Genomic DNA, 144,179 nt, shown 5'->3' with positions numbered 1-144,179 from the left:
CCAAGATTTAAAACTCAGCAAACTTGCCAGTGGAATAAGGCCTACTATGTAGGTTATGAATAGAGATCCTGTCAATGCATTTTATTTCATAAAACCGTTTTATGAGCTCTTGAAAGAGGAAAACCTTTTTGCCAGCGCAAGAATTCTCATATCAACAATGCTGAATGATCCAACAGAAAAGCTTTGATGAAGCGAAAGCCAAGAGGCCCCTTTTTCACACTGCCTTTAGAAGCAGTATGAGTCAGTAAGAAGAGACACCACCGAAGTTTTTTGGCTCTAAAAATCTTAGGAAATATTTCCTAACTTGTAAGGATAATTCGTGTTTTGGAACAAAAGCTTTGCCAAGGAAACAAGCTAAGAAAGTAAAAGGTTTGGAGGGCTGTGATTGTTCTGCCAGATGACAGGACTTTTACTCTGCTGTGAGATAAGCTTGAACAGCAAAGACAGGAATTGCAGAGAATGGCTTACAAATTAGGTGTGATGGAAATTTATCAGCTCAGTACGCCTTAACATTTTAAATGAAAATATGGTTATCATCTCAAGAAGTAACTAATGATCTGATTTAGATGTTAGTGTGTGCTTGAATGTATAATTCTGACCAGATGTCATAAAAGATGGACGTGCTTTTAGCATTTGTGGCATACCAAGTATTTCATCAAGGTTTTTATCCAAAAAATATAAAAGAAATGTTCCAAATTCTCTGGCACCTTCATTAGCCCTCCCCCCTCTGTACACATTCCCACTTTAAAGTTTGTAGGAAGATGTCACAACCACTCTGTTACTCCACTCCGGTGTGAGAGTTTCCATGAGTTAAGAAGATAATTAAAGCCATACATTGCCAGTGTTGTCTAATGGAGTTTGCAATTGTTATCAGCTGAGCTTGTTGACATAGTAAGCAATATTTTTGTCTAAATGCAAAAGGTAAAAAAGTAATAGAGGGACTTAAAAAAAAAGATTAAGACAAGACTTACAAAAAGAAATAAGTAAAATGCATTATTTACATTGCATGCTACAACTTACATTAACTTTACTCCATAAAGGACCAAAATCATGAACAAAGTTGTTTTTCCTACCAGATAATTAAACTGAATACATTTTTGGGGATGATTCAACTATATGTTTTTTTAATGTGGTATTAGGCTAGATTCTGATCACCTGCCATCACTATTTATGCAGAGAAAAAGCTTGGCAAGGGGAATTCAGGTTACTGAAATGAGGTGTGTAGGTAACCACTGCAGAGGCAGGGTACTCCTGAAGCCTTATGTAGTGCACGTGAATGGAATGTTTTTTCCCCCTGTTTAAGTTGGGGGCTTAGTAGCTTATATAGGTTGATGTATGGCTCCTGTATACGGAACAGAGCACTCTGAGGCCAGACAACATCACACCTAAAGTCCCAGGATGGTGAGGGGGTGCCCAACACATGGCTGCACTTACATCTGATGTCTTCATGATGTGGAATTAAGTACACTGTTACTTTTTCCAGGTAGGTGCCCAGTTGCCGAGGATATGAAAGTCCTTTTCTTACCTTGAAGCTGCTCAGGGCACTGCTCAGAAGCAAGACGCTTTCTCCAGAAACATGTGCCCCATCCTGGGCTAGGGCATTCATCACTGGCCTCCAGGACATTCTGAGGAAGGCAGCCCTCCCACCCTCCTACTGATGCAGAGCCACCACACGCCAGGAAATGCAAGATGTGTGGGAGAACAAGAAGAGGCTTTGAGATCTGCTCCCAGTCCTGATGTTTGTTGTGCCCAGCGGCTCTCAACAGGGAACATGTGCAGTCTCTGGCTCTGAGCACAACAGGATTCAAGCACGTTGCTTTCTCTCAGTTGTGCTTTGGGCAGAGGAAAGTGCTGTGGAGACTGCCTGTGCCCAGCAGAACAGGGCTCAGTCCCAGCTTTGCGGGCCTTGGGGCTGGGCAGTGCCACAGCCATGTGAGGTGACCTCACACCTCAGACCTGCTACACGTGGTCATTGGGAGATGTTTGTTTGTGCCATGTGCTCCAAAGGGGGAATGGTGCTTGTTGGTACAGCACAGCTATGAGGAAAATATTCTGGGGCCAAATGCAGGAGCCAATGATGTTGATGGAGTTACTTTCCTTGGAGCAAAGAGGCTGCAAAGTGGCCCTTTCATTTTTCATGCGGAAGGAAGGCAAAGAACTGAAGGTTCTGAGGAAAGAGTGGGGTTTTTGTTTGATTTTATGACATTTTCTAAGCAGAAAACACAGCTAAGGGCACTTCCTTTGTATTTGTGTTTTAAGTGGCTTTAACAGTATCTTTCTAGTCATCCAAGCTCATATTGCCGTAGTGTCTGAATGTCTGATATGAGTTTCTTGCAATATTGTGTATCTGTGGTTGGGTTTATTATTTAAAGGCTCAATCTAAAAGACCTTACACTCACATTAGGGTGAGGTTTGTGTAAATAGAGCCTTCAGGATTTGTCTAGTAATGGTGTGTGGAACCAAAGGGCTGAGAAAATGAGAGGAAAAAAAGAAAGTGAAATGATTTGTTTTCTGTTTGCAGACCTCAATAGAGAAAAGTTGGAATCATTTTGGAGGAAGGACAAAGGGAAAGGCAATAAGCTAAATACAGCTTTCAACAGATTGAATTTACATCAGCTGCTTTAGAGGCTTGTATAATTTGTGTTGTGAGCGAGAAAGAGTTTGTTCCTGTGGCAGGCTCCTCCTACATCTCCGCCATCTCTCTTCCTCTCTGCCTATGGGTACTTAATGGTATGTGGATATTTCAACAAGAGAACACAACATATGGCTGAACTATGTCAAAGAAGGCTTATGCAGCTCACCCACGTAAATTACAGGAAGTGTTTGAAAAGAAGATCCTTCATGCTTTTCCTTTTTCTAAGTGACTGAGATGCAGGTCGTTCTTGTCTCTGTTTTATTCAGAATATTTGTGGATATGTTTACTTATTAATGAAATTCCTTAAAAGCAGACATAAGATCTGCTTCCATTCTCCAAACCACTTACAAGTAATTGTATCAACTTTCTTCATCTGTTGCTTACTTGCAGACCATGAGTTCCAGGAAAGGATGTGTGGGTGCTAGTAGGGAGTGGGCAGGGGTAGGTATTGCTTTGATTTGCATAAGGCTATGCATTTCCTGAGTGTTGTGCTTGAAGGAAGAATACTGCAGCTCTCTCAGGCCTCTCCAGGACCTCTTGCTGTGGTATGTGTGGTAGTGGTATGCCAGATGGTGTGAGCAGGATGCAGGACTAAGGTAGCCCTAAGGCAGTGCAGGGCTCTCTTCTGGCCAGGGGAGGTTCAGGTTAGGAAAGATTTCTTCTCAGAAGGAGAGGTAAAGCATTGGCACAGGCTGCCCAGGGAAGTGGTGGAGTCACCATCCCTAGAGATTTTCAAGAAAAGGGTAGATGTGGTGCTGAGGGTTATAGATCAGTGGTATGGTGATGATGGGTTGATGGTTGGACTAGATGATCTTAGTGGTCTTTCCAACCTTAATGATTCTATGATGATTGCCTCGTCACATCCCACACAAACCCAAAGCCATCCATGACTGGCAACTGGAGGGGCTGGAGAGGGAAAGTGAGGTTGTCCTGAGTTGACTGTGGAAAAAAATTGTATGAATGTAACATTTCACCATTGCTCTGGAAGAAGAGGTGGATGTGCCATGAAAACAAGGGCATTGTGACTGCTTGCGCGCAGGCTACCGTACCTCTGATGTAGTACAATCACACAGGCTTTGGTGAATTTGTGAATTAATGCTGAATTTTTCAGAATATTTTAGTGAGTTTGAGCTAGCCCCAAAGAACTCACGAGAGAGTTTTCTATGCCTTTCCTCCCAGTTGTCCCTTAAACAATAAAGAAAATGAGGAAAGGAGATGAATGAATAGTGAATGTTCTTCTTTTCTATGTTTGCACTGTGCACAGAAGTAAACCTCTTTAGAGCGGGTGTGTGTGGTGCTGAGCTTCTCTTCCCGAGAATTGCAGGCTACAGATGAATCCCTTTGTGGCACTAGACAACTGAAACATATGAACAGCTCACAGGCAGACATGGCTCAAATAATTTTCACTGGAATGAGCAGCGGGGTTTAGTGGGCAAGAAAGCATCGTGGAAGCATACAAAGAGAGAAGGAAAAAGGCCACAGAAGAAAAGCAGTTTATGGTGTATGAGGAAAGGTGATGGAGAGCTTTCCAAGCAGAGATTTGGCTGAAAAGAGGCTTGGAGCTGTTACAGAAAACCATAATTCCTCTATAACTCTTGTTCTGTAGAGGAAGACAGGCTGTTCTATATTATTTTTAAATGAGGAGGTTTGCATCATAAGAATACTATATTTTCCCATCTCTTGGAAAAAATATCATCTACACCAGGCCCCAGCTTGGCTCAAAGATTTTAGGTCAAACAGATAAAAAATATTTATCAAGTCTTGTCTTGCTACTTGTGTCTTTACAGTGTGCCCTTGCTGGGGTTTATCAATGCCAAGAGCGTGTTATAATTCTAGAAGGAAGGAGGCAAGGGACCCCTAATAAATAAGTTACAGGGAAATTTATGCTTCCAGCCACCTGCTACCCAGTCAGCTGTGTTAATGCCTGGCAAAATCGAAGTCCCAGTGAGGTTTCCTGTCTCCTGAATATTAGTTTCCCCTGTAGTAGGTAGATACCTCTCTAATGGCTTTCTGGCCACCTGCAGACCTGTCCAGCTGGGTAAATTGCACTGCATTGTAATGAACCTGCTTAAGCAACCAGGAGGAAGGTTGCTTCAAGATTATTTCCATAATGGGTGAAAAAAAATCTTAATTAAAATATTATGCTCTCAAATAGCAAATAGAACAGTTAGAAAACTGAAAGCACTTATTAATACCTTGCCTTTCTGTCCTATCTTAACTGCTAATGAGCGTAGCTGATGACACCTATTGCAGTCTGCAGTACGAGGACACTCTGAGTTGTGTGATCTGTGTAGTGAGACATATGGGGACATCGCAGGCATTATCTGGACATGCTGCTTGGATATTTTATTATAATACGTTTTCTAGACGCTCTGTAATGCACCTGGAGCCTAAGGTATTCATAGTTAATAAATTCTAATGGATATATAAATTTACAAAGGAGGCAAGGTCAGTGAGAAGGTAGATGTGCCCCATAAAGAAAGCACTCCAGAGACCTTTTTCCGCAAGATAACAAATGTCACCCCCCTAGAAATACCCCTCACAGGAGAAGTAGCTGAGGGATTCAATGGATAGGTGACTCATGGAAACCTCAGTGATGAATGGGAAGGAAAATAACCTAGTTTTTCACACTGCCATGTGACTTGTCACAGAAGATGTAGTGGCAAACCTTTACAGAAAAGGAAATTTTCCAAATGTGTCAAAAATGTCATCAGGGACAGCCATCTCTGATTGTATAAGCTGAGAAGATGTTGTCCTTTATGGAAAATGTCCACTCACAGGGTGAGGAGGTGAACAGCGCAACACCATAAGCTAGCTCCTATGCGCCTGCGTCTGGGGGAATCTTGACTGATAAGAGTAATCTTGCAGGACATACACCTCTCTCCTATTATTCTATTGCAGTTTTATTACAGCAAATATGTTTTAATCAGTGTATGACAAAATGAAATGTTCCTTATCAGTTATCCCTATTTTTTATAGTAATAAACTGTTTTACTGTCACTGGGAAGACATTAGGCACTATAATTTCAATCATTACAATTGCTGGGTACCTCTCAGAGTACCATGTGCTGCAGATGGATCACGGTGCCCCAGGGTCTGTAAGGTAGTGTCCATTTGTCTGCAAACACATGCTGTAAACTGATAGGTTTGCTTGTCTAAGCTGGAAGGGAGGAGAGCTTTCCAGGGTCTGGATCTGGGTATCACTTCATTTGCATTGTGATGGCTCAGCAGGGCTGGGATGCTCACCTGCCCCCTGCTACCAATTCCCACGTGTGTTCCAGTGGCTCTCCTCCCAGCCAAGGGTATGGGAAGACTCTGGGTAGCAGAGATACCCCGCAAGATAGAAAGGATGTTATGTTTTCAAAGAGGAAACACTTTTCCAGTCTCTTTTGTAATCAGTAAAAAAAGGTGGGAAGGAATGCCAGGACTGTGCTTTCAGCTGATCCTTCTGCATGGCAAAATTTCCTTGTGACAGTGGTAAATTTACCATTGTGTGCAATGGTAAATTCATTCTGACACTGCACTAGAGTTTTTGCTTTTGAGTTTGGCTCTTGTTGAGTAAATATTCTGTTTCTGTCCGGGCTTGCCATCCTCCAAGCTTCCCTGGATTTTTTCAAATGAACCTCTGTGTTCAGGCATTACTTGATGGGCAAATCCCCCTTAATGCTCAAAGGAAATGGTCAGCACCTAGTAACAGCAATTACAAGCAAACTCCATGCCGATTCCTGCTCTGAAAGTTAAAATATAGCAGCTTTTACTACTGTTTCTGAGCCTCTGCTCCTTTTGTGATCATTCCACAGATACATGAAATGTGGTTAATTAACCTGCCATCACCTTCTTCTGTGTGAATCAGTGTCACACTATCTGCTCTGTTTGCTGAAGTTTTTCAGTGATGTATGTTCCTCCCTCCGCTGACATTTTATTCAACCTCTTCATAATCTACTCAGCTAATTCAGTTTTGCACGATGGTTTTTCTTGTATGCTGGTATTTCTAGTGTTCCTGTTCTTTCTATTCATTTTGAAGGAGATAACCCACATTAGTGTGAGCTGACCCAGGTGCTCATTCTTTCAGTTTGATTCTAATGGAAGTTGGCCGTGCTTTTCTGGAAAGTGAGGCTTCTTTGCCTCTGCAAGTAGATCCTGCAATTGGAGTTCACTAACTAGCACTCCATTTTCTTAGATAGTTTGTCTGATACCCTAAGCCTTAATGAAAACTACAAAAGAAGAACATTTGTATTTAATAAAGAAGCTGTGGAAAAAAAAAAAATGAAGCTTGAAAATGTCCTCAGGTTTAAGACGGCCTTAGGTCAGTGAAATTAGTAAGTAAAATTTAGAGAAAATGGAGAAAGATTGCTACCACTGCAATGCAGTGAAATGGAATTAAGGAGTCTGAGTGATTCTTTCTTGTAAAGGTCAACATCATCGACTGAATTTTTGTGAACCTAATAAATTCTAAGATATACTATAAATAGGAGCATCTCAAGGGCAATACTTAAGTCATTCAATTGAAACATGGGACAAAATAAATAGTAAAATGATAATGAGAAATGGCAAATCAAGTTAAAATGGTACGTTTAGGCCTGGCTTTCTTGATAATACAATTTGAAAATGTTACCAAATCAATTGTTATTTACCATGTGTTTTGGAAAGAGATTAACTGACTTTAGAAACCAACAGTTTCTACACGGGTTTTCAATAATGCCAACACTGTATGGATTTGACTATTTTTAAAGGCTGTCATAGCAATGAAAATCTCTATTTACATATTTAAAAATAGATACGGATTTTAACATGTAAATGAGTGTTTTATGAGAAAAGGAATCAGTGTTTTACTGTTTTACATTCTAGAAGGAACTGCAACATTTATTGCATTTTTAGCTGATAAAATGTAATATATTAGTAAGGATGATAATTGGTCAGAGGCTTGTAATAAATTCTGTCAAATTGTATTTCTAAATCAAGGATTCAGGGAATTCCATTAGTCAGTGCCCTGTAGGAAATCAAATTAGATGATCACAGTGGTCCATTCCAGCTTTAAATTGTGTTCATGGCTTTATAGCAAATACCTTCCTCCCGATTGTATATTCTTATATAATTTTTGGTTTTACATGGTATTTTCCTATTTCTAATTTTGTAGAGAATATAATAGTTTTTCTTAGAGAAAATATAATACCTTTCTCATAGAAAGTATTATATCCCATTAGAAAAACTAGTGGATTTCTCTGAATATCTTTAGGGCAGCTTGCAATGAAATATTTTAGTCAGAAGGGGAAAGTAAATACTCAGACTTCTAGCTTTCAGTGTGTATCAAGGAATCTAATGACTAGAGCTGTGCTCTGCAATTATGGTTTTTGAGATAGATGAACCTAAATAGTTTTTGTATAGATTTCTGGAAGATCAATAGTGCCTCTTCTTTTTCAAGCCTGTCCTATGACATAGACAGATACATTGCTAGAGAAGTTGCTTATTTGTCTGCTGCAGATGGGGGAGAATTTCTGACAGGTTCCCTGAAGATACTGAAAGAAACAATTAAAGCTCTAATTATATTCTCTGACATGAAAGAGTTGAAGATGTTACCTATAAATGTAACATACTCGTTTCTTTTATAGTAGAAATAGGTTCAGTTTTTGAACAAAAAAATTACCCGTAAGGCGTTAAGTTTGGATACCATCCCTCTCATAAGTAATTGAAGAGGTATTGGTGACGGTGAGTGACTCCTTCCTTGCAGAACAATAGAAGTGAAGGTCATCATGGCGCCAGTCACAACTCCCTTTTTTCTGAGTACTCCTATGCTGTGTGTAAGTTCTCGGGACCTGAGTGTTAACGACAGACTAAAATGCAGTTTGAATCCCACTGTTCTTTTTCTCTCATTAGGAGAATACATAAGGCCAAAAAACAATGTCAGGAAACTCTCACATTTATTTTTAGACCTATTCGTTAACGTTTTTCCCTCCCCTGCTCCAGCCAAGATCCTGTTGAGGCCGATGACTAAGGACTGCGACTTGTCTGCTCCTCGCAGTGAGCTTTGGTTCTGGCTGAGCTGAAGGCCTGGCAAGGTTCAGTTGCTCAGCAAAGCAAGCAGTAAACCTCTCTCTGCAAAGGGCAGTTCATTGCCCGCAAAAAATTGTGATTTAAGGAGAAAAGTGGTAGCTGGAGAGAGTTCAAATGTGCATCTTTCCCTGTCGCTGTGTGGGCTTTGCAAGCAGCAGCTCTGTGCATGCTGCAAGCCCATCGGCATGCCCTGAAGCCAATAGATGCAGTCTAGTATTGGAAGGGACATCAAACATTTTCTAGATTCAACCCCTCCCTTTACTGTTAGCCTCCCTTCACTTGCAGTATCACTTTGCTGTATCACTTTGGGCACACTTTTTCATATCTGCCTGAAAATTACCAAAAAAAGCACGAAGAACTGAAAGCACAGTTGTGGTCTGGCTGGCTGTGCGGTTATACAAGTGGTAAAGCTGCTGCAAGCTGTGGGGTGGGAACGTGCACCCAGGGACTCTGGGATGGCAACATCACCCCTTCTTCATGATTGCATGGTCTTCAAGTGACCTTTTGTGAAAGCACACTGTGAAATACAGATGGGTACAGAGCCTTAGAAGTTGGTGATGTGAACTACTGGGAGTTTAGTAGTGAAAAAGCAAATCCCCACGGGAATTTGACAGTGGATGCCAATTAGAGGATCAAAGAGCAAAGATTCAAGTGCCAAAATTAGGTGATGATATTTGCAACAGAGAATGATTGCAATAGTGAGGTGTTAATATATGCAGCTGGAAGAGAACTTTAGAGAACTAATGGGTAGGGGTGAAGAAAATATAATTAAAATTATATTTAATGAGGGAAGCTGGAAAGCAGGTTAGCACTGTTTGCTCTCTGAGGAAATGAGAAGGAAGATAAATGAGAGTGAATAGAAAAGATAAAGAAACAAAAAAAAATAGTTAATGGAGGAAAAATGAACACCACTAATTTGTTTCCTTTGTCTACTGCTATTATAAAAAGAAATAAGAAAAATATAATTGTGACATTAGGGGAGTTTCATATTCCTTGATGATACATCAGTCTCAGTTGCAGAAGTATTTGATCATCTGGATAGCTATCAGTGGGTAAATCTTCTGTCAAAATTAATCAGCTTTATGAAAGTAAGATTTAAAATGCAGTTCTTTAGGGGCTCATCTGTAATGGAGATAAACTTTACTTTCTCTGGCTGGATAGTAGGCTATTTCTGCCAATATGTTTTGGAAAATCATCTGGCTTACACTTGCTCACAGAAAAGGACACAACAGTGCATAGTATTGTGTGACTTGAGCATCTGTTGCACTTAGCAAGGAGTTTATTAATATATCAGTATCAATGCCGTATGGCATACAGAGTGTTCCTTGCACTTAAAACTCCTGGTATTTGTATGGGGTTGTTTCTGTGTCATGTAACCAGCCAGCTTCTCCAAACTGTACAACTGTTACACCATTCTGTGTGCACAGGGATAGTGAGAGGCCTGAAGCAATGCAGAGGGCGTGGGAAGAGGCAGTGGTGGAAGTGGGAGCAGGAGGAAAAGCCCTTGGTTCCCTGGCCGCACTGTTTAATATTAACCAACCGCCTTTCTTGGGAAGAATGACACAAAGATTACTGGGAGGTTCAAGCATCAAAACCAGCACACTCAGCTACTTGTACAGCACTTCTGAGAGGTGGATCAAATCCTTATTTGCAGATATACAAAGATGCCTCAGCTAGTTCCAGATGTTCTTCCTTAGCTCATCCTTGCTCCCAATAGCTCCTCACCCTGAAGTCTCATCTCTAGATATTTGAAGAAGGCAGGTTAGCAGCAGAGGGGACCATGAGTTTCCAGTAGTGTCTGCCACTATGTTTGACCGTCGGTAGAACGGCGTAGTCATTGATATTTGAAGTTGGTTGTTTCCCTTGTAACAGGAAAGTCTACATTTTTTTTTTTTATTCCACAGGTTGAGTTCCTGTCTTTATCTCCTGAGCACCAGCAGACTTCGCAGCTCAGACTTCCAGCAATGGGCTGCTGTTGCTGCCTGCCTGCCAGTGAGCAAAACAGTAGCATAGCAGCTCTACAAGGACTTCTCTCCATTTCATTCCACAAGTTTCTTTGGAAGTGGCCTGTTGTCTTCTCCATGCTCTCATGGCAGCTGGCCCTGGTGCAGAGACCTCTCTCAGGAAAAGTCGGATGTCTTTTTAGATCTTCAGCCTGGCTAGCTCAGTAGTGAGGCCTACATTGCCTTGTAGGCAAGCAACTTACAGTTACCTGAAATGTATTTATTTGCACTGATCTGTTTGTCCACTAAGAACCAGTGTGCGAGAGGAGGGAGAAAGAACCTTGTGAAACTCATGAAGCACCTTCTTTTGAAGCTGTGTATGTATTTGCTTGTTGGTTTCCTGTCCCTGGGTCATCTCGAGTCTCTTCGGGAGGACAGAGACCTGCACAGGGCACTCCCAGCCCTCTTAGATTCAGTAGCATTATACAAAATTGGTATTTCTCAAGTTTTGAAGTACAGCTGAGGAGCTGTGGTGGTCTGTCTACAGTCTGACTAGAATTGCAGTGTTGTGTCTGCCACAGAATGTTCTTAGTCATATACAATTTAAGGCAGGTTAGCAAAGAACCAGTGAGGCTGCAGTGGTGGCTAGGTAGCTCAGAAGAAGCAGATGCTTACAAAGAATTTATTATTGTCTGTTCTGCTAAAGGGGCTTGTCAGGTGTGAATACATCTAGTCACAAGGAAATACAAGTGTAAAAACCACAGGTTTTAATAACAGGTATACACACACACACAGACACGTATATTTAGGTATATTTACACATACGTGTGAACCTTATCAGAGATCTTGTAAGAAACATCTGCAGTGTAGTTTCCTGTTTAGAATTAAAAGAACTAAGGAGTTGTCTTAGCTATGCAGACAGATATTTTTATTAGAAAAAAATAAAACATTATCAAACCAGAATAAAATGTTGGATAATATCAAAAGAAATTTGTAGAAAATGTTAGACCATCTTACTGATGTGTGTTGGGGTATGTACAATTGCATTACAATGTTGGCACATCAATGATTTTCTATAATTTTAGCTGACCTTAATTTTGAATTTTCTTGATTTTAAACCTGCAGGAGCTGCTCCTACTTCTTATGGCTTAACCTTTACTGTGTTCAGAGAAAGACAGTGAGATAGAGCTGACAGCTTGTGGATAAGATGGTTGTCACTATGTATGGTTCCATGGCTGCTGAAATTCCATGGTGTTAGTAATAAAGCAAAGACTTTTTGATTTGTAATGTGAATAGTTTTCTATTATGGCGTATGGAGCATTTGTAACAGAGCTGAACTAGTCTGTCTTCACAAATCAATATTTTGCTCTTGAGGCTCTGGATAATATTTTTATAGAGTAGACTGTGCCATTTGGCTGTTAGAAGTTTCTTCTCTTGTCCTCTGAATCTGATGCTGCTAGAATTTCTTTGAGACAGGATACTGGACCAGAAAGAAACACAGGAAACTGTACTGTCAGAGCAGCTTAAAACCTTTGCAACATGCAGCAGGAATAGATTTGTAGCCAAGTCTCAGCACAACTCAAAACTGCAGCCATGCAAAGTGACATGGTGTGACAAAAAATAGGTTTGTTGTGGTTTCTTTGTTTGTGATACATTTTTTTTTATCTGCAGTAGTCATTTTCTTTCAAATGTGGAGAATAATGAACATAGAGTAATGTTCATTTCAGAAGAGGTGTGCCAGTTAGAGAGAGGAGGTTTTTTCCAGGTCTGCATCCTTACAAACCTTGAGTTGTTAAAACTGAATGAGGAAGCCAATGTAAAGTCAAAGTTTCCTTGAGCTCTTCTTTCCTATTTAAGCTATGAACCTTCAATCTGAGAAATACGTCTCAAATCACAGGGAGCCTATGGGCTTTGAGTCTATCTTCTGAAAAGTGCAGTAGGTGTTGCTGGCAGGAAGTCGTGGCATCCTTTATAGCTTCACTATGATTTAGTGCAGACAGATTCTTTCTTGGGCTTTAGAGTCTGAGGCTATGAGTGGTAGTAGCAAATTGGGTCGCGAATTTCCTTTTGAGACAGGTAGGATAATTGGTAGTAGAAATCACCGGTGCTACGCTATTTTCTTCTTGACATCTCTCAATGCATAGCCTACACTTGGGTTCAATTTCCTAGAATGGATGTGGTAATAAACTGTGCACAGGAAAGCCCTGTCTCTGGATCTGTCTGCCACAGCATCCTCTATTTCTAGGATACATGGAAAAGTCAAAAAGATCCAAATGACCACAGACTCTTTCTGCTCTCTCAGTCCTTGTCTTTTCTGCACCAGACTGCCTCAGTTCAAACATCTCCTAGTCTGAAAGGGGAGCTTTGCCATTAGCTTTCCCCATGCAGTTGCTTGGCAACACAAGGTGAAGATCTAAACAAAAGGACAAAGAAACATGATTTAATTCACAAGGCAGTCTAAAGAGTTTTGGAGGTAGTTACTCTGCAGCACTCTTTCTGTGGTTTGGCTTATGCTACAAAATGTTGCTCGCAAAACAGTGTGACACCCTGGTTATCACCGGGATGCTGAAAAAAGCCCTTGTTGGAGACGCACATATGGTTGGAGGAAAGAGTGCTTGCTGCCTTGGCCCTTGCTGTCTGGGGAGGAGGTGAAATAGATCAACAGAAAGACTTGGCTTAGCGGCATGTGCTCCCTGCACCCTGGGGTTCCACAGCAGAGTCCTCTGCTGGTGCGAGGATGCACCCTGAGCGTGTCTGCCATGGTCCCTCGTGCCCCTGCTCCTCTCATTTCTGGCCGACTCAGTCACGTCTCCTCGCTGCCCCACCATTGGGTGACATGTCTCATTCTGTGCCTCCGTGGCTCTTGGCACTTCCACTCCATGCTGGAATGAGATGCAAGTCCTCGCAAGGCGTGTAATGTATGCACTACTGGTGCCAAAGCGCAGCCTATCTCCTGTGAAATGGCTTTGATACATCGATAAATGGAGCTGGCTGACAAAAATTCCTTAACAATGAGGTATCATTTCAAAGCCAATATTTTTTTTAGAATACCGAAGGTACAAGGAGCCCTAATGACTAACAGAGGATCTTTATGTATGCAGGTGAAAAAGGAAGATGACAAGGATTTTAAATCAATCTATCACATTATGCATTTACCTGCCAGCAGTGAGTTTTTCACCCCTTTCATTTTCCACTGCCGAATATCACAGATTCAGGCTGGTAAGCAGAGCATTTGGGGGCAGAATTTACATTAAAAATGAACCTTTTACATAAATTATGACCTCTTTTGTTTCCCTGCTGACTGATGCACTTTAGCTGTCACATGCCCATTGTAGAGGGACTATTCTTTCCCTGATGTGTGCAAGTAGTTCTCATTAACATCGAGGCGGCTTACAAGTACTCATTTGGGAGAGGCAGAACCCGAAGTGCCTCTAAATGCTTATGACAGGACTGCCCGAGGTTCCAGGTCCCACCAGCCGCGATCCAGCACTTCCATCTGTCTGGGAGCCTGTCCGTCCCCTGCAGATCCCACTGCTCTGCCTCAGGCTCCTTCCAGACCTCGCAGCAATCCCCCTTCCCCTCCCCACATCCTCTCACCAACCCAAAACCCTCTGTCGAACTCCCACCTCTCCAAACAACCTGGGACTGCAACAGAAGGTGTGGAACCAATCCTGAGTTTTCTGCAGACACAGTGGGCTGGTAGGCAGGGGAGGATGGAAAGGTGGCACAGCTATTCCAAGAGTAAGGGAAGAATGATCTATGAAATTCTGATCGGACTCAAGTCTAGTGTCTATAACATGTTTCTTGGTTTCCATGGGTAAAAGATCACAGAGACTTCCCAGGTCCGCATTTGATTAAGACTATCAGTTTCTCTTTTGTGACACTTTCCTGCACTAGTGTGAAATTAAAAAAAATTGCCAAACTAATAGTCTAACTAATGTTAGAGGAGCCCAGAGCACGGAAACACTTCCAGATCATTTCTCTCTAAGGGCAGACAGTCTCTATTCCAGCCTTCTGAGAGGCTGCAGGCTAATCACAAAGCAAAGTCACTCTCAAAGTAGCAAGATGCCTGCAACATGATGTAGAGGAGGGAACTGCCTCAATGAGGGAAAGAAAATTGCCTGCCAGTGGCACTGATATTTCTTACGATTGGAAGTCACAAAAGGGAGAAGAACGGCAAAAACACAGACATGGATCACAACTTCACCTTCGGGAAGGCAACTTCAGTGGTGCTGTGCAGAAGGGAGCAGTGAGCCAAGTACTTCTGGACCACCTGGCTGAATGTTGAGATCATGTGCTTCCTAGCAGCATGGAGTTATTGGGCATTTGAAATTTAGATGAGTTTAGAAGATGCTTTCTAATCTCCATAATTTGATCAGTAAGTAACCCTGTATATCAACCAGCTTTTGTGAACCTTAAATTAAAACAGCACAACAAAACATGCCTCTAGCTATTTTATAATTTTCTGTAAAGATGAATCTGTGCACATGCAACCTTGCCTCAGACATTCACCTCCTCCCAGGTAACAGAATGCATTTAGTTTCTTAATGTGCTGGAGTCATGTAAGTTCAATAAGCCTAACAATATGGTATGGTTTACTAGTTAATTACGCAGTTATTTTAAGCAAGAAATGTCTTTTCATTTTTCCCCCCTTAATAATGCCTTCTTGGGCTCTAGCCTTCTTTGTCCGGCAAAAAGTCTCCTTTTTTAACTGCAAAATGGGCAGACAAACTGCGAGTGGCAGAATGCTTTTCTGAGAGTGAAACTGACAAGTGCCTGCCAGGTCGTAGCGGTATTATGTGGCACGAGCTGCAGGCTGGTAAACATGTGCACTTCTTAGTACTTGCTTTCATGTGGGTAGGGGGTGTAGTTTCAATATTTCACATGTGCCACCTAAGGAGAAGCAGAGCCATCATACTGGTACATACCGCTATCCATGCTGAAACTAGCTTGTTTTTCAGTAGTTTTAGAAAATAGTAAATCACATGCTCTCTGCTTTCTGCTTTCCAGAAGTTCAAGTATCTTTAAACTATGCCCGAAGAAGGGAGTAAAAAGACAGTTAGATGTGAGAGAGGATTAAGGCTGTGGGGGCGGTGAGCGATGCATACATATGTTGACATTTCAACTCTAATTAACTAAGAAGTGTTGAGTCAGTGGTGGCACATAGATATGTGGCTGCTGGAGCAGACCAGGGATTCATCTTTTCCTAGGACAAACATCAAAAAGTGGTGGGCTGAACTGCCATCTGGAGGTGCTCATCTCTACTCACAGAAGAAAAGCGAATGTCTTGCTTTGACCCTGCTTTTGGATGACTGGAAAGGATGAAGATGAATCTCACTGCTGTGACTCAGAGCTTGATCTCTTCCTCTGCTGTTTTGCAGAAGGATATAAACTCACTCCTTTCAAGTCTCCTGCTTTCAAAACTCTTTCCTTTCTTCCTCCATCCTTGTCTTTTCCTCTTCCCCATCATAAGCCTGAGCAACTCTTTGTCAAGAGGCAGCAAATGACCAACATTTTTGTTTCAAGAGTCAGTATTAAAATTCCTCATTTTTTCTCCATTGCATGTAAGAACTCCATTTTGTGTTGCTTTTCTTTCTTTTTTTGGTGAAAGAACAAAAACCTGGTGACTATGTATACCCATATATATCACCATAAGATCAGCCAGACTAGACCTTAGGCCATATTCAGCTCCTCTGCACTGCAGGTTTCCCGCTGAGGGGGAAGTATCTGTTCTCTCTGTAATTCAGAATGAAATCATTGCTGCTTATTTAACAAGACCAGCAGAAATCTGAAATGATAACTTGGCTTGTGTTTGCAGGATAGTGGATTTTAGTAGTCCGCACTGAGCTTTGTGCTTGCATGGCTGTGCCACTGCACTCAGTATGGGATCTAAGCATGAACACAACTGCCTGGCTCACAAAATTTGAATGTGTAAATGGTATGACACTTCAGTTTTAAACAGTAGCTTTGATGTAGCTTTCATGCAAGAGGCTTCCTGAAGACTGACTTTATTTGCACTGAAATGCAATGGGAGAATCACAGCAGCAGTTCAGTGGGAACAGGCAACAGGAATGCCTGGTTCAAGAAGGAGAGAGAACTATATCCGATTGAATCCAGACAGGTGGATCTGTGCCAAGCTACAACGTAATTAAAACACTGGAATTAAATCCACTTTTCTAGTAGCATCCTCTTAATTAAGAACTGAAAGCAGTAATATGACTATGTTGTGTATCTTCTTGTTAGCGCTTTGGTGTAAAGTCTTCAGAAAAGAAAGAACTGAACCTGTATATTGAATAGGTGGAAAAACTGAGCTATTAGCCAAAGCTAAGTACTCTATTTCACTGCAAAGACAATGGAATTTGTGACAGCTGGTTGCATTTCACAAGCCAGAGAAAACAATAGAAACTACTGTCCAGATGGAGATTAAGACGTATTGTAGGAAACCGCAGTCACAGTCTTTGCTTAATGAACTAGTTCTCCTTACTTGTATTTAATCATCATCACATAGAATCTAGGGTCACATATTAAATATACAGTATTTAAAGTGCTTCAGTAACTTTCAATATACTTGAATTTGTGTTCAAGCAGGTTCCAAAACAAGCTTTAAAAAATGTTCTCACAATGTCAAATCTACTTCAGGGGATCATTTCATCCTGAGTGGTTGAAAAGATATGTTTTTATTCAGTCCACAGGGGTGGCGTGTCTTAGAGGTCTAAGAATATTAATTGTCTTTGGAATATTTATTCTTAGAGTTGGTCCTGCATTTCTCTTCAGTGCTTGGAAAAAGAGTAAAGGCTTTACAATCAAATACAATGGTGTATTGGAAAGTTGAACCTGAGCTTCTAGCAGCTGCACTAGAGTTCAATTATGCCAGAGATGAGATGGAATTTAAAAAGACAAGTCTTGTCACTATCAATGGCCATCAAACATATTTCAGAGTAATATATTTTTGTTGTGTGTGGAATATTGAGATGATGCCAAGTCTTACAGATGCATTTTGAAGTATTACTTATTTATTCTTCTGCACGTGATGGCTGCCAGGCTCTTGGGTCAAAAATCTTGGATGGATTCTATATGTATGCTAATCAATTGCTGCTGTTCTCATTCCTTACACTGAAATTAAGAGCAGAAGAGTTTCAAAAATCTGAAAACTGCTATATGATCATGAGCTGTTTGCCAATAGCAAACAAGCCAGTAAGTTCTTTACACTTTGGCTTACAATGAACAGTAATTTACAGCAGGAGTAGAGCATCGGAAATACTTTGGCGGAAAGGAGACAAGAAGATTTTTCTTCCAACATTTCATTTGTATTGAGAGAATTCTTGCAGACAGTAATTCAGAACAGCTGAATTGGGCATTTAATGATTTCAATGAGTTAGGTGCCTAAGGTGAACCAGTATCTGTATGCCATTATGCACCACACAATGTAACGAGGAATAAAAGTTACTTCAACTCCTTGGAGAATGAGGAGCTACTAAGTTTAGGAAATGACATAAAAACTGGCTTTATATATTTGTTAGCAACAGTAGTTATTTGAATCTTGCCATCTGGGTTTTTCTTACTTTCTGAATGTACATTCTGAACTTACAGGTCCTGGTTTTCGTACAGCGACATCAACTATCATGCCGGCTTCAATATCAAAAATAGATTCAGTGCTGGGAGCTACATATAAGCTATAATGCTGAAAGCTAGAATTGTGTTCTGTGCAAAAGATGATGATGTTTATTTCGTGTTTTAAAGTCTCTGTGAATTATCAATGGCCAGTTTTCTCAGCTTATGCAATTGGTTAACACTTTGTTACATTTTTCTAGTTTTTCTAGAATCTTTTTATTATAGCACTAATTACTTACCTGCTAACAGTCCTCTGAAACACTGGCATCATTTTTTCAGCTGGCAACAGTGGACAGTGAATCTAAATTTTGCTCCTTCTTATAAAGTTCCATCTGATTTTCTGGGCTGTTTTTCTTGAATAAGGCCCACCAGACAGGTTCTCTCAGCACCACTAGAAGGAAGAGCAGAGGTAATTTGATTGTTCAGTGCTTTCCTCAGCTTCAGCATGGGTTAACAGATTTTGAGATGTCAGATTCCCTCCTTTTTAAAGGATTTGGAAATGGTGAGCCAGTTCCCACTTACCTATCATTTATGTGTTTTGTACAATGTCTTTCAGCCATTTGATAACATACACTTTAGAGATCACGGCTGCCTTGTGCCTGCATTTATATTTGCTTTAGAACTTGCATTGACCTGAGGGAAGAATTATGAAAGTTATTTTTTAGAATTATTGAAGAGAGACACAGCAAATCCTTATCCTCATGCTCCATAGTGAAGATGGAGAAAATGGTCTTGGAAGGGATAAGTGTCAAAACTCTCTGAAACTTGGAGACTCCTAAATCTATTAAAGAGCAGCATGGAAATAATATGGATGCCTCTGTCTTTTTGATGTAACAAACACTAAAAAATCAGAGCAAACTTCCTGAAGATGGTGATTAACACATCACACACTGGAGCGTGTTCTGTTTGCCTACAAAAATACAAAAAGAAGGAAGACATGACTTTATTGTCAAAATGTGTATTCAGATAATGCATATTCAGATAAGAACTATGGATTTTCCAAACAGAGGTAATCAGAAAAGACCTTGAAGTTTGCTGCAAGCATATTGGTGTCAATAACATTATCTAAAATACTCCTTAATAACACTTCTGATAGTTTCTTCCAGGTCATTTCAAGGTTCTGTCAGGTTTCATTAATAAGTTCACTAGGACTCCTGTATGAAAGGTGGACAGATTTTGGGTCATTCCTCATGCAGACTGTCATTGACATAAGCGTGTTTCTTGCTGAGAAAAATACTCAGGAAACCATCTAATATAATGGTTTGAAATGCATGGCAAATTAAGAAATATAGCTATACGTTGCAGAAGTTTGAGATTTCCTAGAGAGAGCAGAGAGCTGCACTTCAGAAATGCTTGCTTTTCATTCAAGCATTCAGAAAGAGCATAAGATAATAAAATTGTAAGTAGATCAAATCTCTAACAAGAAAAAAAAACAGCTTGTGTAAAGTTATACATACAGATCAGAAGAAAACCAAAACATGAGAAAAGGAAGTGAGAAAATGAATAGATGACTGCGCGGGAGGCAACAATCTAACCTGCAGCACTGTAGGAATGCAGTATAATTAGCTTATAGCAGCTGGAACAAAACCAATCTAAGAAGCATATTCAAAGAAGCCTATACAAATTCAAGTTTAATTCTCAGTTCTAGATCTTGAATAAAGGTACAATCAAACCCAAGCCTGCTTAAGTATAAGGGCAGGATAAGAGTTCTTCAAGGTGTATTTTAATTCTATAGGTAGTAGTGGATGACACAGTTATAAAGGAGTAGATGCTCTACCTCCCTTCGCACTACTTATTTGCCTCCACTACTGAAGTTACAGTGGGATTTGAGAATCCAACTATAAACTAAACAGTTAAGCTTCCCTTCATTTAGCACAATAGCAAATGTACCAATGCTTTAAGATGTCAAAACTAACTATGAAAGAAATAAACCAAAGCAATTTGAATCTTTGTCCCCAGGAAAACCAAATAAAACCCGCACCAGTTAGTTCATCACTATAAATATTTGGGAAATTTTATTAATTTCATTTTACCCATTTAAAACATAGTCCTTATATTATTTGAACTATAGTCCAGACTGTTGTGTAGATAGGATAAACTGATGCAATGAGAAGAAAATTCACCCCATTCTGAGGTAGAGGTCTGTAGCAGTGGCTGTGGCTTAGGCTCTGGATATGTTGTCCCACTACCAGTGGTAGAAAAGCTGAATGCTAGCCTTCAAAGCTAGTCAAGTTAGCTTTTAAGTGGTCAACTACACGGGTAGTAGCATTCCATTCTTTTGATGCACTCACTGTAAAAAACAGCAACAGCTCTGGAAAATACAGAAGAGAAAGCTGGCAACAAAGGTGCTTGACAGAGACACTGGCTTCAGAATCATCTTTCCTCCTAACAGCCACATTGCAATTTCTATCTGAGAAGCAGACATTTCTGTACAAGATACATTTCTGTATCTTTTTATGTTGTTTTCCACTATTGGACCCCAATTTTGTTATACCACAGGCACTTTCATCACATAAACATTAAATACAAATTGCTTTAGTTAAAAAAATGTTGGATCCATAAAGCAGTAGAGGAAAATAGTTGCTGAATATTAAAGATTCTCTTTTTAGCCTGCAAAATCTGAGCTAGGAAGTGAGCTAAGAAAGAGAGCAACATAAAAGCAATCTGAAAATCATTCTGCCTGTAGAGATGCTCTTTGCATTTCTAAGTGCATTGCACTTTCACAAGGAAGCCCCACACCGGACTAAAACCTTCATGTGTTTAATAATTATACATACCTTTACTTTTAGGCAAATCCTATATTCTGGTACTTCTAGAGCTTCTTCACCTTCTCCTGCATCTCAAGGGAGATGGTACTGCGCTTACTATAATACACAGACAGTACGTTACTGGTATACATTGGTAATCACCAACAGCTCCAAAGAAAAGCTGAAAGCTTTATCACCCTTGGTATATAATGAAGTAACTTCAGCCAGTATGTACTGAGATGAAAACACAAAGGTCAGACTTGTGCTGAGCTGTGCCTTATATCTGAAACTCAGAAGAAATGGCAGTCTGTATTAAAGTTCACAACCTATGTGAAATGAGACTTGATTAAAATAATACAAGTTGTTAGCTCTGAGATGGTTCTTTATATGGGAAGAACAAAACTCATTGCACATAACTGTGCAGTATAAAAAGTACTGAAATCTTTTCATGTGCATTTAAAGCAGTGCTTAGCATTGTAATAAAACACATGGTTCAGTTATAATGTGGGGTCAGTAATGCAAGGAGCAAGAAGAATAGCGTTAAATTAAAGAAAATGAGAGATCTGACTGACTATCAGTTTAGCACTATTACTCATGATGAGAAGTAAAATGAAGTTCATGACCTCATCTACTCTGCCTCTACTCTCTGCTCCTTCATGTCCTTCATCAGAAGGCACTTCCTCAAGGAGATTCATAAATCCACAGTTTTTTTCATTGAAATGACACACACTTATTCTAAGTGTTCTCCTATCATACCTCTATAAACAGAAAAAGAAAAGCTGTTACTCTGAAACAAGCTACTATTTGTCCTCCTTGGCAAGCAGACATCCTCTTAAACTAGATGGTGACATCTTGACAGCATTTCTTCAGTTGGGCTATCTAGTGCTGTGCACGCTTACATTATTACATACAATATATAGCAAAGAAGAACCAAGTAATCCTCATGGAGTAAATAACCTATACAATACCCATGGTGGATAGCTGGTATCAGTTTGTTTCAGCCTGGAGAGTAAGCTGATCTTTTCCAGAAAGCAGCTACCACTTAAATTTTCATAAGCAAAAGAACTAACAGCATCTTTGGTAAGATATGCTATTGAAAAATCCATCATTTGCAATAATAGCTATTAAGAGCCATAAACTAATTGTAGATAATGGCCTACAATTCAGTGGCAATAATTCAGCCACTTTATCAAGTTATATGGATTTAAGACCATTTTAAGACCTCGGTATGCATGAAGAAAAGGGAATAGATTGTAAAAAGTCTTGTTAAAAGTAGCAACGATGATCCTTAGTTGTCTACCTGTAATGGCACTTGAATAGTCTAGATTTCAAGTGAACTTTCAATGACCTCCTGTTGCAAACAGGATAGTGATGCAAAACAATCAGTAGGCCATGAAGGGCTCAGGCAGCAGAACAGCATCAGCTGAGCAAATGGGAGCTCTGGTCCCACGTGGGGCTTGCTATGCTGAAAAACAGGAACTGGGGTGTGCTGCACCATGCAAGGCAGAGAGCCAGAAGGAACATGGCTTATTTGACAAGTATTGTCTAAAGAAAAATAAAGGCCAAAGAAATGGAAAAGGAAGACAGTATGACCCACAACAAATATTTTTTATACATTTGAGTATGTGGGCAATGGGTGCAAAGTGGTATTGTTTCCTACATGCAAACATGTGAAGAACATGCAAAGGAACTGATGTTAAGGGTCAGAAACTTTTCACACAAAGAGTAGTGGCAAGTGGCTTCTGCTTGTCTCAGTCTCAGAGCTGCTTGATAATTGTAAGACATGAATTAGTCAGCATGAGCTGTAGATAGGACTGAATTGTTGAAGACTGACCGAGAGACACTAGTAGATCTTATAACAAGAGGTAATTTCTGACCTTCTCTTAGCACTAAGTATTTTCCTGTTTTTCTACCATTTTGCCAATGGTACTTGGAGCAAATCAATATCTTCATATCCTGCTTACTTTGGTAGTCTCCTTTGCTCCTGTGACTCAGTAGTGTTATTAAACCTATTCAAGTGTTACAGCATAGTTTTCAGCTCTGGAAGCTGCCTCCTTACTGCTTCCCTGCCCTCTCAAACACCACCTCCAAGCAGCCTGATGCCTTTGCTTTTCATTCCACAAAAACACATTTCAGAAGATATTTAATTTTTCCACTTATTCACTAGGTTCTTCCAGTCTCATAGATAGAAGGGGCCCAGCTACTTCTTCATTTTAGTTTTCCTTTTTTTTTTTTTCCCTCAGTAATAGAGCTATGGGAAACACAGTAAGATTAGAAGGTTAAAAGGAGAGAAAGATAAAACACTGGGGTTTAGTTAGCAATCTCAAAAGGCAGAGGGAAAGTGACCCACTCTATTATGCTAACAGTTGTGAAGCTGGTAAGTAAATATTAAGCGGAAAGACTGGCATCAATATTTAATTAATGGATTAGCAAAAATATATCAGTCCTGATCTAGGAAACAGTGAAGCTTCTTGCAAGGTAAACTACTTATTAAAGACATCCTGTCTGGGCCGCTGACATGGAGAACGAAGTCCTGGTAGAGATGTGGAAAGGAAGGGTGAGACCAGGTGGGCTCTTCTACTCTCTTCTGACACAGACTATGCATGGTACTGAGCAGTGCTATGTCATGCTCTGCGTGCCTCAGAAATACATGTTTGGGCCGGGAGGAAGCAAGAATTGCACTTAAAAATACATGTTAAGAAATAATAATATGAACTACCAGAGCTGATTATTTATGAAGCAAATGGCATCAAGCAATTTATTATGGAGGAAAGAGAGTAAAGGTGCTCAGATGAAAATGATGCACGAAGAACACATATCTTATAGTACTCAGATGCTAACAGGGTCTCCAAAGAGACATCTGTAATTATTTGCCTCTTTGAGTGCATAAGTTCACCATTTAAGTTCAGCTAAGAGATGTGTTGGTTCCATTCCTTTCCTCTGTGCGTGAGGAATTAAAAGTGCACAGTGACTGCTTGAGAGATTTCTGCGATGCAGACATTTTTTTGAGAATTATGTCTCTTGTCATTAAATCCTTCAGTCTGCATTACGACAACATCAGCAAACCTCCTGCTTTCTCCCCATGAGAGCACCACCTGACCTCTCTCTGGTCCAGTAAGGAGTAATTCCTATTTCAATACGATTCACCTCACCCATGATGGAAGTGCAGCTGCCTGTAGCCAAGCACAGTGATGCTGCACAGTGATGCTGTACAGTGACAGGGACATGAATTAAATGCCTGAGATGAATAAAAACAATGTAAATTTAAATAGGAGAATATGATTATTGAAGGTGAAATTAGGTTTGGACACATGATAACAATCCATCCATCCGTGAAAAATGCCAGAAGATTTTTTAATGAGATTTTCAGTCATAAACATTGGGGCACCATCAGTCCTTGGGTGATAAGATTAGAGTTTGATTGTGTGTAACTATGAGAATAGAAGTGTATATAGGGAACTGACCTACTGTAGAAAAGCAATTAGGGTCTACAGAGGGACTAATGGGCAAATAAAACAACAGTACAAAGTATCCCATGGCAAAAAAATTAAGATACACTCTGTTATAATTTAACAAACACTTGTAGATAAAATTGTGGTTATGGGTGACTTGATGCATAAAATGGTAGAAAAAAAGAAATTGAAGCTCTAATAAATTAATGTTGCTTGAACCAATTTGCTGTTAGGCATAATGCATTGCAAAGGACAGGATAATTAAGGAATGGGAAGGGAATTACTTTGGGGATCTAACATCCACCATACAAGCAGATTTACCAGTGATCTGAAAATTCAGAGCAATTTTGACATTTGACTTTACAAAAGCAAATAAGGAGATGTGAATTAGAAATACACTAATTGCAAGTACAACAAGACATATGGGAATCAAGTTTAGAACTATAACAGTAGTTTTGGAGGATGGAGGGTTGGGAGCCACTTCCACTGGGGTGGGAACTCTGCTGGACGCCAGCAGGCCCTGCCCCAACCATGGGCCAGCCGGACCTCCCTGCCTCTCCTGTGCCTCTGCCTTCTGCTGTGTAACTCCACTTTCTGTCCTGTTCAAAGGCAAGGAAAAGGGAGTGGATTCAGCACTGTGGCTACATGGCTGTTGGTTTAGGACTAGTATGTTTGATTCATAAAATTGTAACAGTGTTTACTTGTTTCTACCCACCTAAGATCCTCTTTGCAGACAGTGACCACAGGGTCTCCTGGAGCCTTAGAGTAATGTGCTCCTGGCTTTGTTTCCCTTCAGCTGACCCATCTGTTTTTCCAGTCTGTTCATCATTTTCTTTCAGGTTTACAAGTTACGTTCTGAAATGCTTCAGTTCTGCACAGGTGGGTTTGACTACCAGAACCCACTGCACTGTTTCTGATTTTCCTTCATGAAGCCTGTTCAGTGTGGAAAACAGAAGGTTTAGTGCTAAGTAAGTGTTAGCTTCTAGACTAATCCATCTCCCCTAAGACAATTTTTAACTTGAAATACTTCTCTCTTCGCAGCCTCTCGACGGATTCACTTTATAGATTCATTTTTTCACTCATTAGTTTAAGTGCCATTTATATTCCCTCAGGATGCCCTGTGGCTGAGTATCAGAGAGACAAACAAGAAGTGATGAAGTACATTCCTATGGAATTTGGATATAGGGATTATATGGACAATACCTCTCCCAACTATCCTTTGAGCTACCCCTACCGTGACCACAAAGCATAGTTTTGCTCAGAAGCATTGCCGTAGCTCCTCCTTATTTTAAACAGGTACCCCAAATGCTGCTCTCTCAAGGAAGATTTGATGCTTTTTTGAATGTCACAATCATCAGAAACATGGTAGTAAGTACAGTATTTTTCCCAGTAAAGTAGCTGAAGTGAACCGTGTGTCCATGAGCACTCAACCTAATGACATAATGACAGTATGTGCATTGTTTCCATGTGCAAATTAAGAAATTTTAATTTGCAAAGTGCTCAGCATTAAAACCATGGTGTTAAAACCATCCTAAACAATGAGCTCTCCTACCAAGGTGTCTATCTGTCCACTGTGTATAAGGATAGTTGAGACAACTGGATGAGACTAGAAGCTTAAGTTTAGGAAGCTCCTAAACCTAGCAAGATACATCCTAATTTTTATTCTAACTAATTGCCTTGAAACAAATTTAACCATGATTAAAATGTTGTGCTTGTTGCAAGATGCTAAACAGACATTTCATAAAACAAATGTGTTTTGGTATAATAAAATACATCAGGTATGGGATATTTTATGAAAATGTTTAATTCAACTGTTTCTTTGGAATGTAGTAGTCATAGTTTGGAAATTTAAGTTACAGTTCAGTTCTATGTGATTTTTTTTATGCTACTCAGTGTCTGAGAATACAAATGTCATTTAAAGTTAAGGCTTTGCTGTTAATTTTGAAACAACAATTTACAAGTGTCATATTGTCATAGAAAATAAAAATTTCTGTAAAAAAAATTTGCACAAAGTTTTATGATGGTACAAAACATGAAGCAATAATATACCAGTAAAATGAAATCATTTTACTACAGAAGATTTTTATAGTTTTTCAATAAAGAAAAAAATATGTTATTTTACACTTTAAAAATTATGAAACAATCTAAAACAATATAAACTGAACATTTTGTAACACTGCCTTTACAAATTAATAACTTTATAAACATATATTTTTTTAAATATATTTATCAGTGCAAGATACTTTTCAATGTAAAGTTGCAGTATCATTTTTCCTTTTTTGGAGGGCAACTTTCATTCTATTACCTTCAGAGAAATCAAATCTTCAGTGCTAGATCCTCATTATCATAGTAAGGTCTGAAGACTACAAAGGAGATACCATTCTTTTTTATATTTACCATTCTCAGTCTGTTAAAAGAATAAAGGAAACACACCACACAACCAACCATCAGCTTTACTGTTCAAACGGACTAAGACCAAGAGCTGGTCCAGAATCTATTGAAATCCATGGGAATATTTCAAGAAGTTTTGGGCCTGGGCTCCCCAGATCTTCTCTTCAAGGCAATATATACGTAACTCTCAGTCATGCCAGTGAATTAGAAGTGTTTAGAAATAAGGAGAGCAGATTCTAACACAAGTGAATCACATGGTGGGGTCCTAAAATAATTAAAAAAAATCCTTTCTTTTCTTTGGGTTAATTAATTAGCTGCTGCAATACCGCAGTTGTCAGCTTATATTGTTCGATGCAAATGAAAATTCTGCCTCTGTCAAAGCGAGCTTGGCACTTGGACCATTTCGTGGTCTAACTATTGGGCTTGACTTTTAAGTTACAGGTGCTCTGTCTCACCTTCTAGAGGACCTGAGGCCTAGAGCCTGGGAAGGCAACTCTTCCAATTTAGGCAAAGGCGTGATGACCTGAAGCATGTATTTGAATATTCACTATAGTCTCTGCTTTCATCAGTCTTTTGAAGTAGCAACCGCCCACTGCTTTTTCTACTGAGTCTTCCTCTAAAATATTTTCAACAACACAACTTGTGTTTTTTACCTTCAGTTTCCCTCCCTCTTTTTCAATTTCTAAGTTAGTGGTGGATTTTCCGCAGGATTTTGTTTTGTGATTAGTTTCTGTTTTGTGATTAGTATTGGTTACATGACATGCTTTAAAACATTTAACTGATAAACAAGGGTGGATTTTGTTGATCTAGTAATTCAGGGCTGAATTATCCCTTTCATAGTCCTAATCCTGGGCAGGATATTTCATTGCTTACGTACAAAATCAATTTTGGAAAAGACTAACTGCAAAAATCACGGCCTCTTCCCTGGCTCTACAGAGGGATTCCAGTGAGGAAGAAGAGGAGTGCAGCTCTTTCCAGAATGGTCCTTTCTCCAGGTTTGCATAGGTTGAAGCCCCCCAGCTCTGACTGTTCTGCATCCTGATCACTGCAGGCAGCTCCTCCAAGCACAGCATGATTTTATTTCTTTTTACCTTGTCAGACTGGCTGCATTAGCCGCTGGATATTATTTTTTTCAATAATGTGTATGAAATATTAAAAAATGCCACATAATTGTTGAGTACTTTTTCCTGACAGCTAAAATTAGCTTTGCTCACCAAATCTATCACTATCTACACTTTCGGTCAAACAGAAACCTCCTGGTAGGAAATGCCAGTGGGACATAACAGAACAGTAATGACATCGCCTACATACACTGTGGGATTTTATTCTGCCCTCAGTACCCATGTGCAAGCCCAGTTAGCACTGATTAGCATGAAAATGAAGGTTTACTGAGAGAAGAGAACTCTGGTTCAGGTAGGGGCAGGAGGAAGAAAGCTTCTTGTTTTAAAGGTAATCTTTTCAGTGCGGAATTCATTTCCCTAGTGTAATTAACAAGCAAGTCATTTAGGATAAAAGGCATGTTTCATGACTTCAGGAAAAAAGATACTGTCACTTTATGCCGTTAAGAAGAAACCCAAAGTTCGACTTCGGAGGGTAAAGTTAAGAATTTTCCCTTATTTTTTAACACAAACTCTAGTAAAATCTTTTGCCATTACCAGCAAGTTAAAGCTGCAGATTTCTTTCCTTGGCAATGGCAAATGTTTATGCAATCTACTCAGAGAGATAAAGAGAGAGAACAAGAAGAGAAAGGTAGAGAGATTTTACATTTGAAAATACATTCTATATGAAAGAACAATAAAAGGGGATATTGCAGCTTTATACAAAAGGGTCAAGAGACGTGAAGTTGAAATACAGAAATACAGAAAGCAGAACAATCGAGCCAGGTGGTCTGATTAGCCCTTGCCTTGCCGAGGCTACTCTCTTACACTAAAATATAGTTTTCTTTTATTCAGTGAGCCATCAGAATATGATTAAAGACAAGGGCATAATTGGAAAGAAGCAGGGCTGTAGTCAATGTTAACACAATGAGAAGCAGTACAAACAAAAAGGCACTTGAGAGGACATACACTAGCCAGTGCCAAGGACTTTTTTGTTTAGATTTTAGGCAGTATACTCGGTTACCAGTTGTGTCTGATGATGGCACATACTCTTTATGGAGTCACAAGCACAAAATTTAGTACAACACTGAAAAACATCAATAAAATTTGCCTGTATTGCTTTGTAAACAGAGCTGACACACTATATTGGTACTGATGCAGCAGTACTTTCAAAAACATCCTAACCCTTCTTTGTCTATGCACAACACGAGCAATTATACACAAATACAGGTGCAGGAGTCCACTAAATTGCTGTTACTCCAATAATTTCTGGGCACTGAGCTACAGACAGCATGTCCATCCAAAGGACCCCACTGAATACATTTTGTGACAGCATCTTGGATTTTGCACAGTAAAAAGAAAATTACCCATTAACGGAAAACAAAAGAGAGGGAGAGAAAGAAAGACAAAATGAACTAGAAGTCAATCATACTTGGTCTCAACACCAGCATTTGATTATTTCAAATAAAACCAACAGAAAAAGCAGACTGTACATGATTCAGATTGTTAACACAGATTGTTGTCCATGTTTATCGGTTACACACTCGTTGAAGCTCCTGAGAAAAGCTTGGCTCAGTGTCATCAATGCACTTTCCAGCCTGTACAGTAAAAGATGATCAACAGTTCCCCAGCACGACCGAGCTATGTCCTTCCATCACGATTCTCTGAAACTTCTCAAGTTGCTTTATACCTTCATGCTTCTGAGTAAGAATTCTGTGTGTTTAGTTTATCTTTCTTCAGTTTTACACCATCGACCAGCTCAAAATTGTAATTCTCCAGTGCAGACAAGTTCCTCTCTGACATACCATTGTGCCAACAGGCACAGTACAGGACAACTCCACAAATGGCTCCTAAAAGCACCCCAAGTGCGCTCATGGCTATGATGGTAATAAGAATTGGGTCTAGCGTCTTCAGGACATTTCCTGGTTTCCTGGATATGTCATCGTAGTCCTCATCTGTATGGTATGAAGGAGTAAACCCTGAAATAGAGTAAGAGTTGCAAAATGTTCAGAACTGATTCCAGTCAGAGCTTTGTTTGATGAGTTGGACATTTGGAGAAGGGATATCAAGCATTTGGCATAAATCACTACATAATTTGAAAACCTAGCTTCTAACAAGTAGTCATAAATAGCTGGAAACTATAATGTGGCTTAAATAGTTGTTGATTTCTTCATACTGTCCTCTAGTCATTAAATCTGTTGCATGGTAGCAGGGGTCTGATTCTACCTTGACTTATGTGGGAGGCTGGGGAATGAATAACCAGACCTTTTGGTTATATTTTGCTTGTCTGCAGTATTTTGCTCCAAAACGTTAATTAAATATTACACAGCTCAGTGTGAATGTTTACAGTCTTAGAAATCAATCAGGAGCCTTCAGTCAGTTTGAGTCTGTCTCCACTTCACCGGTTTCAAGAATGGACCTTGAAATGGGGATAGTGACAGAACTGACACAGAAGAGCACTCTGCCTCCTTGTGTAAAATATTCACTGGATATCACAATGTTTTCCCTCAACTCAGTTTATTAAGGAGATATGCTAAGCTTATAAAACTTGCTAATTGTTGCAAGAAAGGCAAAGAAGTATTTCTGGATGAATTCTGCTTTCACTAAACCCAGTGATAATCTTGTTGACTGTAACAGAAAAAAAAATGAAGCTCTTTGCTTGAAAAATGCGACTGTATTTTATTACTGGGACAATATGACAATTATGATCTATTTAATGATCCATTTACAGCTATCATCATTGAAAGCGATAATGCTTTGGTAGACTGGTTATAAAATGACATTTTCAGCAAGGTCTGAGAAATGATTAGCCTGAAGAGTTTTGAGCCTAATTACCTAGACACCACATGAGACATAAAATACAGTGATAGCTTTTCCTTCACCTGTGGGCATGCCTTCTAGATAAAAAAAATATTAGCGATCTGTAGTGTGTGTGTGCATATATATGTATACAATGCAACAAATACAGATAAACAAAATTTGAAGTTTTTGAATAGTTATAAATGATAGAAAATCCATAAGATTATATGGCATAGAAGAATAAAACTATGAAATCCTTAGTATAAATATAAGCCTTCTAAGTATCTGATCTAGATAAGTAAAAAGAACTTAGTACCACATGCAGTTAAGAGAACCAATCCATAAATAAAGAAACAGTATATACAAATTCACATGAAAATACATATTTTAATTCATTTCCTTGTAACAATAGCATAATTTTTACCTGTTTGATTACTTTCTGGGTCTTCTTCATCTATTTCACTCTCCACATCAGTTGATTCTAATGAAGCAAAGAGAATTGACATTGATTATTAGGGTTACAAACACTGATTGACTATCATGCTGGCAATAATGGTATAGCAGATTTTTCTGTGTCAGAGCATCATTATGTCAGCTTGACAGAATTGTTCATTATGATGGGCTCTGAAAATTAATGGAGAAAAAAGAAAGATTTAAAAACTCCTCTCCACCCTATCTTGGCACAGTTTTAGAGTTATCAGCAGGGGTTTTCCATGCCTACAAAAGAGAAATCAGTGTGATAAATTAGCATCTCATTCATTGTATTTACAATTTTGGAGCCCAATTCTGTAACACTTCATCAGTGAAGGCACAGTTAATCAGAAGAACTGCAGCAAGACCATTTGTGTTTGGGCTGCTGAATGAGCTTTAGCTCACAAAGGCCAAAATTCCTGCTCACCATTGAGTTTGTGTATCTGAAAGCAGGAGATAGGAAATAAGTTACTTTCCTCTCTCATTTCAGTCAGATCAATGCGATCACTGTGGTCCCAGCATCTTGCTTGGCACTGAAGACACCGCAGGAGGACCAGGTGGTGTGCCCTGACTCTCTTTCCTGGTAACATTTACTTGTGCCACTGGATGAATCGAGGAGACGGACTGCACAATGAAGAGACTGCGCAGTCTTATTCAGCTCTGAAATTACCATGTAGTTGAAGCCTGTCATGTTATCCTCAAATGGCTGTTAGCCACAAAGGGTGAGGAACAGCCTCTATCATTGTTCTCAGTTGTGCTGCCAACTCAAGTGGTTTAAGTTTACATTTCTGATGCTGAAGGTTCTCTGTTCTATTTTCTCTCTTATAGAAAAGTCATAGCTCAATCTCCATCAAGAAGGGCAGGATTTAGTTGCTTGTGTTTATTTGGAGGTGCTGCTGCCAAATTACGTGCAGTATGCAATGCACATATGATCGGCCGTGACTGGAATAACTCCAGACTGGCCAGAATTAAAACAACTGAAATAGTGGCTCAAGAACAGCCTGGCTCAGAGGCAAAACAGACCATGATCCAATACTATTCAGTGACACATGTCTGGAAGCTGATGACTATGGTAAATGAGTCATAGCAACCTCTGTGCTGCAGGGCAGCAAAGGACAGAGCAGGGGCCAAGTATGGTTTGATGGTCCAACGTGAGTTTGATAAAGTGTTTAAAAAAACCTAGGATATGTGATCTAAAAAGAGGGAAGGATTTTGAGCATTACTTAAGATAGGCAAGAGCATTAGGAAAAGCACAAAAATACAAAGAGTAAAGCAATAAAAAATATAGGGAGAGATGTGAGGATGTGAATGTGCTCTGACCCATCAGTGGGATGCCGGTTCTGACCCAAAAGACTGTACCACTGCAGTATTGAGGCTAGTCTACCAATTAAACTATGGGCCAGATCAGGGTGTTTTCAGTGCTAAACTTCCAATATAGCCAATAATTACGTATCCTTTTCACACAGAAAAAAAAACAACCAAAGCCAAGACCCCACCAAATCAGATATCTAAATAAATCTAAGTAAATAAATGTACTGGATGAGATCTCTATACATTCTTGCTATGCATACTTACTTTGGCAATCCTCTTGTGATATGTGATTGTCAATATTAATATCGTCCACAGCAATTCCTCCATTTCCTTTTCCAATTTCTCCCTCTATAACCACCTGGAAAAATAAGATAATTTTCACATTGTTTTCATGTTAACACACAATTGAAGCATTCAGGAAATCTTAATTAGCTGTCAATACGTCTCTAGTTGTCATGATGCCACATTACATACACTTTGATTGTGGCCTGTCAATCAGTGCTGTATGCCTTTATGAACTTATATGCACAAATGTGAATTCATACAATGTCAAAACTTCACAGAAGTCTTTTACATCAGCAGCAAAACTATGGCAAGGATGCAGTTTTTTGACAGCTGAGAAATGATTTCTAATGCATTTATTGGGCCTTCTATAACAAATTGCTTGTATCACTGTCATCTGAGATAGCATGAAATATGCCGCTATTATTACTGTCACAGCAACAGCACCTCATCTGTAGGTATAATACTGTTTACATAAATCCTCCAGTGACATTTTCTGCTACGGCGTATAAAGCGTGACCAGCAAGGCTCACCTGGTAGTGTTTCACAGACTTGTGCAGAAGAACGCGGCCCTCCTTCCAGCAGTTTGCCTGGTGCCCGCTTAGGGTCAACAGTACCTGGTCATATTCATCTGGCTTCTGGTACCGCAGCTTGATCTTCAGGGTGCCGACGTGTGGGCCAGACATGTGGTACCAGAAAGTCATGCAGTGTGCAGAGTTCTGCGAGTAAATGACAGGGCTCAATAGCCGGGCAACTTTTCCTTTCTGGCTTTCATCAGCTTGAGAGTAGATGAAGTTGCCATCTCCTGCTGTGACAAAGGGATTGCATTAGGAATAGTGATCAGATGTCATTTTCTTTGTTCAACTAAGAAATCCCAGCCCCACCAGTCCCGGCCGCTTTGTCTTCTGAGCGTTGGTCCTCATGCAGTAGGCTTGGCTGAGGTCCCGTGGGCCTACTCCACACTAATCGTGTAAAGAGCCACTTTTAATGTCTGTTTAGTTTGTGCTTGTGAAGGCAGGGCTAGAATGGGAAGAGTAGTGGAGAATAAAATAGGTTTGAGCAGCCATGGTCAGAGATGAGAAACTGAAATCTAAATGGGGCACCTAAATTGAGCCAGAGTATTGTCACAAATGGTGCCACAGTTAGTCCCTTTGATTTTGGCAATAGTATATTGGGCTCTGTATATTTATGAGCCACTTCCCAGAAGATTAAGATCATGGCAGAATGGATTTATACTTGGATTTTATATAAGAAATCTGAACACTGGATACCCTTGGTTTTGAAAATCATGTAGGGAAGCATGCGGGACCAAGATTAGTTTGGTAACAACAAAATGCTAGGTGAGATTTCGACTGAAGCAAAGTGCTGGTGATCTGCTGAAATAAGCATATGTTTATACCGTGCTTTAGCTAAAGATAAGTTAAAACAAAAAAGAGGCAAAAGATGTTTCAGAAGGATGAGGCTTTATTAACATTGGTCTTTGATTATATATGATATTCTTTCATCTGAGTTTCATCTGAAATAACATATAATTGAGATTTGCTGGCTCGTGATGGTATAGTCTTGCACCACTGAAGAAGTATAGGATAGTAAAAGATTAACCAGGAACAAAAGCAAGCGGGCTAAACCTAGTCATTGGAAAGAGTGGGCCTACTAAAAGAGAAAGAGAAATATTTATTCTGACATGAGATGAAAGCATTTTACTTGGATTTTCCTGTGAGCAGTCGGAATTACCCTGGCCAACACACCTGAAAGTATCTGATCTTTGAAAGAATTTTGTAGGGGAAGTTAATGTTAAATTGCCAGCATTTTAGGATTGTTTTTTCCCTATTTCAGTGCAGTATTATCTTGTCCAACTTCTTCAGCAGGAGTGTTTGTGCTGATAGGCTATTTCCAACTTTATTCCTGTGCAGAGGACAGCACAACGTAAATGCAAATCTCTCTCATCAAAGCGTGATGATAGAGAACCTCAAAGGGAGAAAAAAAGGAAAATAATCACAGCATTAGGATGGCATCTCAGTTGGAAGACCTAACTCTGGCCAGATTTAATCATAACATGAATAATTTGAAGTGGCGTATAGCGTATCCTGCTGTCTCAAAGCAATTGCTGTTGGAAGATCACTTCTATGGAGTTTCTTCAGTTTTACAGAAGTACAGCTGGGAATCACTCATTGCAGTCTTCCCAGTATACAAGGTGCTTTGCTGAGTAGCAGGCACACTGAAGTGCACATCTGTGATGGCAGTGCCATTCAGACCACTTGTGGTCTGTGTTCACACCCACTCCACCCCTATGGCAAATGTGGCAGATAAAGGTACCCTTGGAATTGAAAGACAATTTTGGAAAATATTTCAAGTGAGTGTAGCAAGGAGCACAATGAGCTGCCTGGAAGTCTCACTGAAGCTACAGCTAATGGAATGAATAAGTCTTCTGCAATAGCAAGACCTGGAGGAAACAACAAAATCTCATTATTTGAAGAATATCATTTCTTCATCTCTTGATTGAAGACAGGTTCAGTCTCTCTATAATCCTTGGTGGCAAAGTGCAGATAGCTCTCATTTCCAGAATATTACTGCAGTGCTGGGTCAGGAACTCTGTCTTCATTGTCTTAATTAGAGCTTTACTTATGCATGCCTTTTAGATTTTGTCAGTCTCTGGCTAACATAGCTTTTAACCTCCTTTCAATGTCAGATCCTACTGAGCCATTTCACTTTACTTTACATCAATTTTTCCACCATTACAGACTTCACTTCAGCTAACTGCATTTAGTTAATTTGATGCCATTTATTTGTACAATGCCATTTATAGTCAAAGTATTATAAGTTTTTTTTTCTGAAACTACTGTACTTGTCTTATGATTCAATTGAAAGTGTCTCAGAATTTAAAAAGTCCAATTTTGTCTAATTTCCTTGTCATTCTCATTAAGCAAAGGGGTTGCAGAAGTGGGAAGGGGTATTCATCCCTAACACATTTGATTAATCTGCACGTATGCAAGGGAGAACACTGAAGTGAGAGGCCATACAGGTCATGCAGTGCCCTCCCTTCTCTGCTAGCCAGCAGCATATTTATTGCCTAATTATGCAGAGGCATGAGTTAGATACTACAAACCAAACTAATCAATTTCCCAGGGTAATAATTCTGGAAAAACTGTGCGAGCCAAGGGATGGCTGCAGACTCCAACTCCCACTGGAGAACAGGAGGGCATGGAAACAAGCCCTTGTGAGAAGTTTCACTCGCAATGCCTTTCTGCAGTGAGCAGTTCCTATAACCACAAATAGGAACAGTGTAGGGTTTGCTCATGACCATATAATTTGGTAAGTGACATTTGCAGAATATTTGATGATTCAGATTTTTTTTCTACCGTAGATGGCAGTTATCAAATGGATTGCCAGGAGGAGCATATATCTTCAGTTCCTGACAATAAATGATCTTCATTCCCCAACAAAAGAGACAATTATGATCATTTGTGTCTACACATGATGGATCAGGTTGCCTAGACTTATCTTTCCCACAACACATATTTTAGGTATAACTCAGTCTCTTCTGGTTTTGGAAGGAATGTTGGTGTTAAACAGAACAACTGCTTCTCATGTAAAATGGCTAAATCATGAACTCAAGATTACCTGTGTGGTCTTGAATTGGCCCAGTTTTGCTGGTCAGAATTGCCCACTTCAAATCCACCTGGTTGTCATGTTCCCACTGGCACAAAGTCTTGTGGGATCCCCAGCCAAACCCACAGTTGAAGTTGTATAGTGGCAGTTCTGCAGGAAAAGATAGAAAAGGAGGGTGGAAATGTGATTATTAATTGCATTATTCAGATTTTGCATTTCAAAACCAAATGCATTCATTTAACCACTAAGAGAGCCATTCCCACTTGAAAGTCTGAGAAGGCATAGCAAGAGTAGTCCTGCTAGGAAAAAGGATGGCTATTTCTAGTAAACGATGTGTCTGTTTTTTGTCTCTTTATGAGCCTTATTTTGTGCTACTTTTTGTTAGATTGATTTCCCCACATTACCTAATAACTCTGTTGTAACATATATGACTCCAAAAGAAAATCCTGGCTTATTTATCAGATACATTCACTGGTTGTTAATACATGCATTTGTACTGTAAATGTACCATAACACTGTACATCAAATCACGATAAGATTTGGATAAAAATAAGAAAAGTCAGGAACACTAGTGGAATGTCCTTAGCAGGAAAGGATTTCTGGTGAAATGCACGGCTTGTGGCATCAGTCAGGAACAGCACTGCAGCATCTTTCAGACAAGCAGGCCCACAAGATGGCAGCATTGAAATGGACAAATTGAGACAGAAAAGGGACAAACGTGGCTGATTGCCAAATGAACTCAAAATAAGCTGCAAAACAAGCTCCATGTAAAACAAGGGAAATCTGGTAGTATGGTCAGGATGAGATCATATCTTGTTTTCAGCTTCTCTTCAATTCTGCCCAAAGGTTTAATAGATTGTGGCTTATTTTGCTCAATACAACTTGGAATTTGTATGGAAAGATCATACAAAGACAGCATATTCTTTACATTTCTTATTTTTGGAACCAGTTTGAAATCTTTTTGGCTTTTGGTTTCTACCACACTGGCATGAACTTTTACCTCACCTTGAGCAATGCCAGCTCCTAGTGGAGTAATACCCGTCCCACAGCAATGTGACCAAATCCTGAAGTCTTTTCTCAGGCATGATTCACGCCTTATTAAAGGAAAAAACTTAGACTTACTTTAATGAGATGCTTTGTGCAAGTATGGACTAGGAACAAAGGACTCCTTTCTCCCACCATTATCAGGTCTGGGGGAAGAATTCTGTTCTTTTGCTGTCTTTCCCATTATTAAAACAACAACAACAAAGAAAAAAAAACCAAACAAAAAAAAAAACAAACAAAAACCACAGAGGAAGATAATGTAACTCCTAGAATTCTCTTGTTTATTGTGGGAAAATATAGAGAAATATGGGAAGTGTGCTGGGACCTGCAACTGGGCAGACTTTTGAGGTGGATCTCTTCCAGTCTGATGAGGCAAAGAGCTCCACATCAAAAAGCAGCCCAGGGAAGACTGGAAAGACTTTTGAACTCATAGCCTCGATTTTAATAGGAAGTAAACTAGAATTAGTATTATAGAACTATTTTATGATCTGTGAGAAAACCTCAAGTGAGTAGGTTAAGAAAGAACAGATAAAAAAGCAGTTCATCTGTTACTCCCTCCTTGACCGCTATGCCCTTGTTCAGTGAATCCTTGCTCTGAGATGTATTTTTCACTCAACCCAAATCTAGAGGATTCCTGCATTTCAGCCACTCAGTGCTGATTTCAGCCCTCTCTGCTCTGGCCTCTACACAACGTTGTTCTGTCAGCATAGAGTTCTGAGTGCGTTGCAGCTCCTATCCCTCTCCTCCACCTCGGCTGTGCTGCAGCATCTCTGCAGTCCCTGCGCCTTGTTCCTTGCCCCCGCCTTTCACCTGCCCCATCCTAGCCCAACTCCCTGGCCTCCCGCTGGCCTCTGGAGGGGTCTACCCCACATTGTCATGGATGCAGCATCCTAACAGGGAACAAATGCATTAAACAGATACTGACTGTCACAGGAATTTAATGTGGAGAAAATACGTTTCCTGGCGGATCTCAACCTTTTCTAGGAAAGAGGCAGATCATGGTGAATAATGTCTCTTTGGGCTCAAAACACTGAAGAAGCAGAACTCAGCCTGTGCACACATGGGTACAGAAAAGCAATCCATTATGTTTCTTCCTTCAGTATATGTTTTTTTTTTTCTTAGACAATGGGGCCTGATCAAAGAGATCTTGCCTGAAAGGGGACATCTGAAAATCAAGGGGAGTTTTCAAAGAAATAGAGCGACATTGAAATGAATTAAAGGGTTTTAATTTTGTGAAAAATTTCATTGTCAAGAAGGCCTATGGAGAGCTATATTGCATGGTTTTGACATCAGAGTCATGAAACAGAACTATAAAAAAGGCCTTAGAGAACCTAAAACAAAATTAATCTCATTAATCCCGGAGGCTTATATCATGTGAAGCTTGTGATAGCCTGTGTGGTACTCAGGCCACAAGAAAGGAGAACAATGGTAGATAGATCACATCCATCTGAAGATGTAACGCAGCACAAATGACCACATGGTGCAAAGAGGTTGAAAGGACTGGGATTGTTGGTCTCTGAGTAAGTGTAAATAGCAGAGGACGCAGAATAAGTATGGGTGAAGAATCTAGAGAAGGAAGATTACAATATTCTCTTTTCTCAGTTTCATAGCCCAAGAACTAAGAGATATACAGTGTAGTTCGATATTAATCAAAGGAAAAACCTCATGTGGCGTGAACAACACTTTCTTCTCTCGAATACTGCTAAGGGTGCTTCGAATGCTTCAAAGAGAGAAGGACACTGAAATGGATGAGGAAAATATCCAGACTTTAGCTGTTAATTCTAACATGCAGGAAGTGACAAAAGCCTCCTTCTTTATGGTCTGAAGCAAGCTCTGAACACTCTGACCAGAACGAGAGCTTCAAAGCAGGGCTAAATTTCACAGCATCATCTACGACAGTATTTCTTACACTTTCACTTGAAATATATAGTCCAGGAAACTGGCAAAAAGCCTAAGTTTGATATGCTTTGGCCATGCCTGTGTTCCTTGGCTTTGTTGCTGTGTAGCACAAAAATGAACTTTTCCATGTAGAAGTTAATGTGAATCCCTTGAAACCGAGCAAGATTTGGCCTGTAAACTGTTCTTTGTCAACTACTTCTTGCTAGGTCCCTATTGTTTTCTCAAAAGTGATCGTGTTAATACGTTCCTTAGACAATCACAGCAATGGGATCGGAGACCAAAAGCAAGGCATTTATTTCAGAGCACTCTCATTTTATGGTCTCCTTAAACATGCCATCTCTTATTGTCTATTCTTATGTCTCTTCCAGTGCTTCTCCCAGGGACCCATAAAAAGAAAAAACTGACCTGCTAGCCAATTAATGAGAGACACTTGTAGCATCAGAATAGGTTCATTAACTGTACAGACAATGGGTCTGCCCCAGCAAAAGGCAGAATAGTTCAACACTTCTGATAAAGGTGTCGGCAGGTTGATACAGTAGCTCACAGTAAGCTACAGGGGATCTGTCCGTTTCTTTGTCCTTGAACTATAGCTTGGCAACTCTTGGGGAAGGAAAGAAAGTACAGAGGAAGGAAGGATGAGCAGCATTTGGTGGGCTCCCTTGCAGCGCTGCCCTATTCCCCTGCTAAGATAATTCCCTTGCCACCAAGTGATTGATCTTGGGGTTTGTGTATATTGAGAGGATGAAGAAAACCAGCTATTATGTAACTAAATAGCAGCAGCTCAGATGAGAATCTGAGACGGAGGTGTGACGAAATCCCATATGTCTTTTTGAAAATGTAGGGTACGTGATACTGAATTAAAACAGATTTATCCTCTCAAAGAAAAACCAACAGCTGTACTTCTTGACCACATCTTGCTCACAGCTGGAACCATTACTGCACATGAACAAGAAAGTCATTTGAAAATCTAGTTGAGTGAGTTTCTTGCAAGTCCATTAATCTTCTGTGGCCCAAAGACTCTGACATATTTTTATAACTCCTCCAACAAGAGGCAAGAAGGAGCATGATGGCATTAAAAATGCTATGAAAATTACCTATAGGATGCTCTTGCCAAAGGGTAAATCAACATTAAAATGGGAAATTGCAAACATAGTTCAGACCACTTCAAAGTAGTGTATTGGGTCTGATTCTTCTTTGCATTTCACCTTTTTATACTATTTATATTGGTAGCATAGAATTACCTCAAATGATAGTAAATTATAATTTAAGTGCTTCAATATCCCTTTACTTCCTTTATCGATGCAAAGTTGTCCTGCCATAAAAGAAGTTCAGACCTATTCTACCTTTAAATGATTTCTTCATATAGATTTTAACCTCAAGTTTTCTTATATTTTTCCAAAATAGCTACTATATGTGTGAAAAACAAGATACGTTACTTCTTGAACAGTCTGCTTTACAAAGGACTGAGCTTACACTCCAAGAGCACATTATGTAAATGAACAGCTTGCTCTGTATGTAAATAGCTAAGAGTCAAGAGTTTCCGATAGTTCTCTGAAATTGAAAGAGATGTGATGAAAAAGGCTAGATCTTGGTGAGTCTGAGGACTGAGGTCTGAAAGGTATTTACCTTGACAGACAGGTTTGTTAAAAGCACCATTTTAAGTCTGAGAAGAAAAGTAGATCCTATCAAATAAAAATAAAATTCCAAAGCTTTAAACTTTTTTAGCAGTTGGAAATAATGATTCTTTTTTATTTTCTTACAATTCAGTCCCCTTGGAATGAACTGTAAAAGTCTCTTTGATGGAAAGCTTATTTATATGTGGAGGCTTTCCAGCTATTTGCACTTAACTGTTTCCATAGTGTATGAAAGCTGGCAGGAATAGGATAATCTCAAGACTTTGACATACACAAGCGTGTTAGTCTGGGATAACATGATTAGGGGTGTTTGCAGGCTTGAACACAGGCAAGAAGACAGCAGTACACAAGAGTACAGGGCAATAGCTCATCTTGCAAAAGTACCTGTGCCACGGGAGGTACTGGTGTTGGAAGGGCTGGCAAAGGTGTCTCAAATCACCATGGCAGGAGATGCTGTGGCTGGCAGCGGCTTGTATCACCTCTTTGCCAGGAGGGCTTTCCCCATGCTGAGGGGAATTCCTGGCTGCCCCTTTTTGGGAGTTTTCTGGCTGGTTTTCAGTGATGGATTACGAAGCAGCTGGAAAACTTTATGTCTTAAACTGCCGATTCTGGAAACCTTATTTATTAGCATCTGACTGATCTCTATCTATGATCTTTGTACTGTACTGTCATGTGGGAGCCCGGCGTTTGGGATGTGAGCTTGCCCCTCATTCCCCGGAAGGAAACAGCTCCTACCAGCACAATGCAGGGAAGCAGCACTGGCGTGCTCTGAAGGGAACCTTGTAAACTTCTTCAGTAGAGAAAAAACTTGGTTCATGGTGGAGTAAACGAAGGTGGTGCCGGAGGCAAGTAAGGAGAGAAAATGAGGATATCTTCATCTCTGGCAGAAACAGTCCCACCCAAGCCAAAGAGATTAAACATAACCTGCAACTGCAGCTGGCACTGGGGAGGGGCGAGGAGAACTGCATGGCACTGAGGCACTGTATGAGCTTGCAATTAGCATTTGTTTAAATGCAAGAAGACAGCTAAAAGAACTGTAAAAAAATCCTTCACTTCAGCCAAGTAGAAGACTAAAAGCTCATCTCAGACAGAAGAATCCAAATGTTTTTCTCTAAACCCACTGCAGTATCCTTTCTGCCTTCACCATCCCAAAACTGTGGAGTCACTAGTTGTCCCTCAGCCCTGCACCAATGCTGGCTGTGAGAGAGCAGCATGGAGAAGTGTTCCGTGAAGGCTCTGGTACCCCTCAATCTGCCCCATTTATACAGAAAGCAGAGTTAGAAACAGTATATGACGATAAAGCAAACTGTACGGCCCTGGAGACAAATTTTAGGGACAGTAAAAGCATGTGCCTTCGCTATAGTGGAATGCAGAGGCTGAGAGTGGGAACAACGTCAGAGAGAAGCCAACTCTATCTCTTTATCAGATTGACACCACTGGTGCTCTGTAGGAAACTTTTCCATTATTAGAGCCATTTTTAGCTTGAAGCAAAAAGGGCTTGTATCACGCAGTTGAGGAAACAATGAGAAACATTTACCCACCCTGCTACAAATCACTTGCAAGGCTGTGCCTGACCATACTTTAATGGAGGAAATGGGAGTAGTTGAAAACTGACCTCTTTACCACTCCACATTCACGAACGCACAGCATTTTAAACTGGTGTTCCCAGTTTTTACAGTTCAGATTTTCTGCCCAAATCTATCCTGTCCCCCAATCCCAGTAAACTGAACAGGATATTAAAAATGCTATGAAAGGTCTGGAAGCAGCAAAGTAAGGATTTTAAAAGCTGCTTGTTACTGTATTGATTAAACAGAAAGGACCTGCTGCCAGTGACAACTTGTTCCTCTCTTTTCAAGTTCATGGTAGTAGTTTAATGTAACCCCATTTTGAGAAAACTTGCTAGAAAACAATGTTGTAACACTGCCAGCTCTCTGGTGGAGAAAACTGGCAAACTTTACTTGTCTAAGTTTTGTAAAACCACATATAGGAAGGGTGAATGTGCCTGTTTGGCTTGTTTTTGTTTTCCTCAAGTTTGCAAACAAACTCTGTGTCACTAAGATGCCATTTTAGCACTACGTGATTAAGTTAATTTTGTCAGCATTTAGCATTTGCTGATGCAAAAGGAAATCTTGTTCTCTACTTTGTCCACATGTGGATGAAAGGAATAAAATATTTACTGTGTGGAGCCGAGAGACCAGATGCTTCTTTACTTCAGAGACTTTCAGGGGCTGGGGAGTCAGGAAGTGCTGCAATGCATTATTTTGTCTCTGGCATGAAATTTAGGTATGGAATTTATTATTTTTTTTAATAAGAAAAAACTTTTTTTTATACCTGGTTGTAATGTATTGTCTATTACTGTCGGCTTTTCTGTGTTCAGCACTGTAGTTCCACCTGGAAAAGAAATTATGCATATCATGATACATGGGACACAACAAGGGACACAGCAATCATTAGGAAGATCCTATATATAAATCTGAAATATGACCATCTTTATTAGACATGTAGGCAACTGTGTACCTTAAGCATGAAAATGTGACTTTAAAGATCTGGTTTCCTTTACAAAAAAACCCCAAACCCCAAAAAAACAACAACAACAAAAAACAAACCCAAAAAAACCAAAAAAAGGAAAAAAAAACACCCAGAACTCAAAGCATTCTATGTTTTGAGTCCTTGCAAACACCAACTAATCAATCCTCATCGTGCCCTTATGGTTGTCCTCACTTTACAGACAGTGATTTGTCAAAATCGCATGGGATGCCAGCGACTGATATCCCTAGTCCCCCTGACACTCACCAATCTGTGCATTCAGACAGCACATGCTCACCATATCAGAGACCTGAGGTCCTCCAGGCCCTGCACTGCTTCACAGCCGCTTTGTGAGACCAGCTTGCAGGAGAGCTGCATGGGAATTGCCCAGCTTTTGCCTGTTCTCTAGGCAGGTTTCACTTCTGTCTCAAAGAGCAGGGGGAATTAAGAACTTTGTCTTCTTGTTCAAGTAGATGAACAAGAGATGAGAGGGGTCATGGCCCTCTTTCTGCGCTCACTAATTGATATTTTAAAAAATACTTGACTTTTTAAAGGTAAGCCTCATATTGATAAAGGAAACAAAAAGTAAACTAGTGCAATTATAAATGCACAGTGGGGTGCTGATTACCAGTCAATGGCTTTTCTCTTCTCCAGCAAGCAAGTGCTTAAAGCATTATAGAAAGGATGACTATGATGACTTCCAATGAGAATGAATGCCCAAGCTATATCAGCTTTATGTTTGTGAGAATGATCTGATGGGAAATGCTACGAGCCACGCAAATAGAGTAGCTCTGTATGGGGTCCAAATAGAGCAGGAAGGAATCTGGCCTACAGCACAATTACAGTTAATTGCAAGGGAGGCTTCACTGTGATACTCACATATGTGCGAGTACCATCAGGGAAGTGACTCAAGCAGCTGTACCCACGAGAACGCTGGCACTGCACTCACATGGGGAGTGGAGAAAAGAGGGGATGGCACTGATGCCTTGCTCTGCCATCCTTAATGGGCCATAAGATTTACGTGCTTTCCGTCTACGCATTTTGGAGGAAGAAAAGTATGTTTGTGGTGAAATTATTGGTAACATCACTTTTCTGCACTTTTTTGTGCTACATGTAACATCAAACAGAAAATGTAACATTACTGCTGTGCCCAGAACAATTGAGCCAGTGTTTCTAGGTGGTGGTGTAAATTATACTAAAGTGCCGGCACGTTATAGAAGGGCAGTGTAGTAATTTTCAATTTTAGTAGTGAAACAGGTTCAGTTCCCAGAAAATCTGGTGCTCAGGAAGGCTGATGGCTGCTCTCTTGTCTTAGAGATTATAAACCGCTCCCTAAGCACAGCCTGCAAAAATTGCCAGAGGGAGTTTCTTCTGCTCAGCAACCTTTCCCTGAGGGACATGTGGGATGCAGTCCTGAGCTGCTTGAAGTGCAGAGACTATTAGTGAGTGAACAGGAAGGTGCTTGCACAGATCTGTCTCCTTGCCCTCACACAGCCTCTGTCTATGTGAAATATGTCTCCGCCTATTGGGTCTTGCGAGACAGCCTTTGTCGCAGGGCTTTGCAGGAAGCCCCAGGGTTTTCTGACCTGGCTCTTTGCTTTCAGAAAAATTACAAAATTACAATGTTTAGTAATACTGAAAGCTTTCTGAACTACCTTAACACAATACGGACTATTTTATTAGATTTTCTGTATGACTCTTTTCACAAACAATAAGATTCATCTGGAATACCGATCTGAAAAGCAGTGACAGTGACCGCGCGGTGTCTTTTCTGCTCACAAACTGTTTTTCAATTTTTGATTTGCAACATGCATTTACAGGAGACACTGGCAAAGGTCAGAAAGGGCTTGACGCTGAAACTGCACTTTCACTCGTATCTGCTGTCCGATGTTCTACTTGGCTACTTCCAAAAAGCCAATCACTCTCCTAAGGTTTCCCAATGCCCTCATGGACAGCTATTGCCAGGTTTTGGTGCTATTTTATGTCACAGATATAAGAAGCAGTAAACTTTTATTAGATAAGTGCACTAGGGAGAGGTGATGAAATAACCTGTGTTCCTATGTCCAATAATAATCTCAGCTGCTACAGAAGTATGGATCTAGTATGGGAACAGGCCCAGAGCTTTGTGGAGAAAGTGACCTCCATGAAGGGATCGAGGACGTAGTGATGCTGTATCAGCTATCTCAGAAGGACAGTGGTTCTATGCAGAAGTGAGAAAATACGAAATTTAAGAAGCTTCCTCCCTTCCAGATGCAGACTACCTTATGTCCTGTTTTTCTCTTAGTGATGGCAGCTTGGAGGTCAACCCCCATGTGGCTGTAATGCAGTGCTGGTGGGGAAGCTCATGGAAATCTTTTTGGTGGTGTATGCGTGAGTACACTTTGATGAAGCAAATCTGCTTTGTTTCTGTCTGAGTAAGGTCTGGGGCTGAGATTTGAGTCCTATGCTAAATCTCACGCATGGAAGAGTATTAGCATCTTGGGCCTAACAGTATTTCATTTTGTGTTCTTCAACCTCAGACAATAAACCTCAAGAGGTTTATCCAGCTTTGTTCTTAGTAAGGGAAAGTTTGATTATGACATTTGATTAGACAGAATTCCTGATTTAAAAAAAATGCCCTCTGCTCCAGCTAGTCGCTATTACTTGCTTCCAAAATTACATAGCTGGGAAAACAATCAAAAGTATTGTCATATGTAAAAGGCAGATGCCTATGTTTTGACAGCACAGACAATATGAACTGCATACCAATGTCCGTTTAAGCTGAGTGATTAAATCAGTACAAATGTTTAGCTGGTTACTGGTGATGAATATGAGCTACAATGAAGCTGCAATGAAATGAGGATGGTTTCTGCACCTGTCAGTTGGTAGTCATCACCTGTGCCACTGTGACAGTTTGCCTGGTCATCATCACACTCATCTACGGGTTTGCCTTCAGAAACGGTAGGGACAGCCGTCGGAGCTGAAAGAAAATACAGTCGTTCAGTTAAAAAGTATGCTGGAGAATCAGCTGTTTTCCTGTGGTGTTTTTGGGAGAAGGAGCAACTCTGCAGGTTAGTTAGTGTTTCTTTGCAATGGGCAATACTTGTTCTTCCTCTTGTACTACGGCACTCTGCTGTATCTGAGCTCAAGTGCTGGGTGGAGCTGGGCAGCAAAGCCCTGGACTGTCTGTTCACTGGCTGATGAGAGCTTATTGTTTCTACAAAGCAGGAGTGAAGGGATGGAAGTCTCAGGGTAGGGTAGAAACCCCATCATCTTACTGCGTGGCCAAAGTGCTCACAAGTAGGCCTGTACAGAGCAGTGGGAGGGGTGCGTGCTCAGGGTGGTAGTTCTCCAGCACCTACCACATTGCCAAAGAAATCTCTGCATAGCACATGTAAGAGAGGAAATGTCTGAGCAGACAGTAACAGTGGCAGGAAGGCAGTGTGATGTGGAATCACTTTGTGCTCAATGAGAAGGTCTGGAAGGAGTTTCTTTTGTTCTTGTTGAAGTTATAAATAAGTAAGACATCAATGATGTCAGTCATCCCTCCTGGCCACCTGCTTGCTTCTCACTGGTGATGACTTTCCGGTAGCTGCTGCATAACCAGTAAAAGTCTGACCTTTGTTATTGCAATTAAGACCTTGAGATTTGTGCAAGGTGCCAGAAAATACATCTAAATCCCAGTGTCTGCAAAACATATAACATCTGGAAAATCAGGATACAGTTTATGTTTTATGCTGGAAGTATATTTCCTTTTCTTAAGATAACCAGTCTGGGAATGCGGTCCAGGCTTTTGCCTGTTTTCAACTACTGCTATTTTCATTAACAATGTTTTACTGTGATTACAGCTATATAATAATGCTTCACTTCCTTGGATTCTTCTTTGCCCTTCTACTGCCTCCAGAGCCCACTGGCCACATAAGTTCTTAAGCACTGAATTCATGGCCTGAGAATGTCAGCAGAGATGGTAGTTTCTGAGGAAGTTATATTCTGGGGTGAAACAAGGCTCTTTTGGACCACGACCTATGCTTTACAGGTATAATCTAGCACAAAAGAAACATTTCTGTACCTGTTATAAATTATTCAGAGCATCTATTCCCCATATCTCCTTGAAAACCCCTCTGGGAGTTCCCTCAAGCTTTCTACATCAAGTCAAGTTTCTTATCTTGATCTTCATGCCCCTGTATAGCCTCAAGCTTGCCGATGTCTCTGCCATCAATTCATATAAGCCCCCTGGGATGCTCTGAAGACACAAATCTTCCCCTTGCTCATTACTGCCGGAGAGCTGATTTTTACTCCTGTCTGTGCCTATCTCCATGCTTCTTTTCTCATCTCAACACCTATCCTCCTCAGTAAATCTCAAGTGACTTCTCTTCATTCAACTCCCTCCTTAAAGATACAGTTATACAACAAATTTTTCTTATTCAGTTTCTCCCATGGGTGATTGGAAATTGACCCTGCCTGTCCACGGATGACCTGCAGGTGAGCAACCTTCAGAAATGCTCCAGAGTGGGAAGATGAATGCAAGTAGATGAGTTCCAGGGAAACATAATACTTGCTGCTGCAGTTTGCCTAGTTAGTCTTCACTGGCTTCTCTATGTCACTGAGCCACATGTTCTTGTGAAGTGATCCATAAGCTCACTTCTTGATGTGTAGGTGGCTACAGGACCCCTGCAGCAGGAGGACATTACCCACAGGTTGTAAGTTTACACAGGGCAGGTGCTGAGTTTTCTTTTCTCTTTTCTGAGCAAGTAGTACAATAGTCTGCAGGAACCAAAAATTCCCACAGGAAATGAGGACTTCCTGCAGGAACTAAGAAGCATTTCCAAACTCCCTACTTTCTGGGCCAAGTAAAAAGTACACTTATTCAATTTGGCCTTCACTAAAAAAACAACAGAGAACTCAGCAGTTCTCACAGCAATGCTTCCCACTCCTCTGCCTTGGGAATGAAACAGTGAGAAAGAAATGGAGGTAGAGCAGTCATTTTCATTCACCTTGGGAGCCCATTCAGCTACTTCTTTCTGGGGTATCATATGAAACCCCTGATAACATGGTTTGTTATTATATGTGCATTGTTAAGCTCTGCAATTTTTAAGCCAAGCCACTGTATGTTCATCCACCAGATAACACTGTGAAATTCATATAGTGCTATCTGAGGTTATCTATGATGTTAAATAATTATTGTTTATATAACAAAAATCAAAGCATAATAATACTTCATGTCATAGTCCAAGGGTAAATGTTTAAACTTTGCTTTTCCTGGTCTTTCATCTCTTTACATACTGTTGCAAAATTAAAGCACGTTGGGGAATAAAAAGGACCTTCCTCACCCCTAAAAAGGAAGAACACAGACCCTGTTCAGACAAGTAATCGCTGCCCACCATACTGTCTGGTGTGACTTTCACATCCTTTGAAGGAGAAAAAGATACAATTTCTCCCTTTGCATTCTCAGAAAATGTCTCTTTCTGAGTTGTATCACAGTAACAGAAAATATAAGTTCCTGTCGTTATTTTCTTCTAATAGCTCTACGCTTCTCGAAAGCATAATCATAAGTTTGCTTGAGGGAATAGAAAACCATGTGGAGAATATCACTGTGATTCAACAAAGGATGGGAGAGAGAATAATATTTGTGCCTTCAGCATATTCAAATGTCTGCCCAGAAGGAACTGATTAGTCCAAGAAACAGCACTAATGGCAGTCACAGAAGCAAGAGTATGATGTGCTGCCTGTACAAGAACAGCAGTGTTCAGCAGTAGTTCAGGTACAGAATGTATGTATGAAAATAATAAAGCGCGTTCATCTCTAGCAGAGCAATTACCTTCAAGTTCACATCCCAGCAGTTCCATTCGAAGTCCCAGTCCTGCGTGTGTGGCTCTCTCAGGGTAGACACGGATGAGTCTCGTCAATACAGGTTCAAAAGTCCGCAGTTCAGGTGTATCATAGTTGGTGTTGCCTTCAAAAGTCTGCAAAGCATGACAAATGCTGCTTTTAAAAAAGAAAAGATTTTTCAACATTTTCTTCATTCTCTAGTCTTTGAATTAGGTGAGAAGTAGGCCAGATTCTAACCATTTAATAAGTGTCAGACTTCCCCATCCTAAACGAGATTGGAAAATACACAGTTAAAGCTTCTTGGCAAAGTAATGCATTTCATTTTTCATAAACTCAGTAGCAACCAATCCATCAGGGTCATAACAAGAGCTGAGTGTTTAATGAGACATGTTTTTAAATGACGCTCTGATCTGGGGTTTAACTGGGTGACATTTTCAACACTTCTTAGGGGAAAAAAAATGACTGAGGTGAAGATCCTGTCACCTTTTAAGTGGTTACAATAATAATCCAACTATTCAAGAGAAAATTTCAATCTGATTTCCCCCAGTGACAGAGTTTCACAAGTTGTAGTTATTTCAAAAGGCATAAATTAAACTCCAGTAACAGTAGCTGCAAGAGTTCTTCCAGGGAGACTGCTATTGAATTAGAAGAGAAAGAAAGAACGAACGAAAGAAAGAAAGAATAAAAGAAGAAAGCTGCTTCCTGACAAAACTGCAATATAATTTAACAGGTAAGGCAGGTCAGTGAAGGTAGCTTTCAGACAAAAATCTCTTGTCTGAGTTACACTCTGGGTTCTTCAGCCATAATATAGCTCTCAATGGCATTTGTTCGATACCTTCAGTGTCTACTGTCATTGAAATTTTGTATAGGGGACAAGTTATAATTTGTACTTAAACCAACACCTTTATATTATATCTGTGGAGATAATAGGTCCTTAGAATGAATTGACTGTACAAAGAAACAGTCATTTCCATGAAGTGTTTACAAGCCTACACAGTTAAACAGTTATTTTTATCCTACTTTACATAAAAAATAACTTCAGAAGGCCCAGTAGAGAATGAACAACAAAATATTAAATGTATATAAAAGAAGTAAAAATAAAATGATTTCAACGTTTCTTTCTGTTAATAGTTACCTTACACATCTTCTTTGAACTGATTAGAAGTGCTATCACTTCCAACTCACAGCTGTGAGGTCTGAAGCCTTTCTTCAGGAATAAGTCAGCACCTGTCTGTCCTTCATTTTGTATGAGAACAAAACCCAGCCCTACTATTGACCTGGGGACAGAGAAAACTGAAGCCACAGGAAAAACTGGCTCTATTACCCAAGAGCACAGGTAAAACTGACAGTTGCTTGTGTTTTTAGTGCAGTCCTAAAAGCCTTGTTGTGTCTGCTTTACACTTGTGTTTAATGAATGGTCCAAAATCCCTTCTGGCCATTGCTTAGAGTGCCAGTCACATAAGCCAGTGTTGATGAGTGGTTATGACCAACTGGATTAAAAAAGTAATTTCTACACAAATGCTTTTGCTGTTACTTCTTAGTGAAGATTGTAACTTTGAGGTAGTTCAAGGGGCACAGCCTGACCTCGTGTTCTGACAGTGCCTGGAAGAAAGTTGTCAAGAATTCACATGTAGATGGCCTGTCAGAACTAATTAACATGCAATTAAATATTATATTTGAATTCCAATATAGGGCAAATGATCAGAAAAGCTACCTACCACATGTGAAAGAATGAATGCCATTTTATGTGCAAAAAAATAGACAGGCGTATTTGAGGAATCCTTGCTTCCTTTTTAATAGTAGTCTTAATAGCAACATATAATAATGACAACTGTTTTATAAAAGACATCAATACTGGAGTACTGACACATAGACATTAGAATTCAATAGGCATCTAGAATTACACTGAATCATAATTATATTGAATCATTGTCCTTTGTAGTGAAGAGCTGCCTGTGATTCAATTTTGACTGTTCATTTAAAATACATACTGATATTCTTTGTGGGGGAGGAGAGAGGAGTACACAGTAAAACTTCACTTTGTGAGCATCTTTTACACATGCTATGTCACAAATTGATTTACTTCATTACAAAGATAAGTATAATAAATGATCACAAAACAAAAGGGAATATAAACTAGCAGGAGGGAAAAAAAAGTTTTCCTAATAGATTTGTAAATCAAAATAAGTATGGCAGAGAAATTTAAAAAGGTTGTTCCAGTTGGCAGGACATTTAGAATTTTTTTGAGCAATAAATGACCAGAGGAAGTGTAAAAAACAAAAAAGGTCATCAGTTGGTAAGTGGAAGGAGGAAAGTAGAATGGAAGACAAAGATGAATTTATAGAGTAAATTAGAGCAAGCCTATGGAGAACGAGCACAAGTTGGATTTTGAAATGAATGTGGGGTTCTGCGTGGTCGTTTGAGGATTTGAGTGATATTCACTCCTTTAAGTGCTTGAGATAGGCTAAAGGGGGAAACATTCTGCACAGTCAAAAATAGCAGAAATTGGGTCAGCCAAAGAAAAAAGAGTTATGGCAGTCCTAGGGAAGGAGCTGCAGGCATAGATGACAAGACCATGTTGAGGTGATGTTTCATCCTTTGGACATATTCTGTTTTTACATTTAGCTTGTCATTTCTCTTTCTTTTCCTTGCGTGCAGTTGTTTGTTTATTGAAAGTCAAGACTTTAACCCAGTGAAATGATGTGTTTCATTTCATAAAATGGGGCTGTTTCTAATCCACGTTCCTGCTGTGACTCATTATAGCATTCTGTCCTATCCAGCTCTACTTACATTTAAAAATACTACATTCCAGTATTAACATTTTAAATCCCTCAGACTCCCAAATCATAGGATTTATTTAATTCTCTTTAAAGAAAACTTCTACTTTGGAGGAAAGTTTATTAAATGTCTTGAATTTTTGGGAAGGATTATAATTAGGCCACAAGAGATTTGAATTCCAGCCCTCCTCATTCCATTAATCTTTGAAAGTTAATTTCTGGTAGTGATGAAAGCTGAGGATGGGCTCAGTGTGTTAGTTAGCACTCTAGTTTTCTTGTCAAACTGCTAACTTCTGACAATGATGGCAAGTGCTTGTATTAGAAAACAGAAAGCCATGCAGCAGACGGCGCACTGCTTTGAAAGCATATGGCATTATTTTTTCCCTCATTGAGCCCCAGTGTAGAAGTACATGTCAAAACAACATCTATTTTAGAAAGAAAATGATTAGATCCCATTGTTGATTTACACTCTCTTCACACTTTATGATGAAGTCAAAACTCATGGTAACAAGAGAAAGGAGCTGACTGCAAAGGCTGAATTCATTTAGTTTTAATCCCCTTAACAAATGATGAAAAGTGATATTCAGTGAGATTAAAGCAGGAGAGAATGAAGTCCAATATTTACCAAATGTGCCTGGAAAAGCTACATCTATGGGCACACTCAGCTTTTCCTTTAGAGAAACACAGGTTTGCCCAATTGATAAGTCTATATAGCAAAACAGCTTTTACATTTAATTTTCAGACTAACACTGCTAAGATATGGAGCAACTCCCAAGGTTTCTGTTTGCCAAGCACCATAATGATTTGCCTTTTGAGGGCACATTTTTGTTATATGATTCCCTGATCTTCCCAGTAGTGTAGCACCAGCTCCTGAACAGGTATGCGCTCCTTTCCTGAAGGAAAAGGGAGGGAGGAATGAAAAAATGTTGTGCCTCTCAAGGCAAAAATATACTTTGTGAGCAACAATAGCAAATCTGGATGGAAAACAATAAATGGGATTTTGGGTAAGTATGTTGAACAGTGCATATTATGTTCTGAAGTGCATACATTCAGAGAAAAAACAAGACAGGTACATTCCCAGAAACATTTCTGGAGCACACTCATTTTCTTTTCCTTGGCATTTAACCCAGAAATTCATTTGACCCACTCCTGTCAATGTCTTGTAGTTTCTGCTTCAGCCTATGAACCAGCTGCCTGTTATTCCCAAGCATGTACCAAGATGCTTCACCATTGTCATCTCCAGTGGTACATTCCACTTGGGATGGGAAAATGTCAAAAACTACATCACTTTCTTTCAGTTCAGCTTAAATGAGACTATTGTGGAGAGCCTGTGTAGCTCTCAAAGCAGTCTACAGGCAGTTTAGAAATTCAACAGATATCCCATTGAATTAAATCTTCATTTTGTAGCTCAGAAAAAAAGAAGCAGAGGAAAAGTAATTCTGTGTCTCAAATGAGCTCACTCACTGTCAACGGAAATACTGCAGAGGTAACTCTACTTTTTTGGCTGTGCTGGATGTTACCATGACATGGGATTTTGGAGTAATGTAAAGGCCACACAGGCACACTACTCCTGTCAGAATTCTTCTGAACTAGATGCTGAACAAACCAAACCTTTGCCATGGTGATGTCATGGGATCTGCTCTTGTCCTTGGGCTTTGTACCGTTTCTGCAGCAAACAATTTAGTGTTTCTGTTCTAGGAGTCCTACTTAGCTTCATCCCAACCACGCACCTTTCATCAGGTCAGAGATAAATGTATAAAAATTTAATGCAAGCTCTTCCCTATGCAGAGCATTCCTCCTTACCTTTATCTTTTTCTTGCTGGAATCCATGATCATTTTCCAATCTGATCCATTGTTGCTGTAGCCAATTTTGAATTTCTTCATGAATACTTTGTTTTCTCGGTGCTTGCCTCCTTGGACAATAATACCTCTCACTTTTTTTTCTTCACCAAGGTCTACTTGAAGCCATTCATTTGTATATGGATGAGTAGTTGGTGGCAGTGCCCAACCTGAACGGCTTGTTATGAGGCGAGCATTTTCTGGGATCCAGTTTCTATCAACTTGAGTAGATGCAGTAATCTGAGAGTCAGGAATGAGCCCAGACACCATGCCCAGCATCCCAGAACAAGGATAATCTACAGGAAAAAAAACAAATGAACTAAACAGTTAATCTGAACAAGCACCAAAACAGAAACAGGCCATATAAATCAGTTCAACTCCGATAAGCTATTTTTTATTTCTTTCTTGTATCCAAAATAATCTTTTTGGATATGTATATAGTTTTCATTTGTTCAAACTTGCACTTCCTAGTTTTGGCAGGAAATGGAAGTACCAAAATACCACCAGTATTTCTGGTCTTATGGGAACCAAAAGGATCAGAAAATCCTATTCTATTCTTGTTTTCTATTCTTTTTGCTTAGTCAAAGAATGCAGGGTCACATCTGAATTTGAATTTTCCCTAGGGAAAGTTTCCTAAATCAAAAAACAGTTGCAAATTACTTATTTATAATGTTGTTGGGACTGGAATTCTTCTGTATATTCTGTAAGTTACGTTTTCTTGTTGTACTTGAGATTTTCCTATTGTTATTTCTTTAGTCTTATGCATTTTCAAAGGACAAAGAAGGTAAATACTAAAATTATAATTTTCAAACACACCTTCTAGAAGTTTTACTAGAGAAGACTATTTTTACTTTACATATAAAATGTTAACAAATTTTTGTAGGAACTGGAAAAAGAACCCTAAAAAATTCCTGGTTATGCCTGTTTTTTTTTCTTAATGACAATGAATGCCTTTTGCTGTTACTTTAGAAAGCACTTTGAGCAATTATTTGGGTAGGTATCTGTAGGTAGGTATCTGTGTGATACAAAGGAGTTACACTCCTAAAAGTAATACTGATCATCACAGATTGTACGTCCAGATACTGGAACAGGCTTTAGATCTCAGGGTTTTCACCTCGTAATGTTTTTAAACCTAAATATACATGTCTATTCCTTGGGCAACCTGCTGAGAACAGACTGCAAACAGTAGGCAAGAGAGAGGGACTGGAGGGCAAGAAACGGAAAACAAGAGTGGTGTGTATTTGAGATATTTTGCATGAAGCTGTAAAATAATTGCATGAAAAGTAATTACACTTTATTTATTTAACTTCTTCAAGCAGAACACCGAAAGAGAATGCTGGAACAATATTCTGATAACACTGTACAATTGGGTTGTTGGGTTTTATTTTCTTTCCCATTTTGTTTACATTTTTACATTCAGACCACAGCAGAAAAAGTGAAGATGTATTTCACTAATAAAAATAAAAAGCACAGCATAGGCACAAGGAATTCCCTTGGCCTTCAAATCCTTCCCAAGACCTACCTGTTATCTTGCAGCCATACACTTCAAATCTCAGCGATACTCCATTTTCCCAAGACATAGGTCTAATTCGTACAAACCGTGTTAAAACTGGTTTGGCAAAAGGTCTGTAAACAACATCAGTGGGATTGCTATTCCCTTGAAACACCTTTGTGTGGAAAGAAAAGGTATATATTTGTTAGGTTTTCTTTTAAATGGTGTTTAGATTTCTGCATTTTACAGATACTAGTGATACAAAGTCTAGCCAGGGTTATTTTTGTGGGGGATAAGACAAAAGTCTTGCATGGGGAACTATTTCATTAAACTCCTAACATAATTTTTGCAGACAGCTAAGCTTTCCTTTGGGAGGAAAAACACGTTTGGTGATACTGAAAAACAGCCATGTCCCATAGCACACCATAATGCTGCAGAGCAGAGCAGGAGAACTCAGGGCCATCAGGAGAGCAGGAATGCACCTGAGCACAGCAAGGTCCTGCCCACTCCCTGCCTGTGTTAACACCTTCCCAGTGCCCAGGTCTCTATGTAGGACTGACATACATTGGTCCTTGACACCCAAGGATTGCTGTGTCCTGGAAGAATCCCTTGCTGCCCAATTAGGGAAGTTTGATTACTCATATGCTTGTAGAATGATGCCAAAAGCTACAAAACCTCATGCCCAAATTAAAGGCTTGGATTTCAATTAGACCATGTAAAAATCCCTATATGGAGTTAAGCTAAGAAAACATTGTTTTGCTATCTTTGGGTTTCAGAGTTTTTCAAAGTGTGTCATGCAGCCCTTGCTCTGATAACCTTCTGGGCTTAACTCCTTTTTAACAAATGCTCAGTCTTTCTTCTCTTTGCATTCTGAGATGGAAGTCTATTTAAAGTCTATACAGCGGGTTCTAAGATTTAGCCTCTGTGCGTCCCCTGAGGCTAACAGTCAAATCAGATGAACAATAAGACTTCCACAAGAAGAGAGAGGATTGTGCTGTTCTTTCATCTTGAGGATCCTGCAAACACAGTCCTTCCTAGCAGAGCCGAAACCTTGCAATGTTCCAGTCCAAAGAAGGTGATGCAGTTTCCTGCCTCTTTCTCACGTAGAGAGGACCGGCTTCCTGTTATTTTCTATAGAGACGGTCCCCTCTCTTTTTATAGGAGGTTTTCCCATTTCTTACATACAGTGTCTACTTTCCTGTTTGTTACTTGCAATAACTGCACTAATTTGGAGCGGAGGCCAGCAGCACACAGCTGCCAGCTCATCAGGCTCAGTTATTTCCTAAATAATTTAAGATAGGAGTTTCATACCCAGAAAGAGATTTTAAATGGATCTACATTTCTTTTCAGCAACTATTTTCTTTTCCTCTGGGAAGACCTGCTGTAGTTCTCTCAAGGTTTGCATCTGATCAAGGAAATGGGCTCTCTCAAGCCACCCAACTCCTGAGTGTGGTCAGTGCAACACTGCGGTGAGGCTTCCTTAGAATGCTGGTGGCTGCCTGCTTTTGTCATTCCTTCGGTAGCTGAGTCTCCTTCACTTTTGGTCTGAATGAAGCTTTTAGAGGGAGACCAATGCACAGTTTTTTTTCTTGTTCTGATCATTTTAGAAACGTGACTTTTTAAGAAACCTGTTTTTTTTAATAAACCCTTTGAAAAAATAAGAGATTTAAGAACGAATTAAGGACAGCATGTACAACAGAAACTCATGTAAAATACACTCTTGGAGAGTTTACAGATTGAAGCTGGTAATGAAAATCAGGCATGGTCTGATTCTGAAAGAGGCATTTGTTCAGGTTACTGGAACCAGAGCCAGAAAACTCTGTGCTTGTACCCACTGCAGTGTTGGCTTCTCCTGTGACTTTGGGCAAGTCAGTTATTGTACCTTTGTACATCATTACACAGTGCCTGCATTGAGGCATTTGACCTTCAAAAGTTCCTTCTCATCTATAAAATCAGGGTAATACCTGTCCAAGAGGCTTTCAGGATTCTTGTTTTTTGTTTCTTTACAAAGTGTTTCAAAGAAGAAAGATAAACGTGTTAAACACTACTACCATTTTGATTAGATAAAAGCAGCAGACTTGGCATAACACTTACAGATGAATAAGGGACAAACCAGTAACCAAATATTTAAAGCTAGATATGGTTACTCTGATAGAGCTTAATATTATGCAGCCATTCTGAGTCCTTGCAGAAGGGTCACAAAATAGCTGTTTTGAGGGGAGAGAGCAGAAAGCCTTCCACATTGCATCAGCCCCCGGCAAATGCTGGGGATGCTGCTCCCAGATGTGTCCCAGGTGAGGTGGGATGGAAGGTACAGCCTCACCAGGAGCTGGGACAGAACTGACTTCTCAATAATGAGCTTTATGCTCACGGTAGTGGATAATGAAGATTTCTCTTACAACTGTCTAAAGCTGTTTCATTGGGAGGTTACAGGGAGCAAATGTGCTGATAAATGGAAAGGTGATAAAAATCTATAAGGATGGAAAGATAAGCCTAATTATCTGCCTGCATGACCCCATCATTGAGATGCTTGAAAGTCTAACAAATCACTAATGACATGCCAGCACTCCTGCAAGACAGCAGGACTGTGCGGAGGCACCAAAACAGCACATATCCAGAGCTTCGCCATACATAAAAAGGACTGATACATTTTCTAAAAGGTTTCCCATGTTTTTCTCAATGTCACATAGGAAATTTCTGTCGAACAGGGAAACAGCAGCTCACACCGGGGAAAAGATCCAAACCAATCCAATTCTGGTGGCTACAATAAGCAAAGCAGAACCTTACATCCTTTTCAGCTGCTGCCCACAAACAGTTTCCGGGGCGCTTTACTACCAAGAAAATTGCTGCCTTTTGGATTTGGGATATTGCTAACACTGATCATGCTGATTAAAGATGTGATATCTGATTTTATTTTATTTTTTTATTTGACTACTACTAGTTAAAGTAGTAAAGTAGTGGTAAACTTCAACTAAGGAATTGATCAGCCTATTTTTTGGCAAAGAAAAGTAAAAGAGAAAAGACTTACAACAGGCTTGTTTCCTTCCTTCAGTGTAATCCAGTCTTCTCCATTGGAGCTGACATCTACACGGTATGTTTTCAGGTAATATTCTTTCTTTGTCTCTTTTGAGATGGCTCCTTGGGTCCCAATTCCAGAAACAAAACGGAGAAGGCCCAGATCTACCTGTGATAGTGAACAAATGGGGATGTGAGGACAATCAATGCATAAGTGACCCTCCCCATCTCTATGTTTTACAGAGGTAATCAGGATTTATATAGAGGAAACTGCAGTATATTGTTGCCAATGACAATACCAGTCTTCTTTATTGCTAACAGTGCCACCACAGGAGAAGGGAACGTTTGCTTGAACAGTTAGGAGGGCTACACACATGGCAGAGGATTATCTTTCCTCTACGGAGGAGGTACCAGAAACCCCATCAGTGCAACTGGGCACCAGACTATAGACAAGTTATTTGCAAAGCTCCTCAAGGACCAGTCTGGTGAACAATCTTACTTAATACTTTCATTAACTGTCTTGCATAGATGCAAATGAAATTTGCTGAGGACACAAAGCTACCAGGCATTGTCAATACAGAGGAGAGCCATGCAGTGAAAGCTGAATGACCCTGAGGACTGGAGTATTAGAAATGGGATGAAATTTAATAGTACAATATCGAACTCATGCACTTAGGGAATGATAAAAAGAAGCCTACAAGCTCATCACTTGCAAACAGATGAGGAGAAAAGAATCCCATGGTGTATGATTTAGTCACAAGATAATTATGAATCACTGCGCAATTTTGTTGGGAAAAAGGCAAATGAGTTGCTAGCTTGTACTCTATGAGGCACTTGCAGAAAAGGAGGCATTAACACAAGTTCAATAATTCTGCTCCAACTGACAAATGTAGTGAACTTCAAGCTTTAGAAAATAATGGCAATTTGAACTTGCTATAGAAATGAATGCTATTGTGTGCACACAAATGCTTGCCGGAGGCCGTCTCTCTTCTTCAACCATTCTCTCTCTTTCCCTCATGAAATTACACTGCAACCAAATGGAGAAGTGATTTAGATTAACTCCCCCCAAAAAGTTATTTCTAATCCAGATCTGTTTCTTGATCTAGGTCATCATATGGCGTCACTGAAGCTGTATGGGAGTAGCTGGGAGGATGATGTGGGGTGCAGGTGCATGACTACTCAAGTCAGCTCTGCTGGCAAGAGAAACCTTTGTCTCAGAGCACCAGTCCAGCTACCAAATGGCTGGAACTAGGCATGAAACTTTCACACTGTCTGGCTGATGACCACAGCTTTGAAGCACATGCCATTTCCTTACTACCTTTCTTTAGCCATAAAAACAGACTTGATTAAAATCAAATTCATCACTCTGCTTTCTCCACAGTTAGCTCCTTCTCTTCATTTCCTAAAGCAAACTATTGAAATTCAGTACAAAATTACACTGTCCACAAAATATTAATCAGAGCAATTAATTTGCTTAAACTTCAACTGACCATGCTTTAAGAGCATAGTAATAGGCTGATTGATCCTTCTCACGTGAATGTCTAAAGAATGTCTAGGCCTTCTCATTATTTCCAAAGTATGCAGGATGGGGCACATACGTCCCCTGTGTCCCACAAGCATCCTTTTTCCTGGATGTATGTCATATATCCAAAGGCGCTGGAGCAGTTAAATCAACATGCTCTGCATTCTCTCTCAAAAGGCTGAAGGAAGTGCTATTGAGGACTGACTGGCTGCTCTCTCAATGCCCATGTCATATGCAAGTCATTCTGAAGTCTTCCAACACAAGAATAGAAGCCTTGTGTGTGACAGATAGAACTAGCTTTCAGCACAAAGTTGCTGCCCCTGCCATGGTTTTTAAGGCTGGTGAAGCCTAAATGTAACATTTTAGCCTTGGTCTGTAGAGGTGAAATAGTGCAACATTTCGTTATCTCATGATTAAAAGAAAAAATCAATCTTAAAAAAAAATCAGAGCACCCCCTTACAAAAACAATCAAGTGATTTAAAGTAACTGGAGAGTCTCAGATGTTAGATTGTTGCAATCTGAAAGTTAATGGGGGAATCTGGGCATCATCGCGCTGAGCAATCTCAGCTTAACTTCAAATGCTCTCCAAACTGTACTCTGCTGATTGTAAAGTGTGCTGCACTGAGTTATGTCCAATACCACATTCACTTCCAGACTGAAGTGCACTTGAAAATCTGGAAGTCTGAGGGAGTGCAGAGCTAAGTTATTTAAATGATCTGCTTCTCTTACAATTTGAAACAGCTCTTCAGTTTTGAAATGATTAGGGTCCCAAGCCTGTACCGTTCCAACTGATTTGAAATGATTCTAGTAGGGGCTTTTTAATATACAGTAAGTACTTCATTGTGAATAAAGTCAAGCAATGGCCTATTATAAGAGTTCTGGATATTTGAAGCTAAGTTAAAATGTAACACTGGGGATTGAGGGGAAGATTTGATTAGTTTACGTCTGAGCGAACAATTACAGCTACTGGTCAGTGACCACTCAGGCACCTCAGGCTTGTCCCATCACAGAACTTCAGGTGCCCACATTTCGCTAAAGCCCAAATGATGACATTCAACACACTCCCTTAACTCCTGAGGCAATGGAAATCCTGAAACCCAGCTATCCCGCTGCCCAGAGCAAAGCCCTGAACACAGTAAGGATTGACATATACCATCATACCTAAAACCTGACAGAACTCTACAGGTAGTTAGAAATTCTCCTGCCAAAAGTTAACAGTGGACTGGGAGAGGGGGACTGTGAACAGGCTTCCAGTTCACTGCCTACAGGTAGAGAAGAGGCAACCTAATTGTGCTCCTGGCCCCAGTAACCGTGTCATGTAGTACAGTTCTCCAGAGGAATTACTCCTCTCCAGGTGCCTGAAAATAGAATCGTAATGATAAGCACCTTTCTATGGTACCTATGTATGTTTGTAAACCAAGCTCTGCATTTACAAATCTTCTCTAAGTAAGGTGATAGAAATAAATTATGTAGAAGACAACCTTGGAAATTGCACGAAACTTCTTAAAAGAGCTGTCAAATTAATCTTCACTAGTCATTTTTTGATGTATTTTGTTTTCTCTCTATTTTTTCAGGGCTGAAGCTCAACCATTTCAACCGCTATTAACATCTAGAACCTGAAGGTACCAGAATGTAGCGGTTGTAAAACAGAGCTGTTCTGTGCTGTGTTACCCAGAGGAACCACTGCAGCAGCTCTAGTATAGATACCAAATAGGCAGGAATTCCTATGCTTTTTGGAGGCGTTGTTTGCTTCACAAGTCATGAAATTTCCAATCAGCTCAGTGTGCCCTCTCAACAGAGGTCTCTGAGTGTTAACATGACCAGCGGTAACCCATCTTTTTCATATCCAGTCCTCTCCAGTCAAGATATTAATATGAATCGTTACCAGTTAGCTTTTTATTTTGGACTTCTTGTCCTTTTTTTCTGTGGCTAGAACTTGTGTTTCATGTTAAATTGAACTGCAGAGACAGACAGTGATGACAAACAGTACTTTTGAAGATGAACATCAAATGCATTTCCCTGCAATTATTTGACATTTAACTTTCTGCACATACGATAAACAAACATCTGGCATTTATTTTACAGGATGCAAACAATTTTCTAAGTTATTGCATGCTGTATGGCTGCAATCTGAGATAGACAGCTGTCTCCAAGCCTGAAATCATGACATTTCATTTCCACGGACAGAATTTTAGCTTTAACTAACTGCAGTATACTGACAGTCCATTTTCAAAATCTTGCTCACCTTCATTCAGATTAAAAAGCTTCTCTCTTCTGGAAAATGGTGCCTTAGGGCCCTATCCAACAAACTGCCTTGATAATTGCCTGTGTTGCAATGTGACCACCTTTATTGGTAAGTACAAGACTGGGAGCAGACCTACCTACTGGAATGGGCCCTGAACGTACTAGAAATGAGGAATACCCCAAGCGTGTGTTTCTTCTCCAGGAGAAAAACGTTTGTGTAGAAAAGACCCAGTTCTTCTTATTTCTGAAATCAATTTATTTCCTGTGAAATCACATTGCAAGACTCTAGCTGTTTCTGTATATGAACTAATTCCTCACTATTTATACTGAAACATCTTTTGGCTTCCAGGAAAAATATTTTTATTGCTGTCTGTCTTCAAAATATGTGGGTGGGTGACACATTTGTAAGACATAGATATGCAAGGGGTGGCATGCACATTTGATTTGAGACCATTTAACGAGAGAGAAAAAGAATAACATTTAGATCTGCACAATATATCATGCAGCAAATCTTAGCAAAACTGCTGGTTAATGAACAACACACAACATGCAAGGCATGAAATGAATATTGCTTCTCCCCGTCGTCATACATAACTGTGTCATTGTATGGAAGACCTTATTTTCAGAGTGAAAATCTGCCTCCCTAAATAAAATACAGTTGCTGAGTGAGCTGTAGCAAGGGAGCAGTTTCACGAGCTTTTAACACTCCTACTGTAGGTCTGTTCAACAGCCTGAGGAAATAAAGGACAAAGCGCTGGAGTTTGATTAACAACAGGAAGCTTTTTGTTGTGGGCATCTCTTGTGGCTTGAAAAGCTGTATAATCCATCACTTGACACAACACACCAAAGTAAATATTTTTAGAGAACTGTGTCATTTCCCTAGATAGCATACAGTGCTCTGACTTACATTAACTGTTGTGATGCTTCACTGTTCTCTGTCAAATATTTTAATTAATCAAGAGCTGATCTTTTTCATTTGTTAAGCCCATATTTTTTATTAGATCTTGCTGATGTTTTGACCAATCACATTCTCCCATGATGTACATACAGCTACCAATTAATTGCTTTATTTATTGAGCTTTAAGTAAAAAAGATTATAATGCTGAATAAAAACGGCACAAGTTCTAGTAGAAATTCTGAAAGGATTTTCATTAATTTGGTTTGAATACTACTTCCAAAAGCCTTCATCCCTGAAATGAATCGTCACTAAAAGAGCACAACCCCTTGATTAATGAGAGGGTGTAAATATTCATCCTGGGTTTAAGTGTTAGTCGAGGCTGTAAACCACCTCAGACTTTTGTGCAAATTTCCCAGTGATACTTGAGTCAGCTCCACAAACAAAGCAAGACAAAAATATCGCTGTTGGTAGGATCTCTCCTGAGTCACTGAAGTCTTTCTCATTCACTTTGACAGCAACATCCTGAAAGCATGACAAGAGAAAGCAGCTAATCATGCACTCAACTTCTAGCCTGTGCTTAACAACTGTCCTCAGTCAGCATGCTTTACTGAACTGATGCCTATGTGACTTGGCAAAGGTGGGAAGGTATGAACAAGAAGATGAGCAAATATTTATGCCAAAGAAGTACAAATGCTTGGCAGCAACAAGGAAATTAACTTTCTTTAGCAGTTGAAATATTCCTCGCAATCTTTGCCCTCTGCCCAAATGCTTTTCTTAGCAGAAAAAACGTGTGTGTAAAGATTGTGTGTCTGAAGACAAAGAATTGATTCAGAGGAGCCTATCACACTGAGATACCGATGCTGGGACTGCAGTACTGAGTACAGCGATTTTTTTTTTCAGAGCCTGATCAGCTTGTTTCTACGAGAGAAAATTCAAGACTGTCATGAAAAAGTATGACTAAAAGACATAAAAGAACCTCCGTTGTCACTATGGGGCTTCCTGGAGAAAGAAAAGATGCAGAAAGTGTAAGAAAAATGAAATCCAGAAACAAAGGAAAAAAAAGACAAGAAAAAATGAAAGAAAAGGCCTCTGTGTCTCTGACAGAGAAAAGATAATGCTTGTGTGGGCTGTGTTGCATCTGGATTCATGGCACATTCTCCCACTCTTATGTTAATTTTTTTTTGCATAAATCAGAAGCAACTAATTAAAAAAGAAATATTTAATTCTGACATGTTCTTTGAACTGGTGTTCCATCTGGTTCTGTTTGAATAGTAAAATCTGCTGTAGTTGTAAAAATTGGCAAGCAGCACTCTGGTAAAGAGAAACAAAAGAGACTCAGTACAGCAGGTTAATACACTAGCATTTCAACTTGAGACATTTCCAGAATTCAGCAAACCAAATCGCTCCAGTATGGAAACTATAGAGATCAAATGCGAAAAGAGAAGTGCTGCAAGTGGGCTGGGAGAAACGCTGCCACTGGTACACATTATCTTGGTGTGGTATTTTCAGCATGGGACTTGGAAGGGGTCTGTTTAAAAGCAGGGGCAATGCACTGTTCCCCTAGAAGGGGCTGACTGTGCTGTCGGGTGGTGACGGAGAGTGCTCCTGCCACTCTTCATTCATTCCAAGCTGCACCTGACATGGTGTTGTAGGGCTCTGATGTAACACGATCGTTATTCAGAAGACTCAGAAAATACCCTCTTCTTAATTTATTTCCTACTTCAAAACTGCTTAAAACCTGAACACCAAGGTACGATAACAAAGAGAGGAAAATGTAATAGTATTGGGATTTCTATAGACTCTGGGATCCAAGTAATCAGTATCTTGTGCCATTCAAAACCTCTCTGTAGCAATGGAGAGAAAGGCTGATTAACTCCCGGTGCCTTAGAAAAAAGATTGTTTTACGTCTTGCAGGAGCATATCTTGCTGTGAAATATTACTTCTTTAAAATGAAAACCTTTGCTTCAGCACTACATTAACTTGCAAATGGATAACCTAAGACATTTACAATGACTTGGTCAAAAAAAGAGGAATGTGAATGGCCCCTTTCTCCAGCTAAGATACTTAGGAACCCTTGCTGAGCCATAAATGAGTCAGGAACGTAATACTTTTAATTAACGTTTTCTGAATACTTATTTGTAATTTACATTTAATTTTAAACCTGAGCTTAATCCTCTGATCTGGAATGAAGACAACTATTTAGTGCAGTTTGAATGTAACCTTCCCCAGTTTCTGTTAGAAACTATAGAAAAGGGAAACTCTATAGCAATACTTGCAGAACCACTCTTTTCTGAGAGAGGGACATAATTGTAGGACTTCTTTTTCTCTCAACTGTACCAAGCAACTAATGCACAAATGGGAAACAAGTAATGCAAAGCTTTTCTATCAGACTGCCTCACATATGAATGACTGGGCTCTGGGTGGAAAACACTGAATTTTATCTACAAAGCTATCCTGTAGCATTTATTTGCCTGCTACTATCTCGCTGAAATCAGGCAGAGGCAGCAAGGCTTGATCTGAAATATATTTTGGCATTTTGAATATAACTACAATATTATACACGCATAAACACATAGGAACAGACTCTGCTTCTTCCCGTTTCGCAGCATACCTATGCTAATTGTGTAGGAAGCTCATCAGTAAGGGTGTGATGCGCCATATAGAATTAAACCTCTGCTGTCTCAGACCAGATAGATCTGAATGCACAATCACAGATGCAGAGAAAGTGCCTCTGAAATCACTGGAAATTGCTACAAAGTTTAAGCTTTGAGTTTTCTACAAATACAGCAACAAAATGTGGAAAAAAATGGCAGTATCTAATATTTAATATTTTTTAAGCTTAATTTCACTGAGAATTGGAAAAGGTGTATAACACATGTCACATAGAAATATATGTATTTTCTTGCGATCAGCTTTCTCAACCAGGAAAAACGGCACAGTCTCTTTAAATCAGCCAGTCATCCACAGGAGTCTGCATTCATTTATTCTCTGTTAAATGGAACTGTCAGTTTTGTTGCACCAAAATTCGATTTTCTATTTCATACACATTGTGTATGATGATTTTAATTTACTACTGGGTCACCAAACAAGTCACTGCTTTTTTTTTTAATACGAATTTCTGCTACTTTCTAGAGAAAATGTCAGGTAACTGCGGTCAGATGGTGTGCTGAAGGTACCATAAATGCTCAGAGAAAAGGGAGAGACAGGCTATGTGTGCCAAGATCATCTTGTTTGGTACATTTCTCATAGCTTCAGTTGTGGATGAAATCCCTCTGAGGTGGGAATCTGAAAGACCTGATTGTGAGTGCAGTGCTTTTGCCTTTGGAGGAGTACAGGGACAGCAGAAGGGATGTGCAGGCTGGTGACCATCCAGACAAAATCACAGAATCATTTGGGTTGCAAGACCATCTGATTCAATTCCCCCAAAGTGGACAGGGACATCTACACTAGATCAGGTGCTCAGAGCCCCATCCAGCCTGACCTTGGGTATCTCCAGAGACGGCACATCCACCACCTCTCTGGGCAACCTGTGCCAGTGCCTCACCCCCCTTATTGTAAAAAATATCTTCCTTATATACAATCTAAATCTCCCCTCTTTTGGTTTCAAACCATTTCCCCTTGTCCTGTCACAACAGACTCTGCTGAAGAGTGTGTCCCCTTCTTTATTATAGACCCCCTCTGGTGCTTCCCCTCTGGTGCTAAAGCAAAGCACCAGGAGATTGGTTCCTTTCCAGCTCTGCCCTTCTCTCAGCACAGCCTGCTCAGACTTCTGGGATCTCATTTCCAGGGTTCCTTGGGCCAAGGAACGTGCCTGGTTTGTGTACTCCCACCCTGTCTCTCTAGAAGTTGCTCTATCTCCAGCCATGCAAAGGGCAAAGCTATTGATTTTTAAGTGCTGTGACTTTGTAAAATAAACACAGGATGTATTTTTTTAGTTAAGCATATCACTGAAAGGGGGAAAACCAGGATGGACTGTTAATTTTTACAGCCTGATAACAGCATTTTAAAATTATTCTATGCTCTGTCAGCCTTTCAACCCACAGTCTGAATTTAATAGGATTTGCAATGGAAGATCTGCTGCTCCCTGTGTTAAGGCTGAAAGCCACCACAGTCTCCATTTCAATCACCTCTAACCTAAATATGACTAGTTAAAATATGCCCAGGTTTTATAAGCAACACGACAAATTAATCTTATCAGCAGCTTCAAAGGATCAACACCAGAAATGAATTTGGCCCAAAGTGTTTAACGCAGGAGGCTGCAGAGAAGAGAAAGACCAGAATGCACAGGTACCACCAGCTGCTGGGAGCTGCGTGCAAACAGAGCTCCAAGGAGGAGTCATACACTCCTGAAAGCAAAGGAACCCAACTTCAGCTTAACAATTTCTTGACTGTCAGCTGCGCTTTCTCTGCTAGTAGGCTTTGTTTATCAGACAGCTGTGAAGTTTGCAGTGATGCCTTTTTAAAGAATTTTTTAAAACCTTGAACAAAAATGTTAGAGGTGAAGCAAAAAATGGAAGTATCTCTCTATTGAAATATACAATCTTTTTTTTTTTTTTTGGTGGGAAGAAGACAAATTGCTTTCTGAAGGGAATCTATTTACCACTTGGAAGAAATCTAATTTATCCTTCCACTTTACCTATTTTTCTACTGCTGTGAAAATGTCACCGAATGGGCAGAACAGAATCAAACTGGGACAGAGAAGCAGGAGAACACAAGGGCAGGAGAGGCAAATGGCAGAAAATCCAGAGTGTGGATGCCGGGATGGGGAAAGACCCACAGGACTCATGAACTCTTCAGCTTCATACTGCCGTGCAGGTGTGGAAAGAGTGAATAAAACCACACAACCGTTTCTGCAAAGCACTCAGCAGTGCGCCTATCATCTCCAGCCCTGGGTCAGCCCTGTGAGAGCAGAGACCTTTAGCTCAGTAACAACTCTGCTTATTATAACATGCCTCAGCTGCGTGTTCCTACCCAAGACTGTGTTTTTAGCCACTACGCTTAGTCATTTAACTTCTAGCCTTGAGCTCTGCTTTGCCTGCAGTCTGACACCTGCCTGGTCTTGTAGATTAATTTATTTCTGCTGGACTCTGAAAAAATCTCCTTTTGAGATACTTTCCCTCACCTCCGCACAGAGCATGGGCTTGGAGGAACAGACGCATTGCAGTGTGGGGTAGGCAAGGCTGCCTCAGCCCACATGACCTCTGCAGACCCTCCAGGAGAGCTCCCCTGCCAAGCAGAATGGCACAACCAACTGGTTTTTTTGCCCTCATGGCAATTAAAAAAAATCAGTGAGCAACAACAAATAGTTTGAGTCAAGCTAAACACATGAACGTGGTGAATGGGAAAAAAAAAGAGAGAAGAATCATTCTGTTCCAAATGTTTTCAAGTGGCTTTAATTTCTGTGAACGAACGTAGAAGGAAAACATGCTTTCATTAAAAAAAAAAACATTTAGTTGAAAAACATATTTAAAGGTTTTAATTTCTTTGCCTCCTGGAATGAACTATTTTGTGAAAGTGAGATAAATTCACAAAATTATTTTAGTAGCTGCTGATTCAGTGCTTTTGCTGGACACATTTTTAATTTGCTATCTCAGCTCTAAAGGGCCATCTGTCTTGCAGCCATTGAGGGGATGTAGGGCTGGACTGGGAAGTGGATGCATAGGTAATTACGGAGTTACATACAAACTACTCAGATCTCTGCATAATGGATCCCCTGAAAGAAGTGCAACTATTATAATGATTAGGCTGGTAGTGGAGACTCGGAGGGGCTCTGCTTCTGCTGCTCCTCCATATGTTGCATGCAGGATTGCTCGAAGCCACTCAAGACTCCCCTCTGTAACAGGGCTGATGCAGAAACATGTCAGTGGGATGTAGCAAGGCTTTTCCTCTAAACAGCATTTTGCACCTGCACTTCTGGAGCAATAAGGCTGCCAGCGGTTGCACACAGCACTCTGAGCATCCCTTCAGCCTCCCCAGAGCGATAAATCTATGGCTGGGAACTTTCTGGTACTAAAATAGCTCTTAAAGCACTTTGAATAATCAAAAAAAACTTCATACTTTGCAGGGCCCTTTTAGTTCTCCCTCTCCCTCTTGTCTAATTTCAGTACTTGCCTTTGAGAAACTGTACCATTTATTCCCATGTCACAGTAAATAAAGGTACGAATGCATCCTGCTGGGTCAATTAACCCTGGTTCTGCACTGTGTCACAGTCTGTACTGGCTGTGATTTCCAGAAAGGAATATTCTTTTGTCATTCTTTGCCCATGTGCAAACGTATGTTAAGACTATAAGATAACTGTAACACTTTTCCACATAAAGCTAACTCTGCTTTTTATAATTGCTGGAGTACAGTTACGAACTGTAAAATGACATGAACCAAATACACGACTTGTATTCTGAAGTGGTAGGGAAGGCAAAGGACTGGCAGGTTTTGTGCTTTCATGTCAGTGTGCTCCCTAATGATGGGCAAGTCCTGACATGAAGCCTCTGAGCCTCAGCTCTCAGGCAGTCCTTCAAAGGCTAGAAGTGGGTTTCCCAGGTTTCCCAGGTTTCACGTTATTCTATGCAGAAATACGATGTACTTCACCGCAATATCAAACTCCAAAAGAAGAAGAAATAATATCAGAGAAAATAACAGGCATTGTTGACTTGCACTTCCTTGAGCTTTCATGTGAAATATTTAGATAAGCTTGCTCAGGAAAGTCAACCTGAGCAGCTGCCTGATGTAAGAATAAACCTGTTAATGAAACAAATGTGCTGTGCAAAAGCAATATATAAATACTGACTGCATTTTTAAGTGAATACCTGATAAGGAAATAAGCTATGACACAGATGAAAGGTCGAGACACCAAATGATAAACTGCAATTATTTTCAGAAGTGCTGCAGGAATAAATCTGTATTAATCTATATACCAGTTTACATCAATGATGCATGTTTCTGGGTTTGGCTTACAAAGGAGCAAGTAATAAAGAAGGTAGGTTACTGCAAATTTAAAGGAATGAAGACAAATGTGGAAGAGAAATTCCACCTCAGAGGTCCCTCTTATTCTGGTGAAGCAGTGTATACATGGAAGTGTTTTAAATCAATGGAAGTATATTTTCCTTGCATGGGAGAGTTTGTGTTAAATAAACAACTGATATTTCAATCAGTGGAGGCGAGGGGATCCCCCAGGTTGCTTTGTGAGGAGGCCCGTTCTTGCTCCAGAGACCTTACTGCTGCAGGATGGAGAGGGATAGTTTTACAACGAGTTGGCTGCTGTTTTTAGGGCCAGCTGGGCTGGAGGATGGCCCTGTGTAAGGCTGGGTGCCCGAGGCATGATGCTGGGAGGAGGTCTGGGCAGCAGGCTGGGGTCTGGGTGGCAGTCTGGGGTTTGGGGGCCTCTTGGGCCAGGCCTGCTCCCAGCAGGCCTCCAACCTGGCCACCTCCACCTCATTCCATTGCCCCGCTGGAAAACCTAGCAGTATGAATTTGGGTTGGATTAGCCATTTCTGTCATGTTAGGCAGAACACACAATATGGAATTCATCTTAGTGTATGGCCCTGTGTCAGCTGCAGAATGATAGATAATACCCAATCCAGAGTATAATTTCTATTTATGTTAACCCTCTGTTAACCTTTCGGAACAAATCTGAACTGGCAGAGTGTATTTATACCAGATGAGTGCCTTTTGTCTTATGGCTGCAAAGTTTTGATCTGGTTCTAGATTCTTAAAGCTGGATTTATGGTTTTGTTGAACTCCAGTCATAATAAGAACTGAAGATGTTGTGCAAACACATCTTTGCTATCCGGGCAAGCTGGAGGTCAATGAATGACAAATTGTGCCACCCAGAAACTATTATCCAGATTGGTGGGAGCATAAGGATTCGTGCTATAAGCATTAGGAGAAACATTTTGTTAGAAAGCACACAGATGCTGCAATAGAAGTACCCAGAAGGTGTTGCTCCTTGCGGGTTTGAAAACCCACATCATTATAAGAATTGATGATTGCACAGGTTCCAGTGACCCTGGTAACAGGCAATCAGTTTCCCTTCAAAACCACACACACATGGGGCTCAAGTGTCTGCTTGCAGCCCTGCCCATGTGGGCCACTGCCACCACCCATATGGCCTGGAGATGGAAAGGATTACCATGCACAGCACCTATGGCTCCTGCTTGAAGGCTTCAAAGGTAACACACAGAAAGTTCCCTAATTGCAAAGATTTCACGTGTTGCCTTTTCAGATGTGCATAAACATAACTGCCATTCTTAAATGCAAACATTAAATCTACTCTGTAAAAGCACAATTACTGCTGCCATGGCAGAAATCAGTTGTCCCTTTTGAAGGAATGCCTTGAAAATGCAATCATAAAATCCCTGCACGTTATGGATTTCATTAACATTGTACTCCCCTAGGATTCCCAATTGCACAATAACAGCAGTTCTTTAAATTTTAAATACCACAGACAGGAACAGTTTCACTAAAACCAGATGTGAAACCTTTGTGCTGGCCTTCTTACTGGTTCTAAGCACTGAAACTGGCTGGTAATTGATACCTATTAACATGTTTGTTGTTCAGATTACAGAAACGGAAACACTATACTATTTTTCCTGTGAAAGGATACATTAATGAGGGACAATGACTTACAATGCAATGTCAGTACCCTGTTCTTGATTAAATTAAAGGATTGTTTTTATTTTTTATTTTAAATTATGCTATTTCACACTGTTGGGCAGCTGAGTGTATAAAACCTAAGCGTAATAAACAGGGATGTTTAGCTTAAGTTTGAAGGGCTAATAACATTCCATATGACAATAAACTAACTTTACGCTTATTTTTGACAACCTTTGTCTCATGCATATCTTTATTCGTATTAGAAAATCCACAGACTTTATTAGTGTGATTTTAAAGAAGAAATTCAATCTGGAGTGACTGTTTCTGATTATAGAATCACTCCAAATCTCGAGTCAGTTGAGTAATTTTAAGAAGTGTGTTTGAGGGTTTAAAAAAATGGAGAAGGTACCGTACAGACTGATGGTATGACCGTGCTATTGATATTTTGAATCTAAGCTTTGACATTTATTTCAAAACAAGAAAGGAGTGGACAGACAGCTTTCATTTCGCAGAGCCTGGCAGGCAGCACTCAGACGCACCCAGGAGCTCGTGCCTTGTCAGCCACAAAGGAGCCACCCAGTTTTTCTACCAAAGAATGGATTTCACGTCCACAGATGGAATTCATGCAAATCCATTGCTAACAGCAAGCCAAAGCTATTTTCCTAATTATTTTCAGTGAAATGGTCCAAAAGACGTCAACACCTCAAAGGAGACAATCATATCGCATGCCCTCTAGACGTCCTCTGTAGATACCAATCTCCCTTTGCTGATACTTAACTGAGGTTTTCTGTTTCTTTTGTCTTAGCAAAAACATTAACCTTGAAGGGAGGGGTAAAAGGACGGGAAAGGAGAACTATATTTCCCTCATACAAAGAATGATACACTAAGGAAATTAGTACTTGGAGCTGAATTTTCAAGCCGTTTTGCCCACGTATAATTGTACATATCTCAAATATATGCCCTAGTTGTATATGCATATTGGCAGTTCAAAGGCAGACACTGCTACTTAACCAGCTGTAGTGTGTGCAGGTATGGAAACCAGCAAACGTGAACTGATTAATGAATAGTGATATACGTAAGATCTCTAACTCTCAGACAATGGCATACAGACAGAAATTTTCAGTTTAAAAGTTCCAAGTTCAGTATTGTTGTATACTTCAGCTTGTTTTTTTTCCTGCTGAGTATTTTCCAGAGGTTTTGCACTGTGCTACAAAAATCTATTTACGTTGGACTGCACAAAGCAAAAACTTCAAGTAAATGACTAATTTACAACAGCATACAGAACCACATAGAACAAAGTGATCTCAGGCCTTCATATAAAAGTGCCTTCCTCCTTTTAGAAAATGTTATGATTTTTTTTTCATTGGGTAATTTCAGAGTGTTTTATTAGTTGCATGTCCTTGGCTGTTTGTCTGTAAGCTCTATGGATATGAACATCTGTTCCTGCAGATATTTGTGGAGAGGAAACATGGGCTTTCATTACTATATCCAGATACAAACTCGCAATACGCGCTTACTGCCAATGGCATCAAGCCTTTGTAGATGGCTTTTCCCATGCACAAGGACACTGTTACAAGGAGCTTGATGGTCTGAAGTACTTAACACCCACCTTAAGATTGTCAATTAACTTTAACAGGAAAGCATCTAGAATGCATTTGGAGGTTTGAATTATCGATGAGTGCTGAATTAAACAATAATAATTATAATAATTCATATTCTCCTCACACAAATGGAACCAAAGATGCGTTAAGTCATTGTACTTTGAGGAAGGCCAGAGGATGGCAAGTTCCCAAAGTATGGTTGTTTCTGCTATGCAGACAATGAATGGTAGGATGATGAGATGTTACACAGGATGAACAGAATGATTAAAAGTTCTGCAACACGTGTAAAGCACGCATATTCAACAAGTGAATCTCCAACAAGGGTTCTGTAGGCTTGGTCCTGCAAACAAGACCCATTTCTGCTGTGAAAGCTGCTACAGTTCTGGCACAAAGTCTGCCTCAGGGCTGCTTGTACTCTCATTACGGCTTCTGGGTACTGGAGAAGATGTCCTAGGGCTAGAACACTCAGGCAAATGGTTCATGCTGCCTTTTCCAAACCAGGGGCTGGGTGAAGTAGGTGGGAACTGTGGCACAGAAATAACCACCAACTTCTTGACTGATGGGGAAGCTGAAAGCAGCATAAAGGTGCTCAAAATTTTGTTTGGTGATTGTTTCAGCCCCTGAGCACTCTGGTTTATGGCAAAACACAAGGGAGGCAGAGAAATTTCTGGTTAGGAGGCTTGAGGTACCCTCTACTGTTTTAAGCACAAATCCCATATTGGCTTGGATTCTGTTACGCATTTGTTATTAAAGAAGTTAAAAGTTAAAAAAGTCCTTTGAAATTTTTTCTCACAAAGACCTAGTTATAAGTGAAAGGGTTAAGCTATACATATATATGTATGTAGTCACCATAAGTTAATAAATAAGATATAGAACACATGAATGAGATTTGACAAGCTTTCTTGTTTTGATTATCCACTCATAAATGCGTAAATGACAGCAGAAAAGAAGGAAATAAAAAAAAAAGTGGTGGCCCTCTGACCAGATGAAACACATAGACTTTGAGTCCGATGAATTCCATCCTTCTTCTACATGCATTCCATGGATTTCAAGTGGCAATGATTAATAACAAGCCTAGCACTTAGATAAGACTGGGGAGATTTTAATATTTATTCCTAAGTAAAGAAGCAGGATCAAGAGATTTTTTTTTGCTGCTCTGAAGCCTGATTAGGTCCATCAGCAAGAGCTCAGGATGTGTAGGGGCCCCTTAGCAGGACACCTGAGAGTCCCATTGTGTGCCAAGGATCAGAAATGAAAGATTTCCCCTTCTTTCTCTCCTTTACTAACTACTACTTGACATGTTTTTAAGCTCTCTTCCAGACAGCAAACCTCACAGGAAATACTGATGTGAACATTCTTATTGATGGCTAATGAGACCTTTTTTATATGTCAGTTAGCAGTTTCCTACAGAAAACAACAGGAGCAGGAGAAATGTTTCAAGTGCATGAACAAACTTTCAATATTTGCAATATTCATCTAACATGCATGAATCTCTCTTTTTTTTTTAACAAAAGAAACAGAGACTAGATCATAACCTAGAAGTGTAAGTCAACCTACGTAATCAAGATAAATCAGTATTCTTCGCATAATGATATAAATACTAGTGTGTTACTATAGGTTGTCATTTGCATACAGTAACTCATATGAACAATTTTAACCTGTTCAGGAATCATGCACCATTAAGCTAAGGACCTGGTAGTAATTAGCAACAACCTTCAGTGGACCTGCTGAACTTAAGGAATCTCTTCGTGGGGACAAGTGTTTGCAGGATTGCTATTACGCCTGTACTGACAGAGCAAAGCCAAGGCAGGCAATCTTGCTAAACAGCGCTATGTTTAAGGATGTGGACGAACTGCTACTAGACAGAGACCAATAAACTCACCTTATGTTTAAGATATTCTAGAAGGAACCTAGGTCTTCTGAGGTGAAATCTGAGTGCATGAAAACACCACCCCATATTAATGCTTAACTATAATCAGCTTGAGACATAGCACATGCTCAGTTTACTGGGACATTCCACTTTAAGTGCATGTTAAACTAATATTGACTTTTCCACTAAACCAAAATCTGCTATTTGTGCCCAGAAGACTGAAAAACAATAGACGCGGGAAGCAGAAGAATTAATCTGCCTGACCTTCTCTTTTTTTCATACCTTTGGGAGTCAGGTTTTTTTTTGTGTTTAATACGGAATGTGAGCTATTCACTTGCAGTGATTCTTAGGTTATGTAGAAGTACTTTACTGTATTATTTTACTTTTTCTTTTGCATTCTCCACATTCAATAAACTCCAGAGGGTATTAATAATATCTTTGAAGCATTATATTTTTACCTGTATCCATTCTTTGGTAGAATCTTCCCCTGGGGTCCATCCATTTTCAGGATAATTTAGCCGGGACCTTTCTGAAGACCAGATAGTGCTGTACTGGGAGGAGACAGTGATTTGATCAGAGTGAATTTCTCCTGACTCCATACCTAGTGGTTCCATGCACTGGAAATCTGAAGAAAAATAAATTACCATCATTACTATGGTCAGGTTTTTGAATTTATTTTTATGTGACTTTGAATTCTTTAGCAACTTTAAGTGAAGCAGTATGGCACTTGTGGTGCCATTCTTAATATTGTCATTCAAGTTGCCATGGCAATTCCTACAATAATAATGCTATACAAATATTTTTAGACCAGCGTTGTAGTCACTTCAGTATAGGACAATAGAATTCTCTTTTCTAGGGCAGCACAGGCACTTCTGTAGATTCATAATATAAAACAATGTGTGTTCAACTCATAATTATGCACAAAGCCAGGAAAGACAAACTAGATGACTGTACAAAATTATTCAATTTTTGAACTACATATCTACTCCAATACAAGAAGTATAAAATGTTTTAAAATGTTATTAGAATTGCAGCTGTTCTCTTTTGATCCCAGACACTGGAAGGAAACAGACCAACAGAACTTGAATCCAGTTCAGAAGAGCATTGACACAATGGAATTACCACCTCTTCTGCAATGTGCTGTATTTTAAATGAATTGACCATCTCCATCCAGACTCCTTCTATTGACACAAAAACTACCTAGATAACTCAGAATCAATTGACAATCTAGTCAATATAGAGAGTTCAAAGGTTGATAGTGCATGGAGTCTCAATTTCTCGCTCACCCTTCAGAAAGATACTACCGTTGAAGCAACAGAGGCTAGTGGCTTTAGACGGATCCTCACACACAGCTGCACACGGACCTCTGTCAGAGGTTTACCATACTCATTGTAAGGGCACTAGGAAAGAACACGTGCCTGGATTACAGTTTGGGAAATTAATAATATATTAATATTATTCATTCCTTCACGGGTAGCTTAAGATAAAAGGCCAGCGTGTGAATCTGAGCAAAGGAGCTGTATTTCTAACAGACGAGCAGGTACTTAGCCAAAGGTTTCAGAACTACTAGAGACTGCTGGCTAGATTCAGTACTGAATTCAGGACTGAGAAGCACTTTCATGACAGTACGGGAAGCCTGCTCTGCTGCTGCTTCTGATTAATCTCATACGTTGAACAAATGCAAACTTGAGCTTTGAGAGGTACGGCTCACTGCTTTTGGGCATTGGACCTAAAGAGGAGGATAACTGAATTATCAGCTTTGCTGGCCAAATCACATTCTCTGTGGTGTACCACCCACGTCCCCCTTTCTGTTCTGCTTCAGAATATTAGAGACCCTGGGTGAAGTACTGAAACTGAAGTATGTTAGGGTAAGTCTTCTTAGGTAAGACTTCTTACATTAGTGTAAATCACCTTCTGCTTGGAATCAGAAGGCCACTACAAAGGACTCACAACATGGTAGGTCAGAGTCATATTACAATATCTAAAAAGCAGGCGTCCAGTTTGATGGATGCTTCCCCATCCATGCCAGCTGGGCATGTCCAGTTACCTCCTGCTGGCTATGCATGTACAAGGAAGAAACTGAAGATGAAAAAGCAGAGAAAAGCTGGGGAGAAACAGGAATAATTTCTGTTTACTGATTTTTCCTTTGTTCCTTCTTTGATTAAACAACTACATCAACTCTGAATCTGCTCAAAACTCAGTCATAGAAAGGAGAGAGTTTGATTTAAAGCGTGTATTTTATCATCTAACAAAGCAAGGAAATCTGCAAGGACATAACATAACATAGCCCATTATTTTCCTGCATCTCCCTCACTTGGTTTCATTCTCTGTCCAAGCAGCATGAAAATGAGGCAACTGGGAGAAAAATAATAGGCAGAGAACAAAGCTTAGGTAGCTTATGAAATGGTTTAACAAGAGCACATATATTAAATGGGTTCTTTTTATTCAAGAAATTGATCATCAAAGCTTATTCCATGTAATAAAAGAAGGCTTTGGATAGTGCATTCATTGTACATGTTTCATTGTTTTAGTGCAACTGTTCAATTGCTCTGCATTCCTATGTTTCCTTGGTCAGCAGAGTTTTTCATAATTGTTCTAACTTCCTGGAAATACTGAGGAATAAAGCTGTGAGAAGAATCCTGCTCCTTGCCCATTTTTTCAAATGGTAGCTGCTCTTAAAAAAAAAAAAAAAAGGAAAAAGCAAAAAAGCAAAACAGCAAAACAGAACCAACCCTCCCCCATCATCTTATTTATTTAAGGTTTCTTTAAAGTTTCATGCAACACCTGGTGTGCAAGAAGACATAACAGAGAATATTTTCCAAGAAGCTCTGCAGGATGCATGAATACTGACCTTCCGATACACTGCTCTGTGACACACTGTAGTTTGCTGAAAATCCCTCTTTTGCTATTGCACTGTCAGTGTAAAATACCATTGAAAGAATCCCTGTTGAAGAGCGGACGCGGCCTGGGTTGTTCTGCCCACAATAACGCCCTATGTGAGGGCCAACTGCAAAGAGACAGAATACAATCATAAACGAGCGCTTCTACTACAACAATAGATGACACTACAATAGCCTCCTGAAGAGATTTCCTCAGCAGGAGTAAGTGAAACTCCACAATAGTTTAAAATCACAGCCTCATCAATAACTTAGAAATGAACAATAAATTGCTTATCCTGCCCCGGCAGTCTTACTTCTAAAATGTTCCAGATAGCACTCCATAAAACCTCAGAAAACATAAAGAATCAGGATTTCAAAATGTGTCCTTTAAAATGTACAGAGAGGGTAATGACGCACAAAATTACATGTACAAAACAGCAGAAGTACTTTCCAAAGTGTGATTGAAGCACCTATTTATGACAAGGACATTGGAATGACCTGATTTGCCCATGCAGCCTACAAGATGCTGAATGCTCTTAGCTCTGGTAAAAGTTCAGACGGCATCTTTCAAGATTTATGCTCAATACTGCAGGCAATCTGTTAATTTTAAAGCAAATTTAGAAAAACGTTTTTGCACTCACATTGAGGCAATGACCAAATTCTCTTTTCCCCTTCCTATTCAGACCTTCAGCACATCCTCATGGATCTTTCACCTATATGCTCAATATTAAAGAATACTGTAGAGGAATTCAGGTGGAAAATATTAATCCATTCAATAGTGCAAAGATTTCTTAAGCGAGACTCCATGTCACAGAACAAGTACACATGCATGATCTCTTTTAGTGTTCATAATTTATAAACTGGTTCCTGATATGTTTTCTGGCCTTCCTATGCAGGGAGATAATCTTTTCCCTTAATTATGCTGCTCAAATCACAACCAGCATATGCGGTATCTTCTAACTCTTAAGCATTCACTACAGAAAGGTCCCTAGGCTGTTGAGTACTGACACATCTCTGCCTACAAATAATAAGAACTGATAATGCTAAAACCCATGCATGGAGTCAACAATAAAAATAATCGTAAGAAATCATTCTAATGCTTACACCACTGGCTTTCTAGACTTAAATTAACACCTTGTCATTTCTTTAGGAACTCCATTTAACATTCAGTTTAAATTATAAAATGTTTATATATCCTAATTATTCACAGTTCAAAGAAAATCCTCAGTTAACATCATTTTGTAGTCACTTGTTGGCATTTTTCAACAAGTAAAACAGTTCCAGCTTGGAATAACTTTATTTTGTAAGCTACACATTTTCTGTAAGGCTCTTGAGTTGCCAGAAAGAGGGAGTTCATATGATATAGCTCTTGGTGCCAGCATATATATTTCAATCCATATTCTGGCCACAGTCTTCACTTGCCTTGGCAATCCCAGGGCATTTTGAGTACCTGCCAGTCCAGCCCTTTTTCATCAGCATTGTTCATCGTGGTACTGATAGACACAAACACCCTGTACAGCACGAGTTGGATTCCCTCTCATTCTAGAAACAGTAAAGCTTTACAGTTCTATTATTTGGAGTGAGGAAGTTGTTTTGGAGTTACAGTTACTGGCTTTTTAAAAAAGACAAAATAATACCCCACTTCAGGCTCCAACTGTGGCAGCTGTGGTATATATATTTTTAAAAATTTTGCATGTACACATGGCTCTGGCACTGCTCTTTCCTGTGATGGCCTTTTGACATTACAGCTGCTGATCTTGCACTGAATTGAAACAAAATAGGGAGGATAAGGCCACCATGTTAGGGCACTCTGAGCCTCCCTCCTCCCACTTCCTGCAGGAAAGCCTCTTTGAAATGACAAACACAAGAGAACTTTGTTTAAAGCAGACAGGCTTTAAGAGTCCCCATGACTCACTGGTTTATAATTTTTAAGACACATTCAATAATTCTGCATTTCAGTCTTCTGCAAATTGGCCCTGTTATCACAGTGCTATTCCCTTTGCTAGCTGTGTAGATGAAGAGGCAAGAAAACTTGCAGAACATGACAAAGAGGTATTGAATTTTTTGCACAGCATGTAAACCTTAGTGTTCGGAGCTAATATGGTATTGATCTAAGCACAATTTGATCAAATAGAGATTCTTACTCTTCTTACATAAATAGCTAATGCACTTAAAATCCTCCTTGCTCCTGTTCAAGGCCTGATGACTTTTGAATGACAATAAATTAACAAATGTTTCAGGTGTCACCACTTGAAACAAATGCAGTCTGCGGAACACTGAGCACTCATCCACGGAATGACACTGCTGCCTGCTTAAGACTATGCCACTGTTTTTTGTGCTGTCTTCCTGATCCTTCTCTACAAGCTGAGATGGGCTTTCATAATGGACCAGATACAGCTCCAGATGGGAATTTCAGGCTAGCAGGAGCTGAAAAATCATTAGGCCCAGAAAGCTCTTTGCAGCCCCTGTCTGTAGACAATCAGGTGACTTTGCTGGCATCCCGCAGGAAGGCCTACTCCAAATGTGAGCCACTTGAAAATGTCCTCACTCAAGGTCACTTCTACATTACCTACAGAACAGAGGCATTTTTGTGAGCCAGCAACTTGTCCGCCCATGCTCTAGCTATTGCTGGGACCTTGGCATGGTATGACAGAATGGAGACCTGAGTTACTTCCAGATTAAAAGATGGAGGGCTAACTAGGAAAGCTGTTCCACAAGCTTTTGGACTAGATTAAAAAAAAAAAAAGGCAAATAAAAAAACTCTGTATTAAACTTCTAAAATATTAGACGAAATGTTATATTAACTAGCGTTTTTATTGGATTTTAAAGTTTGCCTATAAAAGTGTGCTGGTGTGCTGCGAACAGTATTTTCACAGCAGTGTGATTGTCATTGACAAACATTTGCACACAATTTAGGATGCTAAAGAGAAAACAACGGAAAAATGAGTTCTGTTCTCACAGTCCTCTAGTCATACTGAGCTTGTATACACTCATGTCCTAATGGCTTCTCACAAGAATGTAGAATGCAACCACAGCGGAGCAGAAAAACACAGATTAATAGCAACCTTCATTTGCACTGATGTAAACAACTGCAGTGAAGCCTTCTGCTTTGCTCTGTAACTCAGTGGTATTGACTGAAGCAGCAATACTTAGCCTGTGGTTCTCAAACCATATGTAAACTTCTTTAAATTATTTTTGAGCACCTAGTAGACAGTCTGTAGAGCTTCAAAGAGAGCTGCATGATGAATATGTGCAATTCATCACTTGAGCTAGCCCTCACTTTGAGTGGGCTATTTTTCTTAAAAACCATCAGTGGAGTGTTCTTGGCCAAGGCTGGCTGAGGTGTATTTGCGTCTTGGGCAAAGACATCTTTGGTATCTAGTTTATCAGTGTGAAATCACACATTTCTATTCTGTCATCTACACTCTTCTGCTCCAACTTTAATCATTTCTGTTTTCAAACCACAGCTCTTTTTCTGCACTGTATTTCCAAAATGCACCTGTAGTTCCCAAATATTCTCTGACAGAATTTGTTTCACTTCTACCTCTCTTTTAACGAAGATACCAAAGGGTGCCCTTGGCATACAGTTATGTGGAAAAAAATGCCATGCTCGAGGCATTCCTGAATGCCTACCATTCCCTTCCTGGAACAACAAAACACTTAAACTAGTGCCTAACTTCAGACCTGTAAGTGCTCCCAGTAAATTCCTTCAGAAGTCAATCTAACTGCTCACATGCTCCAAAAATAAGCACTTGTTTTACAGAATCAACTCGCAGGTACTCAGCACAGATTCCGTCGACTAGAAGGATAACCAGGGAGGCTGAGGACTCCACGATCATGACAGAGCATTTCAGAATTAACTTCTTTGTGAAGGATTATTATGGCTGCTGGAAAATTTTCTGAAGGGAAATTGTTTTCCATCAGAAAAATGTTAATGATGGAGAAGCAAAACATACATGAAAGCATATTTACTTCGACAAATTTTAGTTAAGAGAAATTATGGAATTTCTTGAAAACAGCAAATTCATCTTCTGCTGATTCCTAGTGCTTGTAGCCAATCAAACTCTAGAGTGAAAGCACTCAACTTACGGTGATTTTTATCTGCTGTGACTTAGGTTTCTAAAGCTTACAACTGACTCTGTGATTCATAGCTCCCAGAATAGCGAATGAGATAAGCATCTCCAGAATAGCATTACCTGGACCCTACAGTGGATGCCTGAGACCAGAGTGGGGTTCTGTTCTCTGCTTGGAACAGTGGGACTGGCAGTGTCTGGCTCATGGACTGACGCTTGCTTTCCGGGGAACACCTGCTTTTACAGTGGAGCGCCACCATGTTTGGGGGCTACCCACCGCATTCTGCCCTGGTTACGGACATAACTGATTTCCATCAAATTGTTCTTTGTGTTGTATTAAAAAAAATCATCATCTCTGCAAAACAGAGATGTTTCGCTTGGATCTGGGGACTTGAACTGAAGGATATACTTTTTTTAAAAAAGTTTTTAGAATGGAAGTTTATAGTAAAACAAAAGCAAAAAAAAAGAAATTCAATCTTCTTTTTTTGTGCATTTGTTTCCTCTAAGTCCAGCTGTCTGCCCTGTTATTAAAGCTAGACATCCTTCTACTCTGTTTATATAAGTGTAGTGCAACGAGGGCTTTAACCTCTACCACAACTGGGAGTGCAAGCAGTAACGCGTTACAGAGAAGGAAATGAGCTTTTTTCTGTGTGGCTGTGTCCATATCAGGAAGTAAAGGTGCCAGGGAGCACCCTCTGGACCTGTGGTCAGTGGCCAGGGACTGCTCCAGGGAGCAGACTACCAGAGTGACACAGCTTGCTCCCAGACGGCTCTTCTGCCTGAAGCAGGATTGCTGTGCTCAACGTGCCATCCAGACTTGCTACTTTCCAAACTGTGCTTGGGAACTGCTGGGGGGAAATCCTCGGCTGATGTGGGTGAAAATTGTGTAAGGGAGTCTTATCTAACATTCTTCAGAACTGCACTATTTCCATGTGGATGCAAATTAGATTTGTGTTGACTGCCTTATTATCTGGATATTCTCTTTTTGATATCTCAAAACTTTTAATTTCTATCTTCAGTTTATGGCCAGGTCATCCCAGTAGGTTCCTGCGTCAGTTTTCAGCCAAAGAGCTGAAATAGTTCTTTTCCTTCCCAAGTACTCATCCTGTGACGCATGTATCACATGTACAAACACATCCTCTCCATCTTTGTTAAGTTCAACAAGAGAGCCCGACCACTGGCTGAGGAGCATCCTACAGTGCAATGATTTAGCAAATGTTTCCTTACAGTGCCACAAACTCCAACAGTAGGTATCTAAGGAAATGTTTCTTTCTAGGCTACTAATTCAGATCAATATTTACAAACATGTAAACACCCTTACTGGATGTCAGGAGCAGTTTGGAGTTAGACAGTTTGCGAGGGAGTTGGAAGGCAGATAATGCCTGTTGTTAATTGCTCTTCAGTATGGCTCAGTCACTTTCTTGAACCAGGAAATTACTGCTTTGAAACCCTCTGACGCTAACAATAATGCCCTTTTTTTTGGTTACATTACACAAATTGATTGATTGGATCATCTTTTCACATATCAGTTGAAATCCAAGCTTTACAGGAATTTAGCTTGAAAGGATCTGGCCTATGTACAAATAAAGCTATTATTAAATGTTCCAGACATCATTATTGTATTGCTACAATACTGTTTTCCTAACTGAGGCATTAAATACTACTTGCAGTTACTGTCATAGCTCTTTCATCCCCGTTTATTGGAGAGGATTGAAAAGAGCCACAATAAACCCGTTAGGCATAAAACAAACAGGAAGAACAAATATATGTTAAAAAGCACATACTTATTTACTGCAGCATCAATAAAAACCTTAATTAAAATGATATTGAGGATTTATCTAAGAAAGCAGATAAGTTTAAATGTGTTATTAAAATATGTTCCTGAAGTTATATGTTTTCATTTAAATGAAATACTAGTGCAGCATTAGCAGTTTGTAGAAACTGACAGAAAATATCTATTTAATATGGGTTATCACACCAGTGGAAAACTGAAATATCTGTAATTAGCACCCAACACAAACAAAATCAATCTTCAGTCAATGCATTTTGTTACCAGTTAGAAAAGAAAGAAGAAAAAAGACAGCTACATGATACTTCTCTTTATCAGCCTGCACTGTACACAGAAGCAGTGAAAAAGGCATCACAAACAGTTTGACATAGATGTTTGCACAATCTGTATGGGTGTTTGGACACCCTAAAGGCTAAGCACTCAGCTTGAGAAGTCCCTTTTACTGGAAAAAACAAAAAAAAAGAAAAAGAAAAAATGAAGAAATCACATCACTATTTTATTCAGCCATCTCAGTGTTAAAAAAGGATATAAGATTGGGCACGGGGTGAAATGAGGGCTGAATGGCTCCCCAGCCTCAGCCAAGATCTAGGTATGCACTTCTCCAATTTACACAAGGTTAAGTGTGGTCAACAGATACGTGGAAAATTACTGAGATGGCAGAGAAGTTATTTCCAGTAGGGCACCAACATACCCACCCTGGCAAGTGTGCCCAGCTAATCAGAGATTATAAATTAACAAATTCAGAGAAAGCCTTTGAATTTGTTTGTACTGCTGGAAGAGAGCACTGTCAGCAAGGAACCCTGCAGTGCCTGATCACTGATGCCACATGAATGGCTAACTGGGGACTGCCCACTGACCTGGGTAATGGTTCACCGAATGTGATTCGGACTGCATGGATGCTATGTTTGCTCTGGCAAAAAAAATTCTATGCTTTGATAGCTGGTCTGAAACCTTGTACCTTCTCCAGTTGGAGGGACAGTACCTGAACTCCAATTTGTACAAGTTTTTGGAAACTACTGGACAATCCTAATGTGTTATCTGTGAAAGTCTGGGGATCCATTGTAAGGTTTCATGTTTGATTTATTTTATTGTGGAAGGTCCATCACATATTCTCTCCAAAAATAGAGTTTTTCCCCAAGCCAACTGCTCAAAATTAAACACATTTACTAAAAAAATCATTCACACTGTGATATGCTTTACTGAATGAATTTACAGAGCATTTTCCCCATTTCTCTTCAATTTAACTCATTTCACATAAATCAAACAAAGACCTCTGTACTATGGCATTTAAAAAAATGAGAATGTGCCTTCTGTGGCCCACTATGGAGTAATGGTTATGTGTATCACAGTCCATTTTTCTCTTACCGTCAGGGAATCCGTCCCAGATTTCCAATCGGTCATAGCGACAAAATGCTCCCCCTGGAGGATTTGAATCAGGTTCTAGTTCAAAGCTTTCAAATTCCAGTATAATCTCTGACATCTTTGGTGCAAAGATAATATAAGTGCATTCAAGGCTATTGGGATATTTTTCGGGGAATCCAGGGGACTTTATCATTCCACTTGATGAAGTAAAGTTTCTGGAGCATTCAGGTCCTGCAAGAGAAAGAAAAATTCACCTGGGTTAACACTATGTTACTAACAAAACAGTTAGCTGGAAAACAAATTAGGTTGCATTGTCTCCCCAGCAGCAAAGGTGGCTTTTCAGTGAAACACCTCATTTTAATTGCTTTATTAATCATTCAGGCAGCTTGTTCGTATTATTGATAGTCACGTTTTTAAAGCACAATTCACATACGCTGTCTGATCTCCAATTTTCTATTTGTATAGAACAATATGAAAACTTGTACCAGCTCTAGAAAAAATTATGACAAATACAAAGTCATGTGGGAACAATGAAAGTGTAAGCTGCAGAAATCTCGACAGAGCCCTAGAGAAATAATTATAGCCCCTTCAAGCTCAAATCTTTAAATCTTATGGCTGACAGGCTTTTATTGGTGAAGTAGAATTTTTTACGAAAGAGGGTAAGTAAATTCAGTAGAGGGAGTAGTGGTTTCAGATTCCTGGAGCACTGACTCAGTAACTCTGCCAGATGTGACCTATGCCTTCTTGACAAACTAAATGTGAAAGGTAATTCGTACATGTACCAAGGGTGAGTGACTCATTCTGAGTGGTGTTGACACAGGTGCACCAGTAAAATGTTGCTGCTAGTGCAGGCATGACAAACTGTGTGATTACAGGCGGTGTTGCTAGAAGTCACCTAATGTCAATGTTGACATGCTGGCTTTCCCCAGTGTCCCCAGCACGGCATAGCGTGCTGTCCCTAACACTGCTTTTGGTGGAGGAGACAGCTAGCAATGGAGGAACAAGGGTATGAAAAGCCAGGTCCCTGGATTTGCCTTTGTGAATACAAGGGACTAAAACCAGAGCCCATCTCTTGTCAACAGATTGTGTTTCTCCCTTGTTTATGTCCCTCAAGAATCCTCTCTGTGGATCCCACACCTGCAGGTGTGCTCTGGGTAAGCCGCAGGCTCTGCCCACACATCTTCCCACAGGGTCAACTCAGGTACCCCTCTCTCTGCCTTTTGACACTCCCAGTTTAATGGAAAGTGATTGATGGGGTTTGGGGCATCTGTGAGTGGCAGCTGACCTGGGGAGTTTGGGGAGGATGGCTCAGATGAAGCTATTCTGACATGGAGTAAAGGAAGGACTCAGGCAACAGAGTTGAGTTGCAACAGGTCTATATGAGCATGTGAGAGTGTTCAGTTTGGATGAGGATGCCCAGCTTCCTTAGAGACCGCAGTCAGTAGCCTTAGAGTATTTCTAACGTTTAACACAGATCATTGAGGGAAAACAGTCTGGCTTGTTGCATATATGCATACTCTTATTTCACCACAGAAAATGTTTTCCTTGTGAATGTGCCAAACGTATTACCCCCCACAGATTTGGCTACCTCCCAAGTAAATTCAGCAAGCAAGAGAGAGGGCTGAATGAATGTAATCAGTTCAGGTATTTTTGTCCTTCAGCAGACACTGATGGGAAATGCTTGAGCTATCACATCAGCGTTCAGAACATTTCATGGAGTATTTTGGAAGATGTAGAAATTAATGCTCACTTAACCTGACCCATTCCAGTTTGGGAAATACCATTTTGCCCACAATTAAATCACAGCCATACACATTAGCTGGATATTTCTCTCCTCTCCCCGTCATTACCTTGTCTTCTCGTCACATATGGGAGGGTTATATTCTAGTTGTTGCTCCTCACTCCCACCAGTAGCTGCTGTTCTAGGATAAAATAGCTTTGGAGTATGCCATTCATAGCATAAAGTGCTCTTTACTCTTCTTGGAATCCAATAAAAGATGCAATATAAAATGTAAGCCAGGATCATTATTGCTTTATTAAATACAGCCAAATCCCAGCTCTTTGAGTGCAGGATCGTCAGGCTCCTTACGCTCACACATGGCATCTCAGTACCAGCTTGCACTACTTTAAACATGTTTGAGCCAGTCTGGTGCAAGAAATAAAAACTGTTTTCAGAAGAGCCGCCTTACTAAAATGCCCTCCACAGGTTTTGATCCTTTATTGACACTGTGAAGAAACTTCAGGAATTAAATCAACACTGAGGATACAAGGAACTCCATGGAGAGGTCTTTGTGGGAAGCTGGAAGAAAATGCTCTTGTGGAGACCCAACAGAATAGTTACGTGTGATTCTACTCTCAGAGCCCATTTTGCATTTATCACAGTCACTGTCCTCACAGTTTCCATAGCGTCTGGCCCTGTGAGTGCTAGGCTGAAGATTCAGCTTAGGACACCAGTAGAGCAAGGAAGCTTTTCTTTTCTATAACTAAGATGTACTTCCACATCCAGAAATGCTGGAGTACAGCTCAGCCTTTGGCTCAGCACCACAGGATGTTGAGACTGGGATCATTTTAATGCCTCTCCTATCTGGGAAATGGTTAAGTGAGGTTATGAATATGCTAAAGAAGAGCATGGTAGTCTGATGTGCACATCTGAGCTTCATCTGCAGAACAGGGTAAACTGGTCAGCTTCATTTGGTACAGAAATTAAAATGCAAATTTGGAATAGCATCTGTGCATTAACTCAAAAGTTAAGAAGAGCTGCGTTCCCACAGCAACTATAACTTGTGCCCTTTGTGTACACACAGCATTTTCTAATGCTGTACCTGGTGATAACTTTGCTGGCTTAATATACCGTTTATGTGGAATGAACTAGAGTTAAAGTTGCTCTGGGAGCCATAATTTTGAGTTTCCTGACTTCTGTGTGTGTAAAATCACATTCATAATGCCATCTTAACATGGTTAATATGCATCACTGAGAGATGCAAATGACCACACAGTGAAATAAGCACAACATTCCTGTCAGAGTTCTGACTCACAACTTCACTGTTAGAAAATAAATAAAAGCTTTTCTTCTTGAAAACATCCACTTGCTAAAATAGATTGTTTCACAGACTACTCTCTCACTTGTTCTCTGTGTTTCAGCCTTGGTCTTTATGAAAAATGGTAGTGTATGTATAAGCACTGAGAAACTTCAGGACGTGACTTGAAGAGTTTAGCTTCCTAAAGACACCAGAATAAATAGAGGTATTTTTTCAGGGAAGCTTAGTGTCACATGGATGCTGAGTTCTTTCAAAAAATTTGACCCTGAAGGTCAGCAAAAGAATTTCTGAGAGCCAGGAGTGGACTTACAGACAGGGAAGGTGGTGACCAAGAGGTCTGTGGCCCCAATTAGCACTGTGCAGAGCAGCACTAGCATGCAACAGAGACCTCACAACTGTGATTCTCCTCATTAACAGTAGAGCTGCCACCAAGTGTGTGTGCTGAACACAGCTGAAAATCTGGCTCTGGGTTGGAAGTCTGGACCTTTGAGCTGCTTTTGTACATATGATTCTTAACACTGATACCGAAGTCAGTATTTGTTTGTTACTTTGCTTTAAGCTTTTTGTCTTTTTGTACACTATCTAGTTTTGGAGTTGTATTTTCCAGGAATGGAGTGAATGAATTATTTATCTACATCCAGCTACAGGAAAGGTGTATGCCAAACATGATCTCACTGTCCTTCTAGCTGCTGGCTCAGAGAGTTATCAAAGAGGGACTCTCTATGGGTTTGGTTAACCTAGACTGTTTCTCTGGGCTTTCTTTGCACCCTGTACAGCTATCAGTGCTCCCTGCACAATCATCCAGTAGGACATGTTTCTGAACTGTGTGACCTTCCTCACTCCTTAAGCTCCCAAACATGATTTGTGAAAGGAACAGCAACATCATCTGCTGCCCATGTGTACTTGTGTCCTTTCTGAGCCAACAGCTGTCTCTTGGGAATGTAGAGTGAGTGCTAACCAGAGTAAGTCGGGGATTCAGAAGGTTACAGTGCTCTTATGGCTGAAACACTGTAAATCATAAAGTAATCATTATCACACAAAAGAAGAAAGCTAATGGTTTTAAGAAGGTCCAAACAAACAGCTGATGAAGACTATCAGATTACACCCAAAGAAGACAGTTCCCACATACAGCTGACCCAATGCATCCATAATGCTTTACACCCATTGAATACGTGCCCCACATTGTAACAACAAGGGTAACACAATCTTCTCTTTCAAACATTTTTCTGTATTTCCCCCACCCCCTAAAAACTATAGTGAACTTTTTGATGAAAGTAAAAATTACAGGTTAGGAGCTGTATAACAGTGAACGGTTTCTCACCTCTTTTGAAAACTTCATAACGGATAGAAAATCCTGCTCCATGCGTTTCATAGTCAGAAACGAATTTAATAAAAAGATAAGGTCCCGAAGACACTAATGGAGGGGGAGCGATTTTTCCACAGTACTTTCCCCATAAGCGTCCTTCAGCATTATCTCCATCAATCACTTCAACATAATCATACCTGGTAGACAAATGGAAGGAAGAAACTTTTAACTTCCAGGAAAGAAGGAGACCTAATTAATTTAGAAACCATAACACAACATAGATAATCAAGAAAAATGCTAGCTTGCTTGGAAAATGCATTATGCTGAAAGATGTAAGCAAAATGAAATAATTAAAATGGACTACATTATGTCTGTAGACATCATCTGGCAACATGGAACTATTAGGAAGAATGGTGTCCATTATGCTTGCAGACAATGTCAGCTAAAGTAACCAATTAACATAAAAAAAAAAGGAAATCTCATGAGCACAATTCTGCATTATTAAATTGTGTTCCTTTGTCTATGTGGTGTTGTTATCAATACATAATGCATAGCATTCTTTTCAAACTGTGAAGTTCTGTTATGAATTCAGAAACGTCTTTTTAGCTGGAGCTCTTCATGAACAATACTTTCATTTCCATATGCTGTCCTCCAAACATATGTCCACAGAATAATAAATAAATCCCCAAACATTAGATTTTCTTCAGAACTCTACCATGCCACAGATCAGTGATAGAAAAATCTGCTCTTTTCCCTGATAGCTGGACAAACAATTTTCAGCAAATCTCAAAATCCACACATCTATTGCAACACTTGAGTTTTCTCAGATGAAACAAGTTTCAATACAAATCACCTTTGCATAGGTGTTAGAGCCAAGGAGTGCAGCTACAGTATTCTTGCCTGAACAGCATGTGACTGCCAAACAGACTGGGCTAAACCCCCTCCTGCTTACTTGCTATTCCCAAGGACTTCATAAAAGAAAGCACAAATATGCAGTACTAAAGAAAAAGTGTGTCTGGGAGCAGCAGCCATAGCAGGGTCCCTGAGCTGCACCACCAGCAATACCAGCCTGCAGGGCTGGGTCTCACACCTTGATTGCAGGGGGCTGTGCAGGGCTGGCAGCTTGGTGCACTGAGCCAGCCCGGAGCATATAAATGAGCATCCTAGTCAGAGAGGCACGAGCTGTAGGCGCAGAGACAGGATGGGTCTGAAGTTTTATTAGCAGATGATTTTCCTTGGCCCTGGGCAGGAGGGAAGCACAGATACAATCTGAAGAACTGGTTTAATATGCTAAAATGCAGTGGCATTTGGAGAATGGGTTCTGCTCTGCTCTCTGCTGGGTTGCAGGGAAAGCCTTTGCCCTGTCCGTGCCTCTTTGTGTCTCAGCCATGCTGTCGTTTCACTTCACAGGTTGCTGTTAGCCAGACAATCCCATTTACTTTTCATTATCCTACTACAACTGACATTGAAATGAAGCCATTAATTTGTTTAGACCTTTATTCCGCTGCTGAGTTCACTGAAATGTTCTGAGCATATTAATATACAAGGAAGAGCTAAAAATGACAGGACAGTAAAGTGTGTCTGACATTTTTAAAGAGATCAAAGGAAAAAAAATGCCTTCATGATGACCAATGTCATTTTTAACAACCCTGTTCCCAGCCATCCAGGGCACATTACTTATGTTTACATGAAGTCCCATAAGACAACTGCAGAGATGATATCACTAGTTAAAGTGGACGGCTTAAGGCTCCTTAAATTAAAAATGACATTACCTCATCAGTTAAAACTGTGTGCCAGCTTTGGTGTATATCAAGTAGAAAATAAAGCTGACACTGATGGAACCGTAAGCATTAACATATGTGAAATATGGTGTTAACTGCATTTCATTCTATGGATTTGATTTTTCTAGTAGCTATTGCTCAGCTAGCTAGCTTCACTGCCCCAGCTCAAATTGGTGGAAATACAAAGAGGAAATGTTCACTTCTGAAAGAATTTTATGGATACTTTAAGTAAGCTGCCTATTTAAAAAAAAAAAAAAGGCCTCTGTTTTTACTGTAATTTCATTATGATGTATACATATGAGGACCTGAAAGTTGGGAGAGGAGGTATTAAAGGACTTCAGAAAGGTTTATCCTTCCTCCCCCCCTTTCTTTTTTCATTTTTGGTTATGTTAAAAATATGTTTGCGAATATAAACATGAAGTCCCTTGGAATGCCTCCATCTCTTGGATGTACTCAGGGCTGCTGGTTTTCAGACTTTATGGAATAATGACTGTAGAGAATTTTTAACAGGACAACCTTTCTCCACATCCTTAACTGCTCATTAAAGAGAAAGTGTAGTCACTCAAAGCCACAGCACTCCCAACACTGATGCAAAGTATTTTCTTCTGGCTGAAGAGCAGGTGCTTAAAGCTATTTGTGTTTTGCATCATCTGACACTTGTGGGGTTCAGGTATGTTAATCCCTTTCCAGTTCCAAGCAGGTCTTTGCTCTTCTCTCTCTGACAGCATTACTTCACTTGTTTCCTTGATGCCATTAATTGCTCAAGCCTCAAAAGTAGATGGTTTTTCAAATTAATATTGAGAAGAACACTGCTACTGAATTATTAGATGTTATGAACAATTTTAACGAAAAATGTTAATCACATTTCACATGCTTTTTTACTATTTGTATAATGAAAAAAAGGTTTGAATTCAGCATTTCTTTTTCTACACATAAAGAATGAACAATCTTCTACTGTCTTAACAAGCCACATAAACTAAAAAAATCATTGATGATTAAGTACCAGTTTTGCTATTATAGGAAGTAATATTCGGCAAAAAAACATTGATATTAAATTCTCTGACTCTCCCGTATCTCCTCCTCGGTACAATCTGCCTGCCCACACCTTCCCATTGTCCCTTACAGCGACAGAACTGTAATTTACAGTGCTCTGTCTAGGTGCTGTGCAGCTCTAAGTGACACTATTTGGTTACTAAAAATCTGTCTTCTAATGGATTTTGCAAGTTACAGGTCTTATTGCCCTGCGGAAGACTAGAGGATTTTTCAGATTTTTTTCTGTTCCTCTGAGAAATGACAGAAAGGAAAGAAGTCGAGCTGTGAGACAATAGGTATGAAGTAAGACTGGAGAACGGGAAGCTGTAGAGATTGGCCTCACAGTCTTTGTGTTCTGGGGATCCTGTCCTGCGTTTGGCGATAAGCAGACGGGTTTGGATTCCCCCACTCTGGCAGCAACATCTGAAACCTGGGAAGCAGAAACTGAGTATTTATGCATTTTTTTCATAGGGAAATTAAGTTACTCTGGGTTTTACTAGTTTACACTTGGAAACCAAAGTCCTGCTGTCACTTCTGCACTTTTCAAAATCCTACTGGAGACCACAGTGTATTGCAAACAACTCTTCTTGTAAATGGGAGAAAGCACAGTCACAACTTGAAAGAAAGCTCAGGAAGCAGCTTGCATCTCCCTCTGGACTTGGTAGCAGTTCTTTTCCGTAAGTTTGTCAGGAGAAGATGCTGTGCCAGGGATGCAGTTGGCACGTTGGCATCCCTGCGAGGAGACTGAATGTGTCACCTCCGCAGCGCCCAGACAGCCTTGGCATGCAGCCCAGAGAACTGAGTTTGCAAATTTGGATTTCCCACTTGGCAATTCTTCGCACAGTTACTGCTGCCAATGGTGTGGCAAATATTTCTTGTAATGTTATAGTCCTCTAGGGTTTATGGCATGGAGATGTAAATATAATCACGGCGCTAACCATTGCTCTAAGTTGCAGGTGAAAGACCACTGCATGAGTTCATGCATGAGACCAGTACACCCGTGCTGGTGGGTTCAGCAGGTACGCTCATGGAGCTGCTATGCCAAGAGGTAAAAAGCATTGCCTTCTTGCTGGCTCCCTTCAGATATCCCATTTGTGTTCACTCTGCACTGTAACAAAGCTGCTGGTGGTGTGCGGGGTGTTCTCCTGATGGGAGCCAGTTGGATTGCAGGGCTCTTGTGCTGCCCAGCTCCTCCCAGCCAGTGCCTGGGCATGTCCTAATTTTATGGTACCATAACATGATGTCTGGGAAAGTTTCCCACTGGAATGATGAAGGAATCTAGAATTCCTCTGCAAGTTCTTGCTACAAGCATGCTTTTTTTTTTTGTTTTGTTTTGTTTTGGCAAGTGTAAGTTATAGGTTTGAGGAAAAGGCCAAGCCATACCTATAAAAATGAGCACTGGGCAATGAAAAAACATAAACAGCTGCAGAATACAGATTTTGGTGGATTTTTCATTTCCAGTTTCCAGTAGGTGCTAACAGTGCTCTCGTCTGTTTTCAGCTGTGAACATGCTGGTGACCCATGAGACGCACAACCGCCCACTGTGCTGCGGGAGTGCTGGGAAGCCCTGCAGCGCTGCAGCCAGCTGCCCTGACACGCTGTGCTCAGATCCTGCACATTATTAGAGCAGCGAAAGCTCATGCATTTTGCCTAAAAATAATTCCTTCTGAAGACATATGCAGAACTCAGCTGAAATCTAAATATCTGCCATGTTACTTATGAAACAATCAGTGAAGCATATACAACTCTAATTTACATCAGAATACGCCATATTTTTCTGCAGCCTACTATGATATGCATCTATAGGGTGGTTATGAGTATTTTGGTTATTCACCTGTTGGAATGAAAAGATCTTCCAGCTCTGTTTCTTTTCTTTCTCTGGTGCCCCTTTCCCCAAGCTGCTATATCTCTCCCTGATAGGAGTAATCCACCCTGGCTAGACTACCTTTGCTTATGAGAATTTTTACTCTCTTTTGCCTGTATTTTATAAAAAACATTTTTCTACCTTGCAAGTCTCTGCTCTAGCCAAGCAGAAGGCATTGCAAAAGGAAAGCTAAGCAACTAGTTTGAATTATTCTGCACTGTGGATTTGTGTCCCATTAGTGACTGAGGGTTAGCGGTGTGGGATTTACTGTGGTGCCTGTGACACGAGGCAATCTGTATCCCAGAGCTAACAGCTCCAGAACAGCAGGCACTCCAGGGACACCAAACTTAATCCCACTTTATTAGCGACAAGAAAAAGAAGCACACGCTGTTACAAATAAAAAATTAGGTGCAGCCCCAAAGAGGCTGTATTTCTGCCCAGAACCACAGTGCCTGTCAGGTTGCTCTACATCAGAACTTCTGCACAGCCCAGTGGTAGTGAGGTTGAGGTGGCAGAGAGCACCTCTGGCAGGAGTCTTTTAAGCTGGTTTTGATTGTGCAGGATGCACAGTGTGGACGAAGCACCCTGAGGGAGGTGGCATATCATCTGAATCCCACTGCTCACTGAAGGACTGGGTATTTAAGTAAGCAGTTTGCAATCAGTTGGAGACTTGTAAGTTACTGAAATTCCCGTCAGTTTGGGAGGCTTTTGTTTCAGTTGGTCTTTTGTGAGTTGGTGTTTTTATGGCCTTCACCCAGGGCCAAAATTCACTGAAGTTACTCATACAAAGGTCCTGTCAACCTAAGAGGTTTCTGGGAATAAGGCCATTCGGATTTGGCCACTGTTCAATAATTTACTAATGCCATTAAGTGACGGTGGGTCTCCATTAAGAATGAACCAGTGAGGGTCTATTTTAGTGCATGACAAAGCTGCAGTGAAAAAGAGAAAAGATGTGACAAAGACATGGATGAAGATCTACAGTTGCCCACTGCAACAGTTTGATTGAGACTGTTAGCAACAGTTTTGTTATTACGTTTTTTTCTGGCATCATCGAGTGCTTTAAGATTTCACCTTCCATGTTAAAATCAAGCTTTTAATTCTCTGCAGAGCAGAGGAATGTGATATACAACATACCTTAACCAATAAAAATTGAAAACTGAGCAGTAGTAAGAATAATCATTACTATTTTAAAATCTGATTATCCTTCATCTTATCATATGCTTCTGGTTGTTTGGCTCGTGCATTCTGAATAACCAGGAGTGGCAGAATTGAAGATACAAACTAAATAAGCAAGATTACATCTGCACTTTATCTATACTGCTCCACTGAGAACAGCAGATAGATCTTTAGCTGCTGCAAATGAGATTAGCCCCTTTATGTCAATGGATCTAAGCCAGTTTACACTGATACATGCCTGAAGAGTGCAAGTGGTGACAGAATATTTTTCCTTGTATTTATTTAGTTCTATTCAATTTACATCAAATAAATTTGGAAAATTCTCCAACATAAATGCGATCATCAGTATTCACTCCAGGAGTGAATGTAACAACATCATGCAGAATGGGAGGCTGTGGACCAGCTCTGATCACTTTAGCGCTGCAGAGTCCTAAGGGAATTAGGAACAAAATTCATCTGCTAAGGTCTTCAGCATATCAATCTGCAAAAAGCATTTTACCAATGAAAATAGTTGATCTTGAAGTTAAAGCTTACTCCACTGATTTCATTGCTTGCCACACACTGTAATAAATTATAAAATAATAATCCCAGTATATAAAAATGAAGACCTCTTCTGGGAAGAAACATTCAATTTTAAACCTCTTCAGCGAGGAACTTCAGTTCATAACTTTCTGGCATAGAAAAATGCTATCTTTTCATGGAAAAAGATTTCTGTCAAATAAGACAAATTTAAAAATCCACAACTTTCACTTTAAGTAGCGGAAAAAGAAACACTTAGCAGTTGAAAGGCTTCAGAGACGATGGAGCTTTCTAATGTCAAACTGGTGAAGTTAGTATTTATAGGAAATTCACATGCGTCTAATTACTCCAAACTCGGTTCTCAAGTAAAATATGCCATCTGGAAGATATTAGAATCATTTACAACTTGTTCACCTCCCTATTTCACTGCAAAATCTTACCTCTTGCCAACTTTCCAGTGTTCTTCACAAAATAAAACACAGCCTAAGTTTTACTGGTTCTTTCATAGCTACTTTATCTATCTAAGAGCTTAAGAAACTGGAAAAAAATATTTTTTTAAAGGAATTTTCTTATCACTGGCTATGTTCAAGTTTTATGTTCTTTCATATGGATATTTCAGATATGTCTTGGCTTAGTTTTGTATAAAACCACATAATTAAATTTGTAAAGATATTATAGATGATAAGGAGAGAAGAAAGGAGGACCAGTCATACTGCATAAAAGTAGGCTCACAAAAGCCAAAAAGATAATTTCCCCAAACTCAATTACACAGTTTTGTTTTTGTTTTTATGACCTCCCAAGGGACGCCCATCCATCAGAACAGTTCTCGTTAGTTGAGGAACTTCACCCAAGTATGCCAATCTGTTTATACGTAAAGCTTTGCAGCATTCCTCTGAGGTAAAGTTGTCATTCTCATTTTACATATGTGGAGACAGAAGAGAGAGACAGAGTGCCAACAACTTTCCAGAAATTTTGCAAACAGCAAGGAACAAAGCCTAAATAGTCAGATACTGTGTTTCAAATGTAAGAACTCAGTCTAGCTCCTCCTGAAATAATGGAAGGATTCCTAACGGCTTCTGTGGTTTTTTGAATAAGGCTTCCTAAAAGAGACTCAAAGCTTGGAAGTTTTCTTAAGCAATAGAACTGGAAGAAGTGGCTGCATAGTCTCACATGGTTAAAAATTAAACACATTTGTATGATTTTTCTAGGAGGCCCATACTAAATTAAATATATACTCATGCATATACATACACACACACATGCAGGGAGCCAAGCACTATCTGTACATCTCTGTATCCATTAAGCATTGTTTTCATGTGCCTAACTGGTTTAATGGCTTGTGGTTGGATGAGCGATGTTAGCATGTACTGCTGAGTTCACGAAAAAGCCTACTTAACTGCTACGTAATGGAAGCTTCGGGTTCAGTTCCTTGATTACTTAAGAACAGGGAAAGGGCTGAATCAAACCAAGATCAGACTCTTTTGTGATTTCTTTTTCTTTCCATGAAACTAGGAAATGAATGCTTTAAAGGGATGGCAACCTTATAGTACTTCATTTGGGAGTTTTGAACCGCTGATTAATTTGTAATTATCCCTTTGGGATCTATGTGGTATATTAATCATAACCTATGGAACTCGACTTTTAAAAGTATTAGGTACATGTTAGCTTTTCACAGAAACTGTGAAAGTTCAGAACATAAAATAAGTTTCATGCTTTTGAAATTCTCAAATATTTGTCCCTTGTGGGCAGTCTACAACCTCTCCAAGCAACGACTGTAATTAATGAAACTAAAAGAGGCTAAAGGAGAAAGGAAATTGCAGACATACGTATCAGCATTAGGACACAAGTTATGGCAATTTTCTTCCATGGCAACCATGTCCTGAAGCTCTGTAAATGCAGCAAAATGATGGGTATTTATTCATTTATTTTCAGTTAGGAACTATATTAAGAGAGCATTAAGGATGCAGTGTTAGGCATTTGGAACTCAGCATTTCTCAACATTTTTTCTTTTGTCTTGTTTTCTATGCCACTTTCCCTTCGGACCGACCATTGGCCAAGTGAAAAATCCACTGCTGGGTTAGTGTCTACACATAGTTGGTATTGATATAAATGATTTCTCTGGGTCTTCCTTGCCTGGAAGCATGATGTAAATGAGTGCATTGATTTTTGGAGAAGCTACATCTAAAACCTATATACAGTCCCGCAGCTAGAGCATACTTGTATAGGAGTGGAGTTATGGACATACAACTTAACTGCCAAAAATTTTGACCTCTCAGAGTTTAATCGTGTACACATACTAAAATTTCCCCCCTTTTTTTGTGGTGGGGTGAGGTGCGGGTGGTGGTGGTTTGGAGGTGAACGTGGACTCTCTTAAGCTACTGTCAAATAAAAAGAACATTAGAATTTAATAAAGGAGCTCAAAACTTTTGAAGATTTTCTGGCTTGAAAATGAAGTCCAAGAGTGTGCTGATGTGGGGATTTACTAGCTAAACATTGCTGCAATGCTGAGAAGACCTTTGACAGTCTTCTGTAATAGTTAGGGAAAAAAAAACATCTCTCCTTACATCTTTCCTATAACACAAACTTGGAAAGACAAAGTGTTTGGCCATAGCATCTAGAAGCGTTCTCTGGCACAGGAGGCACACCAAGCTGAATGAGAAGCATTTGCAGTTCAGAGATCAGCCCACTTACAGTGTTTGCATGCCTCCTGGCTGGCTGTTATCTCAGCACAAAATCATCTGGTTGTGTACATTGCCACTTTAACAAACAACCCTTAAGCAGCATGAGTAATTCGTGTAGACGGCAACTTTAAAGAAGCCGTGGCTTTGGGAAGTCTAAACGACATTTCAACATTTCACAAGAGCAGTGCAAAGAACATTTACTCATGGAGGCTGCTTTCAAATTTCAGCTTTCTGATCTCAGTAAGCGTGGCTGAAGATCTGCCTGAAAAAAGGAACACAGATCATCCTCTTCTGTTTTGCAGTGGGAACGCTTGTATGTGTGCTTGTCTCTGTGTTTTTATATTCCTTGTACTAAAAAAGACCTGAATCATATCCTAGCTCTCTCTTTCCAAATTCATTCTCAAGCAGAGGAGCAGTCTTGGAAACTTTTCAGCCCAGAAGATATGCATTTCAAAACAACTGAACCAAATGCGAACAGGGAGGCAGAGCGGAAACTTTTGCAAAATGATTATAGTAATGTCTACCAATTATTTTCTACTAATTTGTTTTCCAGTTTCAGTACACACATTGTGAATAAAACTGCTACTGTTAAATGAGTGTGTTTCCCTATTGGTATAGTTGAGTTTTGTACAGATGAGTTTGTCAATGTAGCATGTTAGTATGGATCTCCCCTTAAGTTTCTACTCTCGAAGTCTGCATTAAGAAATTCAATAGCATCCTCAGTCATTTTCTTATAAAGTACATGGATAATTAACATTTATGGCAAACAGATCACTGTTACTCTTAAGATGTACAGTTATAGTACATCTTTTTTGTAACAGAGCCCACAGTCAAACTACACCAATTCGAAGGATAACTATATAATTTTTTGTCCCATTGAGCAATTTTATTACAATTTTATTGTGTGCATCATCAAACTAAAAAGCATAAATAACTTCAGTGAATACATTTATATTATGATAAAACATATCAGAGGTGTTTAAAGCTGCTAAGCTTGAAGTTAGTTGATTTCTGTCCTGTATCATAGAGAATGTCAGAGTTTCTATGAGTTTTGCGACCTTATGATTTATTTGGGTGCTGGGAAATAACTGTGTTCAGAAAGGAGGAAAACAGTGGCCAATAAACATTCCCAGTAGCCTACAAACAGGAACAGCTTGTTAGCTGAGGTCAGCCGTATGACCTAGCGCCCAGTGAAACCGCACTGTTACAGCTGGCGCGTGGGGCACATCAGCCAGGCAAAAGAAACCCACCCCAGTGATCCACCTCTCATAAAAACGTCTTTCTCAGAGAGGCATATGATAATGACTTTCAGAAAGGAAAACATGCACAGCAGACCAGCATCATTCCCAGTGCAAATTTAGAGCCTAGTGGAGTTTCTTCAGGGGTGCAACAGCATAAGCTGCTTTAAAACTAAGTCAAAAACTTGACAGTAGTTTTTGAAAGAAAACTTGCACAGCTTTCTTCTGGCAATAGATACTTATCTGAGAAAGCAAGCAGGGTAATGAACCCAAGAACATACATAGCTCGTGGGCTTCAGTAATTGGGAGCATACTGCATAAACGCACCCACTCAGTTCCTAGTGGGAGCCGTGCATATGTCAGGGCACTATTCATTAGATGGGATGGAGTTCGTCCTTCCACTTCCTTTTCCCCTCTCATCACCGCAAATGATGATACACTCTTTGAAGCTTGCTGAGCATTTGAGCCTATATTCAGCCATTATACACATATAAATATACACTCTATACTCAAAAACTAAGCCAGGACTAATGCGATCGCATAGGAATTTCTGCTTTTGAGATCTACAGTCATGTCTTCCTGGAACCACTCTCTCCCATCCTTGATCTGGCTGTTTCTACAGCTGTGATCCAGAAAAGCACACAGTATTTTGGAGATGGCTGTTAGTGGGCCTAAGCGTGCATGGGATAAGGATGTAGATTTGCCTTCTCCATCTCATGGGTCAGGCTTCTGTCCTTGCTTTCTACTAAGGGAAACAGACAGTGTGACATGGAGCTGTAATAATGCATTATCTCAAATATCAAGGGAGGCCTGCAGTAACCCAGTGAATTAGAAACATAGAGGGTGTTGCAGCTTCATTCCTTTTGTTAGCCGTAAGAGAATGGTGCTCTAAGTCTTCATTAATCAATTACAATAAATAAGTCTTGAAAGGCAATAAACTATTACATGGCTGATGAAAACACCTACTCCACAATTAAATGGATAAAATCCTGATTTGATAGCTTTTGTTTCATTTACACTTCCAGTCAGGTATCTATTAACACATTTAGCTTTGTTTGTCTATTTAGCAGTGATAAGCATACAAGAGCAATCTCTGCAAGGCTCTGTGGTATTAAGCATTGATTCTTTCCTCTCCTTCACTCACAGCAAACAGCACACTAACCCAGACAGACAAGCCGTGAAATGTATTTTGGCCAGATTCTCCTGTACGTGCAGAGAATCTGAGCCAGATAAGTCATGCCTTCCTCTGCAGCTTAATAATGCAAAAGACAGGTTTTCACACACTGGGGAGAAAAAGATTTGTTTGCCTTATGCATTCTTAAAGGTATAAATTGCCCAAAACAGTAGTAGGAAGTCTGGGAAGGAAATGAGATAATGCCCCATCCCTTTCCTCGCTCTGAGCCCCCCACGCTGGCTGGCGGGGATGCCTGGCTCGCACTGGAGGAGCTCAGGATCCTTTGGCAGCAAAGCCTCCACCCGCCCCCTGAGCCGAGGTGTCCATCCACAGTCCTCTTTAAAATTTTACAACCGAGCATAACTGCATTTTCTTACACTGTAAACATTTCCAAGATACAGGATCCTGCTTTTTAATGGGGGGGGGGGGGGGGGAACAGTAATAATCCCCCCCTTCCCTGAAACAAGTAGAAAAACCCTTTAACAAATTAAACATACACATTCTTCATTAGCTTTAACCTGAGCTGGGTCTTATGTACACTGTAAAGCCAGTCCTCCTTGCTCTTGCAGAACAAAGGGATGCCAAGAGAACACTACCGAGGCAAAATTCTGCCTGACTCATAGTAACAACACATGTTAATATGAACAGATTCCTGAAACAGCTCCAATGAATGGAATTTTCATGTAATTGGCACATAACTTCTCATATTTCAGCTTTTTCTCATTTACGACCCATTTCTCCTAAAACCGGTAGCATGAAGCACCCTCTCTCTTGTACGATTGTCACATGTCTGGTTTAGGAACCACACCAGCCAGCCAACTTTGAGAAATATTTCATACCTGCGGCCCTTATCCCATGAAAACTCCACATGGGAATTCATCAAAATCAGAGCTAGCAGAGGGAAAGGAGAGAAACTGATGAAGGATTGTCTCCTTCCTCCCACAGGAATAAGGATCAGGGATGAGCCTCATGCCGGCAACAAAAAGATATATCAGCTGGAAAAGATCTGAGTAAGGCTTCTATGCAAGATTATGCTCTGGGAAAATCACACTATTTCTTGTTAACGCTGCTGCTCAGAGCAGTGATAACCTCTACCAAAATTTGCTATTCTAGCATTTGGAGATGTGATTACAGCACAGGGACACATGTCTGAGCTATTTTTATTTAACTGGCTGAGGTACTAATAATGCCATAGATTCTGTTCAGTACAGTATGTTTCCATCAGGGACAATAAAACCTATGGCACCGCAGCTTTGCCACTAACAGGATTGAGTTTTGGCACCATTATGGATGCTGCAGTCATGTCTTCAACTGCAGAGCAGATACAGATGTCCAACATAAGGCCAGTTGGAAACTGGGAGTCATAGAATCATAGAATCATTAAGGTTGGAAAAGACACCTAAGATCATCTTGTCCAACTGTCAATGCATCACCATCATACGACCGACCCATACCCTCCAGTGCCACAACCACCTGCCAGTCTGGCCCTCAGTATGATGGGGGTTGGGTCATTCAGGGACAGGGGAGAGAGCAGGCAGAGCAATGGATGGGAAAGGCCAAAGGCACAGGCTCTGCTCCTGTGACATCACTGTTCAGCAAAGTCAGGTGCAGGTAACTTCCCTGTGCCTCAGTTTCCCAGTCTGGAAAATCAGACATTGATATTTCCCTGAAAGCATTTGAAAGCATGAGATGAAATTAGATGGCTACAACCACGACTCCATCATTAACTCTGTGATTTAGTATGTTTTTCGGAAACAGCCGAATGTCATTGACAGTGCAGCATTCTTGCTCCTAATCCTTTTTAGTTGGGATTTAAAATATTACCTTTGCAAACAGCCAATGAGCAGGAAGGACAAAGGGACCTGTAATACTACATACTTTTTGTTAGCCTCCGTTTCATAGTGTTGGTGACGAAAGATGGCACTGTGCGACTCCTGCCAGTTCATCATGCCTCATTCTCATAAGCACATTATAAGAAGCAATAACATTTCTTTATAGCCTAGAAATACTTGTGGATATAGTCTTGTCTAGATGTGCAGACATTTACTCAATTAATACCCCAAAGCATTTACAAGTGTTCTGCATAAATCCCTAGGTGCGAAAGGAGGCTGCTGTGCGTCTCTAAGCTCCTTAGAAAGGGTACATACAAGATGCCTGGAGAACACAGGATTTGGGCGAGAGTCTGTTTTTAAGCAGAAAATGACTGATGTTGAAAGCACCCAGAATCACCCCAAATTACCCTGTGCTGAGCATCCTGCTGCTATGCAGAACTGGAGCTCTGAGGACAAGCTCTGCTTTCCCATATGTTTCTCTCTTGACTAAACAAATCAGAGAATGAATTCAAAGGATTTCATATCTGAAGAGGGGTATGTCCTGTGCCTGGGCTCAGGTGGGAGAGGCTGGACGCACTTCCACAGACTTTCTAAGCAAGAGATGAAGGTGACTATGCTTCACTCAGAAAAACAAATGGGAAACAAGGAGATATGCAATTCCTTCGCTATCCTGGCAGTATTTTCTTTTCAAAGCACAGCTGATTAAGCCTTTTCACCCTTTCATAATCAGCATACAATCCAGTAATTATACTGTGGGTGGAGCTTTACCACATAAAGTTATTGCAAAAACCATCTTGTTGCTTGAAAGCCTTCGCCAAATTGTATACAGGATAGATTACATACACACCACGAAGTTGTCAAAACATTGTGATTTGATTAATGAGGCTGTTAATTTTCAGGCTTGTCTCCCATACAGATCCCGAGGCTCTTCAGTCACATCAAGGCTTCTGAGGTTAACAGCACTCCCTGCCAGCCCTAGCATGAGTCTGTCGTGTTACAAATGGCTCTCCCTCCGTTTGTCATACAGGAACTCTCTTAGCTACCTGGAGCAACACGAGAGAAAGCAGGCACCATTAGCAAAGCGCATCTCTACCACACGTCATGCTGAGACGTCCGTCATCCAGTCTGACTGGTGCCCTTTACACCCAGAGCTTAAGCTTGCTCACCTCCACCACACATTTTGTCTCCCGGTGCTTTTAATCCCTGAGGATGCAAGTCCAACTCAGTTCAGTTTCACAGTCCCCTGCCCATACGTTAAACAAAGACAGCTTGCAAGAAGAAACCCAGAGAGTTGCTATAAGGTGAATGAAAATGATTTCATATGAACTGAATCCTAAAAATAGCTCATACTCTTTTCCTAAATCTGTTATTCTGCATGAGAATCCCAAGGGTGCTAACATAAATAAGAAAGAATGGTGCAGAGGTCTTCTTTGCCCTCATTTCAGCCCTCTTTTCATACACACAGACACAGAGACATGCAAACCCGCAACTAGGTGGTATGGAGAAAACTCTCCTTAAGACCCATCATTAATTATGTGTAAAGTGATGACTTTTTATTTCTATTTCTTTCATTTTAAGCACATCAGTCTCAGACGATTGGTCCTTTATTAAATCAGTACTATCCACTGCTCGCATGATTTAGGAACATAAATTACTCAGTAAATCAGAGAAGCTGAATATTCAGTCAATCTCTGCAGCCATATGCTTTACCTCACAACATCTGAGATAGGAACAATAGTATCAAGTATTGACATGCTCATGAAACACTGAATTATACCACAGCATCCTGGCTTTGCTGACATTCACTCGAGTGAGCAAGGATTTGGCAGCATACAGCTTGGTCACAGAGCTCTGGAGAAAAGCCTTACTACTCTGCAGTATGATGTCAAGTTACGACTGCATCTAACTTTCTACAGTTAAGCCAGTGTAAACAACAACAATGAAAAAATGTCTTCTTAAGTGGTTTTAATGATTTCAATTGTTGCAAACTCAAAAAGCCTTTTAACATACGCATGTGAATTAGAAACAAGCAATTCTTAAAGTTGAATCACTTAACAGAATTATAGATAAGCCTTCTTATATTCCCTTAGTGCCTGTATTCACTGAGTGTCACCAAAGGCAGGTTTCCGGGTTTTGCTGTTTGCTTTTTTTTTTGCTTTGCTTTGGATTTTTTTTACCCTCCAATTTAGTTTTATTTTAGTCAGTACTGGTTAAGAACCTGTTCCAAATCCTCCAGCTTCTACGTGATTCAAATACCTTTGAATATTAAACTGTTCTACAAAAACACGTTTTCAAACATAATCCAAAGTGATGCTGGAAAGCAGAAACACGATTTCTATACGCAATTTACACCAGTCTGTCAAAAGCAGCATAAAAGAGAGAGAGGAAAACAGGCTACATGATATGTTTTTGCTATTGTTAAAAGCAAGAAGGCAACTCACCTAATAATTTAAATAAGATCCTGTTGCCTGACATTTTTAGAGCCTTTTGATCTCTTTCCTCTGGTTCCCCAGTTGTGGCTCTGTAGGGTGCAGTGGATGGAAAGCTATGGATTATATTTGGTATTGCCTGTGACCCCCTTCACTTTGCTAAAACCACTGTTAGTGGGCAAAATGAATGTTTGCTTTTATGAAGCATCACTCCATTGGCAATGGTGGAGAACAACCCTTCCTAAACCTTCTGAAAGCCATCAGCATTTCTGATGCAGGCCCATCTATTAAACTGCCAAGCTCAGATTAGCTGTTTTTACCAAGGCAATAATTCTTTGGCCCTTTTTAAGATGATCTGCCATTTTTGTTGGCACAAATTAGGGATTGAGATTTGACTTCCTGTAATTTGATTTTGAAATTAAATTTAACACACACCGTCCCCTCAAAATAATTCAGAGGTAAGGCATTTGTTTTGCAATTTGCTGCACTCGGATATAATGCTAGGAAATGACAAATTTTATCTTTCCAGAGCAAAGACAGAAAGAAAGATACATTATTATCACTGGTTCAGTGCAAGTGGATAAGCCTGAACAATCTGAAGATAAAAACCTTAGCAGAATATTTAGAACTTCAGCCTCACAACTGGCTTATGCATTTTGTCACTGAATGCAACACATTCATTAACTTTGATAGTGGAAGAGATTGGTTAAAAATTTCGAAATATTGTAACCGAAGCAAGAAATTTGGGAACATAAATATGAAACAGGCATAAGAAATCCTAGAGATTGGAGCGGACTTTTTCACTGCTTGAACCCAATTAGTTCTGAAAGAATTACACGAAGCATTACTGTTGCCCCTTAAATTTCCGCTGGGTCAGATTTGGTGCAGGAGAATGCAAACTGTTTTGTAGTGAGCAGCTCAAAGTATTTGCATTCAATTTACTTTTACGATACGTAACAGACACTGAGACGAGGCTGGAATGCTCCTTTCAGAGCTGCACTTTCCCTGCACGGAGGCACTCAGCCTCCTGCCTGCTGCCAGGCTCCTTTTCTCGGGCAAGGGACCACTAGCTGAGCCCACAGCCCTCCCCACTCAATGAGCAACGCTTATTCATTATTCCGCGAGCCACCTCTGATGGAAAAGTGTCACTTCCAGCCTTGACTGTGTCCCTTGACAGCCTGCTACTTTGCTTAAGTGATCTCACAGTTACAACATTTTTCATAATATTGAACCTAAAATTTGCTTGCTAGAGATTAATCCTGCTCCTTATCAAGCACAATAGCTTCCCGGCTCTCAGAAGATATTCCTAACACGAAACAGGAATCCAAGAGAGTTCTTAGAGTACGCGATGTCAAGCTGACCTCTGACTCTCACACTTTAAATACATCTCTTGGCATCCTGTGCAAAAGAAAACAGACACCACTTGCTTCCTAAAGATTTTACGACTTGCTTGGGCTAATTACTCAGTCTCCAGCACACACAGCTCTGCACTTACCTGTCTGGAGGAAGTGCAGATCACAGCAGCAAGGCGAGGTTCCTCAGATCTACCCCGTTCACCAGGTACTTCATTAATTACTGAACAGACAAAAGGAAATCTGTCCACGGCTGGCTTTTCCTGCTACTGTGCTGCAATCCCATTACCCATTTGGTCATTTCAGTATGAGCATAACTAGACTTAGGGTCCGTGGGCCTGTTTTGAATCCTCACGTAGTTTATCCACAGCCAGTGAAATTCCAGTAGGAACACTCTGGCCCACTGTGTTTAAGTATTTAACCATCTGCACAAAAACCACAAAAGAGACACTCAAACCAAAACCACTCATTTACATAATAAGGATGTGAACCTACTGCAGCCATGTGAAACTATCATTTTTCACATGTGCTTGTGAATCTTTTCCCAGGCTTTTGCAGAGGGAGGGGCAATCTGAGGGCTGGGATCTGTGAGTGAAGAGAAACGTGTGGGTGGGGAAAAATGAAGGTTTTAATGTTTTCCCTTTTATTCTTTAAGAAGTATGCAGCAATTACTTCTGTATTTTAAAGAAATGGTGAAAATACCCAGAGGTTACAGATTGATGCTTTTCCTTAATGTTTATACAAATATAAATACACAGCTAAAATAAATACAGAAGTAAAAGAAATACACCCACCTCTACAATTACAAAATCACTTTCCCATGGGGAAATTTCTCGTATCCCCATCTGTTAGAACTTGGATTGTGCCACGAACCATTATGGCTTATATCCCTTAATTATTTTGTATCATGTGAAATGTAATTGCGGATCTTCTACATCTTCCTTGCAAATCCTTCATTTTCTTTCTTAAAGCTACCTATATTCTTGGCTTTAGTTCTGCGTGGTGGAGATGAATTCCCAGGGCTAATTAGGTGTAACGGGAAGCCACAGCCCCAGTCCCACAGTTCTCACAGAGACGATGGAACTTCTTCCAGGCTGAGAAAAGAAAGGGAAAAAAAGCATCTATGACAGCCTGACACACGGCTCAGTCTGGGAGCAAAAGGGGAGCTAAGCCTTGGCACTCCTCCATGCAGCACTAGGCCAGGGCCTTGCCCAACAGGGAGCCCCAAAACCTGCACTTGGCTCTCTCAAGTCCATTTTATGAAACTCCACAGATGTTGGTAGTGGAGGGGTGTGCATGGTGTCCCATCTGGCTGCTCCAGCTCTGCCAGAGTTGAAAACTGACTCAGCTCTGTTGATTTAAGTGGACTCAATTTAACCCGCTGATTCTTTGCCCAAGGCACATCCTCCGTAGTGCACCTCTGAACATGTAGCATGAGGCTTATTTAAGGGCTGCCTATATACCTTGCAGCTGAGATGTAGTTTCAAGTGTTCTCTCTCCAGCGAAGAATGTGGAATTTGTAAATTGTGGTTGTTTGACAAAATTTGCCTAAAACCAGAAACTGCAAACCTCCCTATGAGCTGCGTGTGCAATCGCACACACTGCTTCCAAGGTTTGCACACACCAGGCTCCTAAGAGCAAAGGGAATTTACGTTCCCAGGCAGTATTCCTAAAAGGAATAGTCCTTGGGATATGAACAGCTAATGAAAAAAATGACGTTGTGATTTTGACTTGAAAACAGCATTTTCAAGTCTAATAGCATTGCCTTATGGCTTTGAAGTAATGCCTGTTTCAAAGCTGTGCCCATCTTTGTGTACTGTATGGCTGCTTTGTCCTCCCGATGAGCAAGGAGCTGTTTCATAGCAGACATGAAAGGTATTTTCATGATGGTTCAGCAGAAAGCTTCACATCCACCAATGCAGAGGCTCCATACAACAGACAGACAGCCTCTGTCTGAATTGCACGGCCCTCCTGCCAGGGCAGAAGTGATAGATTTCTTACACATAATTTCTATTGCATATTAGATATCCTCTAATAGACTCACAATAAACCACAGCAGATGTTTGAAAGGTGCATAATTTGCAGTTGATTATACACATATATCACAAGTCAGACTTTGTATGTATAATAGTTGCACCGTAATCACATGGCTTTTGTGAATCCAGAGAGTCAACTGTTCAATCAATTGTTGAAAATTTTCACTCGTCTTACAGCAAATTTAACTTCAAGGTACTAGCAACTCCCAGCTACAAATATGTTTGGGATACGAGCTGTAAAGCTGACCTGTGGCTTCCCTGTGTGCAAGCACATTTTGCACCCTCAAAATGAACTAGGCAGGCCAGAGCAGTGGCATTTTCATTACTTGAATTTCACCTGTAGTTGATCACTTAGTGAGGATCTCTTCAGATGTGAGGGTAAAAGATGGTCATAAAAAGATGCCATCCTGTCTTGCTGTCAGGTGAGGAGGGACGCCACCAAGTCTGGGTTTCACCTCCATGCCTGAATCAGATGTATCAGAGGAGGCTTAGGGATGGAAACACAGCACCAAGAGCACAGCATCGCGCTGGAATGTCAGTAGTGAGCTTCCCAGTGCTACCAGCAAGCTGAAAAAGGAAAGGAGGCTTTCTGCTGCAGGTTTAGAGAAGAATAGATGCATCAGGATCACTTCAGTATTATTCAATCTTTTTGACATAATCTTTGTCTCCTTGGTTTGTTCCTGTCTGCTTTCACATGAATTGAACAGTGTTGAAAATATACAGACATTTCCACACAAAAGAACACAAATATATCATTTGAATGTGAAAGAGGCACTAAACAGTGCTCTCATTTAAATGACACCTAGAGCCAAGAGACATGAGGTCTAAGCTAAATGAGGAGAAGACACAAAAACATCTCTACCATGTTTTAAAGCACGCTTGTTTAACTACACCATGCTGAGATTACATTCAGTATTTTCCCCTAGACCTGGAATTGCTGAGACAGACAAAACATAGCTGACCTTCGGAGTGGGATTTTTGAAAAATAAATAAATTGGATGGCAGAGTATAAAAGTTGCAAACTTCTTTAGCGTGCCATATGTGAAAATCTTGTAAACAGTCCATAAATATCACCTGCTGGGTAGGACTTGAGGAAGCTGCTGCAGACTTCTCTGCTAACATCTTTCCCCAACTCCCGAAACATTGAGCCATCTGGCAATTACACTTTACTCTATAGCTTCTCTGTTGGCATGTGCCTGCAATTACAAAACATGCTATTACCAGCTTCAGACTGGAAGCACCACAGCCCACGGCAGGGATAGGAAGCAGCAGCACTGACCAAAATGCTGCGAAGGCAAAAGCACCCCCAGGGACACCATCACTATGTTTGTCTTCCTATCTTTGAAGGCAACTTTACAGACATTAAAAGTGAGTATTTTGCTTAGGCATTGTGATTGTGAAGTTGAGTTCTTAGTTTTCCTTCCAGAATCGAACTTCCTGATGAGGAAGTTAGCGTTTGATCTAATTACCGCTGAAGTAAATTGTTTTTTTCCACTAGCAACACAGAGCTGGACCAAGCTCAAGCTCAACCGTGCAGCAGTTATAAAGCAGAGCAGAGTTACTGACTAACTCTATTATAACTTACTGTCTGAAATAAAGATGCCATTGAGTGCTGTAAGAGTTAATTTCTTATTGAGTTAATTTTTGAAATAGTTATACTTTTCAGTTACAGATCTGCAGAAAGTATTTTAAGACCTCCTTCATTTTTACACATAGATCTCCTAAAACACAAAAATGATATCTTTTTCTTCTCACAGTTTAAATATTCACTCTTTGGCTGACTTTCATCTTGGGAGTGAATTTTTATAGCTGATATTTAAATCCCTGAAAATAAGGGCTTATTACAGAATCTCTCACATGTTCTAAACCACTGTGCAGGAGCCCTAGCTGGCACTGCAGTTAGCATTGCTTTTAATCTACTGTTTGAATATACTACTGAAGAAATACTTTTCATTTTAGTGGACAGAATAGATGCAGATCCTAAATGACTTGCCATGTGAAATGGAATTAAGAACAGTACATACAGTTTAATAGCTTTATCATTATGAACAGGCACAAAGGCTGACATTTTAAAGTCATTATCCTCTTGCACAAGCTGGTACAATTATATTTTTAATCAAGAATTTCTACGTCTTTTGTTACTTCCTGCCTTTCTGAGTTCCTGTGATATACAGTTTCCATTTTGGCCTCATCCTGTTTTGCCTTGCTTCTTGTATATTAAGAAGTCTATTTCTACTGTAGGCTAGCACTTTTCATAGGCAGCAACATACAATAAACAGGAAAGATTCCCTTAGAGACACTGCTGTTTTTAACTGATCAAAAGGCCATTCTGACATCCGCTTCTTGCTCAATAAAAATATTATTTAAGGAAAAAGAGAAACAACTCTAGGTTAGCACTGAATCTTTGGCTTTGCTAATGCCTCAGCAAAAGAAAATGTTGGTGTCATCACCACTTAACCTACTGATGCTTAAATCCACCCTGTGTTAAATATGTAAGACAGAGAGACAGCAAATCAGTTTGTACATGACAACGCAGCGTCCTTCATTTTTCTTGAGTTTTAAACTATAGAACTGCTTGCTACAATACAGCCAAGCATCAGAAAGCTGAGGAAGCTGCCCTGACAGTCTGCCCACAGACTATGAACTGACCTGCAGCCTGTGAGAGCTCTGCAGCAATTGCAACCTCAGAATTCATGCTTCATAAGATGATCTAAGACAGGGTTGTTACTGTGAATAAAATAATGTTTTGGGTTCAGGCCTGAATGAATGTACATGAACAGGCTTTGAATAGAAGCATTTCACAGTGTCTCATTTTCTACACAGAGTGGTCTACAGTGATTACAAGGCCTCATGGGTGATGCTCCTTCTTACCAGCAACAGCCATGGTCACATGCTGATGCTTTGAGCCTTAATTCAGCCATGTTGCTGAGCACACGCCTAATCGTAAGCACCTGTTGGCCACACTAAATTAAATGGAGTTTAAGCATACGTTAAACAGGGCTTAGGATATGCTGAGAGAAGATGGAGGAAGATCAAGCGGGTGAATTGTGTTTGCTGTGTTAGTCTATGCAGTACGTGCTTCTTACACTCTGGCATTTTTGCTTTCCACTCCCTTCCACTTCACATTCTCATGTCCTATCAAGTTGCTCTGCCACAGGAGATCTCTGGCTGCTGAGCGGAGTGCTCCTGCGGTGTGTGTGCTCCACGGTGACTCTGACCCACAGAGCAGGGAGCACAGGTTGCCAGCCAGCCCCGGTGAGGCTCAGGAGGGCTCTGCGCTGAGCACAGTGGTAAGCCTCATCCCTGAGCTGCAGCTAGCAATGCCTGAACAGATGCAATTTTACACTGTAGGCACATCAACGTGTGACATATTTTATAACAGCAGTTTCAGTTCTGGAAGAAAATGTTTACTTCCATGTAAACAGAACATAAAGTTCTTGTGTTCACTTTCTGTATTCATTTTACTGTAGCCTGACTATAGTGCTTATGCATCAAGCCCATCACATGGCAAACAATTCTGAAATATTTTTAGCCTCGCTGATATGAGCAACGGCACTTAGCTGTGTGGGAAATGGCAGTTAGCTCTGTGCCCACCACAGCATGAATGAGCTGCTGCAGATACCAGAGTCTCCCCACCTTCCCGTCCGCTTGGGCAGCTCTTCTGAGGGCTTCAGGTGGAATTTATTTCACCTTCAGCAGTTATCTAATGGTCAGGGAGGAGTTCTGAGCTAGTTATCCCTTGGGAATCTGTGGAGAGAGATAGAGGCACCTGAACAGAATGATTCACCCTGCTGGTCAGTTGTAAGATGGGATATATTTTTGCTGTTAGTATCTCCTTCCCCACGGGCCACAAGAGAAGGCCAGGGATCCAGTTTAAAGGAAACATCAAGCTTTTCGAGAATAAATTAACAAGATGAGGGCTACTCTTTCTGCATTTTTTTCTCATAATCATTACAAAGTGGCACTTGCTTATCACCCTGGCTCAAGCCTTGCAATTCCAGGTGCATGGTGACTGTAGAAAATACACTGCCTATTTCCTACACACATACTAATATTGTTTTCTGCTGTGTGTCCCTCCACATGCTAATTAATACTGTGCAGCGCTTCTTTTGGCAGGAAGAAGCTTTGTTTGTGGATCACTCTTTCTCAACTGTTTCTTTTTAAACAGCATTATTAAGCTCACTTTTGACTTGCCAGAGTGAGGAAGAAAATTACAAAGGACTGCAAAACTGGGAAAGATAAGCAGGAAGGCTTTAGACACCAGCAGTGACCTGTGAATCTGCTGGAATTTAAATTGGAAATGAAGTTGGAAGGGTGGATGAGAAAGGTGTAATGTTGGGGAACAAGATGGAATTTAACTCATAACTTTGGCTCCTGGCCTGAACTTTCATGTGCACATAGTGCAGCTCATAGACACCTGTGCTGAGGACTTGAAACTTGGCTGGTTGTTGCATCCATGTGGTGTAAAATGGCATATGAGGGCTTTGATCTAATGCAGTGACCTAATCTTGCAGGAAGGGCAACTCTGGCTCTGGGTTAGCTTAGTGATTTTTGTGGGTGAGCACGCAGAGAGATTGGAGAGTTCAAAAGTGAGGGTAGTGGCTCTGTGGACAGAGCCAACGCAGACAGCCGCTTGGCAAACACACCTGATTCCTGCCTCTCTTATCTCTGACAAGCTGCCACAGCTTTACAAACACCTTTCAAAGGAAGCATGTTGCAGTCAGGCTGAAGCAGCAGTATGCCCTTTCCCTGCCTTTGGCTCACTGGGGTGCAGGAGGGCTTGTGCACGTCCACACAGAGGGCACCAGGCGCTCCCAGCGGGGCACGTACGTGTGTGCATCAGAGGCAGCAGAAGGCAGGAGCTGTCCCTGCTATCTGCAGCCTGCAGGCTGGCAAAGAACAAGGAGATGCAGATGTGTCAGCGAGAGAGGACTCCACAACTGGAGTTCTTTCAGACAGCAGCTACAGTGAGGTTTAAAGTCTGAGCTGCTACAAATCTGCTGTTGCTGGGCTGTTGCGTGTGATCAAAATGGGTCATCCCTGCCAAAGAAGGCAAACACAGTTCTGTAAAACAGCATCTAAGCTTTTCCTTGCCTAAGTGGAAACAATTGTTTCTCCTCACTTTGCAGGCTCCTTTGCAAGCTCCTTATGTGCCACTGACACAGTTCATGGATCAAGTATGCCAGCACTGCTGATATTAAAGAAATAACTGGAAGGAAATGCAGGAATGGATTTTTTTTTCCCACAGTAAAATGTCAACTTCCACTACAAAGAAATATGCAATAACGTTACCATCTGTGTCACTTTATTCAGGCCAGATCCACATTACAGCTAATACTGCATTCCCATGGTGAAACACTGCATCATTATTAGCAATTACCAGCATAGCTCCACTATTAGCAATGGGATGTCTACAGCCAGTTCGTGTCGGCTGTGCTGCTGTTATTTATTTTGGAGGAACAATGAACGTAAAATGTCTCTTCTGGACTCTGACATGGTGTGTACAAAGGCAGAAGTCTGTTGCAATCTAGGGGGTGGACAGGGAGGAGCTGACTCAGGGAACAGCTCAGCCACTGACAGTTACTTTCATCAGTATTTTCTTTGGCAAAGTGTGTTCAGAAAATGTGAGGGGAAAACAGGGAGCAAGACGAGGAAGAAGGTGAAAGAGGGACTTGAAAAAAAAAGCCAAAGTTGAAGAGTGTTTTTCTTACTGTACTCAGTTCAGAAGATTTTTTTTTTGACAGATAATTGCTAATTATTTCAGAGAAGGGCATTTTTTCTGCAGATAGCTGTCTCTCACGCCTTAAAACCCTGTAGAGTTAGGCTGGAATAGCCTTTAACACCTGTTTTAAAAAACCCTAAGAACCAGCAGATAGCGAATGATCTATTGAACACCTGGGAAAAGCAGACACACTGCAAGAAAATATTAACGTCTGTTCAAAAAGAGATGATTCAAGAAAATATTTTTACACTGCCTTTTGATTCAGATACTGAACTAGTTTTCTGGTTACTGGGTCAGGATGCTTAATGGCTGCATCAAACACGGGACGACACACGAGTGAAGTCCTCAGCTCAATGACAAGGGTATGAGGTCTGCTTGAATGTCTGAGTGCACAGTTGTGACTGCTTCTCTTCAGAATTTGCCAAGAATGCGCATTAAAAGAGGCTGCAGGGTAGAAACTACAGCTGCCTGACAGGCAGCAGCCTCATTTTACACAACTCTTGTCTGTACTCCACTGAAATAAAAACAAGAGGCTGATTCATAACTTCCAAATTATCCATGCAAGAAAAGTGGATTTTTCCCCACTATAATGAGAGTGTAGGAGCCTCCATCCTTGACGCCATGCTGCGAGCTGCCCCCTCACTTTAGCCACTCCAGACCATACGCACTAAAACAGGCTTAACAGCTCACTTTTTAAGAGCTTTTTCATTGCGTGTGCTTGAGCCAGTCCTCAGCAGAAAGCCTAGTTTTGATCCCTCTTTCCAGACCTCAGTCTTGGATCTAAACTCTCTGATGGGGTTGCCAACACCAGTTGCATCCCCAGCCCTGTGCTCTTCCCATGGATGGGGGCAGCTCCCCTGGACAAAGGGGAAACTGCTCTCAGACTTGCAGCCTGAGAGAGATCTGGGCAAAATCTACCTCCCTCCGGACCGAAGGTGGATGTTATGGTCCTGAGTCCCGCCTGTCCCAAGGTTTGGTGCTGAGATGTCTCCTCTTTGAGCTCTTTCCCTAATAAGGCATTTTCTGGGCTTAGCTGAGATGATGAACGAGGCTTGTGGCCTTGCCCCTCAGCTCCCCTCCTGGAGCGGTCAACCCTACCTGATATTACTATGTATTTTAAGAAGGAAAAACAATAGAGATTTTTTAAAAATTAAAAATATGAAATCTAAGGTTTTAAAATGAACAAGGAGAGCTTGCAAGAAACCAGTATTGATGTGAGCAGAAAGGCTGGGATATAACACGAAATAAAGATTCTTAAACATCCTAATTCAGAATGAAAATGTCTTTTTTGTTTTGTTTTTTTTCTATGGAAGCATTTGGTTTCACATGGATTACTTCACTTTAGCCTTTGTACGTATAAAATACAACTCCTTTGAGTAGATGATTTCCTGAGGTCCCTTCCAACTCAAATGATCCTATGATGGAATGAAACAAATTAATTACAACCCATTTAAATTGTATTTTCATATAAGAATCAAAGAAAATAATCAAATCAAAAAGATGTTTCAACATTTTCTCATTAGAAATGTAATGAAATTCATGCCCCAAATGGAATCGAATGCTGCCACTCTGCTTTCTGAGAACTGGAAGGTTTGAATTTAAGCCATTCCAGAGCAATTGGCCTCAGAACCAATGGACTTTGTCTGTTTGTATATAACATGTTTACAGCAAAACTTCCTAATATGATTTAAACTAATCTTTCCTGTGAAAAAAAAATATTTTGGTAAAAAGCCTTCAACTAATTCTAAACTGCACTGCATTTTTCAGTGCGGTTCCCACACAAGCAGAACCCACTGGCCATGTAAGGAACATTTTCACTGCTGCTGAGACTGAACTCATCTGGGAAGTTCTTCAGTACTCTCTTAGCACAAGCAATATTCAACTATACCTCACTAAAAAGCAATTTTCCCTTCAGGTTCCTTAGTGGTGATAGAGCACAAAAGGTGTTCACTGGGATACAATAAATGAGCATGTGCGTGGGTACACGTGCAGATGTGTGAGATTTCTCCAGCACATAAATGTACAGTTGAGGTTATAGCAGTGAGGGTTCCATTATAATCCCATTTTCACATGCTTGGAGCTTTCTGAGCTGTATTATTTTGTCACAGAGGCTTACATGTGGCCCCTAGCTCAAAGGTGATATTTTTTTGAGGTTTCACAAAACCTATTAATCCACTTTTGAGATCCAGAGGGTAAAGAAACGCTTTTCCTGCCTCCTAGATTCTTGTAGCCCTCTTACGGCATTGATTTTTACACAGAACTCTCTGCAGAGTTTAATAGCAATCAGCAGCCTGATGTGCCTTAATGACTTCCTCTGTGCATTCAAAAAATGGCTAAACTTGACAAGCTGAAACCTTCCGAGGGGCTAGTGCTCACTGAGTAATAGCTCCCAGGTCAGTTCGGGATTATTATTTTAAAGTAATAACAGAATAAAGACATTAAGATTTCCCTGACTTCATAAAAATGTTTTGAAAACTAGTTTCGTCCTCAGAACAGCCCTGAGTTCAGAGCTACACGGCCGCTTCTCAGCTGCTGCACACCAGAGCAGCCCAACTGCAGTAATGCAACTGTGGCAGGGAAGGATCCGGCCTCTGGGGGAAATACACATCTGTCAGTCATGGCTTTATTGTCTTCACTAGAGATGTACAGCCATAAAAACAGGACCCTTAATGTCAATGCCAGCTACTCAGTACAACGAGCCAGGGCAAAGCGGCGGGAGTGTGTGAGCACCCTGGAGCTGCCAGCAGGAGCTCTGCAAAAATATGCCAGCAGCTTGCAGATCAGCGTCTTCCTAAACCAAAGCCATGCCCTTGTGTTTATTGTCCTCTAATCATTGTTTTTTTTTTTATTTTTCTTCTCATGGATGTAAGTTGGTTTTGAAGACAAACAAAAATTTAGCTTCCATAATGACAAGATGCCCAACGCTGTTGTATATATACACAGAGATGACGTTGGTGAACTCAGGAGGCTTTCCTTTTACTGGGGTGAATTTTGTTTTCTGTAAGTTTTGATCATGCAGTGAGTGGTGAAGAAACACAGCCAAGCAGTGAAAGCAACAGAGATTAATACTTTAATTTCCTTTTGATTATACTTTTTTCTATAAATCTGTCACTTGAATGGAAGTTCCAGGGCTGTGGCTGCGGAAAGACGCAGCAGCAGAAAGCTGGGACCGTAACAAGAATCCAGCACTGCCAGTTCTCATGATTTTTATCACCGGTGTCATGAAACTTGATGGCAGGTTTTAAAGCATCAGCTGCTGATATCATGGGATTGCCAAATTTCTCATTTAAGATGAAGAAATTTTATGGCTATTATTATCACAGATAATGTGATATCAAAAATGTAATAAAAGGAAAAAGAAATCCTCAGTACTTTTTGAGATTCTTTTATAAAGTTTCACAATTTTTTGAGGACTGACATGATATCCTAAGCTTGGAGTGGATGTGATTAAGAAAGAAAATGACTGTTTTAGTTGGTAGAGTAAATCACCCATAGAGAGGAAACAGGGAAGGAGCAGGCATCAGGTGGAACAAGTAAATCACAGAACACTAGAACTCTAGTCTGAAATGTTCTGAAAGCAAATTAAGAAATTATGTGACTTAGCACAGTACTCCATGCACTGGGATACGGGGAATGGCTTTAAACTAAAAGAGGGGAGATTTAGGTTAGACATTAGGAGGAAATTCTTTACTCAGAGGGCGGTGAGGCCCTGGCACAGGCTGCCCAGAGAAGCCGTGCGTGCCCCATCCTTGGAGGTGCTCAAGGCTGGGTTGGATGGGGCCCTGGGCTCCTGGGTGGCAATCCTGCCCATGGCATGGGAGTTGGAACTAGATGATCTTTGAGGTCCCTTCCAACCCAGACCATTCTATGATTAAGTGTACTCTCACAAGAGAAAATTGGGTATTTTTCTTATTTCATCATTTCTCTTGTAGTACAAATTCATTTGGAAACTCATGGGCCTCTTTATTCCCCGACATGCACTGTGTGCACTGCAAGGAAAATAATGCCCAAACTAAGAAAAGACCTATGACATACACTGGCAGCAGAGAAATGTTCTTCAAAAAAGGATATTTTGGAGCCTAAAATCAAGTGAGATCCTGATCCTATGCAAGTAGGGAGAAATTTTGCCACTGTCTTAAAAGAAGCCATAATTTGACCCTGCATGCAAAGATGGGGAAGTCCCCCCTGCTGCAGACAGAGCAGGCCCCAAATGTTTGTGTCATCTGCTTCCACCCAGTAACAGCTTTATAGAAGTAAGTTAAGAATGAATAACTTAAAAGCTGCCCAAGGTGGCTCTTAAGTGCTGCCTTTCCTCGCTGCACATGAGGAGACAACCATTAGCGCTGCTGCTGCATGGTTCACGGCTCCTTGGGGGCCGCTGTGCTCACAGAATGGCCTGGTTTTGTGCTGCAATATGCACACGTTGGAAATTGCTCGCATTTGGATGCTATCTGGTGCTCAGTTTTGAGTTAGTGCCGTGTCTGTTATAGATTCCTCTCATCACAGATAATATGTCTCTTGTGAGCATGAGTACTATTCTTCATTTTTGTTTGGATAATGCTTCTCTCTGAAAGTCGATAGATTGCATTTATACACAGTGGTATATTGTTAAAAAAATTAACAGCTAGAAGATTAAGAAATACAAAACAATAGCAAATAATTATTAAACTGCATTACATTTCCACCCAGAAGCCTCCACAGACTTCATAAACTTCAGTAAATGCGTCCTCAGCATACTTCGAAACATGAACATATTATCTATCCCCTGTAAGGAAAATGAGTCACAAAGATAATGACCAACTTGCCCACGATCAAGTAGGATGAGAGAATTAGCACATTTGCAGTGCCCTAGCACCCAGCTCTGTGTACTTCTTTAAGGCTGGTAGTGGAAAGAGAGATTTGTATACATAGTGGGGGGACTTTGGTCTTTATTGTACCTAATTTTGAGAACCTCCTATCCATTCTGCAGAAGCACTGAGGCAGAACTTTAACTGCCCTCACTCTGAGTTACTGCAGTTGGAGCTGCAGTGTTGGGCTTTGGAAAATTCCTAGGGTACTGCTGAAGTGCAGAGTCAGCTCCTCACTCAGCTGACATACAACACAAACGCCAGTAATGTACATTGGACCAACGACAGACAGCTTCCTTTCTTTAGGTACTGAAATTGAAATAATCTGACATTTTTTTTCAGATGACAAAGAGCTGAAACTGAGACGTGGCAAGGAAGGATATATTTTCCTTTCTATGCTGAGCATATGGGGACATGCGAAAATTACCCGGTGATTGTCAACTGAGCTGTGGCTACACCTATGAACGTGTTTTTAGTTTGCACTGCTAGGGGTGGGGGGTAAGAATAACTAAGAAAGGGGATAAGCTACATTGCACTTCATATGGAATACCATAGGGTGAGAGTGTGCATATGGACTATTTCCATGGAGTGAGCGAGGTGCCTGAAGGTCACCACGCAGTAATTTATCTAGCTGCCTAGTGAGGCGAGTTTAAAAAAAAATAGCCTTCCTGGAAAGAATAAGTTACAGTAAGCAGAGGAACTGCTTAGCGTAGACACTTTGCCTGAACCAGTGTTCAAAGAATCAAAGCCAGGAGGAAATGGATTTGCCACTAAGTCATCCACTATGTACATATATATTTATATGCATATTGCAGTCTGAAGCTTGCAAGCAGCAGGGGAATCTTACCAATTTCTGCTCACAAAATTAGCTATTACAGTACCCAAAAAATCTCTATCACTACTTGTGACTACTTATTTACCACAGTCTATATAGTGTTTTTACAGCCACATAAGCTATATCGCGTTAGAAACCATTATAGATAAAGAGGTACAGTCCATGCTACAAACTGCTGACACAAGCAAGGTTTATTTCTGCAAAAGTACTGACATAAGGCATCTTTATACCAGAATAAAGCTATCCCCTCATGCGTGCTGAATAGTTTTAACTATACACAAACAACTCCTTAATTGAAATAATAAAACCAGTACAAAAACCAGAGGATGAAGACTGGGCTTCAGAAGACAAAGACTCAAGTCTCAAGTAACACACAAGTATGGTTAATAAAAAAGAAAGTGTAAAAGCATACAAAGTAAAAACGTTAATAGGCAGCCGGGGTTGCCTGATTGCCTGGGAAATGTGAGACTGGCTCTTGGTAGTAAATGTAAGTTTAGTTTGGGGGAGAGCTATTTGTGTGGGAAAGGCTGGAGAGCACTGGTTTCTTGAATAATGGCATGCTATGATGGGAAAAATGAGAAGCAATTTGGGCACTATTAGAGACACTGTTCAAGAGTAATAAGGAACTTGAAAATGATGTCAGAGAGATAAGATAAAGAAGACTATTATACTGTCTGAAGGCCATCATGTAGTATAGCTGTAGAGGGTGAATGAAAATGGAAACCAGTAAGGAACATAATACGATATGCTTATGGTATTTTGTATATTTGTGCTGTTAGCAGGTGCAAGGCTGTTGGTGTCAGTGGAGCTGTCTTCACTTGCTCCTCAGCTCACTGTGGTCCTGTATCTGTTTTATATGCCTACACTATAGTGTGCATGTGCTATCTGAATCAGAAAACTTTAGAAATATATTAGAATAGTGTTAGACTATGTAGAGTCGTTAAAATGTGTACCTGCTTTAAGTGCCTGCCATCTGAAACACACAGGGATGAACCTAAACTGTCTGCTATACATGCATGTAGGGAAGTTTTGGATTTGAGCCCAGATATGAATATACAAATAGATAAGGTTTATAGCATTGTGACATGAAGTCTCAGGGGTTTTGTGGGAATGTCAAGAAAATGCTCCACAACCAGAACATATGCCTTCCATGCTAAAACATCGGATGCCTTTGTCTCCAAAAGAGGTCATGGAGATGGTTGTGAAACAGGAGGAAAAAAAAAAAAAGCTTTTACTTAAGAGTTACCTTTGCATATTTTTCCAGACTTATCTAAAGCTACTCAAATGGAGCGGCAGCCGAGGATTTCCTTTAAGAAGGGCTTAAACACGAGGGATGTAAGTCTTCCATTTTGCATCTGGCAAAGTGGAGTGATCACTATGGAAATAGGCAGCATAGTCTACATTTCCGCATGGTGATCAAGCTAAGGCTTTTCTAAATTGCTGATCTGCTTCTCTTGTTACAGATGAATACATCAGAGGAAAGTCGGCAGAAGTTGCCTGGCTTAATGACAGATTGGCACAAGATTCTGCAAAGAGACAAACTTTGATTCTTACCCACACACTTAGCAGTGTGTCCCAAAACTTTGTTATTATGAGCTAAGATTTCAGAGAACAAATGATAAGTTGTATATGGTGATACGAATTGAGGTGACAATAGGGACTGAAGTTGAATTTTCTACTGTACAGTAAATTACTCTTCAAGCACTTGAAATCCATTGTTGCAAGAAGTAACTACTAATTTGTATACTGCCATAAACGTATGTCCTAGCTTTCAAGCACTGTTAGCCCTGCACAAGTGAGTCTGTTGTTTTAATTGACTTCAGTGGGACTGTTTATGTGAATAAGATGAGGAAAAATTTGGCTGTAAGGGTGCGTTTCTCAGAGCTCGAGGCAGAATAATCACACGGCTGTGAACAGACCTCTCAATTTTCCCTAGGTTCCCAGCTTCCAACTGCCGAAGGAGTGTATTAAAAACAAAAACAAAACCAAAAAAAAAAAGAAAAAAGAAGAAAGAAAAGAAGAATATTGGTATGTTCTTTTCCAGCATGAAACGCGGAAGGAACAGCCCCAGGGCAGTCCTGAGCCATTTGGGCAGCGTGTTGGTGCCCCTGGCTGCAGTGGGGTGCTCCAACCCCTCTCCCACCCCACTGCCCTGATGGGCTGTATCTGCATATGGGGCATGAACAGACCACAGTGCAAATGAGCAACGGAGAGAGCTGGTTGGAGTGCGAGGAAGGGAGAAATCCAGGCTCCCACTGAGTGTGAGGCATCTGTATTTCAAGGAGGCATGGGGCTACTGCAGCTCCACATCAGCATGGAAAGCAGCAGACTAGTGCCCCAGTTTCTCCTGTACAACAGCTGGTTAGCGTGCTTCTGGGATGCGTGTAGTTTCTTCTGGAAGAAATCACCATGTCAAATGGGCGTGCCTTCCAGATATGCATATATTGTCAGAGTAGTCCTTTTGAGCCATCTAAATTCTTCATTTTACAGCATTACATAAAATATTTGCAATGCTATTAACATGCAAAATAGGTCTAAATAAGGACGATCTTTTTCACTTTAAATGAATTATGATCAACCTCACACAGTTTGCAACCAGCTTTGTGGCTCACAGGGTTTCACAGTACCTCATGTGCGAGACACAATCAGAAATTTGATTTTTTGAGGTTGTGGTTTTAAAAACCTTTGATATTGCCCACGAAAATCAATTTCCTCCATGGAAGTTGAGGACTTGGGAAGGGGGGTTATTCTCACATTTTTGTGAATTCTTACAGAAAAAAGAAAATGACCTATGCTCCCAGAAAGTTAGCAGGTGACTTATTAAACTTCTCTCAAATCTCCTTCAGGAAGTTCATTAAAACTCTATTTGGAAATGACCAGGTGCTCACTTCCCGCAGCGCAACAGGGAAATCTGTCACCCTGTTTAAAAAATTGTTTGGTTACTAGGAAAAAAGAAATAATCATTATACCAAGCTGTGTGGTTTTGTGATGGAAAACTGTGGCTTGGTGAGAAAAGTGCCAAGGTCAATGCAATGAAAGACCCACAGTGAACTCAGACCTGATTTCCGAAGTCAGTGGTGGATGGGGGCCAGGGAAACAAAGTCGTTTCTGTGGTTTGCTTGAAAACACTTTTAAGGTTCTGGATAAAAATAACTCTCTAGATTGAGAGAGTTTCTACTTTGAAATACATTATCATTAGAAAAGATTTTCTATGTGTTATGAGGATCGCTAATGGTGACAGAATTACTTTGTTTGACACTGGATCCTGACCTAAATACTACGGCCAAGTCAACTAACAGGAAAATAGTAGGGCTAAGCGTTTTTCATTCTTTATACTGCCAAACCACTGCCTCTTGCAATCAGGATTGATTACAAACACCCAATTAAGAGGCATTTGGAACATGATCTGAACGCTAATCCTGTCTCTTTTTCTCTTTGTACCTAATTATCAGCCTTAAGATGGGTATTAGCGCTTTAATTAGCAGATTTACTTTAGGAACTTTGACATAAACTAGCAAATCTATATGATATACATATATATATGGAGAGTCTTAAAGATGTGCATGTAACATGTATGTTTGTGACCAAGTTGTTCTGTATGATATACGCCTAGACATACACATGAATATGTGTATCCGGTTTTCAGACATAACTTCACCCTTTGGAAATACTACAAAATAAAATAATTCAATTTGCTTTTATATCAGCTGTCTCTATATCATAATAATCAAATTATGATCCAGTGTTATAGCTTGCAATAAGCTATAATTAAGAAACTAATTTTCAGCAACATGTAGGTTTTTATTTTAATTACATTAACATGGAGAGGGGGGTGAAGAACGCAGGATGGGGTTGACTGAAAGCATCTTAAACGGTTCATGGGCTAAGGTCCACAACTCTGGGTTTCATTTTAGAAAGGACTCAGCCCTCTGTTCTAAATTTCCCTCTCTGTCCACAGAAAAGCTGAAGGATGAGGCTCATGGGAATCTGTATTTGACCCTTAAGATTTTTTCCTGTCTGAAGGGCATCTGGTTGTAGCACGTCAAGATAGAATTTTCCCCACAGTTCACTTAACTGTCTAGATTAATATAAACATCGGCATATGATTGTTATTATAATTGTAACATGATACCAAAGGAGACCCAAATCAAGGCTCTACTGTGCCAGGGATATACCCGTACCCACAGAGTGCAGAGACAGGCTCTGCATCCAGTTCCTCTCTTCCTAATGTACACATGCCCAAATGTTCAGGTATGACCAGGTAATTTGCTCATGATTCCCCTAATGCCTTTTCCTGCCACTACCCTAAAAGAAAGAACTGTTAGCCAGGTTAACAGCTGAGACTTTCACATGAGTTAATTGCTTGGAAAAACAACAAAAGAGAATCTGTTTATGGCACTGTGTAATCGCAAAAACAATTTAATTTCCAACTTCTTTAAACACTTACTTAATCTCTAAAACACAATAAAATAATAGACCTATCTTTGGATGCTTGCATCTGATAAACGTCTGGAAATACATGCTGAATCCTGTAGCAAGGAGCAAGTACTAGGATTCAGAACCTTTAAGTTAAGGAAGAACATTATCCGTATGCATTTGTAGTTGTGTGTACACACAGGAAGGGCAACACACTCCATCTGTTCTGAAACAAGAGTTATTTGCTTCCCTGATTCTGAGCAGACTCTGGGCTTACCCCCTTCCTTGGCACCGTTGGCCTTCCAGAGGGTATCAAATAATAGTCACCAACAGCACACTGCCTGAGAATGCCCTTAATGTGCTTTTATTTAAAGTAGGGAAATGCTCTATGAGTGCACCCAGAAACAGATATTACAAGTCCACCACAACAATGACTCTCATCCTAAACTACATCAAAATGCTTTTTTCTTGTTTTGGTGGCTGGAATGACGATCACTTCCATTGATTTAATAATTCCAAATAATGTCTCAGTAACCCCAAACAGCTTGATGTTCCTGTTGAAGGAGAAATTTCTGAGAGAGATCCCGGTTGGAGAAGCTGTCCATTTGGCCCTGGTACAGCTTCTCCTGCAGGACAGTGCTGGGATTCACATCCCTCTCAAGGTCACATTGAACCTGGCTTCGACAGTGAGGCCATCGGGTATATGCCAGCCTCCTTTGGTGGGGTGCTCACGGTGTGAGGGCTGGGTGATTTGGTTCACTCAAAAGACACATAGGATGTGGGTGTTACTTAAGCCACCTTCAGCTGGTGGCAAGTGGGAATTCATGTCTGTTTTAGGCATCTGGTTGTGAGGCAAATCGCTAGAAGACAGCACTGGTGCCTACACAAGCAGAGCAGGCTACTAGAACCATGTTTCTGGTTGAAAGCTCAGAGGCATTGAATCATTCAGACTTCTCTTCTGAGCTCAACCACGGTGAAACAGGTGGTGAGGCCCAGGCACGGGCTGCCCTGTGGGTAGAAGCTGCGGGTGCCCCATCCCTGCGGGCGCTGAAGGCCGGATTGGATGGGGCCCTGGGCAGCCTGAGCTGCTGAGAGGCAGCCCTGCCCATGGACGGGGTTGGAATTGATACTCTTTAAGGTCCCTTCCAATTCAAACCACTCTGTGATTCTATGATTCTAGGAAATACAGCTCCTGCCTTTCACAGGCCTGAATTAATCTGCCCTTTTACTATCTCTGCTGCTTAGCTGCCATCATCAGCTGCAGTCACCTCACTGCCTACTGAGCTCAAAAGCAACTGAGGGAGAGCGAATTAGGAAGCTCTGATTGACGTTTGCCATCAAAATGACTGATACAGTTATAAAACGGTCGTATAGGGCCTGTGCTTCACCATTCCTCACAGCCATAAAGAAAAAGAAGATATAGCTCTGCAAAAGTGGAGGGCAAAATTCCCCTTGCTTTCAATGACAATAAGACAGTATGGAATCTGGACCTTGCATTACTCCTGAGATGTCCTTTGTGTAGATCGGGGAGCAATTCAGGGTTGGTAAACCTGGAGCCAGGCCCCAGTCACACCTCTGGGCAGTCAGAAAGCAGCTGCAACACATGCAGCCTTAGCAGTTCAAAGGACCGTTCCAACACATGCGGTTTAACTGGGTCTCCCAGGACATCACTGCATAGCCACAGCAGCTCAGTGCCACCTGGGGCTCAAACTGCCTTTGCCCAAGAGAAACACAAACCACAAAGTCTGCTGAAGGCAGCCTGTCACTGTGTGGAGGAATAGGAACCAGGATTTAAACAAAAGTAAATGAAAGCTTAAACTTTGCAGAAAGTAAAGCAAGGCTGAGCCATGGCTTGCCTTGCTCCTGTTTATTTTACCAGCCTCAGTTTGTTATGCCTACAGATTTACAGCATAAATCCATTGACATTATTTAGAAATACAGTGGATGGATGAATTTCCAACGTCATTAAGGGCTATAGAAGTTTGCAGGGCTACAGTTGCACTCAGTATGTCTGGCTAGCCTTCCTGCTTCCAGACTCAAGGGTCTGCAGGAGCTGCTTTCTTCTACATAAATAAACACAGGTGTTTTTCTTCTTTTTTTTCTCTTTTCTCTTTTCTTTTCTTTTCTTTTNTTTTCTTTTCTTTTCTTTTCTTTTCTTTTCTTTTCTTTTCTTTTCTTTTCTTTTCTTTTCTTTTCTTTTCTTTTCTTTTCTTTTCTTTTCCTTTCCTTTCCTTTCCTTTCCTTTCCTTTTCTTTTCTTTTCTTTTCTTTTCTTTTCCTTTCCTTTCCTTTCCTTTCCTTCTTCCCTTCCCTTCCCTTTTCCCTTTCTCTGTATTCTATAACTAACTGCAATTTCTATTCAGACCTAATTTCATCAGTGTAACTAATCCCTGGTAAACGCAGTATAAAGAAAAATTATCTATGACATCTTTCCATCTAAGATGCAAATGTTTCCAAAATGGGCAATTCTTCTGTTCAAACTGATTTGACAGCACTGCGTAGACCCTTTATAACTGTCAAGCAAGGATGATATTTACTCTATACTTCTATAAATGATGGCCAATAAAACAACTGTACTGCATGGAATATCTATGAAGACCTTGTAAAACAATATAGTCAAGTCTGGCAACAAAGTCAATAATTTGTCAGTAAGAAAACCACTTTTGGGCTTTCCCTACCCAGTTCTCCACCTTTCTTAAGCCCTTTTCTTCTGAAGCTTCACATTCATTTTCTTAATGTTTTTAACCTAGTGTCTGTGAAATTTTTATTGCTCCCCAGATAATGACATCTGATCTGAATGTAACCACACACCTCTTTGCTCAACAACATTTGTCACAAACCATTATAAATTATCATGCTGATAGTGTGCATTGCTGGGAAACCGGAAAAGTTCCATAAATTCAGAGTACTGTATCAGTGACATTCTTGTTTATTATCTAGGTATAAAGTTTTACTGGATTCAAGATGGCTACATTTACACAGTAGGCTCCTTCAGAGACACGAGACTTCTACAGCTTGCCCCAAGTGCTGAAAAGCATTTACCACATGCAACAAACATTGGAGCATTTTAATACTCAGACATATGTTTTGTCTCTTCTATTCATTTTAACCATCTTCCTGACTTCAAAAAAGGCATGGATATTATCCATGCTTGCTTGAGAAAAGGCAAATCAGCAAACAAGCTAACATTGTCTTAAAGTAAACAGTAATTGCTGTTTCTTTGCCTCCTGAAGAGGAGGCACAACACTCATTAAAGTTAAAAGTTAAAAAGAGACTCTGTATTTTTTCATTATGTGCTAATACTCTTGATAACAATCTGTGGTTGACATGACTGTATGCTTCCCGTTGAGACCCAGTATTTCCATTACGCTGGTTCAGTAGTTCTGGCTAGAAGGTTTTCTGTCAGATGAACCTCGCTTGTGTGAGCATATTTCTAATTATTTGCGTATCTTTATTCTTTCGAACTGTGAAAGTTGAGTACTTTGGACTGTCTCCAGAAAAACAGGATTTTTCACCATGTTTGCTCAAAACAACTCAAATGATCATCAGAAAATCACACACGTATGAATTTTACTAGCAGTCATTTGAGAAACATATCCATTAAAGCACAGCATAATCATAGGTAAATCAAGGGTATATTTTCAAAATGAATCCCAAACCCTAATGTTCAAAGAGACTCACCGCAAACAGCTTCAGTATAGCTGATACCGAGATTTGCTGCTTTTGATTCTCCTCAGAGAATAAACCTTTCACCAGTTTTACATTTCAATACGCCCAGCCTTCTACATGCGGTGATATTTACAAATCAGGTAAGGCCTCTTGGTTTTCCTGTTCACACTACAGACCACAATGGTAACCTTTCCAAAGTCACACTGTTCCCCTCCCTGGGTGCAGGGGTTTTTGTTATTAAAGTTATCTCCAACTCTAACTGAGGTATAAGATGCAAGAAACAGCATTATAAAGAGGATTTTGGGAACTAGGCCAGAAAGCTAATCTTCTCCTCTAGTCCACTTTAATTGTATGGAGCATTTTTGTTCCCAGACATGAATTCCCCTATCTCTCATTTTCTATCTGCTTTTCATATTTAAGTGCTTATTAATTTCCACTGCTAAACCTTTCAATAAGCCAGTGTGTAACCTAAATTGCACATTTCGAGATGGCACACTGAGTTGCTAATAAACTAAGAATATTAGGAAATCAGAATGTACTTAGTTGCAAAACCAAAAAAAAAAATCTCATGATATGTTTCACTGCATTAATTATTGCTTGCACCCAATATTCGGTAAAAGGAATGTGAATTTCCTAAGCAGACAGTGAAATGTGAAACCACAGAGCTTGTTGACAAATTTTTGTTGCTGAAATCATTTTCTATTATTCTGGTCCTAAGGTTCTTGGCACAAACACAATCCTTCTCAACTTAAAAAGAGCAATTTTAAATATAAGTGAAGTAGCAGCTGAGTAATTTATCATAGCCTAGAAGATTAGCATTTCAGCATAGACCAAATGACAGTAAAGTCATCACCATCACACGCTGCAAAGACAATGCAAACAGCCCTGTTCAGAGCTCCCTCCCACCCACTGCCATCTCATTACCGCATTGGGCCCCTTTCAGAGAAAGGAATAATGCAAGGGCGAGAGTGGACAATGAATATTGAGAAGGGAACGGTGAAGGGAGGGAGTCAATCTCTTCCCTGGACCCAGTTCAGCTCAGTCTGGCACTATTTAGCACAACACTACGCCACAAAGATTACTTGTTCCTTAAATAATTGTATGCTGTACACCACTTTACTGCTGTCAAAGACCACGTTGGTTTTATAGCGTTGGAAAAACATGTATTCTAGCAAGGAACAAAAAAGGGGTTGACATTGAAATATGCTTGATTTAATTTCTCAATCTCTGTCTAAAAGACAAAGAGATACACACACACACGATCATTTTTAAGCATTAGCGCTGTCCCACAGAAAGAAAGTAAAACCCATATAAAGAAGACACAAGGAAGTGAATCATTGCCTGAGTACAGCAAATTAAAAATTAAAGAACGGGAAATGAGCGTGTGAACATATGGTGTGAATATGAGCTGCAGCTCCAACATCACAATAAAAATTCATTTTAACAAAGAATCCGTTTAGTTTTATGAGCATAGGGTGTTCCTGCATTATCACTTGAACTGAAATGCTGATATACAAGAGATTATAAAAACAACAACAATGCAACTAAGTGCCACAATGCATCATTAAAGAACTTCATTTTAAGGGAAATCAATAATGATGATCTAAGTAATCTATTTATTAAGTAATAGGAACAGAGACACGCATGGTAAAAATTAAGTGCTTGAGTACAGTCGCTCCCTAAGTCCAACACTCTCACCTCACGGTCCATGACAATTGATGATGCTGAGCATCATTTTACAGTACCAGAGCCTGCGGAATATCGAGCACTCTCATGAAATGTCAAACACTAATGGCAACTGAGTTTAATCTCTTCCTGACATGCAGAGAAAATCTTGACGGATAGCATTAATGAACAACGACTCTCTCTTGCAGTTGTCAGAAGAATATGAAAACTGCATGATACTCAAGAAATTTTTAAACAGTGAATTATTAAAACATTTTCTTTGTGAAACAAGTAGGCTGAATTTAGAGGATATGTTGAAGAGGGGAATGACCTGACCGTGTCTTGCCTTATGCAAGTTAAATGGCTTCCAGGCAAAGATTTGGGGAAAAGTGGAGAACAATTTTATGGGAGAGTCCCACTCCCCTTACCACTCTGAGAAACAGACAGTCAATGGAAACGTATGCACAGAGCGCCTCGGTTTTCCCCTTCCTCCTCTCAGAGCATTATAGCAGAGCAGAAGGAGGGATAAGAGCAGCTCCTGGCTATAAATCAGCAGCAAAGGGAGAAAGGAGGATGTACAGCTATCGTATCTGCAGTTCACTGCCCCTTAATGGGTGACAGTAAATAGCAGACATTCTGCATTAATTAGAGGAGTTTACAATTTACAGGTTGCCCATTTCTGCCACAGGCTGTTAGTAGCTGTAGGGATCCTAAAAGAAGAGGGACTATTTTCTAACATTCTAGAAACTTATTCGAAAAAGCAAACAGGCAAACGAACACATAACGCCTCATCCTAATTCCACTCCTGTAACACACACCATCATCCACCCACCTCTCCCATCAGGCAGAGGGAATCCAAACCTACATCACATCATCTACAGAAAAGTTGCAAAGACACTTTTCCACCTCCACTTCCTCCCGCGAATGACGCTCCGCCGGCCGGGCCCGGCAGAACGGAGCCCGCAGCCCTGTGGCAGCGGTGAGGACCGGCCCCGGGCACTGCGGTGGAGCGGGCGCGGAGCACCGCGGAGCGCCGCGGAGCATGGGAGCTGCGCGGCGCTGCGCCGGAAGGTGGCGCCATAGCGCTCCGCAGCACGGCGGCCGCACTTACTTGCAGTCGCGGTCCTCCAGGTCGAAGTGGGGATTGAAGTTGATCATGATCCGCTGGTAGGGCTCCGGGGCCTGGATCAGCCACTCGCACTTCTGGCTGGGGTGGTAGGACTGCGGGTAGCCGGGGGAGGTGAGGTACCCGGGGCTTAGAATTTTGATTGTGTCACCACATTTATCTGCAGTGGAAGGAAAAGAGGTTGGCTTTTTTGGTACTTAAGGAGACGACAGCCTTCTTTCAAGCAAACTTTTCCTATGTGCTTGCACAAAGGCATCTCTGCTATGTTTTCTGAAGGGAAGAGGCCTGCCTCTCTGTGTCCATCTATAAATCCAGCATGGGGCACAAGATCCCCTCTTCCTGGACTTTAAAAGCTCTCCCAAGCAAACAGTGCCCATACGGTGTTCAAACCTCACCTCCTCCCAACAGTGTTAACACTAGCTCAGGAGGTGTCACAGACCCAATTACCCCCCGAAGTATAATCTCCTTCACGATAAAGTTTTAAGGAAAGCTGTGGGAGGGCAGCTAAAAGGAGGCCGCCTGACCTCTGTCCACGATGAGCCTGGTCAGTGTCACTGGGATGGTCCTGGGAATCCCTGCTCCTTGCAGCAGACTCTCCCCTTGCTTATCAGGCCATAAATCTAGGCAGGCCAAAATTATCTATGCTCCTCAAACCCAGGCTGGCAGAGAACAAAGTGGTTTTAGTGAAGCAGAAATCATCCACTGTTTATTCCTTCAAGGAAGTTTGTTCATGCTTGGAGGCTGCATCAAAGTAATGGAGCAGAACAACATCCTTCCCTCTTCCCTCCGTTCCTCCCTCCCTCCCCCCAACAACAACAAAGGTTTATTTCTAATAGCAAAGTAGTTGCAAAAGTTCCTGGAGTCACCAAGTGTGACTGTGAGATGTATCACACCGCATCCTGGTCCTCTGGGCAGCACTGCCAAGGCTGCACTTTAGGGCTTATGGCAAAAATATAAAGAGATCAATGTAGAGACAAGAGATTCAGTCTACGTGATCACTCAGTTCACTGTCCAATGCAGATTTCTGTTTTCACCTTTTTTCTACTACGGTTTTCTAGGCATGGATGTTCAGAGAGGGAAAACTTTCCCTACACAGTGACTGTTTAATTTTGAGCAATAAAATGTGACAGTGAACTACAGACAGGAAGACTGCCTGCACTGAGAAAGGAGCCTGTATATCACTACATCCCAATAATGGTACACACAGACTGCACTGCTGTATCTTACACACACTCTGCAAAAGCAAAATGGCATTCCTTGCTCTCAGCGTGAATTTATGAATGTACAGGATTTTATTGTAGAAAAACCAGGTCAAATGGAAATGAATGAGGAAGAGCACATCAAAAATGCATTAAGCTGCACACTTTGTAAAGAATATTTGCCATAAATTAAGAGAGGAGGGGATGATACATTCTCAGCTGTGTGGTCAAGAACCAGATATTGCTAAGCACGCTGCTGGGAATGGCTATCTTGTTATTTATTTCCACCTTGCCGTCGCAGAACAGCCTGTTTCCCCCTGACCAGAACAAAAGGCGCTGCGGCTCAGAGCTCAAAGCTGTCACTGGTGATCTCGCTAATCCGCCGTCTGGGCTCCGGGGAACCTTGCCTTTTCCTCCCTCCGTAAGCACCCTTGGAAAGTGATCCCGTCTCATTAAGCCCACTCCAGCCCTGCAAACAACATGGAAGAGCCTGGCATCTGCTTAACGCCTGAAATAAAGCAGCGCTGCACCCACTCACTTGACAAGAGTCACTTCGGAGGACGCCGAGGTGGACTCACTACCACCAGCGCTCCTTAATCTGCGACTTCTGGGAAAGTGACAGTGTAATAAGATAATGCGCCCTGCTCGGCTCCGCGGCTCTGCGCAATCTCTCTCACACTTGATTAAGAAGAGTAGTTTCTAATGACTTTGGACCATTAGTTCTAAATAAGGTTAATGAATTAATTTAGCAGACACCAGCGCTGGATGTAGGTGAAGTTGGCATCAGTGGGTCCGGCGGGTGGGATGGGAGGGAGGTTAACGGCTCGGTGCCTGGGGCAGGGCCACGCGCTCCCCGCTCACAGCAGATGGAGGCTCCTGCCCAGCACCCTGCCCTGCTCCATTCCTCCAAAGGCCAGCGACGGCCAAGGAGAGCACGGCCCTGGGAGCTGCAGGGCTGGGGCACCTCTGGGTGATGTGGGAGCCGGGGGCCGCCCTCACCCTTCACCTGGGCCGGGGGCAGCGCCAGAGCAACCCGACACCCCCGCTCCTGTGCCACTGTGCTGGGAGGCGGCTCCCCCCGGCTTTAACTCAGCCTCCTCCAAACACTGCGAAGGAGATCAACTCCCGTCATAAAGCACGCGGCTTTAATGCTCTCTCTTCCACTCGCGGTCTCTTATTAAAACAATATACCAGCGCAGAGCGGAGGGTGCTCTCTTCTTCTAATTACTTTGATTGAAAACCCAGCCAGGCTAAAGTAAATATTTGATAATTAGTTAATAATAATTGCTCGGGATTTGTCGGGAAAGGCAAACTCGCAGGAGCTGCTCGGTGTGTGGGAGCGGAACGTCAGCGCTCCCACAGCCCGAGCGTCTTGAAAAATGCATCAGGCAGTGACAGACACATCCGCGGTGCACGGGCATTGTTCGGGAAAAGAGGAGCACGGTGCTTTTCAAAGAGGAGCGGGGGTGCCCGATAGTAAACCAACTGCATCGGTCATTTGTTACGGGATTTCTCTCCTAGAAGAGTCTTTGAGCCTTCGTGGGGAGGCTCAACTCCCCCCCCCCCCCCACCCCAGCACTGCGCGAGTTGTACACAAACTGCGCACCTCGGGAAGGGGTGGGCTGAGAGCTCTGACACCCGCAGGTACGCGGACAGCCCGAAACGGGCACGGCACTCCGAGACCTTTCGCTTTGGGGAAAGAAAGGGCGAGGAAGAGCCTTCCGCCTTCAGTGTTCATTATCTTTGAGATACCGAAGGCGAGACTTGTTTAATTGCCGATGGGAGGAAACACTATTAAGATAATTAGCTGTCCTGATCTTGTGAGAACGAGCAGCCTGCTCGGTACAAGCACCCCAAAGAGCACAGAAGGCAATGCCCGGCCGGAAGGTACGGGGGAGGACCGCGCTGCTCCCGTCCCCCGGCGGAAAGTTCCCGGGGGGGGCGCGGGTCGGAGCGGCCCTGCTGTGCGCCCTCTGCTCCCGCAGCCCCGGAGCCGCCCCCCAGGCTGAGCGCCGCCGTCCTCGCGACACTCACCGCTTCGCAGAGCCCTGGCGAGGGTGAAGGTGAGGGCTGCGCAGTGCAGGAGAAGTCCCCAATCCATTTTCCCTTCCGAGAGCGGGGAAAAGACGAAAAATATGAAAAAAAAAAAAAAAGCCCTCCACGTACAACTCTTCCTGGGTCTTAAATCCTCCGGCCGGAGTCGGGAGCAGAAGGCACGGTCCGCTCGGGCAGTCCCGGGGGCAGAGGGAGGTTGGCCGCTCGCTCTGAGCCTCAGCTCGCCCGCATCCTGGCGTTCAGCTCCGGCTCCCTCTGCCTTTCCCCACACTTGTTCCCGCTCCGGGCGCCGCTGCCCCGGCCATTCCCAGCGAGACTAGAAAGCCAAATGAAAACGAGGAGAAAAAAAAAAAAGAAAAAACAAACAGACAAACAAGACAGACAGAAATCCGGGCGGCTGCTGCTGGCACCTCGGGAGCGCTCTGCCGGGGCGGGCTGCGGGGCGGCTCTGCGGAGGGGAGAGAAGGGAGGAGAGCGGCGGTGAGCGGGGACGGGAGCCGGAGTTTGGCAAAGTGCGTCCCCGAGCCCGCCCCGCTCCTGCTCTGCTCCGCGCCGCGGCTCCCGCGGCGGTGCCCGGCGGGGCTGGGGCTGGGACGGCGGCGCCCCGCACTCACCTGCCCCGGCGGGGAGCGAGCGAGGGAGCGCGGCGCTGCCGCGGGGAGTGCCGGCCGGGAACGGGAAGCGCCCGGGCGGCTCCTGCTCGCAGCCTGAGGAAGAGGAGCGCAACTCAGCGGCAATAAGAGAGGCCGAGGAGCCGCCGTCTCCCAAGCCCCAGTCCCCTCCCCCTCCCCGCCCTCCTCCTCCTTCTCCTCCTCCTCAGCCCCCCAAGACATCGGTGGCGCGGAAGAAGCAACAAACAAACACGGCCGTGACAGCCGGCCGGGCGGGGGCCGGCTCCGGGAGACGCGGCGGGGAAGGGGGACGGGGAGCGGCCTCTCCCACCCGGGCAGGTAGCGTCGAGCCGGGCGGGGGCACCCACCTGCGCCCCGCGGGTTCCTGCGTAGCCCCGCGCCCAACTCCCGGGCGCTGCCGTCTCTGCCCTCCCGCGTGGGGAGCCCCGTGCTGGAGGCTCACCCAGACGCCCTGCCCTTGTCCCCTTTGTGTCCCTGGGGGCACCTTCCTGCAACCCCCCCATTCCCGACCCCCTCCTCTTGTACCCCACGGGTTGTCACCATTCTGTCTATCCCCATAAAGCCTCAGAGCTCTGAGAAGCAGCTCATATCCCCCAGACCTGCTGTGCTCCCCAGCGAGGATGTGCAGCCCCAAATCTCCATCGAGGAGGGCACAGCGCACTCCCAGTCCTCTGGCTTTGGATGTGTGGTGTGGTCCCAGCCAGCAGTGGGGCCTGCCCCACTGCCCTGCCCCACTGCCCAGCCCCAAAGACTACCCCTATGCTTCAGGAGTTAGTGCTGAGCTGAACCCCAGCGCTCCCTTCACATGGAGTGCTTTGAGCTCCTTCTGTGCAGAGGCGGTCGGGCACTGCGGTAGGGGCTACACCAAGAGCTCAGAGGCTGAAAGCTGAACCATAGCGTTAAGTGGTCCCCAAAGATGGGTCTGCGCTAGGAAATGACCTGGGGCTGGCGTAGATATCAGGCACTCGCATCTCCTGCAGCCAAGTTTGGAAACGCTTTGTTAGTGGTGCACAGCCAGTGAACCCTGTTCATGCTCCAACAAAAAGGGCCTGTGGAGGTCCTTCTCCAAAGGAGCCCCTCCGAAGGCTGCGGGGAAAAGGAGTGGGCTTTTGCTGGGGGTCAGCCCCCATGCGGCCGCAGCTGTAAATCCTCGTCCGCTCGGAAGATGTAACTATGTTTGAAACGATCTTCAAACATAGCTGTAAGGCTGCAGCCGCACAGATTAACTACAAATGTGTTACATCTGTGTTCAGACATCGTACGGAGATTCAGCCTCCTCCATCTCTTTGTCTCCAGCCCCAAGTCTCAGCCTCTCCCTCTCCCTCTCCCTCTCCCTCTCCCTTGCTGCCCTTTTGAAGCCCCGACTTTAAGGTCAGCTGAAGTCTGGAGATTAAGTCCGTAGGAAATCTGTCTGCTGGGTTCATACCGTGCACTTTCATTGCTACTTTCTGAGTTTTTGCCAGATGCTCTGCTTTCTTCTGTGATTGCAGTTCTGCAATATCACACACTGAAGCACTGTTTGATCCTGTTACATTCTCTGCACACTTCATCCTCTTCTTCCTCAGCCCTCCATCCTTGCCCATGCCCATGTCCCTGCCTGTGTCCGAACCCATATCCGTGCCCGTGCCCACGTCTGCAGACAGGACCTGGTCAGACTGAGTTACTCATTTCTCTGACTTTAGGCACTCTCTGGATCATCGTATACAATGCTTGGGCACTTCCGTGATTGATTGGGATGTATATTTTATGGGTAGCACATTAAGCCCCCTTATTTTTTTTCTTTTAGTGAAGTTCCCAGAAAAAGGGGGAAGGGGAGTGCTAGCAGTGCTCTCTGATGATTAAAGCTCTTGTGCTGCTGGACAGTCCTTGAGATAAATTGGTTCTGTCCTGAAGCACACCGTCATCTGCAACTGTCTGAGAGACAACATGCATTTTGAAATAAAGTACATCTATTTCCGAATTCTGAAGTTCCCTGCTGATGGCAGCTAATTGGCGTATACACAAGTGTATGCATACATGTTAGTTTTAAAAGCTCAGCCTCAGAGGCCAAGATTAATTTTATAAATGAAACACAGTAAGAAGATAACCAGAGGTTGTGTATATTAACAATTGCAATTATTTTCTGATACCAGTGGCTCTCTTGGCTCCATCAGTGTTCTCCTGTCAGGTGGTGCCCATGAATCTGAAGGGAGCCGATGCCCATTCCCAGTTGTATGGTATAAAGATGCTCCAAACAAACCTACCAACAGGAGGGTTCTTTCAATTTGTTTCTGTATCAGATTAAAAAGTCACTTTCTGTAGGCTCAGGCACAGTGTACTGCTAGATGGTGTATTTTAAAGGAATTCCATTATCTGAAAGAAAAACTAAATACTTAAACGCAGGTAGAGCATGTACATTAGTGAGATGGTGCAGTGTGATAAATTGCAGGGCTAATGCCTCGTAACCACCAATCCACGCACCAGGGCTGACTGCAGCATGCTCAGGTCTCCAGTGTCAGTGCTTCCTCCTCCTGCTCAGAGATGCGCTGCAGAGACAGCTGGGCAGGGCTGTCTGCTTTGTGGCCATGGATGAGGACTTGTGCCTTTCCTCAGCGCTCTGTAAGCTTTCTGGATTTCACATTTTGTCTCTTGTATTCTCAAAGTCTTAGGAAGTACAGCAGAATCTCATGGAATCATAGAATTGCAAAGGTTGGAAAGACCACTGAGATCATGTAGTCCAGCCATCAACCTGTGCCTGTGACCGCTCTAGACCATGTCCCTCAGTATGACATCTACCCTTTTCTTGAACACCTCTAGGCATGGTGACTCCACCACCTCCCCTGGGCAGCCTGTGCCAATACAGGTCTGATACGTTTATGCCCTTTCCTATTATGATGTGGATGGCATTGGTCTGATTTTTCTACCCACCTTTTTCTCTCTGTTTCATGAACACAGGCACATACATCTTCCATATAGGAATTGCCCTGAAATGATGAGTGAAGACATTCTTTCCTTGGTTTACATGTACTTCTCTGAAAATGTTTAAGCTTTAATCATCTTGAATATGAACTGTCATCAAATGAAACATTCAGTAGTCTCTTTTTATAATCCACTTCTCACATTTTAGTAATAGTATTTTAGGTTCTGATCCTGCAACTGCTTACATGTTTGTTCAGCTCTCCATTTTCACATCAGTAATGGGATTTTATGGCAAGGATGAGTTAGTGTTACAAAGACTGAGTCTGAATCCCGTGCTTGTAGAAGTTAATGGAGTGGCTAGCTCTGGGGTTTGGGTCGAGGCCCATCTCTGCTTCGTAATTTGACTTGGTGCTTAGAACACCTTTTTGAAGATTGTCTGCACCTCTGTTATAAACCTGTTTCTCAGGAAGTTTATAATTCAGCCATAAAATATATTTGCCTTGGGCTAAATCATGTAATGTAAAACTTGAAATTCCAAAGGAAAAAACAGTTTTCCCATTTTAACAATAGCAGAACAGAGCAGCTTTGATGTTTTCTCCTTTATGCACTCATATAGCACGGTAATGCATTTAATTAAAAACAAAGTTTGGCAAATGATTAATACATGGCCGTAGACACCTTTATTTGGTATTATTTTCAAAAAGAAACACAACAAATTAAAGCCATCCATAATGTTAAATGCCATAAAATCGAGACTTCCTGCAAATATTTAGGGGACAACTAGACATACATTTGCTTTACGACTAGTAATTATTAGTATCTTCATATATAGCCTGGTACTCATTTATAATTGCCTTTCTAATGTTTTCTTTTTCTTTAGCTTATCTTCCCCAAGAATCTCTCCAAAATTAGGCTTCTGTGTCATCTCCTCTTCTGTTGTTTTGGCCATATGAATCACTGCTTGGCTTCCTATTGCTTGCTGTACTGAACTGAAGGTATTTACCCTTATCTTTAAAATCAGACATACATTTTCTCTTGTCTGCATCTCTCCCTTTTATCTCTTACATCTTTTATCCTCCTACTCAGTCTCTCACACCCAATGCTTTCTTACCCTGTCCTCTCACATTACACATCTTTTCCACACACAGCCACATGCATCTAAACGATCCGTCCTCTTTCATCACTCATCTTCACCTCCTCCAAAGAACCAGTGCAAATACATAGTTTTTATAAACAAAGCCATCTGATTTGTACAGTATTTACATTTACACATGGCCAGATATTGGAAGATACACTTTGAACCTCTACTCTGGTTGGTTAGAGACCTGTTTCATTTGCACTTACATCACCTCCATGTTGCCTACATTGTTAGGGTTAGAGTGGCTTTACAAGTATCTTACAAAATTCCTTGGAATCACTACTGTGTTGTCTCACAAATGCCTTATCAAAACATGTTCATCATCCTGTCTAAACACATTCCACTCCAACAAATTAGCACAGCCCGAAGCTTTATTAGCTTATTATCTGATTATCAAAAGTCAAATGTTTTCATCTGTGTCAAAGGCAAATCATCACACATATCATTCTACTCCTGTTTCCATTTTGACAAGCTTGTCAGGTCTTTCCAAGGCTTAATTTCTCTTCTACTTGCACTGCTACTGCTGCCAGATCTAGGCATGGTCAACGTCATGTTCCACCAGATTGCCCACTCCTTTTCTTCTTGGTGTCATTTGCTTTTTCTCTGAAATACGAAGTGGGGGACATTCATGGCATAAAAGTGGATTTTCCACTGACTTCAAAGAAGAAAAGAGGCTCTGAATGATGATCATGGGTCCTTAGATAATAAACTTGTTTTATCAACTTCATTTTTTTTCCATTTGATTGCACAATGAGTATATCAGTGTCTGTGTTTACACTAAGATCTGCTGCAAAAAGGCAAAATAACAGTTCCTTTCAAAATAAGGCTTTGCTAGACTGAAAGTCTATAATCATTAAGAAGAAGGTGTAAATTGTATTAGATTTATCTTTATATATCTTGTCTTGCTTTGTTTTTGGCTGGAAAATTGGTGTCTCACTCGTGTAATCTATTCATCTGTACAGGTCCATATAATTATATCATATTATTGAAAATTATATGCACTATTTTATATGTTACATCTGATGGAATAATACCAGGAAGGCTGTGATGTTATTAGGGAAATGGAATCTGTCACAGTGGTGCTGCATGGTTGTCATGCACCCCCTTTAGCTACAATGCAGCAATCACTGTAAACAAGCAGTTGTACTGCATTCATTACAGATCAGATTCCCTTTCTCAGTCATCTCTCATCTTTCTCAAGAGATGTTCTCTATCATAATTTTCTTTGTCACTTATTACAGCTGATGTTAAATGGCTTTTCAGCTAAATGCTTGTTTGGATTATTTATTAACTAGAGAACATTTGCATTGGCATACTTTGATGTTATACATGGAATGGAGGACCCATTTGTAGGCTATAGTGGATTAACTAGAAATTTGGGGAATCGTATTCAAAGGGATTAACTCTCCGGCAATGGATTGCCTCCAGTGGAAGCAACCAGCAACACAAATCTTTGTTCAGCAGATTACATATAATGGTAGGAGTATTATTCAAATAAATTAAATACAGTAAGTTTATAAGTCTACTGTTGTTGATCTTGCAACTTAAGAGTACAGACTGACATCCAGAAGGAGCTCTGAGGGTCTACATGGGATAATTGTGTTTCATACTAAAACTTGAAAATAGAAAGCAAGAATCACAGGTGGTCTGATAAAATTGAGACATTTTCAGAATGTTGATTTCATTCAGTATTTTCTTGTTATTGCTATGTTTATAGAAAAATTGCTCTGAAATGTTATTTCTCATAAAGTTGCTTTGAAAAAGAGAAAGAAAGAAAGTAATATTTTGTTTTGTTACTTTATCAAGAAAATCCCATTAAAACAGGAAGGCATTTTGGCCATAGAATAAGGGTGGGTGGGCAACATTTCAAAATTCAATCTGTGGGGTGCAGTAGAGGGATGTCAGAGAAACCCAGTGGGGGTACAGAACATTGGACTGTCAGGCTTTCCCAGCCAGAAAAAGAAAATGGAAGAGAATCCGTAGAAGGACTGACTGAATAAGAAATTATGTTTTAAAAGGCCTTACCTGTAGGCTTCACCTATCTCAGAAATTTGATGTGTTTGTCTGTGTTCTCCTTCCTGACAGTTCTACTGCAGTTTTACTGATATTGGGACCATTAAGTTGCCAGTAAAGACAACTGAAGAACACCTGTCTTGAGGAAAGTTGGCTTAAACCATATTTTTTGCTTACTTGATGAAAAGGTATTTTATGAAGATGCGTCCACAATAACCAAAGCAGTTTTTAAGACTTCACACATTCTTCTCAATCTTATGAATGAAAAAGAGAAAAGAATTGATTTTCTCGTAATCTCCCAGATATGTTTTTATATTTTTTAAGAACTTTCTGGAATCTGGTTTGACTGGGAGTTCATGATTTTATATAATTCATCTGGGTTGTCATAAGGAGAATCAGAGTTGTCCAGGTTGTCATAGCAGCTAAAACTTTCCTTTTCATGAAATTGTCACTAGGCCCTTGGCTTCTTGTAACCAAATAACCAGAAACATTATTAGTTTAATGAAGCTCTCCAACAGGCTGTTTCCAAATCTGTAAGTTATCTGTCCAACAAGTATGTCACTGCTGCGTGCAGTATTTTATTCACAAAGGCCATCTGGACAGCCTTGACAAAGGATTCATATCTTTTGCCAGAGAACATCTTGTTTGCTGTGAAAAAAAATTAAATTCAATGTTTTTCTAAATCTATCCGGAGACATTGCTTTTTTGTTTTCAACTGCTCTGTTGGCTTTACTGTGTTGAAGCTTCTTTGTCACACTTTCTGAATTTATAGATATATTTTCTCCTTTTTCATCCTTGTGCTTATAATCCTATGTACATCTTTGCTCTTTAAGATTAGTTCAGACTCTGATAAGCAACTGTCATTGATTTATTCTTGTGAGATTCATGTTTGCGTGGAAACTCCCTGACATTTATAGGTTACATTGTTTTTAAGATTTCCTTCATGGCTTGTTCATCATGCCATAGCACGTCATAAAACCCTCAGTTATTTTCTGCTCCTTTGGGTCAAATTTTTCTGTCAGAAAGGCCTTAATAACTAATAAACAGACAAAAAATAGGTACTGCATATAGACTGGAAAATGGTCAAAGACCACTTTAACGGCTTCACGACTGCATGTTTTGAATCCAAGGGGTGCTTAGTTTTTATTGACTGGAATGAAGATGATTTCATTTGGGCATACAGTACCATGGTGTGACCAGTGGCCAAGAACTCTACTTCAAATTAATCTTGCAAGGTACGGAGTAATTTTTAAAACACAAAGTTACCCCAGCTGCCACACCACATGGAATAGGAGCTGATGTTTTTTCAGCTCCTTAGTAAAATGACGAGCATCTTGCTGCAAAGCCCTGTATCTTTCATGCAGAAAGTTCACGTGCTAATAAAAATTCAAATGTTCTTTCACCCAATTACCCATAATTAGAAAAGGGCTTCCAGACCTCTGTGGTACGGTATCTGGATGAAACATCAGAAAATTAATGAAATTGATTTTTTGACATGCGCAGTATCACTTGCTGAATATAATTAAAATATCATTTTTGAGAATGATAGGAACTTGTTGGATTTATTGGAAATGCCTCTTTCATATTTATTGCCTTAAATTTTGTCTTACACGATAATTTTGTAGCATGCATATATGATTCTGGTGCAATCAGTATAAATATAATGCACTCTGTATTCACCAGTACATTCAGAGTCTCTAAGTCTCCATTCAAGTAAAGTATAGATGCTCTGTTTTTGGGAGTTGAAGGTAAATTGAAATTAAAAACCAAAGTGTATAAATAGTCCTTAATTATGTAAATGTGGTACTTGGAGAAAAAAATTAAGTTCTTGATGAGACTGTGTTGACAAACTATTAGTGCTTTTAAGTGTTATATTCTTAATGACTGAAGAAGACCAGGAGTGAGCTGGTGCTCATCCTACCAAAGGACTACACTTTTCCAGTTGAAATGTGAGCATTTTATGTGATTATTACTTTCAAAAATAAAAATTTAGCTTAAAAATTTAGCATTTATAGCCATGGTAGCAAGACTGCACAGAGATGCTAAACTCCAGCAGTGGGCTGCTAACAGGTATATAAAGGAGACTGCAGATATTCATGTGTAATGCTTCCCTTGGTGAAGAGGAGAGTTACTGGGGAGGTTAAGCTCACTTTTATTGTCTGTTGCTGCATGCTGGCAGCACACTGCAGCGTTGCCAAGTGAAGCATGCTCAGGTCCTTTAGCCAAGACATTAACCTATTGACCCACTGCCCCAGAAGGGGAACACTGCCAGCCGTAATCAGCCCCCACTGAAGAAGAAGTTATTGCAAATGTTGGAAAGAAACAATTCCTTAGCACCTAATCAGAAGATTTACTGGAAAACTACTCATTAAAATTAAGTCAGTTTTCCAGGGGGACTCTGCTTGCTTATGCCTTATGGAAAACTTCATTTTCCTGAAATTCGACTTATTATACATTAAACAAGATTAGGGTAATTTCAGTCAGCTGTCAACTTATTTTTGAGTCTAAAGACAAGTTTATTTTTCTAAAGGATGAGGACAAGAAAGAGTGTCGCTCTGCAACTTACTCTTATTCCAATCCCTACTTATATCAGCTTAAAATAACTTTGTATTTCAGTGAATTAGACAGAACCTGGTTATGCTGATGAAATAACCAGGGTGCTGTATGGACCTGAGCACTACTGTTAATTGGCAGTATGATTTTGGTGTGGTTTTGGTCAGGGTAAAATACTGCTTGCAGACAGTGCGTGGGTGAGGGTTGGAGGGGGCCAGGGCCCATTTCTAACTGGAAATCTGAGCAAAGCCATCCTGCACAAATGAGAGTGGGTTGGTTGGCCTCAGTCTAGAGCACAAATCCATCACCCATCTCTTCAACTAATATAGATATAGGTTTAGTAGCTGCTAACACAACCACATTTTTGCAAAAACTGGTGCTATCCAGCTAATGGAAAGCTATCAGGAGTTAACGAAAATGAAAGGGTTCTCATTTGGGGAGCATGTTTTCAGTGTGGAGTGGAAGCAGTTAAAATGAAGGATGACCCCATGTACTGCAACCTGTAGCTCCACTTCCCAGTGTGGAGTGTGGTTCCTGAGTCAACACCAGGGGCCAGACACTGCAGAAGCTCCAGGCAAGGCATCTCAGAGGGTCTTGAGCATGAGGATAAGCAAAAGATTTTTATCTTTCTTCCATCAAAATTCCTGTTTTTCAGCTACTCTGTGACAGTTCAGACATCTCTGTCCTGCCAGGC

The 144,179-nt window shown here is 40.9% G+C and overlaps 1 protein-coding gene across 4 annotated transcripts; it reads right to left on the bottom strand.

Annotated features, from left to right (window-relative positions):
• NRP1 (neuropilin 1) lies at positions 26,226 to 135,008 on the bottom strand. 4 transcript variants are annotated; one of them, XM_021386101.1, is made up of 18 exons: positions 134,866 to 135,006; positions 134,231 to 134,699; positions 130,983 to 131,157; positions 89,620 to 89,801; positions 85,264 to 85,491; positions 78,009 to 78,164; positions 75,616 to 75,782; positions 58,447 to 58,602; positions 55,449 to 55,593; positions 53,891 to 54,222; positions 49,300 to 49,444; positions 46,357 to 46,461; positions 43,308 to 43,367; positions 36,412 to 36,549; positions 33,324 to 33,598; positions 32,773 to 32,866; positions 31,151 to 31,207; positions 26,226 to 29,906 (listed from the first exon to the last, which is right to left on the bottom strand). In XM_021386101.1, the coding sequence occupies exons 2-18, from the start codon at positions 134,295 to 134,297 to the stop codon at positions 29,620 to 29,622; spliced, it is 2,769 nt and encodes a 922-aa protein (XP_021241776.1). In that variant the 5' UTR covers positions 134,298 to 134,699; positions 134,866 to 135,006; the 3' UTR covers positions 26,226 to 29,619. The 4 variants fall into 4 exon arrangements, with proteins under 4 accessions (XP_021241776.1, XP_021241777.1, XP_021241778.1 ...); XM_021386102.1 differs by having other exon boundaries at positions 33,324 to 33,595; positions 134,866 to 135,005; XM_021386103.1 differs by having other exon boundaries at positions 33,324 to 33,595; positions 46,378 to 46,461; positions 134,866 to 135,005.

The sequence above is a fragment of the Numida meleagris genome, chromosome 2 (assembly GCF_002078875.1).
Source record: "Numida meleagris isolate 19003 breed g44 Domestic line chromosome 2, NumMel1.0, whole genome shotgun sequence".
Classification (NCBI taxonomy): domain Eukaryota; kingdom Metazoa; phylum Chordata; class Aves; order Galliformes; family Numididae; genus Numida; species Numida meleagris.
This window is presented reverse-complemented; position numbering and strand designations above follow the sequence as displayed.

Coding starts and splice junctions, on each gene's coding strand:
- NRP1 (XM_021386101.1), bottom strand. CDS start 134,297: ATGGATTGGGGACTTCTCCTGCACTGCGCAGCCCTCACCTTCACCCTC. Junction 131,158..134,230: donor CGCCAGGGCTCTGCGAAGCG/GTGAGTGTCGCG, acceptor CTTCCACTGCAG/ATAAATGTGGTGACACAATC. Junction 58,603..75,615: donor CTACCAAAGAATGGATACAG/GTAAAAATATAA, acceptor TCACTATCACAG/GTAGATCTGGGCCTTCTCCG.